This window comes from Lissotriton vulgaris, chromosome 7, assembly GCF_964263255.1.
Source record: "Lissotriton vulgaris chromosome 7, aLisVul1.2, whole genome shotgun sequence".
Taxonomy (NCBI): Eukaryota; Metazoa; Chordata; class Amphibia; order Caudata; family Salamandridae; genus Lissotriton; species Lissotriton vulgaris.
In genome coordinates this window covers 105,457,083-105,601,261 of record NC_141695.1, presented here as the reverse complement: position 1 = coordinate 105,601,261, position 144,179 = coordinate 105,457,083, and the positions used below count along the sequence as shown (strand labels likewise).

The window sequence follows — 144,179 nt, the reverse complement described above, 5'->3', positions numbered from 1 at the left end:
GGGTCAGACCTAACCGTATAGCCATTATATGAGGAAAAACATCCATGTAATTGGTGGGGTGGGATACTTTCCCCAGATTGCAGCAAGCAAAACAATTTACCAAGTTTCTTGTAGAAGATTTAAGGGAGAGTTGACTTCTTCCCTGACAATGTTTTGAAATTTGTGGGATCAAATTTTTAAAATGTGGCAGACCCTTATGGGGCATTCATAAAATATTCCAGTACTTTCAAGGTGCACCAAGGAGGCCTGGCTTTTTTAGGAGTAAATCTGATTTTTTTCAAATGTCTTATGTCAGAAATAACTTCCACTATGCCAAGGTCCTAATTTTTTCATAGTCGAGCCCCATATGCCAATGAGTACATTCAATATGACAGTGCCAAAAAGTTACCATGGATACTGCAGCAATAGTCTTGGGTACCTCTAAAAAATTCCCTCTGTTAGCATAGCATGCATACACTCACTCACGCACATTCTCTCACACACTTTCTCACTATATCTCTTGCACTCTTGTACCTTTGTACTCTGTCACACTCACACACACTTCAATTAGTAAATTTGCTTTTATTGTGTTAGAAAAGCTTGCCCTGCTGCTACTGCTTTACCTGCCTTACCCTTTAGGGAAACTTAATGAAAACAGATTCTCTATACATTATTCAAAATAGTAATATATTGCTTTGTCAATGTTTGTTACAAGTATGATATGAATGAAAAATGCACTTCCTTAAAATAGCTCTGCAGGGTTTAAATTGGGTTTCACTTGTGGATCAAGCAGTTACAGTATTAACATGCAGTATCACAGCATCCAACTGACCTAATGAAATGCTTGACTTCTTCGACAACCATGGATTTCATCCAGATTTCATCCAGTAACACTTTATATTTTTGTTTTTTTGAGACCCAACTTGCAATGTAAAAACAAACCGACATGTCTCGGGATGGAGCATTGTAGTAAATGGAAAGCCAGGAATGGCTTAAGCTGTCACACTTTTTTCAATCCAGCACCATACCCCAAAGCCTCCACCCTAGCCTCCCTCCTCGTGCCATCCCACATTGTCAGTCCACTCTCTGCTCTTGCACCAGCCCCTTTGATGTAGATAGAATTAATTAGGCATGTAGTACCACAGAAAGAGCAGGTATTCTTAAGGGTGCCTTTTTGGAAATATTTGTAGATTCATGAGAGTTGTAAAATGTTGTATATGTATAGAGTTAGAGGTGTGCTCATGTAAGTGCTGGCTGATGGTGAATAGTGTGAGTGAATGTAGCATGAGTGGCGAGAGTGTAGGGTGAGTGTAGTGCTGTTGGTAACACTGTTAGGGAAGAATGGAGATGTAGGGGGAAAGGGTTTCTCAACACTACAAAAGGACCTTTGACACCTTCATTCCAATCCATAGAGTCTGGTCCACCTCAGAGGACTTCAGTAATGCATTGGAGAAACCCTTAATTCAGAATGATGTTGAGGCTCTCTACAGCCACTACCTTATCCACTTCGCCAGTAGAGAAATTCAAAATGAATCACTGAGATATCACAGTCTCCTATAGCATCTAAACTCCACACATATCCTACTTGACATACATGAGCTACACACTCATAAGTCATCCATGTCCAGGGTCCCAGCATCCCGGGACAATTTTGAGGATTACCTTCACAGGGGGGAACACGCACCTCTAAACGGGAGACCCCCCCAGAATTCCATCACTTGAATTCCTCCTCCATCTCAGCACATCGTCAGCAAAACAGCATCAGATCCAAATAACCCTCCACTCTGATGTTGTCATGCGGAGTGCCTCACTGCCTTTATTTTTTAATGTCTTCAAGCATCCTCTAGCATACCTGTTGCACCATTGGTTGTCTGGAGTTGCTTTTGAACACAATTCTTGAGTTTCAATTGGAGAGCACAGTATGAATAGTCCTAGTAGGCGCTCCTTGCTTACTTCTGAAAATCTTCATTTACTAGGGATTTGTAATCGCTCTGCAGAGTTGGGGGTGCCTGTACATCATCTTCATGGACAACGTGTTTTGTAACAGTCATCAACGACAGCACAACACAAAAAAGCTCTTGACTCTAGAGACACCAAAATGATGGGTCTTATTTTATTAATTGTTAGAAGGCTTAAAACAGAGTAACAATCACATTTGACTGCAAACCTAATGTGAACAGTGCTTTACGTGCCAGTAGATAGGAATGTGGAGCACTGCCTTATTGCCCTAAAGAAATTACTAAACTTAGCGAATCGCTATTAAGGACTCGCAAAACGGGATTCTTGTAGGAATATGCAAAAAAAATGTGATTCCTACTAATTCCTTATTTGCGATTAGCAAATTGCTAATCGCAAATAAGGAATAACTCCCCATTCATTCCTATGGGCCAAAAGGCCCATAGGAATGAATGGGGAGAATTCCTTATTTGCGATTAGCAATTAGCTAATCGCAAATAAGATACCGATTTAAAGGGTGCCAGGGGTGTCCAAAGGACACCCTGTAGCAAACCTTAAATGCTAATATGAACAGGGGTTGCGCACACACATGTCCAAAGGACATGTGTGTGTGCAACATGCAACTCAGAAAAATGCTTTTAAAAGCATTTTTCTGAGTTATCGCTATTTACCACGAGGTTTGACCTCGCGGTAAATAGCGGCCCGAAATTGCGATTTCACAAATTTTAAATGGATGACGAATTGCGTTTAAGGAATCTCAAATTGAGATTCCTTAAATGTAATCCATCGCAAATTTGCGAAAACGCTATTAGCGATTTTTGCATTTGGGATGATAAATCCCAAATGCAAAAATTTCACTCGCAAAGGGCCAGATTCTCAGAATCTGGCCCTTTGCGAGCCGAATTCAGCTTCATGAATTAGGCTGTAAATTACAACAAAAAATAAAATTGAGCAACAATATATTCTCAACAAAAAGTTCTCTTGTGGACTCTGCAAGCAACAAATGGTAGGTATTTTTATTTTGGAAAGGTGGCATCCCTACTTGTGAGATGCCTTTTCATTAAATGCATTCTCCTACTGTGACAGTAAAAATAAAATTAGGTAAGTAAGGAATAGTGAATAGGCGGAGTGGGGACAGCGGGGGTCCTGGAATAAGTTAACAAAACAACAAAGCCTTCTTAGCCAGTTCCAAATGAATGTAAATGGTCTTTTAAAGACCTGTGAAAAACGTGTGTAGCAGAGACAGAGGCGAACACCAGACACTGTCCAGCCGAGTGCACAGCAACTGGAGCTGCAGCAGCCCCGGCTTGAGACACACGACGAGGGAGAAGGGGGTTGAAAGGAGAGGGAGGGGTTAATACCTTTTAGCCCTATCAGGCATGCAGCTGATCACAGGTAACTTGAGGCAGGTCACAAGTCAAGTGCAGGGCCATTATGCGCTTTCCTGTGCTAATGGCCCTGCGATTCACAGGAGAGGGAAATTCCTTCGTCCTCTCGTCCCCCCCACCCTTGTCCCCCGTGTCCCCCCCACTCCAAAATCTGGGGGGGATATGTCCCCTGCGTCCCCCACACTTCCTACGCCCATGATGCTGAGGTGGAGACTCCGCAATGTGTCAGCTGCACCGAGTGCCCTGTCGGTGAGTGGTTCGGCGGGGCGGCTGGCGTGTGTGGTGGGTGACACTTCTTCGTGCAAGTGAGTAAGATTTCCAGGATTCATTCGGAAGGGGATGTGGCGTGGCCTTTACGGCTACAGCTGCTGACTTTGGCGGTGGGGGAACCACGATCGAGTCTTTGTTTCTGGGCAAATCACTTAAAGGGGCAGATTGACAAGGTCCTTGTGCCACTTTTGCGTCACTTATCCCGTATTTAAAATGACGCAAAAGTGGTGCAAGGTCCTTTTAAATCTGCCCGTAATCTCCCGTGCATACCAAAAATGAATGTCTTCTTGTGTAACGTGACTGGTGCTCATGTGACGCACTTTGAGCCCAATGGGCGTTGCGCACCTGGCACTGTCCAGTAATAGTTCATGAAAGTGGGCGTGAAAGGCCGATAACAACGCAATACGATACTCTAGGAATACGCACGAAGTTTGCCAGTGCCATGCATGGTAACCGAAGCCGATGGAAACGAGTGCAAACAATGCGCAGAAGGCAAAAACCCCTCGTAATAAGAGCAATTTCCACAAAATCACATTCCGGACGTTACACGTGACGTGAGTGACAGTCTGACATACCGAGTTTTTACTGGAGGGGTTTGCCTTGAATACATGTTTCCCACCCAAGTCTCTGCTTCACAGCGCTACACAAAATTGCTTTCGGCACTTCACACGTAAGATATTTTAGCAAGTCAAGTCAAGTCAAGTCAAAGAATTTATATAGCGCACTACATACCCAGAGGGTGTGACAGGTCACATCCTTGCAAAACATGGTAGATACGTCACTGCACAATTTTTTGATTTTAGAACAATGCTTCAGACATTCACACAGAATTATACAGGACGAATGTTGCTACATTTTGGCCTTTGAGTGAGACTTCCTTATCAAAAGTTCAGCAAAAACGGGTTCAACGAAAGCCCTTAAATTGTCTGATGATGTCTGGTGTGCGTGATTCATGCACTCCTTACTTCTGCTTGCCTTTGGTTATCGCAGTCAGTTTAATTTGTGCCAGCAGCACTTATTTCTAAGCACCGGTACTTATTTATGGCAGTCCACCAGGCGGGGGCGCTGTCTATTGCTGCGAAGAGTTCATCAAAAATGTTTCAATATACTTTACAAAAATAATAACTCAAGGGCTCCAGGACACCCCCGAGGTGGCCCGGAATAGTCTAAAGTGTCCACTCGTATTGTGTGATGATATTTGCCAGTGTTGACAATCAAAAGGCATACTGGCTAATACCTCGGTCCCTTCATGGAATGATATATATATTTTTTTTAACAAATTAAGCCCTATTCATAGTCTTTCAAAGTGAGGGGAATACATTTCCCAGTGAAATTGTAGTGAGCGAGACTGAACGTCCCAAGGTGGGTCAGGGTGGGGGTGGGGGGTGGCGTGGTAGGGGGGGGCGGCTTTTTGGCGGGGACTCTTCTTTGGGAAAAAGGCTCTGTTTCCTGCACATTTTCCTAATGACATTGACTGTAGAAGCATTTTCAAATCAACGACATGAGCACATCTCAGGCCGCAGAAGTGAGTGCTCACTCGGTATGCCACGATGTGCCACAGGCAATGCCCACATGCACTCCACACCACGATGAGAGCCAGGTAACCCCAGTCAGTCTCTCTTTAAAACCCTCTCTCTGTCTGTCTCTCTCTCCCTCTCTCTCTCCCTCTCTCCTTTTCTCTTTCCCTCTTCCCCTCTCTCTGTCTCCTTTTCTCTCTCCCACTTTCTCTCTCTCGCTCTCTCCTTCTCTCTATTTCTCTCTCTCTCTGTCTCCTTCTCTCTATTGCTCTCTCTTTCCCTCTCTCTATTTCTCTCGTTCTCTCTCTCTGTCTCCTTCTCTCTCTTTCTCTCGAACACACACAGACACAAGGATCATCAGCGTGATTGTTTCAGTTCCCTCCATAGAGAGTGTGGCTATGAAAAGGTACGTTAGCTGCTGGTACCCCGCTCCCCAGCAAAGCCAGGCCAGCCGCGACCGGTAGTGGGAGTACCGGACGGGCGGTGACATGAGGAGGGGGAGGGGCAGGGTGGGGGGTAGAAATGTATCGATTATGGACCTTAACAGGTAAGTAAACATAAAAATAAATAAAAAGAATTTCGTTGCGCGCACTGCATCACCAAATGCGATGCAGTGCGCGTAACTAAATTCGTTTTATTTTTTTATATGTTTACTTACCTGTTAAGGTCCATAATCGATACATTACTACCCCCCACCCTGCCCCTCCCCACGTCACCGCCCGGTACTCCCACTACCGGCCGCAGCTTCAGCCAGCTCCTGCCAGGGGCAGGCAGGCTGCCAGTTCAGGAGGATTACATTGACCTCAAGGATGGAGAAGGCTGGAGCAAGCTGTATTGAAGGGTGTTTTGCAGTCTTGCGCAATTCATACGTGTGTGTAACCAGCTTTACAAAGTCAAAGAGTGGGGTTGTGCCTGTGTCACTGTTGTACCCTTTTAGCAGCTAGGCATGTGTTTAATAACTGTGTGACGTGCACAGATACCACGGAAGGACAATCTAACTACCTGTGGGAAATAGGAGATATTATCCGTGCACCTGTGCTTGTATGTTCACTGTATGTGTCAGTGGATCTAGTGCTCAGATTTCTTACCGGTAATCTTCATTACTCCAAGTCGTAACCGTCTTCATCACAGTCGTTACTAAAGACGTTCTAGCCTCTAACCTAGACCATCCCTAAATTTATTCCCACCAATCAAAATCGAGCTTGAGGCTTGATACCCCACCCCCTTACATTATTGACATAAAAGAAGGACTAACCCCAGTCTATCATGTTATCACAAGCAGAAAACAACACTGCCAAATGGACCATATAAGGAGATGGGTGGTTGGGTGTTGACGAGGAAGACTACAATTTGGAGAAATGAAGATTACTGGTGAGTAATATGAGCATTACCTCCTCAGCTTTCTTCCTCATCCCAATCCTTACGAATGAAGATGTACCCAAGCTATCATCCCTTATAGGTCCTATAAGCAAAAAAGAACCAGAGTTCTTACATTTGCAACACCCAGTGTTTTTTTATACAATCATAATCCAATACTCCTGAAAGAACACCTGAACTGAAAAGTGTAGACCCTCCCAACTGTAGTCTAAAATGCATCACAGACTTATTTGGGGAGACCTGATAGCCTCATTACAAATGTCCTTGAGGGACACGCCCTTATACGATGCCCATGATGCAGACTTTTTTATTTTGAATTTAAACGGGAAAAACCACATACATCATAGACAGTCAATACTGTCTGTTTAACCCACCCATTCATAGTAGAAACATTTGAATGAAGTCCTTTGTAGAAGTTCCAAAGGTTACAAATAGGAACTAAACTTTCCTGTACTCTGCAGAACGAACCCTATAGATAGACAAAGGACTATGGGTGTTAGACCTGTCTGCCTTTTGGGTAGTCCCTCCTATTAATTATTTATTTTGTCCCCTTTTTGGCCCCTCAAACCTTTTCTTTTATCTTTTTATGTCCACTGGATTTTTGTGGTGTTGACCTGGGGGGTTAGATGCTCTTTTGCCTCATAGTCCTTTTTCCTGAGGCCTAGGTGCCTTTCCTGACTGAAAACTAGGAGATACACAAAATGGTGGCCATTAACTGCCATAACTGTTTTCCTCAGAGGATAGACCCATAGGATAATATAGGGACGCTCCAGAACCTTCCAGCTGGTTCTGGAAGCCTGGGGATTGCCTATAAAAGGGTCAACGCTAGGGCAGCCATTTTAGAAGTGGAAGAAACCAGAGAGTCCAGCTAGGAGTCCAGACCACTAGTCAGGGAGAACAGTGCGCTGAAGGCGGGTTGATGGTCCCTTGGGGCTGCTATCCCCTGTGGTTGATACTTCCCCTGCGTGTGGATCTGACCCTGCTTAGACCCCCTATAACTGATTGCTGCTCGGGTACTCCCGGAAGAAAGGAGCAGCCAGATGCTGGGTTTTCCCCCTGTCTCATTACCCCCATCGTGGTCACCAGACCGGCGGTTGCTGAAGGTGGTTTCCTCACCTGTGCGGTGTGCACGGCTCAACAGCTGGTTGTCTACTGCCCAGAGACGTGGTAGTTCGAGTTCTGGTGAGCCGTGAGGCCCCCCGTCTAGCTGAGTGGCATTGGGGTTTGAGGAAAGTCCTGGTGTGGTGACGTCGCTGGACCGGCTGCGGGGTCGAGAGAGGAAAGCCGCGACCGGCTCTCGCGCAGGCTCAGTGGCGCGGTGCCTGAGAGGGGTGACCCGGAGGAGGAGCGGCCTGAAACGACTCGCCGGAGGTGAGAGGCGGCGTCTGTCTCCTGCGCAGGGCCGGAAGCGCAGCTCTACAAAGAAGTGTCCCAGCAGTGGGCAGCTTGTGAGAAAACGCCTGACAGAGACGCGGCGGCGTCTCATCTCTGCGCAGGTCCTGTGGGTGAGTCAGCCGGCTGGAGGAGAAAGCACAGGCCGGAGTAGGCGGAGATCTCCCGTTTCCCAGGATTCAACCGCTAAGGGCCCCTTTGTGACCGGAGAAGGCAGCGCAAGGCCGGGACTGTATTCCCCGACTGGCCAAAGCCCCCAGACCCACTGATTCCCCAACCGAGTGCAGAGTAAGTGGGAAGGGGGAGGCTGGGCGAACTTAAAAAGCCTTCGGTCACCTGAAGTAATTTGGGCTCAGTCAGCAGGCAGAGGAATCAGGGGGGGAAGAGCCCCAGGAGGAAATCCAACTGTACTGTCAAGTCAAGTCAAGTCAAAGAATTTATATAGCGCACTACATACCCAGAGGGTCTCAAGGCGCTTAGGGAGGGGAAGAGGATTACTTGTCAAATATCCACGTTTTAAGTTGCTTTCTGAATGCTAGGTGGTTCTGGGTAAGGCGAAGGTAAGTGGGGAGTGAGTTCCATGTTTTAGCAGCCAGGTATGAGAAGGATCTGCCTCCCATGGTTGTCTTGTTGATGCGAGGTACAGTGGCGAGGGCTTGGCTGGAAGAACGTAGTTGGCGGGAGGGGGTGTAGAAGGACAGTCGTGAGTTGAGACATTCTGGTCCGATGTCGTAGAGTGATTTGTGTGCGTGGGTTAGCAGTTGGAAAGTGATCCTCTTATTGACGGGTAGCCAGTGGAGGTCTTTCAGGTGACCAGAGATGTGTTCGTTACGCGGGATGTCTAATATGATCCTGGCTGAGGCGTTTTGGATTCGTTGGAGTTTCTTCTGGAGTGAGCTGGCACAAGCGAGTGAGGGAGGTTTATTTGCTCAGGTGCCATTCTATCCAGGCTTGGGCCAATCTGAGGGTGGAGTTAAGGAGGATAACCTAAAAGAAATGCAGACTGTGCTATTTTAAATAGGAGGCGAGGAATCTTGATTGTACAGCGCCTTTCTTCTTAAATGATTGGGTAAACTTAAGAACCTGCCCTCATAGAAAGAGTAAGCCTTCCCAATAGAACAAAGCCTATTCACAGGAGGATCCTGAACCATGTACTGAACAACAAATGTGAGCTGAATTTAAGGAAAGAGTTGGAGGATTCATGTTGTCTTGCAATTAACCTACTAGGCTGTCAGCTGTTTGAGACCTTCCTCAAGTTACCAATGCAGAAGTGACCCCAGAGCTAATTACCTTCTACTAGTAAATGTAATGAGTTTATGAAGAATTTTCTGTCGTGACAATCTAAAAGTGCCAGAGAAGAATTGTTCTTGAATTGTATGCTGATGCTTTCATAAATGATTACAAGTGCAGTTAATACAGAGAAACAATCTAGATGTTGACTTGAAAAATTGTGTGCAACTATAAAACTTACTCAAGAAAGGATAAAGCTTTTCTACTTTTATAAAAAGTAAGGTGTAGTGTCATTTTTGGATGGATGTGCACTGAGTTACTGGATGGGTGAGACGCAAACCTAACACATGTACTTGGGAGTTAGGCCTTCCTACTTAGTGCCAAGCTACCTTATGTGACTTGGAGACCCCAGGTCCATCATAGTTGGTGTGTAGCGGTGGGATAAGAACTGTGTTTACCTCTACTCTGCAGTAACTAAGTGTACTCCACAGGCCTACACCTGGAGTTTTCTCCTGGCGGACTTCCCAATTACTACTTTTGCTTTTTCTAAATTTACTCCTGGTGGTGGGTGGAGGTAGTTTCGAATTGCCCCTTTGAACCAATTCTTCCCAAGTGATTGTCCCGATATCTCTCATAAGCAAAATGGAATTTGCTCTGGAGTAACTGGAAACCTATTCTGTAGCCCCGCTTAGAGACTTTTGCCAGAAGATGGGAGTGTTTGCTAAGCGGGTGCCAAGAAGGGGGAACTCCAGACCAGTTTGAGGGCTTGGGTGGCAGCACATGGAGAGGGGAAGGAGGAGGAAGAGGGAACGGACCGGGACACAGTCGTAGGGGTAGAGGGATTGTTCCATCCGGAGATGGAAAACTTACTCCCAGAACCTAGGACCTTCTCAAGGGGGGGCAGCAGTGTCTCCGGAAGAAGCTTAACAGAAGCTGAACCAGTGGACAGGAGGGAAAAAAGACAGCTAAAATGGGAGTTAGCCAGGTTGGAACAGGAGAGTGAGGAACAGAGGATGGCTCATGAGTTGAAACTTAGGGAGCTAGAACTCAAGGCCCTACAGTTAGGACCCTCCAATTCTCCGAATGGTGGCAGCGAAACAAAAGAACTAACCAGGGAATCCAGACCCTACCTACCCAAATATATAGTTGCCAGCTACAGCCCAGGGGATGACATCGCCAAGTGGCTGGCTGCCTATGAGGTCTCCTTAAGAGCCCATGGGATCCAGGAAAAACACTGGGGGGGGTGGTTTATACAAGTATATGCCTCCTACTGGTCGGGACACATTATTGGCCCTGGAACAGGAAGAGCGGACCCACTACCCCACCATGACAGTGGCGCTAATTAAGAAGTTTGGGCTGCCCCCTGAAAAGTATCGGCAAAAGTTCAGGGGGAGTCACAAATTAGGCATCCAAAATTGGGTGGATTTCCTGGACTATGCAAGGAAGGCACTAGAGGGTTGGATACAAGGCAGCGAGGTGAAGGACTATGAGGGATTATATGACCTTATTCTCAAAGAGCATCTACTCGAGAAATGTTTTCCCGAGCTGCGTCAACACCTGGTGGACAGCAAGCTGACCAACCCCTGGAAGCTTGCAGAGGAGGCGGACATCTGGGCAAGTACCCGGGTGTCCTCAAAGGGGACTGGAGGGGATTCCCAAAGGGCCGGACAGGGCGCCCCCCAGAAGAAGGAGGGGGGAGATAAAAAGAGGGAGTTCTCAAAAGGTCCCCAAAACAGTTTCCAGGGAAAGGGAACAGGATTCACCCCTAAGGCTAACCCGCCCAGAAACCCTCATCCTGGCCAAAGCCAGCAGCCAAGGGTTGTTCACTGCTTTGAGTGTGGTGGTGTTGGACATTATAAGGGAGATGTCAAGTGCCCAAAGAGACCACCCCCTCCCACCAGAGGAAAAGCCCCAGGAGTAGCTAGTGCAGCGCTCGCGGAGGAGTTGCCCTTAGATAAGGGGGTGAGTGGGCGGGTGTCACCTTAGTGTCCCTGGGAGACCGGGAGATGGTTCCTAAGATCCAAGTGTCCTTAAATACTACCCAGTATGGGCAATGGATCACCATCAATGGCCAAAGAGGGGAGGTTCTGAGAGACACAGGAGCCAGTATGACTATGGTAAGGAGTCAACTGGTGTCTCCAGAGCAGGTGATTCCACATGTACTCCACCCCGCCGCGATGGCTGATGGCAGATTGGGCTACTATCCTGTGGGCGAGGTTCCATTTGAGTGGGAAGGGGTTGCAGGTTCACTTCGAGTTGCCGTAAGCCCTGCCGTGCCAGTCGATTGTCTGCTGGGAAATGACATGGAGCACAATGCTTTGAGAGAGGTGGAATACCGGACTCATTCAGAGATGCTGGGTACACCTGACTGGGCCTGTGCAAGCACCAGGTCTGCAACTGCCCGGAGAGGGAGTTCGCCTGGGCTGGAGCATGGAACAATGGCCAAGCCCGCTGCCAAAAGAGACAGACCCGAAGACAGGAGAAGCCTGCTTCGGCTTCCACGCCCCATGAGACAGATCCGCCACCTGCGGTGGTGAGCCAGGAGTCCGTGGAGGGGGAAGTAGTCTCCCTGGAGGACCTACCCATCCCTGTGGAGTGGCATGTGGAGGGAGGGCCTACTAGGGAGGAGTTCTGTAAGGGCCAGAAGGAGTGCCCTACCCTTGAGGGACTGAGGCGACAGGCCGAAGCCCAGGCAGAAGGGAGCGTTGCAGGGCGCTACCACATTTACTGGGAGGACGGACTCCTCTACAGTGAACCCAAGGTACCTTTACCCGGTTCATCACGGGCCTTGGTAGTCCCTCAACGATACTGAGCCTTTCTGTTAGAATTGGCTCATGAGATTCCCTTGGTAGGACACTTAGGTCAGGACAAGACCTTTGCCCGGCATGTCCCCCACCTTTACTGGCCTCAGATGAAAGTGGCATCTGACACTTACTGTCGGACGTGTGTATCCTGTCAAGCCAGTGGGAAAACAGGGGTGAAGCTGAAAGCTCCCCTGGAACCACTACCTGTCGTTAGCACCCCCTTTGAAAGGGTGGGCATCGACATTGTGGGGCCATTGGTTCCACCAACTACAGCTGGTCACAGGTTTATCCTGGTTCTGGTGGATCACGCCACGCGGTACCCAGAGGCAATTCCTCTGAGGACTGTCACTTTACCTGTTGTGGCTAGGGCGCTGATGGGGATCTTTACCCGAGTGGGTTTCCCCAAGGAAGTTGTGTCCGACAGGGGGACCAACTTCATGTCAGCATATATGTGGGCAATGTGGAAGGAGTGTGGAGTGACCTACCGGTTCACCACTCCATACCACCCCCAGTCCAATGGACTGGTAGAAAGGTTCAACAAGACCTTGAAAGGCATGATAAGAAGTCTGCCTGAGAGCCTGCGGAGGAAATGGGACGTCCTCCTACCCTGTTTGCTATTCTCCTACAGGGAAGTGCCGCAGAAGGGAGTGGGCTTCAGCCCCTTTGAGCTACTGTATGGGCACCCTGTACGTGGACCTCTCAGCCTGGTGAAGGATGGATGGGAAAAGTCTCCCAGAAAGCCTCCCCAGGATGTGGTGAGCTACATGCTGGCCTTCCGGAGCCAAATGGCAAAGTTGTGGAAGCAAGCTTCTGACAACTTGGAAGCCAGCCAAGCAGTAATGAAAGAGTGGTATGACCACAACGCTCACCCGGTGGAGTTGGAGCCTGGCCAGAAAGTGTGGGTGATGGAACCTGGAGAGTTAAGCGCTCTCCAGGATCACTGGATAGGCCCCTTTGAGGTGTTAGAGAAGAAGGGTAAGGCCACCTACTTGGTGGATCTTAAGACCCCTCGACAGCCCCTCCGGGTGCTGCATGCTAATCGCCTCAAACCCCACAATGAGAGGCCCGAGGTCATCTTGATGATGGTGACTGATGGGGGAGAGGAAGCGGAAAGCGAGCCTCTCCCTGGCCTTTTTTCGTCTCAGGAAAAGGATGGGTCGGTGGAGGGAGTGATTCTCTCCCCATCCCTCACTCCTGAGCAGCAGGAGGACTGCCGCCAGATATTGGAGCAGTACTCTTCGTTGTTCTCCCTTGTCCCGGGAAGGACCCACCTGTGTATCCATGATGTGGACACAGGAGATAGCCCACCAGTGAAGTCAAAGACCTACCGGCTGTCAGACAAGGTGAAGGCCAGCATACACAGTGAGGTTACGAAGATGCTGGAGCTAGGAGTTATTGAACCTTCCAGTAGCCCCTGGTCCAGTCTGGTGGTTTTGGTACCAAAAGCTGCCCCAACAGGCACCACTCCAGAACTGAGGTTCTGTGTGGATTACCGGGGACTGAACTCAGTGACCAAGACTGATGCTCATCCGATCCCTAGGGCGGATGAATTGATTGACCGGCTTGGAGCTGCCCAATATCTGAGTACCTTTGACCTTACTTCAGGGTACTGGCAGATCTCCCTTACAGATGGAGCAAAGGAAAGGTCAGCTTTCTCCACACCTGAGGGACACTACCAGTTCTGTGTGATGCCCTTTGGGCTCAAGAACGCCCCTGCCACTTTTCTGCGGCTGGTGAACCAGGTCCTCTCCGGAATGGAGGCTTTCTCCGCTGCTTACCTGGATGACATTGCCGTCTTCAGCAGCAGTTGGGAGGACCATTTGCGTCACTTGCAAGCTGTTCTCCAGGCCCTGAAACAGGCTGGCTTGACAATCAAGGCCAGAAAATGTCAGATTGGGCAGGGGTCGGTTGTGTACCTAGGCCACTTGGTGGGTAGGGAAACAGTGCAGCCCCTCCAGGCAAAGATTGAGGCAATCATGGCCTGGGAACCCCCAAGACCCAGACTGAGGTCCGAGCTTTCCTGGGCCTCACAGGTTACTACTGTCGCTTTGTGAAGGGGTATGGCACTATTGTAGCGCCCCTCAGAGAGCTCACATCCAAGAAACAACCTCGACGGGTCGCCTGGACAGAGGCTTGTCAGCAAGCCTTTGAGAAATTGAAACAGGCAATGTGTGCAGCACCGGTCCTGAGGGCCCCAGACTTCTCCAAGGAGTTCATTGTCCAGACAGACGCATCAGAGCATGGCATTGGGGCAGTGTTATCGCAACTCAATGAAGAGGGTCTGGATCAGCCTGTAGTCTTCCTGTCCAGGAGACTGCTTTCCCGGGAACAGAAGTGGAGTGCAATTGAGCGGGAAGCTTTTGCGGTGGTTTGGGCTCTGAAGAAGTTGCGGCCATACCTGTTTGGCTCGCACTTCCTGGTTCAGACCGACCACCGACCCCTTCGTTGGCTGATGCAAATGAAGGGGGGAAATCCCAAGTTGTTGAGGTGGTCCATCTCCCTACAGGGAATGGACTTCTGGGTGGAACATCGGCCTGGAGTGGACCACGCCAATGCAGACGGTCTCTCTAGGTACTTCCGCCTTAGTGATGAGGACTCCCAAGGGGTTGGGTAGCTCTCCCCACTTTCAGCTGGGGGGGACGCGTGTTAGACCTGTCTGCCTTTTGGGTAGTCCCTCCTATTAATTATTTATTTTGTCCCCTTTTTGGCCCCTCAAACCTTTTTTTTATCTTTTTATGTCCACTGGATTTTTGTGGTGTTGACCTGGGGGGTTAGATGCTCTTTTGCCTCATAGTCCTTTTTCCTGAGGCCTAGGTGCCTTTCCTGACTGAAAACTAGGAGATACACAAAATGGTGGCCATTAACTGCCATAACTGTTTTCCTCAGAGGATAGACCCATAGGATAATATAGGGACGCTCCAGAACCTTCCAGCTGGTTCTGGAAGCCTGGGGCTAGCCTATAAAAGGGTCAACGCTAGGGCAGCCATTTTAGAAGTGGAAGAAACCAGAGAGTCCAGACCACTAGTCAGGGAGAACAGTGCGCTGAAGGCGGGTTGATGGTCCCTTGGGGCTGCTATCCCCTGTGGTTGATACTTCCCCTGCGTGTGGATCTGACCCTGCTTAGACCCCCTATAACTGATTGCTGCTCGGGACCCCACTTTCAGCTGGGGGGGACGCGTGTTAGACCTGTCTGCCTTTTGGGTAGTCCCTCCTATTAATTATTTATTTTGTCCCCTTTTTGGCCCCTCAAACCTTTTCTTTTATCTTTTTATGTCCACTGGATTTTTGTGGTGTTGACCTGGGGGGTTAGATGCTCTTTTGCCTCATAGTCCTTTTTCCTGAGGCCTAGGTGCCTTTCCTGACTGAAAACTAGGAGATACACAAAATGGTGGCCATTAACTGCCATAACTGTTTTCCTCAGAGGATAGACCCATAGGATAATATAGGGACGCTCCAGAACCTTCCAGCTGGTTCTGGAAGCCTGGGGCTAGCCTATAAAAGGGTCAACGCTAGGGCAGCCATTTTAGAAGTGGAAGAAACCAGAGAGTCCAGACCACTAGTCAGGGAGAACAGTGCGCTGAAGGCGGGTTGATGGTCCCTTGGGGATGCTATCCCCTGTGGTTGATACTTCCCCTGCGTGTGGATCTGACCCTGCTTAGACCCCCTATAACTGATTGCTGCTTGGGGACTCCCGGAAGAAAGGAGCAGCCAGATGCTGGGTTTTCCCCCTGTCTCATTACCCCCATCGTGGTCACCAGACCGGTGGTTGCTGAAGGTGGTTTCCTCACCTGTGCAGTGTGCACGGCTCAACAGCTGGTTGTCTACTGCCCAGAGACGTGGTAGCTCGAGTTCTGGTGAGGCGCGAGGCCCCCCCGTCTAGCTGAGTGGCGTTGGGGTTTGAGGAAAGTCCTGGTGTGGTAATGTCGCTGGACCGTCTGTGGGGTGGAGAGAGGAAAGCCGCGTCTGTCTCTCGCGCAGGCTCAGTGGCGCGGTGCCTGAGAGGGGTGACCCGGAGGAGGAGCGGCCTGAAACGACTCGCCGGAGGTGAGAGGCGGCGTCTGTCTCCTGCGCAGGGCCGGAAGCGCGGCTCTACGAAGAAGTGTCCCAGCGAGTGGGCAGCTTGTGATAAAACGCCTGACAGAGACGCGGCGGCGTCTCCTCTCTGCGCAGGTCCTGTGGGTGAGTCAGCCGGCGGGAGGAGAAAGCACCGGCCGGAGAAGGTGGAGATCTCCCGTTTCCCGGGATTCAACCGCTAAGGGCCCCTTTGTGACCGGAGAAGGCAGCGCAAGGCGGGGACTGTATTCCCCGACTGGCCAAAGCCCCCAGACCCACTGATTCCCCAACTGAGTGCAGAGTAAGTGGGAAGGGGGAGGCTGGGCGAACTTAAAAAGCCTTCGGTCACCTGAGGTAATTTGGGCTCAGTCAGCAGGCAGAGGAATCAGGGGGGGAAGAGCCCCAGGAGGCAATCCAACTGTACTGTGAGCTGGCACAAGCGAGTGAGGGAGGTTTATTTGCTCAGGTGCCATTCTGTCCGGACTTGGGCCAATCTGAGGGTGGAGTTAAGGAGGATAACCTAAAAGAAATGCAGACTGTGCTATTTTAGATAGGAGGCGAGGAATCTTGATTGTACAGCGCCTTTCTTCTTAAATGATTGGGTAAACTTAAGAACCTGCCCTCATAGAAAGAGTAAGCCTTCCCAATAGAACAAAGCCTATTCACAGGAGGATCCTGAACCATGTACTGAACAACAAATGTGAGCTGAATGTAAGGAAAGAGTTGGAGGATTCATGTTGTCTTGCAATTAACCTACTAGGCTGTCAGCTGTTTGAGACCTTCCTCAAGTTACCAATGCAGAAGTGACCCCAGAGCTAATTACCTTCTACTAGGAAATGTAATGAGTTTATGAAGAATTTTCTGTCGTGACAATCTAAAAGTGCCAGAGAAGAATTGTTCTTGAATTGTATGCTGATGCTTTCATAAATGATTACAAGTGCAGTTAATACAGAGAAACAATCTAGATGTTGACTTGAAAAAATGTGTGCAACTATAAAACTTACTCATGAAAGGATAAATCTTTTCTACTTTTATAAAAAGTAAGGTGTAGTGTCATTTTTGGATGGATGTGCACTGAGTTACTGGATGGGTGAGACGCAAACTTAACACATGTACTTGGGAGTTAGGCCTTCCTACTTAGTGCCAAGCTACCTTATGTGACTTGGAGACCCCAGGTCCAACAATGGGCGTCTAACAAATGTAGAGAAGCTTCTTTGTCTGAAGAAGGCTGGAGAAACGAAAACAGGCAAAACAATCTCCTCACTTAAGTTAAAGGAAGAAGCCCCCTTCTGGAGAAAGGCAATATTGATTCAGTACTACTTTGTCTGGAAAGAACTTAAGGTATGGTTCTTCTTCAAGCAAGACACCAACGTCCCCCAGTCTTCTACAAAACATAATGGAAACAAGGAAAAAATCTTGAGAGTCAAACATTTAAAAGGCACCGATTCTAGAGGTTCACACGGGGCACCCTGGAGAACTTTAAGGACTAACAAAAGATCCCCTTTAGGAATGGCAGAGTGAATCACAGACCTCCTATTAAAAAAACTCTTGAGATATATATTCACTAGATTTTCAATTTCCAAAACATTCGAACCCCTGAAGACCGTAATAGCTGGACATTCGCAGAGTAAGGTAAGTAAGTCTTAGCAGACTACCATCCTTTAAGAACTATACAATAAAGGTAGGAGAACAGGAGGCAGCAGATAAACCCCTCACTTCAAAGGACAGGAGACAGCAGACAAAGACTTCAACTTCAAAGTTTTACCAACTCCTAGAGCAATTCTTAAGGGTGGAAGGCCTTCTGAATTGTTAGATTGTAGAGGCCACCTCTTCAGAACATCCAATGTTAGTTAGAGTCTCAACCTTTTGCATTCAAACTGCTAGCCTGAGTCTCACCAGGGAGGATTCTGGTAAAAGAGGAATTCTTAAAGGAGATGGAAAGATTGCAATTATCCAAGCATCCTCTGCTACTAATCTGAGGAGAAGGAGAAACCATTATCTCCGTAGCCTAAGCGATGGTACTACAAAACTACAATCCTTTTCCTGAGTCACCAGAATGCCCAAACATTAAATCTGTGCTTTTTAGGTGTATTCTTCCCCAAATACTGGTTGCACCACTAAATATCAACCCCTAGAATATCATGGTACGAGAATATTGAGGACAGAATATTGAAAGGTAAGTATATATAGATTTACTCTTCCGACCTCCACATCTACATAACGTGTATTGCGTAGGTACATACTTGTGGAGTAGATATAGAAAAATCTATACTTACTTTTGGCATTTTAGATTCTTCGTTCTGTCCTCAATATTTGTTGCCTTCGATAGTCAGGTGCACATTGTGTGATTTTGTGTGAAGGAATACATGGACTTTTTTAAGGTACATATTAAAAAATACTCAATCAACCTTTCACAATCCAACTTTAAATTCTATCAATTGGATGGGATTTAAGTAGAAGGGTGTTAAGTTGTAAAGTACGTTGATTTGCAAATATGTTTATTTTTTAAACTGTCCAAGCCTTGTGCAATATAATGCTTATCAGGTTCTCAAGCCTTCCCTCCCATACTTCTTGTGGTAGTTTTCCAGCCTCCACACTCAAAATGATTTTGCTGGAGGATGTCCTACCTGAGATATTCTACAGCAGAAAATGATCAAACCTGGAAGGCCTGAAAGGATAAACCTTACTGCACATGAATCTAGGAAGTGTGATCTGATTATTAAAGTGCAGAACTTCCTAATTCTGACCAACCTCTTAGGTGAAGTTTTAATTCAACTTGCCATTAATTTAAAATAACTTTACAGAGAGCTTGCAACATATACATCAAGACCGTTTCGGGAAATTAGTGGCCAGTAGTGTGTTTTAAACATTTTAGGGCAGCAACAATGGTAAAAACAAATCTAGATATTAAATGTAATTTTACAGGGGATGTTGGAAAGGTCCCACAATGAATTTCAGTATAAGGTAGTGACAAAAGATGGATACTTCATTTATGTTTGATCCAAAGCGCTAATCAAAAGGGCATGGACTTGAAGCAGTCTCCGAAATTGGTATACACCCCTCATAGTTACAAGCAGGTTGTGCAAAAGATGTTGTACAGGGAGACCTTTGTTAGACATGGGCCAGCAAGACAGGTAGGCATGGTAAAGGATAGGCGATTGTGTGAGCCTGGGTCCATTTGTGGCCTGTGGCCTGACTGAGGACACTGGTTCCATCTCCAGCTAGAGGAGCCGTAGATGACAGGCAGCAACACTGCCTCTAAAGTTCTGAGTGGTGCTTTCACAGTTTGCATCTAGGTTCCTACTGTGTGATAACATCTCTATTTGATGTTGCTTGTATGATACCTCCCATTTTAATGCTGCAGAGTTATCCACTTCGATAATTATGGACATTCTCTACTCTTTCACATGCAGTAGACTCCTTGCACAGAATCCTCAATTATGTACCTAAAATTGCTTGGACGTGTATTCCATTTTCCGAGTGGTGATTGGAGAAAGCATGGAAGCCTGCCATTTCCACAAGAAGTGCAACATATTTACTTGCAGAAGTTTTATTCAGCATTACTACAGGTGCAGATAAAAAGCAAGCTTCATTTTATGAAACAGTTAATAAGGGATTGCCAAATAACCTCCTTAATGGAACTTGGACTTCTCAGCAAGTAGGTAGTACTTTCTAGCCACTATACCAGCAACTGTAGACATGACTGATATGCATCAAAACAGAAAGTGTCAGCACTTCTCACCAAGAACATATACTAACAAATACCAAGGGCGTTAAGCAATTCAAAAAAAGCAATGTGGATCAAGTAACAATGGTTAGACATCATTAGGATTATGAAGGGGGTATTGTGTAAGGTGATTTTTGGACCTTACACAAGATCCCTTCTAGAAAATAATTGCAAAATTGTGTTTTGAAATCACATTGGACCAGGTGCATTGACCAAAACATAATAAGCTATAAATCAATCAATCAAGTTGCATTAATAGAGGTCTTCTTTTCACCCCGAGGGTGTGTAGGCACGTGCTGCTGATCTCAGTCAAACAGCCAGGTCTTAAATCCCTTCCTGAACTCGGTCAGCAATGGTGCGGTGCAGAGGTGGAGGGGTAGGGTGTTTCATGTTTTGGCAACAAGGTTGGATAAGGAGCGTCCTCCAGTGTGGTTGCGGCACATGCGTGGAATCTCTGTGAGGGCAAGGTGTGCTGACCATAAGTTCCTGTGTGGTGGTGGAAATGTAGGCAGTGGTTCATGCAGGCAGGTCTTTTGTTATGGAGGGCTTGTTAGGTGTCGGTCAGGAGCTTGAAATGGCATCTCTTCTGAACCGGGAGCCAGTGAAGGTCCTTCAGGTGCTGGGTAATGTGGGTTCTTTGTGTGTAAATTCCACTTACAATCTTCAATTACTATTTCTCTGCATGTAGCTCACTCTCATTTTGCACCTTTAGGCTCTCTCTTACTTCCTCTATTTCATTCTCCCAAACTCTGTCCTCGCTGCCTCTCTCAAACTTTCCCCACTATCCAGTTCTGTTTGCTGCTGAGATATGTTCCCATTCCTGTATCTCCTCTCTCTCTTGTTTTTTTAATTTACTCTTATTTCTTTCTCTCAATCTTCCCTCCTTTTCTATAACCTCTTCTTTTTACATTTTCTTCCATCTTCCCTGTACTTCTCGATATTTGTTATTCTATCTCTATCCCTCTTCTCCCTGGACCATCTAGGCAACTGAACCTTTCTCTTGGCTGCTCATGGCCATTAACAGCACTTGCCACCTTTCTTTGACCACTGTGCTTTTCGCTGTTCCCCAGTCCCAAAAGTCAACCATTCTAGGGGGATCCTGGACCTGGAGAAGTCCCCTATGATCATCCAACAAAGAAGTTAGTGCAAAGTTGCCATCATATGCCTGCAACTCGTTGTCAATTCTTGTTGGTCAGGACATCAGGCTAAATGGATTTGGTGGGTTTGAACTGCTTTAAGGCAGACGACCCTTTGACGTCCACCACATTACCTTCACAGTGCGGTGGGCTTCAACAGGTCATCCTGTGGAATAGAAGATGTTTCTGGTAAAAACACTAAATCAATTTATTTTCGAAGATCAAAGTCAGTACGTGAGGGAAATGCTTCCCACAAGTTCCAAGTTAGATTTTTTGTTTTGCTGTATTACCTGGCATGCATTGATCTTACACAGCAAAACAAAAGTGAAAGCATACCGCACTAATGGATTCTGTGGGGATCCACAAATGTCCGACCGCACAGCATTCCTATACTTCTCTCAGTCACAATGGTGCATCACTTTTCTGACTGAGTTATTGTCTGTGAAAGGAGAGGAATCCTAAGGCCCTAAGACACAAGGAAACATCAAGATTCTGCCTAGCATATTGACCAATTTTGCCAATGGGGTTAGCCGCAGTATTTACGCCAGAGCTTGTGTGGCACACAGGGAAACCTGCCAGACCAACAAGGTGCCCATGGTAGTCGAAAGAGTTGTAGGTTTCCCGTACCTTTTCTTAAACTGAATGCCTTGCAAATGACAAACTTTGGCTAAATCATAGATTTTCCACATATTTTGGTGAAGGAAAATTACGGAAAATGCGAGGATCTACAAAATTCCTATCACCCAGCATTCCCACATTTTTAAAATTTAAAACGCAACCCCAAATGTTCACCAAATATTGTAGCTGTACCCGGCCATGGGTTGCTGTGGCTCAGTCTGGTTAAATGGAAGAGAAAGAAAAGAGTAAGCTCACGTTTCTAATATGTTTAATTTCACAATGCTTGTGGGTATACAATATGTTTTTGTGACTATTGTCTGTATGCGTCCCTTGTAGTTGTTGCGCAGCAAGCAAATCAATAGGGTCTGTTCGGCGTTTCCATTAAAAACACACGCGTATTGTACACGCGCATATTCAAATCCAACATTGTGTATATATAAACACGTGCTAATGTTGCAAAGTGAACCAACTCCTCCCCCCTCCCTCCACCCACTTCCCGGTCTGCCATCCTGACACCAACTGTCCATCCTAATATATGTAGACTATTATCTCTATGCGTCCTTTCTTAATGTTGCAAAGTGAACCAACTCCTCCACCCACTTCCCGTTCTGCCATCCTGACACCAACTGTCCATCCTAATATATGTAGACTATTGTCTCTATACTTCCCTTGTATTTGTTGCGCAGCAACCAAATCGAACGGGACAGTTCGGCCTTTCGATGAAAAACACGCGCGTATTTGAATCCAATGTTGTGTATATATAACCACGTGCTAATGTTGTACAGTGAACCAACTCCTCCCCCCTCCCTCCACCCATTTCCTAGTCTACCATCCTGTCACCAACTGTCCATCTTAATATATGTAGACTATTGTCTCTATGCGTCCTTTCTGAATGTGCAAAGTGAAAGAAACTCCTCCCCCCTCCCTCCACCCACTTCCCGGTCTGCCATCCTGACACCAACTGTCCATCCTAATATATGTAGGCTATTCTCTCTATGCGTCCCTTGTAGTTGTTGCGCAGCAACCAAATCGATAGGGTCTGTTCGGACTTTTGATTAAAAACACGTGCATATTTGACACGCGTGTATTTGAATCCAACGTTGTGTATATATAAACACGGGCTTAATCGAATTCAACGTTGTGTCAAAATTTCAAAGCAATCGGTGACGAACTTTTGATTTTGAACAAATGAACATTGACATTTTTTTGTGTCTGTTCGGGCTTTCGATTAAAAACACACGCGTATTCTACATGCATGTAGTCCATAACCCTGCCAGGTTCTACCTGCATAACTAAAACAAGAGAGGAAGCACTGGCGAAAGCAGGACCGCATCCTCTTTCTCACAACTCACAGGGTAGAACACACTGGTGAAAAGCTTGCCACTTTCCCCATCAATAAGCAAAAGCATCAATAAGCGAAAGCATACGCTCTGACTGAAGCACAGTTGCACTGTAAGATATTGTAAACAAAGTGATGGAGAACACGCTGTTTAAAGAACCGCCATGCCCCCGGTATAATCAATTAATGGAGAACATGCCGAAAAAAACTCCCAGGCTCATCTTCTCTACCTGCTGCCAATGCAACTATTGCATCAAAAACTGAAAACCTAAGTTGAAGGCTGGTGCCTCATTAGTGGACTGAGACGAGGAAGACATAAGAGAAGGTGATAGTCATCTATGTCCTCTACAAGCAGTTACTCGCCTGTTGATGTTCCCGTCAACCTCTAGGCCAGCCCCTTTTGACCCCAGCTTGAGCAATTTTTGGTTTGAACCTCCAAACAGTACACAAAAATACAGAAATAAGTACACAAAAATACAGAAATAAGCACACATCAAACATATGTATACATTTGAAATATTTATATAACTCAAAAAGTAAATATTAACTATCAAAATGTTAATTTTAATTGAGAGAATTGAGTTTTTGATATATATATATTTAATAAACAATTAAGCGATATCTTAGACAATAGCATAGTACAGTCTTTGTTTCTCTTTTACCAAGTGTTTTAAAAAATTCTTTTGACCATTTTGCCTTTTTATGTATATGGGTCGATATCTCCACTGACTTACAGTCAGAAAGAAGATTATTTTCAAGGCTCTTAGCTCGTTTTTTTAGCCCTGAATCAGAAAGGTTCCAGCCAACTTAACTCTCTTTTGCACTGGTCCACCCCGGGGAGGCTTCTCAGATCTTGCTTCTGCAAACAGGTTTTGGTTCCCAGATTTCGAAAGGGGAGGTCGGTCCATCTCGGAGGCTGCTGCCAAGATGTGGTATACCCTGCCCGCCCATACTTTAGAATTTAGCTCGGTTTTCTACGTTAAAAAAAAGTCTGAAAACTTCTTTCTAACCATTTCCCTTAGCAACTTTTGATTTCTTGTTTGTTTAGGGTGCTTTCCGCTAATGCTTTGACACCTGAAGGCAAAGTGCGCTTTCTAAATTCTTTTCATTTCATATGCATTTTATTAATTTGCTGATATTAATAAATGTTTCATACTGTTGTGGACCTCTTGAGTGAGCATCGTCGTGTACCCCAGTGGTCCATGGACCACAGGCTTAGAACGGTGGCATCGCACGGGGCCTTATGATTTCCAGACTTAAATTGCTTTTTGTCTGATCTCCTTCACACGCTTTGAGGTCAGAGAAAGGGGGTCAGCTCTTGACCAATAAATGAGCAGCGTTTCAGACATCAGAGGTGCAGTGGGCAGCACAGGCCGCGTGCTCGGGGCTTCCTGTTAGTGGAGGGGCGGCGGTCAGGTGTTCTTTCTGCGGGCTGTTCTCAGTAAAGTCTCTGCTCGGAAACCCGCGTTGTACCTTTGACATGGAGGCCGAGGAAGGGTACACTGCCCTGTACTTCAAGGAGCGGAAGAGACCAAAGAATGAAGCTACGGGTGCGCACCGAGGTCAGACATCTTCCTTTTAGTACCTTTGTCTTGTATGTTCTAGCCAGTGCTTGCTGCTGGCATGTCTGTGACGCACAGGCATTGAGTTCGAGTCTTGTAATGTCCTTTCTTAATTCCAAGGTCGCCCATTTCAGGGTCTCTACATTAACAATTAGCAAAACCTTTTTTACAGCACTTAGAATCAGCGGATGCAAAAAATCAAGAAATATTATAATTATTTTAGGGCAAGGAGGGTGGTGCTGGGGCTAGTGGTACTGTGAAGAAAAACTCTTGGCAAATACTGGGTTGTTCCAGAGCACAAACTGTTTAAAAAACAAGCATTTGCAATGCAAATAGATCGCGCCTTTAAAGGCAAATGGCAACCTATTGACATTGACAGTGATTAATAGCACAGTAGCTCAAGCGCACTTCCTTATTGTGAAAAGGGTTACCACATTGTTATAATCACCAGTTTTTCATGGCTCTTCCAGTCGGGTATTACTCTCCAAATGTTGCAAGCCCACACATTCTCGTGCACTATAGCACCTACGAAGAATCGATCATCTCCAAGGGGCTATAGGAAGGAAGGCTTAGTTGGCAAGTTTTCACCTTTGCAAACAATGACCAGGGTGTAAACACATTGTTTGCATCAGTTGTTGATGGAATTATAATTTGTCCACCACCTGGTCGTTACAAAGGTAATTTTCCCCACTTCGGTTGCCCTAAATGTTTGTGCCACACATTTGTCCTACCGCCTGTCTCAGGATAAGAGCAATAACAGTGGTGCACAGCATAGCGCCTAAAAGTGGCTGTTCTAGAATAAAACGACATGCTGCCAGGCCAATAGCTGTGCGGATAGACAGGTACAGGAGTTTACAAAAGAGACATTTTAGTAATGAGGCTTTCATAGCATCATAGCAGTGTATTGATTTATCACTTTTGGACGTTCATATTTTTACAACGTGTCAGTCGTACAAGTAGAAGTATACATTTTTATATTAAATAGATATTGACATATAGTAGTTTCAGCTTACTTTTTTCACACAACCCAAAATTCACAAGGAGACACACCGACAAAATAGTAAAAAAAAATATGGATGAATGCAGACGGAAATGTGAAAAAATAAGTACCATAAAACCGCGATCCTTAAATATAATCTATGGCGGCGTACTTTAGGAATGCTTCACAATGGACATTAATTACTTTAAACATTAGTCCAGATTAGAATATAGTGTATCATGCAGGTTTTGCAAATCAAGAATTGAAACAAAGGGTATCGACGTTTCAATTGCACATGCTGTGAATTTGTGTATTTGTGTATTTCCAGGTGTTTCACTGCTCACAAGTAATGCGCCAATCACTTTTATATGGTACACATGTTGTACTTTTGTGTGTTCGATGAAAAACAAAAATATAGTTTACAATGGACATAAAGAGAACTTGCGGTGTTTAGTTAATTATCACTGCAGGTGGATTCATAGTTTGTGTCTGCCAAAACGTTTAAGGTATTCACTCGGACTGACCCAACAGAACCATCGTTCTTTCGTACGATCAGTCTCTGAAAGCAGCTGCCTGCCCTGCAGCCCTTCGGGTGAATGCTGGAGGCGGAATGGACCACCCAGCCCTCAATGCACCATATACTTTCTTGTATCTCTCCCAGACAGGGCCACAGTGGCTGTAAAAGAGAGAAACTCTGCATGGCATTCAGCAGGGCCATCTTGGAAAGTTTTTTAATCTTGGAATTCCCAAGCCAATGATGCCATTCGACAGATGCCACATGTCTTATCTGTTACTATGAGAAGTTACTTCAAAAGCAGAAGGCCTGACTTATTTATCTTGAAGAGCGCATGCTAAGGTCAACAGGGCTGCAAGGGTGCATTGTTATTTAATCCGTACACAGGCATTTTGTTACAGAGAATCTCACGGATTTCATAAATACGCAGGGATTTTGGTGTTGGTCACACTCTCTGACTTTCCCTTGAGATACAAGACTGTACCGTGGACCTACCATTTAGGAGGGGGTGTATGTTATTTTGTCACATGTAAACTTGATCAAATGTGTAATGCTATGACTGTAGGATTGTGGCAAAGCATACATTCAAAACAGTGAACATGAGTTGGGTATGTGGACAAGCTAATTTTAAAGGCTGTAAACTTGAATGGTTCATTGTGGAAAATTCAAGTCAGATGCCATGGTCAGTTTATTGTGAAACGTTGCAACAGAGGCTGTAGGACTCTGCCTTATTTATAGGGAAACCACATTTTAAAATCAATATTCCTTTAACGATGAAAAATTATTGTACAGTGGTAAAGTCTGTAAACAGGTAGTCTTACACAGAATTACACAGATTACCACAATAGACATGGATTTTAGTGTTGGCCAAACTTTCCACCAAACTCGTGGGTAGAAGTTTTGTACGGTGAATAGCCTAGATCCATTTAGGTGTGGTGTGTTTAGTTTATTAACTATAATCTTGTATAAGATTATAATTTTGTGACGCAATGCCAATGGTTGCCTTATGTGAAAGTTTATGTTCTACGCCATAGGCCTGAGATCGTTAGCGTGACAAGCCAATGATAAAGTCTATGGGCCAGTGCTTAATTTGTCAAATTAAAAGTGCTGGGTCTCTCCCTAGTAGGTAACGCTAACAAGAGAAATGTGCTAGTGCAAACCGCCTCCTGACTAGAGCCCCGGCACTCATTATTCTGGAAAGGACTTGGCCTAATGGCTAGAACTGATGATTTCGGAGCTGAGGATCCGGGTTCAAGTCTCAGCGTGGCTTAACATCCTGTGATTCTAAGGAAAATCACACAAACTCCGAATTAGTGTATCCTTAATTAATGCTATAAGCACCAATGCTGAGCACCGGAAACCACAGGCTCAAATTAAGCACTGCTATAGACCTGACTGGTTCATTGCAAAAAGTTAAGTCAATCTCCATGGTTCTATCTCTTTAAGATGAGCAGTTACCTCATGGCAATAGAGGTGACCTATTTATAGTGGAAACCCCAAATTAAAGCCAATAGGCCTTCCGGGATAGATTGTTAATATGCTGCGTTCAAGCCTGCAAAGAGGTATTTTGTTACAAATAATCTCACAGATTACCCCACTAGACGGGTTTTGGTGCTGGTTTCTCCTCAGGCAAACAATGAGGTAGGAGTTTTGCATCATAATAACCATTTTAGCAGTAGGCCTGAGCTGGTTATTTTAATAAACCAATAAAAATAAAAACTTGTCAGATGCCAAAGGTCTGGTCTATTTTTTTTTAAAAGTTAATAAAAAAGGAAAGCCTATGAATGTGCATTTTGTTCATTGCAATGTGACAGATTAATATAGAAGGCTTAGATGTTTGTATTTATGTTTTCCCCTATTACCTTCCTTTGACAAGCCCTGGGAATAGATTTTCTTTTGAGAATCCTTGATAGGCCTCTTAAGAGGGGTTGCAAACATGTTTTAATTTTATGTGTAGCATTTAACACCATGTGTATCAGTCACTGTTTAGATCTGTCCTTACAGCTTTAGTTGTATCTGTCTGCCTGTAATAAAACCATCATGAATATACATGCATAAATAAACATACATGCAGGAGCTTTGGGCCTTCCCTCTTCAGCCGTTATTATGTCTGCATGTTATTCACATTTTGTTTCCACCCATGACAACACATAACATGGGGAAATGGGTCAGCCCACTTTAGCCACTGGCCCTAATGTCTGTTCACATGTGCACATGCACCTGAAACTGAGTGGGCATCAGTGCAATGGCTTGTGTGCCAGGCACTATAGCGTTTTATTTTCTCCTATCACAGGTCCCTTTTTCATTCTCTTTTTTGAATGATTTAAATAGTTATTTAATTTTGGAGCACCAGGCACCCATTTTAAGGCTATTATCCATAGTGTATTATTGTTTTATTACTCTAGAATGACAACCTGAAATGATTTAATTTTGGAGCACCTGTCAGTTCCCTAGTCAGTGATATTGGGCCCTCGTTTACTGCTCATTTCATCTATAGTGCACTACATCCTGTGCAGCCACCGCCTCTAAATCAGGCAGCCATTTTGAAGGCTTTTATCCATAGTGTATCAATTTCTTATCATTCCAGAACGACAACCTGAAATTAAATTCAGGCAGAGTGGTCTGAACCTGAGGTAAAAAGTTTTCCAGTTAAGGGCATCATTCCAACTCCCCCACAAATACCAATGTAGACATGTATAAAAGTTTGCATCGAATCAGGATTCCAATGTGTGCTGGAATTCCGGCAATGTCATTTTTTACCTGTAAAAATTAGACCAGGTAAAAAATGTGGAAATTTTGTAGGCAAAACCATATATTCTGCCGTTCTGCATATTGAAATTGAAGACTGCGTACGGTAAAGCCATTGTGTCTCCCCATCTTGAGGTCAGTTACCTCATCACATGATTGATACCACACCTACATATATTTATCAGGTATGTGCTCTTACTACCAATCAGCTTGGCATCACCTGAATTTTTGTTTTTTTCCTCAAAAGATACAGGGTCATATTAGCAACAACTTGCGATAATTATCGCAAACAGCGCATAGCGCGATTTTTTTCATCACCTCCTATCGCTGGATTTTATCGGGGAGATAACACAGTATTACCAACATTTATCTCCATGGCGATAAAAATCCAGCGATAGCAGGGATCATCTTTAACGTGAGATTTCCAGCGATAAAAATCCTATCGCTAAGGAAAATCTCGCTAATAAGCAGGTGGGGACTTCGTCCTAGAAACCACCTCCCATTGACTATTATAGCTAAGTGAGGTTTTTACCAGGTGTAAAATCCTGGAGGTAATCGCGGTTAGCACACATTTTCTTATCGCATTGCTGGTATTGCTAATAGGCGATAGCTGTGTTAGCAATTGCTTTCAGTCGCTACCAGTTTGGGTACGCCCACTTTGCATGTCATTAGCGATAAATATCGCTGACATACAACATGGGCCCCAAACCGGTCGCTATGGCCTGGAAGCTGTTGCTAACTGCTGTTAGCAACAGCTTGGTAATTGGGCGATAAAAAATCGCTGCTTTATTGGCAAAAAGTGGCGATAAAGCGGTGATCTGGCCCTTGCTAATATGCCCCACTGTCTTTTTTGACTTGCTGTGCTGGACAACTGCAAAACACCCTTCCTCCTTCCCTATATTCCCCATGATGAAATCCTGATACTGCAATAGAATGTTGATGCAAAAATTGTGTAATTACATGATGTGGCATAAAGGCAAAATATCTGGAATTTTGCATAACAAGCGTAATGCTAAATTCATGGATTTGGTATTCAACTGCACATGCCCATCTTTTAAGATAAGGTCTTAGAATGCAATCAGGTATGTGGTTGCAGCATAAATCTATAGTGATTAAACTGTTTGTGCACTGTGGGTAAATTAATTTAACTATAGCTTTTGATCAGCATAAGGTAGGAAAGTCATTTGCATGACTTTCCTTATTAAATATTTAGTCACAACGGATATATCAAATGTTAGTTTTACTCAATATGCAGTCATTATTGTATTTTAAAAAATCGGGGCTATTTGACCAGGCCAGCTTCAATGGAATCCATTTTTTCAGCTACCCTGCTTGGTCAGTTTATTACTCTGCTGGTAGTATAAATCACACCAAATAGTAGGCCCATACTGAGAGATTAGTCTTATCTTGACAGAGGGCAACATTGAGGTGAACTTTCCAGAATATATTAACTTAATCTCCCTGACACTCATTGACAGAATTATCTTGCATTGTACAAAGTGAGGGCAAGAAGGACCTTTGCTTCATAGGACTTCTTGCTGTTATTTGAAAGTAGCCCACATGGGGTTCTTTAACATTCGATGAGAAGAAACCTGACATGGTAGGGCAGAGCCTTGCTAAGAGAGAGGGCTATGTCCAACAGTCTCATCAAACCACAATCTTTGTTCACCCCAGAATGCTGGGCACGGGCAAGGCTTAGTAGCCATTGATAGGCTCTTTGAAAGTGCAAGTTAGGAGTGGAGTGGAGATCTTGACTCACCGGATAAGGTAGAGCCTCCCAAAGCATAGAATTATTGACCTCCATTTTTAAACCCCTGCACAAAGTAGAATATTTGCGAAAAAGAGGAATAAAAGAAGAAGGGAGATGTCCCAACTTGCTCTTGAAGCTCTGTCTGGAGTATGAGAGACCCACCCTTTACTTGCATCTTTGGATTTTTACAAGGCTGTCTCTTCAGAGGTAGGGCCATTGCCTTCCTCTTAGGGCCAGTAGAGGGACAGTATAGGGTGTGCCTATTGAGGAAATTGAAAGAGAATGTCCCCTTGTATTTCTCTTAAATTGGTCCTAGTTGTGTGTGCCAAGGACTGGATGGCACCTGCTCCTGCTGAACATGCAAACACTCTGCAAATTGATTCAGGTCTTTGCTGAGGGGATTACAGGCATGGAGAGTTGTCTGCTTCAAGGATAGTGGGTTTCTGCTGCAGGAAGACCCCAGGTCCGGAGAATTCCAAGGGCTGGATAGGAAGGCAGAAACAAGTCTAACCACTGACTGCTGCTTAAGAAAAGGATGCAGCGCTATTAAGGGCTGTAAAAAAACATCAAAAAATGAGCAAGAAATTCATGGCAAAAGTTTAGGAGCCAGGATCCCTCACTAGAGTACTTCTAGTGGCTGGAGCATGCTACCAGGAATGCTACAAAGACAACTGCGATGAAATTGGCCCAACAGGGTCGGAGTCATCTTAAAGAATAACCACGGCTTGTGAGCAGCCTCCAGCGCATTACAGCAGATACCCAGGGGCGAGGGTGGGCATCACCACACATGATCAATTTCAACTGAGATCAGCATATTCATTCCAGGGATACTATATGCAGCTGGATCCCGCATAGTTACCAGTATGGCTCATTTGCACTATTTAGATGTAGCCCAGTGAGAAGTGGGAATCTCCAGTCAGAAATATCTGCACCACAAAACCCCCCGGATCATCACTTTTGTGGCCTGTGAGGAGCATGGAGCTCATAGGAACTCCAGCATTATCAGCACTTTTCCCACCCATGCCAACGCCCGGTTAGGAGTGAAATGTGAAGAGCAAAGGCAGCTATGGCCCCGCACCCAATGCCTAGCAGTAATGTGTCCTTGGCTGGGGACCACACATGATCCAACAGCCTATTGTATGGTCCCTGTCTCAGTATTATACTTGACCAACAAAGGGACCAAAAAAAAGAAAATAGTAAATAGTTACCAGCTGCAGCACAGTTGCATCAAAGGGCTGTAAAGATAGAGTCTTCAGGCTAAAGGTTTACCTCGTAGCTCACTGGGGCTTTAGTTTCCATATTTTTCTGCGGCGCCCCAGAAGAGGCAGGAGCATCACAGCATGTGATATTAGTTATGGGTTGCTGCAAGGAGTAATGCACCCCCCTCAGTCCCACCATGAGCAGGGAGATGATGGTACCATAGATCTTTCAGGGCCTTGAATTGACACCAGCAGAGGTTTAAAGTGTTCTAAACGACCCTTGGCTCACTTCATGGTGTGCTTGGGAGTCATTGTTTGTGAGTCCTGAGACAGTTTTTCTGTTGAAAGTCTGGTAAAGCTAACAATTACGGTATTTCAAGAGTGAAAGGTGAATTATGCTTACATCTTTGAAGCTATCTTGAAATATATATATTTTTTATTGTTAAATACATGTTGGTCATCCTGTGTGCAAACAACTAGGCTCCTTCTAAATTGTGTATGGCAATTTATTTGCCATAACCATATAATGGGGTATTGTAGTTTTAGGGGTCAGGGTCTGCTTGTGCGCAAACTTTATACATGCCTCAGACAAACAAGCTCTAGTCTACATTGAGAGGGTTAGTTAACTTCTGTGTGTTTTCTTTAGACCACAACACCTAAGGTTTGTGAGGTCCTTTGGAGGGTGATCTTCCAGACTTTCCCACCTCCAGTGACAGCAATTAACTCACTGAAAACATGTGGAATACCTCTTTGGGAAGAAGAAGAAGCCTTGCTCTGCCAGAAGGTCTCTGGCAGGAATACAGATAAGAGTAGAGCACAGGCTAGCGACCCATCATTCTCTTGGAATGTGAAAGATGGTCATTACAACGACCACGACTGGGACCCTGATAATTAGCATGCTGATGTTTACTGAGAATTGGTGTAACAAATGCTATATATGGAGAGTGTGTTGTCTGTCAGACAGGCTGCCTCCACGCATCACTGAAGAGAACCTGGGCTTGGAACCAGGGCTGGTTGTATACAACAGCTTCCTGAGGAGCATTCTGAACTCCTCACCCTGACACTGTGTCCTTCCATTTTAAAAGACCCTCAGGGCAGAGATTCTGAGATTGTTTGTAGTAAAAAAGGCAGAGGCTGCTGCAAAGGAACACTGAGTAAAAATGTGAGAACAATTTAGGATAAGTTGATGAGTTGTTAAGCAACACTAGCTGGCAGTTACTTTTGGAAAGTTTTGCTAACACTAACTCCTTGGACAAAATGCAATCACAGATAAAAATAAGGGGAATGACCTGCTATCCTGATTGTCCAGAAGAAGACACAAGTCCTTCTTTGCCCCTTCCCTACAAGCAGTGAAAGGCTTCGCAGGGATCAGACCACCTGGTTATTTTGTTGAAGAACCAGCTGATGAGGAATGGACTGTGGCTAAACCCTGGCTAGATAGGATGGTTGCTTCCTTTCCACTGCTGTCTGTTTCCTGGCATCCTGGAATATGCCTTTCCATCTTTAGAACTTTAGGATTGCCGTGAAAGAAGAACGTCCGCCCCACGGTGTTTTTGGCTTTGAGAAAATTTGATTTCCATTGACTAGGATGAGGTAAAGAGGTTACTAGAAAAAGACGTGATCTCAGCAAGCAAGATTTCATGGTTTGTCCCTTATGAGCTTTTGACAGTGGTTTTCGAGAATAATGGGTAATCGCAACAATTAGATGGTGCTCCTCCTGGCTACAGATCTCACCTACGCCCCTCCTGAGTCGAGCTCCAAACAAGCGACTAAGTTTGATGAAGAAAGTGAGAGTAAGAAAAGACAGCAAGTTGATGTGAGCAAGGAGAGGATTCCCAAACTCAGTTCTTCATAAGGACCCCAAAAATAATATGCCTTTGTGTAGCCCTTGCTTGCTAAAGCATCCTCCCTTTCCACAATGCAGGATTTTGAGAGCACACAAATATGTTCAAAGTTAAAGTTTTTTTTACAAGGGTGACGTACTCGCCTTACTCGATGCCCGCTCCCTTGCTGATGGCCTGAACTCCTGTTTAGGTTCCTAGTCAACCTCAATTATAGACACGTTGACATTTCATGGCACTGGTTGACTTCAAACTATCAACATTAATAGTCTAATTTCCCTTGTCTGATTTGGAACATTTGCTGTATTTTTTTCTCTTCTCCTTCTGTCAAAATTTGTTTGGGAATTTTATTGTTATGTTTTGTTGTCTTTAATGTTATTGCGAAAAAGGTTAAGTAATTCACACCCATTTCTCATGTGAAAAGCCTATTAATTTGTACCATTTCGAGCAGAGATTATATCGAATAAGGGACTGGATTCCTGTTTTTTGGCAATCTTTCCCTCAAACAAATAAACCTGAATCTCATAAGACTGATAAAGAGTTCTGATAAGGTGTCACTACTTCATTGCTACAGGAATTATCCTCTCACTCATGATAATTAATGCTGAACTGAGCATGCGCACAAAGAGGAATATTAATGGCTGAAATGTTACCCCACCAAATGTATAGAACTCGGAATGAGCCACTACTCATATTCTGCTGATACATAGAACCCTATTGTACATTAGCACCATGGGGGCAGTTTGTTTAGTCGGGAATCAATTGCTATATCATGAATGTGTGTGCTCACTCATGCTACTGCTAAACACCTGTTTTACATGTTACTGAGAATTTCTCTGATTAGTGCATGAGCTGCACTAATTTGAAAAAGGTCTATAACTAGTACAATTAACACATAAACGAATAGTGATATCAAGAACCCACTATATATAAATGATCATGAACCACTTTGTTGTATTTTTATTCAAAATTTATTATATTGGATTGATTTTGTAAAGAATATATACTTTTTAAAAAAAAAAATTTAAAAATTGAGTTTTTTAAAGGATGACTGATAAATAGTTTTGAAGAAACCTTTTATACAATACTAAATCAAAATTGGTTTGTTATTAATGGTGCAAAAAAACATACATATGACAGGACATAAAATCAGACAACAAAAAGATGAATGAACATGATGTAGGCAAAGCGGTAGATACACACTACGCGCGTTTCGACTCGTTAGCCTTCATCAGGTGACCCGTCTTTGACTCTATAATTAAGACACAAAGAGTATTCATATAAACATACAGTACATCACATAGTATACATATATATAGTGAGCACATCTAATTACTTGGTGATATTTACATTTTGTTTATCGAGATAACATACATATATATACATTTCATCTTTATATTATTTACAATTAAAATTTCTTATTATAGTGTACATGTCCTAACATTACACAGTGTCAAAATAAACCACATCAGATAGACTGAACATTACATTTCTTAGAGGTCATGCGTTCACAGATTGTTCCCTGGATGTAGATTAAATATTAGAGTCATTTAGTAGATTACACATACTAGGACAGGCATATACCAAAAACGTACTTATGTCATGTGATATAGAGAAAACCAGGATATATAGCATCAAGCATTTCAGATACATATATGCAACACAGTTTATCCAGTGACTGTGGCGATGGACGAAGGGTACGGGGCATAGCAAAAAAACATCTTGGAGAAAGGGGCACTTAGTCATCCTGTTATAAGGCACATAGTCCTTATGTGATAAGGCTTTTGAAAAACACTAGATGTAGCATTGATGGATAAACAGGTACGCCATGGTACTTACAAAAACAGCGTAGGATGAGTGGAATGCTAGTCCAGAATATTAGCTAGTTGTACGTTCAATGTAGTAGACCTAGCATACTGGTAGGGAAGGTGCTGATGCAAAGTTGAATTATACACGTATAATTTCCTGTAATGGTAGAGGAAAACGAAAAGACCTAATAGGTATTTATGTAAGGTTGAAGAAAAGTCTAAACAAAGGTGGTATAAGAGGTTAATATACCTTAGATGTATTTTGATCGCGACGTACAGTATTTCATTAATTCAAGGAATAGATATGGTGCTAGTGATAAAACACTTCAAATATTTCGGCGTTGTGGTTAATCGCTCTAAAAATATAAGGAGCATTGTATTAAAAATCAAGAGCCAGATATTATGTCAGATAAAATGCAGCAAAATGATAAAGTCCTGGGCAAATACCTTAAATTATGGACATCTAGAAGAAAAGCCAGATCGATTTTCATATGGAAATGATAGGATGATTCTACAGGCGCAGAAAGACAAGAAATAAATAAACAGGTATTAATTCATATGACTAGACTTAGCCATATTTGCTACTCTATCTTGAATGAGGTACTTGGTGTAACTGACTATACTGTCCCAACTACCATGACATTGCTATGATAATTAGGGGTGATATAGTGTATCAACATTAAAAGAGAAACTTAGTCATATGAGAAGAATTACAGTACTAGAATCTTATGATAATTAAGATCCGTTTTATTCCCTATGATGATGAGGAACAGCTACAGCTCACACAGAGAACCAATAAGTGAATGTCCACTTGCTGTCTAAATAAGATAAACGATATGGGGCTCTACAAATGATATGAAGAGACTGTGGATATTGTAAGCTAGCTAGCGCTGAGCCCTGCTGAAGCATGGTTGGTACCCTTCTACTGACGAAATTACATAAATTGTAATCGTCAGGAAAATCTAACTATCATTCATAGTTATATGGCTTAAATGTTCATGAGGCGCAGTCATATTCCTCTAACAACAGATCCAGCAATAAATGTGAATACATCGTTTATGCCATACCCAAGGTTAGAGAGAGTATCATGGATACTTCCTAAATATTACTAAAATAAACGAGTAGAATAAATATCTACTTGAATACTGCTTCATAGACTAAGGGTAAGTCTTGTTCACTAACTAGTAACAAGACGTGGCAAGATAGTTAAATAACTGCTCGTGATAAACTTACTTTTAAGGGGTAGAAAGCAGTAAATCTTCTGGCTTCTTCAACGCATCATAGATGATGGATCCCGGCGTCTTGTGACGGAAAACGGGCGGAAGTAAAGCAGCGCCATATTTAAAGGGGCGTTAATTAGCTGTGAGATAGTGAACAGGGACAACAGACTGTGAGTGGAGGGCGGGTGACATGGTAATAGAAAACGGACCGCCGATGGTATGAATAAAGCAAACGAACAATGAGAGTGAAATAAGGGACATAATAATGGAGGACGGAAAACGGAGGATAGGAGATGAAGTGATGGGTTGGCATTAACGTAGCTGCAACAGAATAGTCGGATATTCGAAAAAAACGAAAACCGAGCAAAAGGATCTTATATATTAAAAGCAATAATTTTAAATACCAAATAAGGATAGACTGAAGCTTTTGTTTAGAAAAACCTAAGTCCAGTGTGTCTGCATTAAACCTAATTTGCAGTCTCCTATATGGCTGATATTGAGAAGGGATGTCATGAACTATTCCGAATTACAAAATTGGTACTTCATGGGAGAAATGCATCCTACCAAAGTACTGATACAAATACTGAGACGTGCTCAGAAAGGAAATGAAATATAAAAAATAAAATAAGATCAATTACTGGATGGATAGATTCTGTTGTTCCAATCTGACTGTTTAAAAGTGTATATTAATATGTATATAGGATTAATGCTTAATGGTTGTATACATAATGGCTCTCTCTATGACAAAATTACATAGCTCTATCTTTCAAAGTGATAACGTACATATTTTCATATCTGACATTACAAAATAGCCTGCTCCCATGGAATGACGGAATTTAATCCTTTATTTACACTGTCCAACATAAAGATATAGTATACCTCATGTTTTTTCCTGATTGCATCACAGCAGAGCCCTGCTGTGGGCATGATTTTTTCTAGGATAAACCATCTTATGTCCTCAGGTTTATGTTGATGTTCAAGGAAGTGGCATACCAAAGGGGCTGTTAGTTTTTTTGTCCGAATTGCCGATCTATGTTCGGTAAGTCGAACATTCATGGATCGTGCCGTTTCACCAACGTATGCTTTCTGACAGGGACAGAGTATCATGTATACAATATTTTTAGATTTACAGTTAGTCATGCATTTACTTTGGATCGTTACCTTATTGTAGCAGACTGACGAGCTTTCTATCACTAAGGGACATGAGACACATGTGCCGCATCTGTAGTTGCCTAGAACGGGTGATAGATCCATTATGTTTCGTTGTAACATTTGTTTAGTTGAACGCATCCGCGATTTAACTATGAGATCTTTTAGGTTTTTGTTTTTACGATAAGCAAACATTGGTTTTTCTAACTGTTCGTTTTTGGACTTATTGATGTTTAATAAGTGCCAGTTCGAACATATTATCTGGCGAACTTGTTCATTTAGAGTGGAGTGTCTCATAACAAAAACTAAATTTGCATTCTTGTTGTTTTTGTTGCTTTGTAGAAGATGTTGGCGGTCATAGAAACGAGCCCGTTTGTATGAATCACGCACAACTTTGTGTGGATACCCACGATCCAGGAATTTCTTTATCATGTCTTGTGCTCTTATATCAAAATCTGAAAGTTTGGTACAATTGCGACGAAGCCGCAAGAATTGACCAAAAGGGATCGCATTTTTTTGATTAAGGGGGTGGAAGCTGGAATGGTGTAAAATAGTGTTACGAGCTGTGGGCTTTGTATATAGATCCACATATAGTGTGCCATTGTCATGTTTAATCAAGATGTCCAAAAATTCGATTTCCTCATTGCTGCAGTGTGAGGTAAATCGAAGATTATGATCACACAAATTGAGCCATTCAGTGTATTCTGATAGAGCACCTTCATTGTCATCCAATATGAAGATGACATCGTCTATATATCTAGACCAATTTAGGATGGACTCAAAAAAAGGGGCTTCTTCTTTGAAAACAAAAAGGTGCTCAAAATGGGCAACATAAATATTTGCTATTGTTGGTGCACATGAAGCACCCATGCTTACACCCTTTTGTTGTTTGTATATGGATCCATGGAACTCAAAGATATTTTCTTTTAGAATGATTTTTAAGCAGTCCAGAATAAATTTGGGATTACAGTCAACTTGATATACTTCTATGAACCATGCTACTGCTGTCAAGGCACCTTCACAAGGGATGTTGGAATATAGGCTTTCCACATCGAGAGTGACTAGCCATTGTCGTTTGTGATGGAATGGTATGCCTTCTAATGAGTTTATTATTTGGCCTGTATCCTTTATATATCCAGGTATGTTTTCTATGTAAGGGCGCAGCATGGCGTCCAGATATTTAGATATAGGTTCTGTGACTGATCCAATGGTGTTAATAATTGGTCTTAACGGAGGATCTAAAGCGTTTTTATGAACTTTAGGAGTTCCATATAGACAGGGCATTTTAGGGTTCTGCACATTAAGGTACTCATACTCTTTTTTGCAAATAATATCTTGATTAAATGCTTGAGTGGTAAGGCGGGGTATTTTGGTTTTAGTATTGGCTGTGGTGTTCCTAGTGATCTTTGTATAGAACCTGGAATCAGATAGCATTTCTTCGACTTTGGCAATGTATTTGTTGGTTTCCACAATAGCTATACCTCCTCCCTTATCGCAACTTTTGATGGTTACAGATGTTGAATTTTTGAGGTTTTGGAGAGCTTGATGTTCATCTGTAGAGATGTTGTAAAGAGTTCTTGGCACATATTGAGTTGCTTTAAGCATTTTGTTGTATACAACTTTCTCAAATATACCAACTTCTGGTGCAATTTCATCAAGGGTTGGTGTAAATATGGATTTAGGAGCTAAGCCTGATTTATTAATGTCCTGGCTGTCCGCATTGGTTTCAGAGAAAAAGAATTTAAGACGGATCTTACGAAGGAAAGACATAAGATCTGTAAACAGTTCAAATTTGTTCAACCCTGAGTGGGGAACAAAGGAAAGACCTTTTGATAATAGGGTAACGCTAGATTGGTTAAGGTTAGTTTCACTGAGGTTGAATATAGGTATACATTTTATTGTCTCCAATACCGGGCGTTCCTGGTTTCTAGGAACTGGTTGGGATTGATCAGTTGAGGGACCTGGTATGGGTAAGAGAATCGTACTGGGGGGTATTGCAATGGTTGTTGGTATTGCATCGGTGCTTGATATTGATGGTTTTGATATCGTGGTCTCCATCCTCTCTGAGGGTTGCGTCTCCCTAAAAAAGGTTGATTTCCTTGATTGAATCGTGATGCTTTGGTTCCTCGATAGTCTGAGGCAATTGATCCGTCATCACTTTCAGAGCCTAATGTATTAGAGAAAGTGGTTGTCTTTCTGTTATAGTTTGGTCTGGTGAATTGTTGATTACCAAAGTCATCTACATTGCTCTCTTGTGACGAGGAATAAAATCCCTCAGCAAGGTAGGGGTAAATTCGCTCCTTACTGAAATATCTTATATCTTTTTGGAGCTTATCTGTTTTCCTTTTTGTTAGGTAATCATTATAGGAACTTAGTTCCAAGTCAATATCATCCAAAGCTTTTTAAGCGTCAGTAATCGCTGGAGACGACTTAATTTTCGTTCCAATTCTGCAATTTCTTTTAATAGTTTTATTATGAGATCTTTCGCAGTTTCAACTATTAGCATCATCAGGTCTCGCGAACAGCGATTGGCTATTTGTGACCATTTAATCAGAAAATCCTTAATGTGGGCAAATAGGCCTGGAATATTTTTTATTTGTAGGCCTTGGGGAATTATGCCAGCTCTAAGATATTGTAGCATATATTCTCCATGTAGCTCTATACGTTTGGTTTTCTTTCTAAGAGCTGTAAGTTTAATCAGTTCATCATTCGACCCTGTATTACTTGTGGTTCTGTTATCAAATGATGCTGACGTGCCCACCATGGACATGAAGTCTGCATCACTAAAGCCAAACATTTGAAAATTGGCCATAGTGATAGGATATTAGAATAAGCTCAGGAGATAGAACCGTCCACTATGTTGGGCTAGATTCTCTCCCAAAGCCAAAATGTTACTTAAAAGTGGCTAGAGGCATGTGTACATAGGACGTGTACATGAATAACAATTAATCTAAGTAAAAATTTAATTCTGTGTTAACTCAATGACGCTAAATTGGTAGCACTAATTAACATCCCCTCATAGACAGGCTATGAGAATGAGTAGTTTTAGGAAGTAGGGGACCCCTATATATGAAAAACACTAGTTATACATAGGGAAAAAAATGTCTAATTTGAAAAAGGTCTATAACTAGTACAATTAACACATAAACGAATAGTGATATCAAGAACCCACTATATATAAATGATCATGAACCACTTTGTTGTATTTTTATTCAAAATTTATTATATTGGATTGATTTTGTAAAGAATATATACTTTTTTTTAAATTGTTTTAAAAAATTGAGTTTTTTAAAGGATGACTGATAAATAGTTTTGAAGAAACCTTTTATACAATACTAAATCAAAATTGGTTTGTTATTAATGGTGCAAAAAAACATACATATGACAGGACATAAAATCAGACAACAAAAAGATGAATGAATATGATGTAGGCAAAGCGGTAGATACACACTACGCGCGTTTTGACTTGTTAGCCTTCATCAGGTGACCCGTCTTTGACTCTATAATTAAGACACAAAGAGTATTCATATAAACATACAGTACATCACATAGTATACATATATATAGTGAGCACATCTAATTACTGGTGATATTTACATTTTGTTTATCGAGATAACATACATATATATACATTTCATCTTTATATTATTTACAATTAAAATTTCTTATTATAGTGTACATGTCCTAACATTACACAGTGTCAAAATAAACCACATCAGATAGACTGAACATTACATTTCTTAGAGGTCATGCGTTCACAGATTGTTCCCTGGATGTAGATTAAATATTAGAGTCATTTAGTAGATTACACATACTAGGACAGGCATAGGACAGCTGCACACAATAAGGTATAGAAAGCTTATATCATTTATGAAGTTGCCCATACCCAAACGTGTCCAAGCATGAGCTTTAAGTGTAAGATACCTTTTCAGGAATTGTTTTATGTGCATGTTGTGAATTGAGCTAAAAAGGAAAACTAGATCAGAGAGTAGAAGCACTTCAGCCCCAGTCATGGACTGTGGTATCAACAGGATGCTAATAGAGCTGAAGCATTTACAGGTTTGCTGTCTCACGGGCTCACGAAGAGATGCAGCGTAATAATGTGTCAAAGGAGGAAAAACATGAAACACTTGGCCAGTGATGGTGGGTTGGCACACTAGGAGAGAGGAGTGACCACTATCAGCATAAAACAACTACAGTGTCACAGATTGAGAGGGGCAGGTTGTAGTTAGATGTGGGAAATATTTACTAAATACTTAACATGAAGCATTCTAGGCCGAAGTGCAATTAAAGTGGACTGCATTGCATAAGTCTTGGGGCTCCATTTGAACCAGCCTGGTCACAGCACACTGTCAGCACATACATGGGTTATGGACACAAGTTGTGCTGTAGGCAGTGCAGTCTACAGTGGGTTTGCAGCCTTGGGGTTAGAATGCAAAAACACAGTTGATGGACAGAATGCAGAACAATGTCTTACATTCACCCCAGTACAGAGATCTGGGCCTAAATCCATCGTTTTTTTGCACTCCACACCACCCCAGTTCAGACATGGCCATATGCAAATCAGTCTGACCCTGTGCCTCATGGGAACAGTCCAGCCCGAACTGCCAAGCCATGTCTTCCCTGGACCGGAAACAAGCTTCCGAGGACCGGTTTCTGGCATTCCAGCCGTCTTCAGCCCGGCTTGCTTGAATCCAGTGGTGTGGATTGCATGGGAGTTAGAAGGGCACACCTGGTTCCAGTGGTAATGATGTCAATGCTTGCCTAACCAAGGTGTTTGCCTGGTTCAGGCAAAATCAATTACTTTGCAACTCTGACAAGTCTGAAATAATTTTTTTTGGACATACTCCAAGTGACGAATGGCATCAATGGTGGCAACAAAGTTTATCTCGACCAGTAAGCCCAGTTTCCACTGTAAAAAACATAGGGGTGAAACTTGACACTGACATGTCCATGAAGTCCCAGGTACAATCGGAAGCTGGCACCTGTTTTGGGCTACTAAAAATGATGAGGAATTTCCTCCCTCTGCTTCCCATCTCACATAGGAAAGCTGTGGTCCAAGCACTGCTCACGTCAAGGCTGAACTATGTAAATGCGTTGTATGTGGGCCTTCCGGACTACTTTTTGAGCCGCCTCCAGGTAGTTCAAAATGCAGCGGCAAGGGCCGTGCTTATGGTCGGACCCAGGACTCACATGTCTCTTCACCTTAAATCCCTGCACTGGCTTTCAGTGAAAAAAGGTTCAGCTTTAAAGCTCTGGTGCTGACTTTTAAGGCCCTGAATAACATTGGGGCCCGTACATCAGGAATAAAATTCAGCCCTATAAACGTCCAGAACCTTGCGGTCAACGACCCAGCAACTGACAATTGTGCCAAAGTTCTGCCATTCACGTAAAGGAGGATGCTCCTTTCAGGTAGCAGCCTCGAAATTATGGAACAGACTGCCACTATCCCTTAGACTAGAACGTGATCTCCTCAGCTTTGGGCGAATCTTAAAAATCCGGCTCTTCCAACAGCAAATGAGCTGTCTTGTTGCTAGGTCTCTAATATGCTCTGTCTTTGGGTCAAAACAGCACCAGGACACTCCCTGGAGTAGCTGTGCGCTCTACAAATAACCCATAACATAACATAACAGTGAGCATTGCTTTGCCTGAGAGCCAAAGGGCAGGAGCTCTCAACAATGGTATTGGCACTGCCAGTCCATGGCAGTCAGTTCTCTATTCCAACTTGTCAGATATGGAGTCTCCCAGCAGGGCTGTCACTTCTAGGTACTCAAGGCTTCCCTTTTCTCATTCTGCTCCATTTCTGGATGACCACGGTGATGTGGGCAGGTCTGTGTCAAATATTGATTACTCTAAGATGTGGGTTCGGAAATGCTTGCCAATGGTCATTCAGGATTAGATGTTGTCTGTTGTGGTCTTATTCGGGAGCATAAGGCAGATCTGCAGCACAACCACTGCCCTCGATTAGTACTTTTAGATCGCACAGATTTCTTGGGGCAGGTGCTGGCAGCAGTTTCCCAGGGGCTCGGTCGATGGTGTCTAAGGTATGGGTGTGTGTCCTGTTAGTTTTCATCCTAGGTGGCTGGAGCAGGGAACAGCCAACCATGTCTTCGGTGGAGCTCTCACTGACAGTAGGGAAACAGTGGTTGGTAGTAGGATGCTGGAGTGATGAAGTTTGTATGTCGGAGAGCTTGTCACCAAAAAGAGCACACTTCTTACATGTGTGTCTGTAGAGGCCACACTGGCATCCGTGTTGGCAATACTGTGTCACGTTTCAGGGAAGCATTTGGGGTGCACTTAGGAGTGTGGAATGTGAGGTTCTTATATCTATCAGAGGTTTAGTATGTGAGGAACTTTACCAGAAAGTGTGTGCATCCAGGGGTCCTTGTGGAGAGGGGGAGTCTCACTTTGCCACAGAGTCTCTTGTATAGTGTGATCGTCTGTTGAGTGATGAAAGACAATCTATTGTTATTGTTGTTTCTCATTTCTATAGCCCACTATAATCTGACATTGTTATGGCATTGGACTGCTCTTGGGCGTCTGTGATGACATTCTGATCCGTTCAAGGTGACCTTTAGCACAGCCTCTGATTGTGAGAATATGCAGTCAGTGGTGAAAATAATTGTGCCTGAGAGTGCGGTAACTTTTTCAGCGTTTGTTTTTTCCATAGTAAACCATTCTAACAAAAATTTACTTCACCCAATGCATTTGGGCATTATCTCATCCCTTCTTCAGGGGCCTCTGAAAAGATAATATTAAATACCAATTACCTTTAGCAAATATAATCCATCATACAGGGGTGTCGAGTGAAGCACCCAAGAAACACAGAGACCTGGCAATCATACTCGCAATGAGTACCAAAGTGCGCACATCAGAAAAGGAAGAACCGCCAAACCTGAAAACAGCCATGTTCCAAATAAATCACAAACCTTAACCCTCAAACCAACATTAAAAAATAGAATGAAGTGCCAAGCCATAGAAACAGATGTAAATGTAAATGTATCTCCCCAGACCAAGCTGTTCAGTGTACGTCTTGAAATGACACTATCGTAGGTCCTCACCCTGTATTGCGACAAACAGTAAAAAACAAGTAAGACCTAATTCATAACGTCCTGCTACGGGAATACTCTATGGGGGATTGGTGTCACTACAACGCATGCTTTTACATCGCATGCCTTTACAACGCGGTTTTTACCACGCAGTCCATTACAACGCATAATGCTTTTAGGCGCTGGATAGTGAATTTTTTAATTTACTATTCTAACTCCAGTCCCCGTGGATAGCAGGGAAGGTGTTGGATAGTAAATTAAATATATTCCCTATCCTAGAGCGCCCCCCAGCGCAATGCGTTGTAATGGTATGCGTTGTAATGGTTGCGATGTAATGGTAGTGCGTTGTAAAAAATGCGTTGTAAGTGATGTTCCCCCTCTAGGGGATCAAAAAGTTACCTCTTAAAACAAGATGCCTGCGTTGCTGAATGGATGTCACCAACCACTCTTTTTCCATATTAATAACAGTGAAAGTGAACTACAAAGAAACTTTGATGAAAAAGACAGCTGTAAAAAGTACCGAAAAGCCCAATATTAGTGCGATGTACTCTGAACGGCTTGGTCTGGGGAGATACAACGTATCGCACAGTGTTGCTTACGGGTAAGGAATAGTTCATAAGACCCACATTAGTCATTGCAAGAGCGGCACCATCAAACCCCACACAATTTTTAATATATCTCCATCACGTTTGAATCATGCTCAGATTCTACTGGAGGAAGCCCTTTGGTTGTTACGAATTGGTAGACAGTGTAAACGAGCCATTCTGTAAGGTGCTTTTGACCTCGAGAATGGTGGTGATGGGTCAGTCTGTTCTTGGCACACAATTGCATGACAAGTACTATGGCTTGGCACTCCATTCTGTTGTTTTCATGGTGGTTTGAGGGTTAAGGTTTGTGATTTATTTGAACATGGGTGTTTTCAGGTTTGGCTGTTCTTCCTTTTCTGATGTTCACACTTTGGTACTCATTGGGAGTGCGATTGTGTTTCTTGGGTGCTTCAGTCGACACACCTGTATTTTGGATTAAATTTGGTAAAGGAAATTGGTATTCATTATTATCTTTTCAGAGGCCCCTGAAGAAGGGATGAGATAATCCCCAAATGCATTGGGCAAAGTTAATTTTTGTTGGAATGGTTGCTTCTGAATTACAGGAATAATGTGATTTTTTCATTGTATTAATGTACTGGGAAATCTTTGTGAACAAAGGTAAAATTTTTGAAGTCATTTTTATTAACTGTTTGTTTATTGGATTATGTGAATAAACTGAATTCACACAGTGCATCCAGACACCTAGTGAAGTTTCACTCGATTACCACTTTATATCAAAAGGGTTGGCAACCCACAACTGGTGTGCATTCAAACGAGATTAGAAAGTTCATTTGTTAGAGAATAACATAAACAAGGTGTGCGCTTAAATTTTAATTCAGTCTTAAACATTTGTATTTTGCCTTTTGCAGAGTCCCTCTGTGGAGCATAATTCAATGTCTGTTCAGCATGTTAGGTTTTCTTATTTGCTCATTATAATTACTCTCCTGTCTGAATAGATGTGGCCATGAAAGTAATAAAACAATTATACGCTAATATCGATTATCTTAAAACATTCCAATCAACTCGATTTTAGTGGGCAAGGGTTTATAGTTTTTTTCCTCTTTTTTCGCATTAGCATGCATTAATGTATTTACTCCTATTGCAATAAAATCTAAACATAAAAGTATGAACATAAAAATATGAATATTGTCAAGGTTTGGTGCAGGACAGAGGAAGAAAGACCACACCATCCTTCTCAACCGTGTCGAGCAGGCCGGCTTGCGAGGAACTGCTCTAGAATGGATCAAATCTTTCCTTACAGGCTGCACCCAGGCAGTCAGGCTTGGAGAATTCACTGCTCCCAAACTTCCTTCTACCTGTGGGGTCCCGCAGGGTTCCTCTTTGTCCCTGTTGCTTTTCAATATCTACCTCAGACCTCTCATTCACTCTCTCAAAACTAGAAACATCACATTATTCAACTATGCTGATGATCTTCAGATCATCTTTTCCCTTAGCTCCCCCAATGCTGTTAGTGAGTTTCAGGCCACCTTACTCCATATCCAGCGTTAGATGGACATCAATCAATTGAAACTTAACCCAGGCAAGACCGAGTTGGTCCTGCCTGGAAATAATTTAATCAGCTGGGGCCCGCAATTATGGCCACCTAAACTCGGGCTCCCCCCAGTCCCCTCCTCCTCTGTGAAAAGCTTGGGGATTATCATTGAGGCCGACCTCTCGCTTCGTCGGAAGGTGGGCGCTGTGATCTCTTCCAGTGTCTACCAGCTACGAAAAATTAGGAAGATCGCTCATCTGCTTACTCACTCTGCCCTGATCCAGGTGGTAATAGCACTGATACTCTCACGGCTGGACTTTTCTAACTCCATCTACCTTGGTCTTCCTGCTGGTCTACTAAAAAGGCTCCAAATGGTCCAAAATCAAGCAGCCAGATTGATATTTAAACTCCCTAAGTGGTCCTCTGCCAGCCCTTGCCTCACTCAACTCCATTGGCTCCCGCTGACCCATAGGGTGTCTTTCAAAACTGGCTGCATGGCCTTCAAAGCCGTGCAAGGCCACTGCCCTAAATTTATCAGCAGTCGGCTCACTAAATACAATCCCAGCCGCTGTCTTTGCTCTGCCCACCACCTTCTGCTCGCCACCTCGTCCTTTAGACGTAAACGGCTGGGTGGTTGCAGCTTCTCTCATCTTGCCCCAAAATTCTGGAGCTCTCTGCCTTTGGCACTCCGAAGCTGTAAAGATCTTCTCAGCTTCAGAAAATCCTTGAAAACCTGGCTATTCGTGCACGCGGCTGGCTAAGCACTTCTGTTTTATCTGCCTTCCTCACTCAGCGCCATGAAAACCACGGGTGTACGTGCGCTCAATAAATGCCTGCTAACATAACATAACATAACAGAAAGGTATTCTTAACCACAACTACAGCAAGGTGTGAAAAGCACATCCTCTAACACATCCTTTGAAACATCCGGTGCTGTGTGCAGAACTGACATTACTAAGAAAAAGAAATAATAATTTGCCAGGCACAGGCTGCAGAGAGGGCAAGGCCCATTAGTTTTAAAGCATGACTGGTTTCAGTTTGAAAAAAACTTTGCGCTTGTCTAGGCCATGCACAGGTCTGTTGCTGTGCCCTTACATAAAATACGCAATTACCCAGCAAATTAGTACCTGTCCTGTTATGATTAGGTTTTTCTTATATTGTATAGTTTTCTGGAGCCAAAATCTGGCTCATCAATCTGTGGGCAGGGAGGAATCCTCTAGCATTGTACATGATGCTGTATTTCTACTGAATTCACAAACAAGTGGTTCTGTTGGGTATAGACAATTTCTTTGGGGTGGGCTGTGAGCAGCTCCAAAGCACACAAACAAGCAAAACTCTCTGATAGTCAAAGTTTTTATATTTTTTAAAAACAGAAAAAGGAAAGAATATAATTGGAATTACTTCATTCCACTACATTACTGACAATTACTTAGGCAATTACGTGAGTAGTGACTGTGGTGATTCAAGTGACAATTGAAACATTTATTGGTGACACTTATTTACAAAAACATTTATGTACAATAAAATCACATAGAAAAATAGGACCGGGGGAGGTTTGAAATGATGTGATTTCTATCATTTATGCGGCCAGTCTTATATAAGTAAATGTTCCAAGGAAAATAAGTGGTTAGTGTCCATATTCCTGGAGTTAACTTGGCCAAAAGTGAGAGCGTCGACGTTTCGACCCAGGTTGCGCCCCAGTTGGTAGTCGCGGCGGGTCTTTATCAAGACAGAGGGGGGGGGGAAGGGATCGGTCAGGAAGTGATTTCTTCCAAAGGGTAGCCCGTTGGTCAACCCTTGATATAGCAACATCAGCGATCAAACTCCGCGATGCAGCCAAAGGCGATCTGGATCTGAACGCCAACCGAGCTGTTCGTGGAAAGGCTCGTATACGGAGTTTGATCGCTGATGTTGCTATATCAAGGGTTGACCAACGGGCTACCCTTTGGAAGAAATCACTTCCTGACCGATCCCTTTCCCCCCCCCTGTCTTGATAAAGACCCGCCGCGACTACCAACTGGGGCGCAACCTGGGTCGAAACGTCGACGCTCTCACTTTTGGCCAAGTTAACTCCAGGAATATGGACACTAACCACTTATTTTCCTTGGAACATTTACTTATATAAGACTGGCCGCATAAACGATAGAAATCACATCGTTTCAAACCTCCCCCGGTCCTCTTTTTCTTTGTGATTTTATTGTACATAAATGTTTTTGTAAATAAGTGTCACCAATAAATGTTTCACTTGTCACTTGAATCACCACAGTCACTACTCACGTAATTGCCTAAGTAATTGTCAGTAATGTAGTGGAATGAAGTAATTCCAATTATATTCTTTCCTTTTTCTGTTTTTAAAAAATATAAAAACTTTGACTATCAGAGAGTTTTGCTTGTTTGTGTGCTTTGGAGCTGCTCACAGCCCACCCCAAAGAAATTGTCTATACCCAACAGAACCACTTGTTTGTGAATTACGTATACCCAGGTTCTGAGGGACACAGGGTCACCCCATTTTGTTAAAACAGTATTTCTACTGAGACAACAACAAGGTGATGGAAGGAATGTTTGAATTATTCTGTACGAGTGCATCGCCAGGTCTGCAAGGAATGTGTATTAGTGGTTATGGAAATGATAGTTTGTCTCAATTAGGCCTGGCCGGAGTTTGTAGAGTTCGGCTACACAGAACTCTGCGAAGTGACTAAAAAACTCTGCCGGGCTACGTGGAGTCCCGCAGGCGGCAAAGTGCGTTAGGTCGTGCCATTCGCGTTGGTTGTTAGCGCCGGGTGTTTGACCCGCACTGGAAAATCAGCACAAATGGCACTGTGCGCAGCTCAAGAGGGTGCTGCTTCTTTCTGCCCCTCCAGTAGATGTTCTACTCAATGCGAACGGATGGCTTCTTAATGCGAGCGTTAGCAGCCCCCATGACCGCTCACATTGAGAAATCTTGCTGGTAGGTGGACTGGAGTAAGATTTAACTTAACGAGTGGGAAAAACTTTGCAAACTCCACGAGGGGATCGGAATTTCACACCCAGGCCTAAGCTTAATCTCATGGTACTAAGGGGTGGCAAAAGAGACATTATTTTAAACTGGAGAGTATATTACCAAAGTACTAGGGGGCTAATCCCTGTCAGGGCTCACTTTCCAAAGTACTAGTAGTCTAATCCCAACCAGGGCCCAATTTTCAAGTACAATGGGGCCTTTCCCTATCAGGGCCTAATCTTTAAAGTACAAGGGGGACAATCCGTACCAGGGATCACAAAACCTCTGTTCAGAATACTTCAAAAACAGACTTAGATACCCTTGAGAAGCTGGAAAAGAAAGCAGTATGCACGGAACTACACGGAAGACTTGTGAATGAATATTTAAAGGCAGACATCATCCCACTAGGATTGCTGAAGAAATATCTCTGTAATATTTGCACACAATTACAAATTTAAACAGAGTTTCAGTTGTATTTACAATAATTTTTTTAGGTGCTGCATGATACTAGGGATTGAAACTGATTTAGAAGAACTGACAGAAATTAAAAAGCAGATTGATGAACTAGAAGCAAAAATTCACAGTGGCGACGTGTTAGAGAATACTAAAGCTGCTCCAGATAATTTACAAAACTAATATTGATGACGTTCATTCTATTAATCTGGTGTAGAGCATTGAGAAACCCCAGATAGACACACTGAAAAACAATAAAGAAAAGGTATATCCTAATTTGAGGAGTGACTACTCCGATAGCCCTATAACCTAAAGACCACAAAACAACCAGAGCTATAGACCAGGAAGTTATAATACGCAGAGAACAATAACCTTCTGATGCATCAGCATCAGCAAGCTCAGAAGACCAGGACTAATAAGAGACCAGCACCTCGGGACCTTCATACTACACCCTGCTGCTCACCAAATTTTTTAACCACACAGGGCTAGGCCGAGAGGGAGAGATAAGAGGAAGGGTGGTACAAGGAGCAATACCAGCCAAGGAGAGACATAGTAGGAACCACAAAATAGAAATGGTAAACATGGACAAACAAAGACACATCAGTCTCACCCATATTCAACATTTTCTCCCATATGCTGATTTACACTGAGCGGAATTTAATGAAATGGGGGTCGGGGTATGTGTTCCCTGAGTTAAAATTAAAACTGAAATTTATCAGATTTTTAAAAAAGGTCAGATTCAGAAATGTTTTCAAAGACATACCTTTCTTTGAGATGATAGGCTTACAGCTCCCCTCCACCTTCTATCCCCCTTTCACATTTGATGGCAGTGGAGATTCTCACTTTTGAGACCTCTGTGATGAAACAAATGCAGACACATGAAAGGAGAAATTGCTAAATAGACTAAAGCATCTCAAAAGAGAAGAAACAAGCATTACTCAAGCTTAGCCGACACTGGTACATTACCATCAAGCCTGCCGACAAAGATGGTTCCATAGTCATGCATAACAGGGGCATATAGACAGATGATTCAGAGACAACTCGCCGTTGAGGAGCATTATTGGGGATTCCAAACCAATCCTCTCTGAGACTTTCAACTGAGATGAGATGTATTAGAGACATTGGCTTGAACCTTTGTATAATTACAGAGAAAGAACATGGATTCCTCAATAAACAACACCGTCAAATACCCTCTACCCAAAATATTTAACAACAGTCAAGATCCACCACATAGACTTATCATTTTGGTCTGTGAGTGAGTTCTAGAACCACTGAGCAAATATGTGGATATCTAAACAAAGCCTTATGGACCCAAGATAATTGTGCACATAAAGGTTTGTAAAGTCTTCACTAATTATATTGATGGCAACCTTTTTGATGTGAGCAGACAATATTTAGTCACACTTGATATCAATTAGTTATACTCTAATATCCCCCTACAGATGGCACTTGGCACAATAAGGAAAACACTGGAATCTGACCCATAAAAGAAATCCCACATTGATTTTATCCTACAAGTATGTGAAAAAGCTTTAACAAAAAATCTATTTCCTGTTCATGGCAAAATATTACCTACCAAAGAAGAGTTCAGCCATGTGTGCACTTCACATACAGTGAAACTGGTGGCAACGGAATTGGATAATACCAATTCCTGTCACCATTCAACCCTTGATAGATCCAAGATGATAATTTGGAAAAGATATGTAGATTACAATTGTATGCTATGGGCGGATGAGAAACACATAACCTCACTGATTTCCTAGGTTTGCTCAATACACAGAGCTGAGACTTAAAATTCACATGCAACCATAGAAAGCATGAAATAATCTACTTGGACCATCTAGTGAAACACAGTAATGGAACTTTGGGGTTTTCTGATCAAAGCGCCAGGATGCCCTCTGGGTGACAGGTCTGCGCTCTATAAGTATGCTAAATAAATAAATAAACATTGTATATGACACCAAATAATGGTGGGTAGAACTTGCGGATTTCACTCCGCCTAATTCTGTGGAGTTATACAAAACTCTGCGAGATCCATGGAGTTCTGCACATGGGTAGGAAATATGCATGTTGCATGTGGAAAATAGCGCCATGTAGTCTTCAAGAGCTCATGACCATTTGAGTTGATTTTGCTGCCACTCGAGGAGAAAATGTACTCGAGAGGCAGCAAATCTGCTGAAGAAGCAGCTCTCTGACTAGAACCACCCGCATTAGAAAATGGCACTAGGAGATGTCAAATCTCGCTCGAACTCACATTTCTGGAGCCTCCTGGAAAGAAATTCTGCCATGCTGAAATTGGCGGAATTTGGCAGGAACTGTGTGCTACAAGAATAAGGCGATGTCGCCAAAGTCCTCCAATTCAATAACCCAATACAAAACTTACTAAGAGACAGTATAACAGGATGAGAAGTAAGCAATAATGTTAATGAATGCATGATAATGTTACACAATTTATAGCCCAATGAGTAGTTCAATTATAAAAAGCTGATTACCAGACTCTGGCATTTGTTATTGGATATATGTAAGACTAACCTCTTATTTGCATGCAAATAACCCAGGTGCATACAAGATCTGGTGGTGAGATCCTATAGGAAACCATAAAAGCCAGAAACCATAACGTCAGTTTGGGGATTGCACCTGAAATAGGACTTTTCAGGTGTGGTAAATGTCTAGCTTGCAAAGTTATTTAGATAGACACAGTCAGGATACAACTACTATTACACTGTAATAACAGAAATGTTTATTTATGTGATAATATGTCCATGTGACCTGATGTAGGTATGTCAATCTACGCAGATTGTAAAGAATCTGACAATATTGGAGTCACATACGATGCAAGACTGAAGGTGCACCAATACTTCATGGAGGCCCAATATGCGTCATGGGTGCCCGACACACTGAGCACAATATACGTTGGTACGTGTTGGAATTGGTGAAACCAGATGCACGAGATGATAAACTGAATGAACTACTTTCATTCATAGAATGCAAGTGATCTAAAATCAATGAACCTGGACTCCATGACAAATGGAAACAGAGAGGTGAGTTGGTCTCATTGAATTGAACTCTATTGCTGATACTGGGAAGACAAGCAGTAGACTTCCTGATAAACACTAAGGGGTACATTTATGTAGCTTTCACGTAGCGCAGCACAGCACAGCAAGCTACCTTGCTGCGCTGCATGAAAGGGAAAGAGCAGGAATGCACCATATTCAACCACTTCGCTGCGGGGTTGTTTCCCCCGCTGTGCTGGGGGGTGGGGAGGGGCGCACAGCTCCCCGGTGCTCATGACAAGCTCAGCTCATCATGAGCCATGGCGCTCTAGTGCTCATGACGAGCTGAGCTCGTCATGACCGCACCCGTTTAATGGAACACTCAGCACAGCAGGGGAATCAGCCCAGCGTGCGAGCGTTCCAACGGTCATGACGAGCTCAGCTCATCATGAGCACCGGAGCGCCGTGGCTCATGATGAGCTGAGCTCGTCATGAGTACAGAAGGGGTTAACATATTAAGATGCATTCCTGTCCTTTAATTGCACTGGTGCCCTTTTGAATGCCTAGCGGCAATGCAGGTATTCTTGCACGATGGCATAAGTGTGCCTGCGTTGCAGACGGGATTGTTTTTGTGCAGGAAGGAACGTCTTCCTGCACAAAAACAATCGTCTGAAACATTTTCCTTTCTCTATGTGTGCTGCAGAATGCAGCATACTAAGAAAGAGGGAAAAAAACAAGGAGAATAAAGATTTATCTCACCTGGGGAGGCGTAGCATTTTGCACATTCCCAGGTCCACCAGTAATGATAAATCTGGGAATGCACCGAAATCCATGGGTGATGCATGGGAACACCCAGGCTCCACCCACTGGACACCTCCCTGGGGCAGAGTAATAGTACACAGCAATTTGTATTCGGTTGGGTTACTCTGGGTTTTTTTGGACACTTGCTTCCCTTCTCTCTTTCTCCTCCTTTCTCCCCTTGCTCTCCCCTCTGCATTTCACCTTTCCCCCCTGGAGTGATTGTTCACATTCAAGATGACCTCCTTTACTCGCATCTCAGTCTAGTCTACAGAGGAGCACTTTTATTGAACTCACCCCAGGTGGGCGGGTTAGCACCATTCTGGCGTACAATCCGGTAACATTGAAGGCCTGAATGTTTTTAGTGAAATTGATTTCATGAGTAGGTTAGACTGTATGACTCATCTATGGTATATATTGGTGGATGAGGAATCGCAATGTGGAGAGTTGTTTATGTATCAAAACTGAACTTTTGGAAACATAATCATGCAATTACAAGGTGAAGGATTAGGCGGGTTTAAATGTCACACATTCATTACTAACACACCACAATAGACAATCGTATGGCACTAGGATTATGTGGTGAACAAGTGTATTGCAGGGAGAACCAACATGCATGACATAGCTTGGCGCTCATTGTCGCTTTAACACAGAGATGGGCCGTATTAGGAGCAAAGAGTGAAGCCATGGATACATTGTAAACAGTGAGATGGTCCAATGTTACTGCTTGCTCACTCCTGTTTTGATTGGTTTTTCCCGATTCACTGAGGAAGCGGGTGAATTTTTTCATGAGAGGTGAATGCAATCAGGCTCCTTCATGAGTACTAAAGCATCTTTTAGATTGGGATTTTGGTCATGTACCACTACTGTTATGATTTATTTAAGGATTCTGATTTCAGTCAAATTTGTGATGAGGATTAGCTTGACATTTTCAGTCAGACAAACCTCGGCATGTGTAAATATGTTTACAGCACATAGGTATGTTTAGTAGGCTGCTGACATATTGGTTGACACATCTCTTGGTCCCACAAGCATTTGAATAGCTTTTCTCTCTTTTGAACCCTTTAGGTATCCTGCCAGATGGCATGTGTTGTACTGAGGAGACCTATTGTTATTGGACAGTGAGCCGAAATGTTTATGCAGTATAGGGACTGTCCTGTATTTGACTGAATATGATACACAAGAAACAAAATGTATATTGGTATGTGAATGTATGTAAAATATGGGACATCCACTTTGTATGTTAATATGTGTATCATATTTGATTATTCACCCAACTGCACCTATGAGCACGGTGACATCTGCACTATTGGAAATCACAAGGCGTTGCTTTTTAGTATGTTGAAAGTACATTGATTACAGATGTTCATTTGGATTTTTCCTGTAGTGAAGTTGAAATAAGACCAATTAATCTCAGCCTCTATCAATTGCTTGTGCCTGCAATCTAGACTATCATTTTTGCCCACTAGACAGACGCCTTATGCAAAGCAGTCTTGCCCTGGTCATATCACCCCAAATGGGAACACAAGTGACCCCAGACCGATTTTAACCTACTACGGTCTCATCAGTGAGGTATAGTTTGAGTCCTGTGGTACAGTGAGAAAAGGACTCATATCACCGCATACCCATCACACTTAGGATGTCTGGGTCAAAAAACCAAGATGATGGAAGGAGCACTTGAATTTATTTCAGCCATGGGCAGTCGCTCGGGCTGCATTCCTCACTGTTGTTTTTCGCCAACTGTGCCATTCTGAACAGACAGCTGGGATCAGCACAAAAGTAGCAGGTTGAATGTTAACTATTTAGGTTTTCGTGACCTTATAAAGAGACTCAACTTTTAGCCATGTTCTTCTATATGGTCATACAACTTTTCGGTGACTTGCAATATCCTTGTAATATGTGGCAGGGGTACTTTATCCCATACATTATCAGGAACAGAACTTTGAGTCTTTGTATTACTTCTCTACCTTGTTTATTAACACATTGACTTTCCTGGCAGTAGATGGCTTTATTGTCTTTCTGTTAGAAATGGGAATTCTGGCTAGCTGAGACTTGCGCCAAAGCGAGGCATAAAATACCACTCTAGTCAGTAAGAGGGAGTTACACATCTAAAATAACCTCAGCTCACCCCCTTGGTTGCTGGGCACGAGCAGCCAGGCTTATCTTAGAGGCAGAGTGTAAAGCATTTGCACATAACCAACAGTAAAACAGTGTACGCACTACAAAAGGACGCCACACCAATTTAGAAAAATATCCAATTTTTATATACTTAAGACAAGACCAAATACGATAAAAAAAAATCCACAATGCTATACTTCAAAATCTTCATTTATCAAAATATGTTTAAAAAAAAGTTCCTTGATGTTTATAGCTCCATCCGGGGCTATCACGGTGTTGTGAACAACTAATCCAACAATTCCCGCTGGTCGCGGGCCAGCTACGGTGTCGGGGAGACCCGCAAACAGTACCTGTGAGAGATGCAGGTCGGCTCCTTTCTGATGGGATCTGGAGCGCTGGCCCCAACAGGCGTCGGGTATTGCGGTGTGAAGCGCAGACTGCGGCGTGCATTGTCCCCAGATCACGGTGCGAGCAGCCACTCGGTGGCAGCATCAAATGGCGTCGTCCGTGAGACAGGGGTCACAGAGCGAAGTGGGGGTGGTGTGGGGTACGGTGCCCACAGGTTGCGGTGCGAGCAGCAGCTCGGGGAGGACATAAGCAGGCGTCGTCTGGGAGACCAGGGTCGCGGTGCAGCATTGCGGCGCTGCCCTCTGCGGTGCCTTCAGGACACGGGGTCGACAGGGTCGTCGTAGACGGAGTCAAGTGATGTTCTTCGGGTTGCAGAACAAAACACACAGTCCCCAGTGCTGTGGGTTGAAGAACCTGAAGTCTTTGCTTTTCCTAAGACTTTGTGAACAGGGGGCAAGCTCTACCTCAAGTCCTTGGAGAGTCTCACCAATTTGGTTGCAGCAAGTACAGTTCAGGTCTTTTACTGCCCACGACAGAAGCAGCCACTGCAGGTAAGCCCAGCAAAGGACGCAGCACAGCAGTAGTTCCTTTTAGCAGCTTCTCCGGCGTAGTCGTCTTGATCCAGAAGAGTTCTAAAGTTCAGGGGTCTTTGTACACAAAAATCCTTAGATCTGCCAGGCAGAGGGTGTTGGTGCCCGGCCAGAACCAGTTGGACCTTCTCTGGCGCGAATTCCTGACAGGAGGTAGAGACTGCTTTGTCAGAGGCAGACCAGGCCCTTTGAGGTGCAAGATAATCTCCTCCCTCTTCCCCCATCGTAATCCAGGCCTATTTCGCCCTTTCCTGACCTACCTAGACTAACGGGAGACGCCTGGCTTCCTAGCCATCTGTCGTCCAAAAACCAGACAAGCAATCCACATTCCAACAGAGGCACAAGGGATGACCGAGCAAAATAATATCTACGTTCTAAAAGTGTCCTCTGAACTCAGAATGAAAATGGCACCTTCGCTAAAGGCGGTGTGTTTAGACGCTGAGCTCAGGCATGCCAAACTTCATTCACTTATACCTTTTTTGGGCTCCGTACGTGGGTGGCACAATCCGTGCTGCAGACCGACGAGTAGCGGTTGACTGACAGCCCCGGCACCCGCAGTGCCCTTTACTGGGGACTGACAAGTAAGTCACACATACAATCATAACACAATTTACCACAGGAGCACCTGCGCTTTACCACTGGTCAACAGTGTGAAAAGCAAGCAGAAACACTATAGCAGCAAAAACAGAGTCAAAACCGGGAGGGCAGAAAGCAAAAACTCGGGGTAAACACACCAAAAGATGCCAAGTCTAACACTTTCTCCTATAGTATTGTCTCTCTTCAATCTGCCAGCGTTCTTTCCGTAACACTGGAGACTGATCGACCAGGTACCATAGGTAGTAAAGGTGCAAGCCCCGTTTGAATTTTAGACTTGCAAAATCTGCCTTATCTGACTGGATCTTCTCACTCAGAAACCTTTGTAGCATCAGTCGAGAATCTTTGCAAAAATCAATCAACTTCAGACATCTTTTATTTGGATCATGTATTAACATCCTCCATAGTATCACATTTAAAGAAATGAAAGTTAACAAGTGTGGGGAAGGTCTTAGAATAATATGACTGAATAGTGTTTATTGATTATATGATTCACTGAATGCCTCCATAGTTACTAGAATAAGTATGTATAGAATTATAGATAGCATATAGACCAGTGTAGGATAAGACACACAATGACATTGTAAATGTGATCTAATTCTGAAGTGTCTATAGTAGGTGTATGTTGAAAAAAATAATAAATGTATGCCCCTCTGTTATTTATGAAATCAGGAAATGGTGTGCTGTATGAGGTCTATTAAAAGATACATCTTACGGTTGGTATGCCAGTGTTTATTACTCCAAATCGAAAACCTATCAAAAAAGGTTTTATTCGGTAGACCCCAGCTGTCTGTTGGCGACATATTTGTATACAATACTCCACAGAGCCATGCCTTACACAGGACTGCCTTGCTTTCATGCCAGTCTTAGTTGCCTTGCTATTATTTGTTGTTTCCCTCCTTTCTATGATTAACCTTCCCTCAGGAGCTTTTTGGTTTCGCCATCTGTAGATTCAGCATCCTTCCTGCTTAGAAAGCAGCATTGCCTCTAAGAATGCAGACCCACATTTAAACATCAGCTTACTGAATGTCATTGTTTCATAGTGGTCACTAGAAGAACTGCAGCAGAAATGTGGAAAACACAGCATTGATTTTGACAGACATTGAAGACTATCAAAATTAGCACTGGCAATGCTAGTGGCTCTCGCTCGGATGCAAAGGTAAGCAAGACCAGTTGGCTTTGCCAACGCTTGTTTAAGCTAGAGTCCTACTCCCTAGGTGGTATACATCTATACTGCCTCATGTATCCAATGGAAAGAGAGTTGTACTAATACTTGATGTGCAAAACCCTGAGTGGTAGCTATGGTGAAAGCTTTTTGTAGCACAACAGTCCAAACTGAGTCTACCCGATGGCCTGGAAGATTCTCACTCATGGCCCCTGCTTTAGATGTGCAGAGGGGATGCCTGGACTGGTCTAGAGGAGCAAGGAATGGATACTTTTGTACCTGATGCACCAAAATTAGAGTAAAACTCAAAAACAATCTTGAACTGAGTGTGCATACAAGTGTGGAAAATGTGAAGACTGCACCTGAGCTTGATTCATGCTTTATCTGACATCTTGAAAGGGGGCAACAACCACAGACATGCTCATATGAGGGAGAAGTGAAAGGCAATCAGGGGTGTAGTGCCACAAAGGATTGCACACAGGAAGCCATCTTTATTTCAAGCTGAAATGAATAACACTTAAAACTGCCGTATCATCAAAAATACTTTCTTATTCTTGAAGACAAGCCCTGGGCTGTACATTGAAGTTATTCAGTCTTTTGTTGGTTTTTCGAGTTCTGAGCTCGAGTACCACACACGCTTCCTTCCAAAGAAGCAAGTGCTGAAAGGGCTATACTTGACCTCATTTGGAGAACCATAATAAGACGAGCAACAGGACACTAATGGCAAGCTAAATCAACCGGTTGGGGCACTGTGGTCCCTGTTTGCCCAATACCACCCTCCCCATGGGGTCTTACAAATGTATTAAAAACTTTGCATACGCCTTGATTTGATTTAATCATTTGTAAAGATAATAAAACACTACATGAATGTTTTGAAAATAGGCTCAGATTGCATTTTTTTCTACAGCTTGCATCTCCCTAGGAAATAGGTTACTTATCAATCAGTACTACATTTAGAAATCATTTCTAATAGGCAATATTGTGACTACCTTCAATAGTGTCTAAAAATGTATTGCCCTACAGCTGTGCTCCTCCAGCAAATTCCTAAACTAGGTACCATAGCAACAGTGGTTAGCTTTTGTACATATTTATTAATGGTTACCATACTTTGATTTTTTTCTCAATTTTTGTATTTTGCAGATGAGCCAGAGGGTCCCAGCTACACGAACAGGCGGTTACTCTGGATTAGTGGAGTTCTGAATATCCTTCTGGCCTTCGCAGTGATAGGACTTACAGTTTGTAAGTGGTGAAAATTCATCATACATTTTTTATTATATATATATATCATAGAAAGCTGTTAATACTGTTGGGAAGTTTTATAGTTTTTTTAACTGAGCAGAAAAATAAATGCAATAATAGGTTTTTCAAAATAATTCCCAGCTTCAAAAAACCAAGAGCCACCACAGTAGCTAAAACACTACTGCAGCACCCCAATACTGCTGTATCTTTCCTTAATTAGCTGGAGGATCCAGACCAGAAAACTACCAATCACCAGAATTATTGAGTAATGAAGTACCCATAACTGTCTTCCATTTAGGAACCGCAAGACAATCAGGGGTGACTAAAGCCAGGAAATGAATATCATATTAGCAACACTGCAACCGACATGATTCTAAATTTAGTTGTAATTTGGGAATACCATTCAGAAAACATCCTCAGATATGTTCTGTAGAACTTGTGAGAAGTTGGCCTGGTATATGCTGTCCACAAGTTATAGTGGGCACCTTGCACCAGTCCACACGACCCTTATTGATGATTAGGTTAAAGACAACCTTTATTGAAAGCTATCCTAGTGGTAGCCACGGAGAGCACACTTCAGGCAGTCTCAAAGGAATGTAAAGCAGCTTGGGTTACCAGATTATAACCTCCTGAATGACCAAATGAAAGGAGAACCGCACAAGGTATATATAAAATACATGTATTTATTATTAAACACTCTCTACTAAACTCTTTATTAGATTCGAGAACAAGATACACAATATTAAAGCACGAGAACGACAGTAATTAGAACAATACGCAGTGGGCCCCAGGGGGAGACCAAACCATACATTAAGAAAGTGGTATAACAACCACAACTTGACTAGACATAGTGCCTGGAGCACGTAGAATCGCTGGGAACCCAAGTAACCACCCAAGGTAGTGACACAGGGGACCCACGGGGGACGCGTGCAGTGTGAGAACACAGCCACGAGCTCCGTACTATCCTATCGGAAAGTCGCGGTGGGAATTTGAAAGATTAAGGACACTTAGGAGAAGGCTTTGAGCAAACCCTTTAAAACTTAGAAGGTTCTAAGACCAGCACCCATGTGAGCACCGGAGTACTCGTGTTACCTAACCCAGGAAAGCCGGATTCATAGGTGTCAAATAGTGTCGGAAATCTTGATTGTTTTCAATGGCCAGATGCTGCAAAGTGCTGCTGCTGTGAAGGGGAAAAGTGTCCGGTGTGATCAAAGGCTGGATCGGAGCTGTGAAGAACCTGAAAGCAGAGGGGACAGAGTCTGGGTCACTTGCCAATGACCAGGGGCTCGGTAGACGAATGCCCACCGATGTTGGGTGTTTCAGGTGCAAAGAGGTGCGAAGAGGTGAAGCTTGACTCTGCAGCCACGGGTACCAGGAGATATTGACGATGACCAAAGTCCACAGGCAAGCTGTCCCACGAAGGATGTCGAGTGCTGGGGAGGTCAGTGTCCGGATTGGGGACCAACAAGCCTTGGCAACAGCAACCCATGCAGTCAGGGAAAAGATGCTTCGGTGAGGACCAGCAAGGTCCTCGGGACTCCCCAAGTGAAGGAGTGTCAGAGCGATTGTATAGCATTACAACGCGAGGCTTACCACGGTTGCCATTACAACGCAGTTTTTACAACTCAAGTTGTTACAACGACTTGCGCTGTAAGCGCTGGATAGTGGAATAGTTTGATTTTCTATTCCAACTCCAGCCCACGTTACAGTAGGGAAGGTGTTGGAATAGAAAATAAAACTATTTCCTATCCAACAGCGCCCTCCAGCGCAAGTCCTTGTAACGACTTGCGTTATAATAGCAGTGTTGTAATGGTAGCGCGTGGTAATACCCGCGTTGTAAAGGATGTTCTCCGTCAGAGCACGTCTGGAGCAACTATGTAAGCCCTTTGAAAGCTAAAGTTCCCTTCTCAGGGACCCACAGGTTGACGGACCAGTGATCGCGAAGGGACCTTGAGAGAAATCAGAAAATACCAGCCCACGGAACACTCGTGGAGTGTAGGTTTTTTAATCTTTGGTGGAATCACGACTTGGGGTGGGACTACAAGTAGCCCAAAGCACAGCCTCAGCGATTTCCAAAAAGCATATGCTGCTGCAAATGATCACGGTGTCCAGGGGTACAGGTTATATGGTCCCCAGGAGGGCTACGGGTCTCAGGTTTGCTGAGAGCACTGATTGGCCTCGGGGAAGCTTAGGAACCCACCTCCTGTGTTGCAAAATCTTCAGAGTCCTTCAGAAGCTGCGTAGATGCAAACCAGATATATGTGTTGAAGTGCCTGCTTTGCAGGGGAGTAACTCCAAGGGAGATTCTTCAGTTTTCCAGCAAAGCGTAGATCGTCGAAGGATACTTGGTTTCTGTAGCAGAGTTTCGTCCAGGTAAAACTCTACAGTCCTGTAGCCAGAGGTTCCAACTTCATACCCTAGGAAGAGGTGGGACAAACTCTGGGGACCCACCTATGGGAGGGACAGGACAGAGGGGTGGCTACACCCATGTTCTTTGTCCAGTTTTGCGCCAGAGCAGGGACTGACAACACCTGCAACCAGTTTGAGCTGGACTAAGCACAAGGACACCAAATGTGCCCCTAGTGCAGACATCAAAGCACTCTTGGAGTGCACCCACCCAGCCCCAGTACACTTAAGCCTGTCTGGGAGGTGGTCACACCTCGCTGTGACAGGAAACCTATTGTACAACTTCCCCTGCCGGACTTTCGTCCAGCAACAGGAGGGCAGACGCATGTCTGTGGTTGGCAGCATCCAGTTAGTGATGCCAGGGTTCTGCGAAGCTGGTACCAGGTGTACTGGTGTAGTCATATTTCTCCCTCTAGTAGGGTGGAATCATACCTCCCACACCAGTTACTGGTGTGGAGGTATGATTCCAAGGTGTTTAACACCAAACAAGACATGTTTCCATGCAGCCGTTTTATACTTAGCATTTACCACAAGGTTATAATGCACTTAAGAGTATATGGTTGGCTGCATCACAAACAACCCCGGAATAGAAGTTCTGAAGGCTGCAGAGAGGCTCTGCTCATGCAGTTGCATCCTCTCATATAAACCCAGCACCCTGCCTTCAGGATTGATAAGACATGCCATAGGGGTGACTGATAGGTTTATGTGTGCTGTGATATGGTTAGATATAGTGAACCTATATCTAAGTAAGGGGTGCATACACCACCTTACACAGGCTGCTGTAGCAGACCTGTTGTGTCATTTTCAATGGTCTCCCAGGGGTGGCATAATACATGCTGAAGCCCCTGAGAGGCCTATGGGATACCTATGCCCTGGGTATATAGTATACCATATACTAGGGACTTATAAGGGTACCCAAGAATCCAATCTGTGGTGTACCTAAAGTATGTGCAATCAATTTAGAGAGAAAGCAGCTAGGCTGGGGTCCAAGATAGCAGGATCCCAGCCAGACCTTGTTGAAAATAGTGAAACATCAGCAAAAAGTGGGGGTAACTATAAGAAGCAGATCCTACTCTCCTACAGGACTTATCTCAACAGGTACTCGGTACACAGTCTAAATATCGATTCCTAATTGTCGACCTACACAAAAATCGAGTTGGAAATATCGAAGGTACAGAATTTCGATGTCAAGAATATCTTTGGACAGAATATCAACCCTAAGGTAAGTAATATCGAATTTATTTATATCGATGTAAGTAATATCGAAGTTAGTAATATTGATAGCATATATATCGATGTAACTAATTTCGATGTTACTAATATCGATATTGTTATTATTTTATGTATTTAATTATGTATGTGTAATATGATTTTGTTAAGTATTTTAATTTTTTTTAATTATATGTGTATTATTTTTATATATTAATAATGTTATTTTTAAGTAAATGTTATGTTTTAGTACCGGAGCGGGTTGTGGGTTTATGGGGGAACAGGGTGGGAAGTAATTTAAATATACTAAATTACTTAGTAATTTTTAGGAATTATAAATACATTTTAATTAATTTGTGTTGTGGGTTTATAGGGGAATTATAGGGGAATTGGGTGGGTAGTAATTTAATTGTAATTAATTAATGATTTATATTTTTTTGTTATGGATAATTATTTTATTTATAACTAATTATTAATTGGCAATTAATTATTTAAATTGATAATTTTTTTAAAATTGGGAATTAATGTTTTTAATTGTTATTTAATTTTGTTAATTGATAATTCATGTTTGTAATTGGGAAATAATTTTTGTAATTGGTAATTTATTATTTAATTTGTTAATCATTTTGTTATTTGGCAATTATTCTTTTTAATTGGTAATTATTTTTATTAATTGGAAAATATTTGTAATTCATTGGTAATTAATGTTTTATAAAAAGTATTATTTGGTATAAAAAATCATTTTATTGTTTAATAATTTTTAAATGTGAAATAATTTTAAATATTATTTTTTTGTAATGAAAAATATTTTTTTGTTTAATATTTATTATTTGGTGAGTAATATTTATGAATTAATATTTATTGGTATTTGTTAATGTATTGTTAATGAATTATTCAAATGTAATTGCTTTTAATAATTATTAATTGTTTGTAAATGATGTGGATTTATTTTAAAATTATATCATACATTATTTTAAAATAAAAATTATTTATAAGTATGTTATATTTAAATTCTACGCTATCCAAGGTTTTCCCTACTGTTGCACCCTCTGGAGTTGGAATAGTAATTTTTACCCCTTTGCTATCCAACGCTTTCAGTACTGTTGCCCTCTCTGGAGTGGAAATAGTAATTTTTACCCTTACGCTCGCCAACGCTTTCCCTACTGTTTCACTCTCTGGAGTGGGAATAGTAATTTTTACCCCTACGCTATCCAACACTTTCCCTACTGTTGCACCCTCTGGAGTTGGAATAGTAATTTTTACCCACCCGCTATCCAACGCTTACCCTACTGTTGGACTCTCTGGAGTGGGAACAGTTATTATTACCCACCCTCTATCCAACGCTTTCCCTACTGTTGCACTCTCTGGAGTGGGGTAAGTAATTTTTACCCCTACGCTATCCAACGCTTTCCCTACTGTTGCACTCTCTGGAGTGGGAATAGTAATTTTTACCCCTACACTATCCAACGTTTTCCCTGCTGTTACACTCTCTGGAGTTGGAATAGTATTTTTACCCCTACGCTATCCAACGCTTTCCCTACTGTTCCACTCTCTGAAGTGGGAATAGTAATTTTTACCCACCCGCTATCCAATGCTTTCCTTACTGTTGCACTCTCTGGAGTGGGAATAGTAATGTTTACCCCTACGCTATCCAATGCTTTCCCTACTGTTGCACTATCTGGAGTGGGAATAGTAATTTTTACCGCTACACTATCCAACGTTTTCCCTGCTGTTTCACTCTCTGGAGTTGGAATAGTAATTTTACCCCTACGCTATCCAACGCTTTCCCCACTGTTGCACTCTCTGGAGTGGCAATAGTAATTTTTACCCCTATGCTATCCAACGCTTTCCCTACTGTTGCACTCTCTGGAGTGGGAATAGTAATTTTTACCCTTACGCTATCCAACGCTTTCCCTACTGTTGCACTCTCTGGAGTGGGAATAGTCATTTTTACCGCTACACTATCCAACGTTTTCCCTGCTGTTTCACTCTCTGGAGTTGGAATAGTAATTTTACCCCTACGCTATCCAACGCTTTCCCCACTGTTGCACTCTCTGGAGTGGCAATAGTAATTTTTACCCCTATGCTATCCAACGCTTTCCCTACTGTTGCACTCTCTGGAGTGGGAATAGTAATTTTTACCCTTACGCTATCCAACGCTTTCCCTACTGTTGCACTCTCTGGAGTGGGAATAGTCATTTTTACCCCTACGCTATCCAAAGCTTACCCTATTGTTGCACTCTCTGGAGTGGGAATAGGAATTTTTACCCACCCGCTATCCAACGCTTTCCCTACTGTTGCACTCTCTGGAGTAGGAATAGTAATGTTTACCCCTACACTATCCAATGCTTTCCCTACTGTTGCACTATCTGGAGTGGGAATAGTAATTTTACATTCTACGCTATCCAATGTTTTCATTACTGTAGTTTTTTTTGGACTTTAAATAGTAGTTTTATTTATTTATGTATTTAATATTTTTTGTATAATTTTATATAATGTATTTAATTAAGTTTACAAATATTGAAAGTATATTTAATTTTATTATATTTATTAAATATAATTGTTTATTTTTATTTATGTTATTATTTTATGTGTGTAGATATTTTTGTAATGTATAGTATATTTTAATAATGTATAAGTAATTAAAATAATTAATAATATTTATTATTAAGTAAGTATATATTATATGTTATGTTTATTTTTAATAACAGATTTATTATTCAATATGTATTATTTAATAATTTTAATAATTATTAAATATGTTTACATTAGTTTATTTTATTTATAAGTATTATTTACTTTATTTTACTTTTTATTTTTTACAGAAAAAAACCCAATATTTTTAATTACTATATTTTTAACATCTATATTTTGGTTTCGATATTTTTATACTTACCATGTTGTAGATAGGGTGTCGATATACTTCTAAAAAACAAAACAAGTATGTGGAGGGTTAAGGGGAATATTTAATGACCCGTCTGCTCATACCCCTATATACGATATACAACACACAACAGAGCAGACCAGGTCTGAAAAAAGTGTGTAAATGTACTGGCGAAGGTGCAAAAAATGGATGCATGTATGAACATATGATGCTGAGGATCACTGACTAGATGAATCCCATCAGACCACCCATTATGGTGGAATTTACGTCATGTGGGATATTACTGATCATTCCAAAACACAACCGACCTTGTAGTGCCGATATGGAAATGGATGTCAGGAAACTAGCCGTGATATTCATCTTGAAGTGATATTTACTAAAGTGCAGTGCCTATGTGACAGTAGTGAAATAAAATAAAATTGACTACACGGGCGTTGTAAAATATTCAAACCGCGCTCCATGTGTCAAGAGTTAAAAACACGCCGAGTAATAAGATTACCCTATGGCGTTGTGCAAATCGGTCGACATGTTTCAGCCCATGGGGCATTGCCCCGGCTTTCTTCAGGACCATAACCAGAAATGCTACTGCAACTATGAGTGAAGTGTTACATCAACAACAGACAATGTACTCAGAAATAGGTACATATCTACCAGGAACCATCACATTTGAATGCCCACTGGAAGGAAAGGAGAACATCTTCTTCCTAAAAAATAAAAATTGTTTTACAACAACACCATCTATCAACTATACATCCATATAAATACACACAGGCCGCACAGACAGAACACACTTGCATGAATGATTCGCATTCAGCGTGATATGAAAAGCTTAATAGCTAAAACAACATGAGGCATTTCCTCATGGTGCTACTCACCCAGCTTTGTGTGGGTGAAGACCTCACCTCACCCGGCAACCGTTTGGGAGTATGAGGCCCCGCTCTATAGTGTAGAAAAAACGAAACCATGAGTGCACAGCTCTATAGTATCCAAGCCAATTGCTCTACACCCAAACCCAACAGACGTGTGATAGTACCCCCACTGTTCACCCATACAAAACCTACATTAATGTCCAAAGGACGTTTGGAAGACACAAATGCTATAGTGCCCTTAGTATCATAGGGCACAGAAAAATAGGGCACGGAAAAATACTCTTGTTGACCTCTGAGTGTGTTCTTAATAGGTCATGAGAAACTGTCTAGAAACACAGTATAAAGTTATATGTGCCCCTAGAACTAGTAATAGGGACTGTCCATAGTAAAGGGCTCCTCAAAAACATAGAACAACAAAGTCCTCAGTAAGACCTTGAGTCTAATGGGCCTGAAGGGCCGTCCGAGACTCGACTACACGAGGTGCCTCGACTAAACCACTAATTAAGGGTTAACTACAGTGAGAAAAAGCCAACAGGAGACTAACCTGTCCGTCGGTGCCTCTGATGGTAAAACGAGCGGAAGTGGAGGTATTGGTCAGACCGCCCATCACACTTTGGTAACCGCCGGTAATTGAATCCAGTGGCAGTAATGGCCATTGAGAATCAACAGACTGTAGACGACGGCGTGAAAAAAGAGACACTGCTCATGCGTGCATGCGCAATAGCCTCAAACAGACTGTAGGCGCCAGCGTGAGCGGAGAGACACTGATCTTGCGCACACGCGCTGTAATGTCAATCCCCCGAGAGATGACGTGTGTTTCTTTTTATCTATTGTTTATTTAACGCACCGTGAGGGGATTTGTAAAAGCTTTAGTCTTACGGGTGCTAATGGGTTGAAAAAGACCCGAATGTCCTGGGAATGCTGATCAGATTGAAGAGCATATTATGGGTATAGTAGTTCCTTTGGTCTCAAGACCACCCAAGATTGATATGCATGCCAGGTTACAAGACACAATAAACGTGTCATACGCCCAATGCTTATTCACACGGGGAAGGGTTTAACTGAGGTATCTCGTATGGAGTGCTCGTGGTGTGAAGAGACTAAGCCCCGAAGCAGAAAATAAATGATGGGTGTGATGGTGTGATGGTGTGATGGGCGGTCTGACCAATACCTCCACTTCCGCTCGTTTTACCATCAGAGGCACCGACGGACAGGTTAGTCTCCTGTTGGCTTTTTCTCGCTGTAGTTAACCCTTAATTAGTGGTTTAGTCGAGGCACCTCGTGTAGTCGAGTCTCGGACGGCCCTTCAGGCCCATTAGACTCAAGGTCTTACCGAGGACTTTGTTGTTCTATGTTTTTGAGGAGCCCTTTACTATGGACAGTCCCTATTACTAGTTCTAGGGGCACATATAACTTTATACTGTGTTTCTAGACAGTTTCTCATGACCTATTAAGAACACACTCAGAGGTCAACAAGAGTATTTTTCCGTGCCCTATTTTTCCGTGCCCTATGATACTAAGGGCACTATAGCATCTGTGTCTTCCAAACGTCCTTTGGACATTAATGTAGGTTTTGTAAGGGTGAACAGTGGGGGTACTATCACACGTCTGTTGGGTTTGGGTGTAGAGCAATTGGCTTGGATACTATAGAGCTGTGCACTCATGGTTTCCTTTTTTCTACACTATAGAGCGGGGCCTCATACTCCCGAGCGGTTGCGGGTGAGGTGAGGTCTTCACCCACACAAAGCTGGGTGAGTAGCACCATGAGGAAATGCCTCATGTTGTTTTAGCTATTAAGCTTTTCATATCACGCTGAATGCGAATCATTCATGCAAGTGTGTTCTGTCTGTGCGGCCTGTGTGTATTTATATGGATGTATAGTTGATAGATGGTGTTGTTGTAAAACAATTTTTGTTTTTTAGGAAGAAGATGTTCTCCTTTCCTTCCAGTGGGCATTCAAATGTGATGGTTCCTGGTAGATATGTACCTATTTCTTAGTACATTGTCTGTTGTTGATGTAACACTTCACTCATAGTTGCAGTAGCATTTCTGGTTATGGTCCTGAAGAAAGCCGGGGCAATGCCCCATGGGCTGAAACATGTCGACCGATTTGCACAACGCCATAGGGTAATCTTATTACTCGGCGTGTTTTTAACTCTTGACACATGGAGCGCGGTTTGAATATTTTACAACGCCCGTGTAGTCAATTTTATTTTATTTCACTACTGTCACATAGGCACTGCACTTTAGTAAATATCACTTCAAGATGAATATCACGGCTAGTTTCCTGACATCCATTTCCATATTGGCACTACAAGGTCGGTTGTGTTTTGGAATGATCAGTAATATCCCACATGACGTAAATTCCACCATAATGGGTGGTCTGATGGGATTCATCTAGTCAGTGATCCTCAGCATCATATGTTCATACATGCATCCATTTTTTGCACCTTCGCCAGTACAGTTACACACTTTTTTCAGACCTGGTCTGCTCTGTTGTGTGTTGTATATCGTATATAGGGGTATGAGCAGACAGGTCATTAAATATTCCCCTTGACCCTCCACATACTTGTTTTGTTTTTTAGAATTAAGAGCAACTGTCCAGTTGCGGGTCTTTTTTGAATGGATGCAACGCACTTCTGGTTGCATCCGCCAAGCTCACCCAACATAATTGTGTATGTTACCCTTCTGATAGCCCATTCTAACACCTACCTTCTTTGACACTTGAGATAATTACGAACCCTCCAAAATCATAAGCATAATGATCCTGTACATGGGCCACTTTGCGTTTCATCTAGATAGCGACCCTTCAGGATGTCACTACTGGTTTCGAATTTGAGGCACAGTCTTCTTTACGATAAACAGTTTGCAGCGGATGTCACACTTCACCTTTGAGTGACTCTGCATAGATCATTTATTTTCTGCTTCGGGGCTTAGTCTCTTCACACCACGAGCACTCCATACGAGATACCTCAGTTAAACCCTTCCCCGTGTGAATAAGCATTGGGCGTATGACACGTTTATTGTGTCTTGTAACCTGGCATGCATATCAATCTTGGGTGGTCTTGAGACCAAAGGAACTACTATACCCATAATATGCTCTTCAATCTGATCAGCATTCCCAGGACATTCGGGTCTTTTTCAACCCATTAGCACCCGTAAGACTAAAGCTTTTACAAATCCCCTCACGGTGCGTTAAATAAACAATAGATAAAAAGAAACACACGTCATCTCTCGGGGGATTGACATTACAGCGCGTGTGCGCAAGAGCAGTGTCTCTCCGCTCACGCTGGCGCCTACAGTCTGTTTGAGGCTATTGCGCATGCACGCATGAGCAGTGTCTCTTTTTTCACGCCGTCGTCTACAGTCTGTTGATTCTCAATGGCCATTACTGCCACTGGATTCAATTACCGGCGGTTACAAAAGTGTGATGGGCGGTCTGACCAATACCTCCACTTCCGCTCGTTTTAGCATCAGAGGCACCGACGGACAGGTTAGTCTCCTGTTGGCTTTTTCTCGCTGTAGTTAACCCTTAATTAGTGGTTTAGTCGAGGCACCTCGTGTAGTCGAGTCTCGGACGGCCCTTCAGGCCCATTAGACTCAAGGTCTTACCGAGGACTTTGTTGTTCTATGTTTTTGAGGAGCCCTTTACTATGGACAGTCCCTTTTACTAGTTCTAGGGGCACATATAACTTTATACTGTGTTTCTAGACAGTTTCTCATGACCTATTAAGAACACACTCAGAGGTCAACAAGAGTATTTTTCCGTGCCCTATTTTTCCGTGCCCTATGATACTAAGGGCACTATAGCATTTGTGTCTTCCAAACGTCCTTTGGACATTAATGTAGGTTTTGTAAGCGTGAACAGTGGGGGTACTATCACACGTCTGTTGGGTTCGGGTGTAGAGCAATTGGCTTGGATACTATAGAGCTGTGCACTCATGGTTTCCTTTTTTCTACACTATAGAGCGGGGCCTCATACTCCCGAGCGGTTGCCGGGTGAGGTGAGGTCTTCACCCACACAAAGCTGGGTGAGTAGCACCATGAGGAAATGCCTCATGTTGTTTTAGCTATTAAGCTTTTCATATCACGCTGAATGCGAATCATTCATGCAAGTGTGTTCTGTCTGTGCGGCCTGTGTGTATTTATATGGATGTATAGTTGATAGATGGTGTTGTTGTAAAACAATTTTTGTTTTTTAGGAAGAAGATGTTCTCCTTTCCTTCCAGTGGGCATTCAAATGTGATGGTTCCTGGTAGATATGTACCTATTTCTTAGTACATTGTCTGTTGTTGATGTAACACTTCACTCATAGTTGCAGTAGCATTTCTGGTTATGGTCCTGAAGAAAGCCGGGGCAATGCCCCATGGGCTGAAACATGTCGACCGATTTGCACAACGCCATAGGGTAATCTTATTACTCGGCGTGTTTTTAACTCTTGACACATGGAGCACGGTTTGAATATTTTACAACGCCTGTGTAGTCAATTTTATTTTATTTCACTACTGTCACATAGGCACTGCACTTTAGTAAATATCACTTCAAGATGAATATCACGGCTAGTTTCCTGACATCCATTTCCATATCGGCACTACAAGGTCGGTTGTGTTTTGGAATGATCAGTAATATCCCACATGACGTAAATTCCACCATAATGGGTGGTCTGATGGGATTCATCTAGTCAGTGATCCTCAGCATCATATGTTCATACATGCATCCATTTTTTGCACCTTCGCCAGTACAGTTACACACTTTTTTCAGACCTGGTCTGCTCTGTTGTGTGTTGTGTGTCGATATACTTGCCTTCAATATTCCAGCATCAATGTTTTGTAGGTCGATATTATCTCTGTCGATATTCTGTCAGAGGTTCCTGGTACTCATGTAGGAAGATAGACAAAAAGCTGAAGGCTTCCCTGACTTCCATGTCTGTTGTTTTCACCCTCTTTGAAAGGGTGGGCATCAACATTGTTGGGCCCTTTGACCCCAAGACTGCCCTAGGCAACAGGTTTATCCTGCTTTTTGGTGGATCATGCCACTAGTTATCCGGCGGCCATACCTCTGAGGACCGGGACTGCACCTGCAGTAGCTAGGTCCCTGATGGGAATTTTCACCAGCGGGAGTTTCAGAAAGGAAGTGGTTTTGACAGGTGCATCAACTGCATGTCTGCGAATATAAAGTGCATGCTGGATGAGTGTAGGGTAACTTACAATTTCTCTACCCCCTATAACCCTCAAACTAATGGGCTTGTTGAAAGGTTCAACAAGACCCTGAAAGGCATCATTATGGGCCTGCCTGAGCCCATGAGGAAGTGGGTGTCTTCTTACCATGCCTGTTCTTCACCTACAGAGAGGTGCCACAGAATGGAGTTATGTTCATCCCTTTTGAACTCCTCTATGGCAGCCCTGCAAGGGGACCTCTTAGTCTGGTTAAGGAGGGATAGGAGCAAGCGCCCAAGAACACCCCCACCTCCAGCATGTGGTCAGTTACATGCTAGTCTTCTGGTAGATGCAAAGTACTGGACAAAAGGGTTCTGAGTACCTAGAAGTTAGCAAGTTAGCCAGGAGGTCATGAAACTCTGGTACAACCAGAAGGCTATTCTGGAGTGTCAGCCTGGCTAGAAAGTGTGGGCAATGAGCTAGTGGAGCCCTGGGCCCTCCAAGACAGTTGGACAGGGCCCTAGGAGGTGAAAGAGAAGAAGGTGGAGTCCACCTACCTGGTGGACCTCAAGATCCCCAGAAACCTTCTAAGTGCCCTCCATATCAATTGTCTCAAGCCAAACTAAGAGGTCTGAGATCACCATTCTGCTGGAGTCAGATGATGGAGTGGAGGAGGAGAGTGGATCTCTCCCTGACTGCCTATCATCTAAGGAGAAAGATGGGTCAGTGGAACTTGTCAATCTCTCTTCTACCATTAGACCAGACTGCAAAGGGGCTGTCACCAGTTGTTGGGACTGTTTGTGTCCCTGTTCTCCCTCACACCTGGACTTACACACCAGTGTACCCATCATATAAACACTGGTGACATTCCACCTGTCAAAAACAAGATGCACAGATTGTCAGACATGATGAAGGCCAGCATTAAGGAGTAAGTCTCAATGGTGCTGGAGTTGGGAGTGACTGAGCACTCCAGCATTCCCTGGTCAAGCCCTGTGGTGTCAAAAAAGGGTAAGGCTGTCGGCCTGTTTCACGATTGCCCGGCGTTAACCGCCTCTATACCATTCTGGTTACCAAACAAAGAGACAGGCGCTGGAGACTGGAAGGCAGGAAACAGAGGTTTTTATTCCGACGGAGCAGAACACATCAGATCAGACAACAAGGTATCGAGGTGCTCTCACAGCCTCTCTGAGGCCTGGCCTCTTATACACTGGTTTATGCCATGTGACCTTTCTTTATTACAATCAAGACATTGTGAAGTAAGGAAAAAGACATCCCCGTAATCCTCGTGTCAATCCCACCCCCACATGCCTCCACAATAGAGGTCCTCAACCTGCTGATAAGAGGAGGGGGTTATCACGCAGCTGAGTGTTCTGCCGATTCTTAGGATGTGTGCGCCTGATCATATCCCAGGGGGTGGGGAGGCCCTGATCAATAGTGGGTCCTTTGAAAAGGAGTGACTTCATACAATAGAGGGCAATAAAACTGCGTCTTCCGACTAGGTGAAGGCCTGGGACCTCGTGCGGCCGGTCGGATTCAGAGGAAAGGGTCATCAAAGGAGAAGTATTCATGAGGGGAATGGTCTGGGCGGACAAACAAGCGCGGAGCTTATCAACAGAGGGGTATTCATGAAAGGAGAGGAGGTGTTGGTCAGGCGCGGGTGCGACTCCCAAGGACAGGGTCATGCGGACTTGTGCATGTGAGGGAGGGGGCAGCCAGGGTGCGCGGAGGACGCTCGCAGGGTCAGGGGAGCGCGCTGGCGATCGATCGTGAACAGGGAGACCATGGTACCCCAAAATGACTGCCGTGCAGGTTATACGTGGGTGACAAGCTGGCGCAGATGATGTTCAGTTCGTAAACTTAAATTTCCACAGTGGTGCTGGTGCCCCAGGCCACCCCACTGGGCGCCACTCCAAACTTCGGTACCGAGTGAACAACAGGGGCCTCAGCAGGTCATCCTGTACAGGAGCAATGAGGTCCTGCATGTTTCTCTGACATACTCTCTCCTCAGGGAGATGAATTCCACCTCATCCCAATGTAGTACAGTGGCGTGCCAATGGGGAATCCCTGGACGGAAGGATGCCTTACAGTGCATTATGAGCAGCTGCCTAGGCTAGAAGGAGAGCTAGGTGGGTGTAAATCCCTAGAATGCAACATTCTAGTGGGCATAGCTCTTGGCAGTCAGAGACAGATGTTAGGACATTGGTGATTTCGCTCCAGAAAGTGACGGCTGCTGGCAGTCCCGGAATATATATCTGATGTCTGCTCCAGGAGCAAGACAACGATCCCAGGAGAATAGTATGTAGATGTGGGAGAAAAAGTTAAGGCCTTGTGGTAGCTATTATGGGCTATAGGCAACCATTTATTAGGTTGTTTTATGAGTGGAGATTTGAACAGGAAGGTTATACGAACTAGATGTACAACATGCTGCTGCAGTGGGTGCCCCACTTCATGCAAGAATCTGCCGGCCAACCAGCAGGAGGACTACTGTTGTTGCGCTGCTAAATAGTAGTGTTCAAAATCTGGGACACTGAGTCCTTTGTAGTCCAGAGTTGAGGTTCAACTTGGATAAAGCTCCCCTGCTCCAGCTGCTAGTCCAAATCATGTCCCCCATCATGCCATCCACTGTACGGAAACTTGCTTATTTGCTCCTGAAGAGGCAAATGAATGTAGTAGAGTAGTCTCAGCAACATAATCATTTTAGTGAGGGCCACATGCACTGGGACAAGAGAAGGGACTTCCAGAATTTGATGTGTGCCTTAAGTGAGGACATTGCTCATCGTAAATTCCCATGGAACATGTCAGTGTTTGAGTGGTATATATTATAATGCCAAGATATTTAAAGGTTGAATCCTCCCATTAAACCTGATGTCCATCCACTTCTATGTCATGTCTGGAGCAGTTGGAACTTAGCAGGCATGTTTTGGACCAATGATCTCCTATTTCAAAGGCTCTTTTGAAAAGTGTCTGGTACCCGTGCTATAGATGACACACCCTTGGATGTCTCTGGTTTAACTCAGCAATTCAGCATATATAGTGATGGTCCGTGAGTTTAATTACTCAGGGAGTTGCCATTCCAGACATAGTCAACCCCAGTGCATAGAGCTAGGGGTTCCATTGTCAGTGTAATTAGCAAGAGCAAAAGGAAACACACTAGAACTGTGCCACTTTTTATGGTGAAAGAGTCCCAGATAAGCTCGCCCGTTCTGGCCCTAGCGATAATAGGTTCCTCTGTCACCTTTTCAAAGCACTGCATCATAGGCCCAGCATTGCCCCTTATACTTTTTCCACCACATTCAGGGTTTTCCACTGGCTTCCCATTCTCATGTTTTCAGAACTCCTGGTGGCATAATTCTCTCATATGTGCTGCCCTTTCACCAGTGCTTTCTCTAATAATTCATGGACTATCCTTATCAGATCTTTGAAGTTTTCTGGACTATACCCTCTTAATCCAACATCCCTTTACTGGGAAGATCCCTTCTTTTCATCGATGGCTCATAGGAGATCTGGAGTCTCTTTAAGATGTGATGAACAGTACAGAAACTGGACCTCTGCTCCCAGCCTGCTTGTCCTCGCATTATATACTTTCCAGTTACTTAGATATCAGGCCATCATCTAGTTGCCAGAACCTTTTATGGGTAATCTATTCTGGATATACCTCAGCCACTGGTTCTTAGAAGCTGGACTGCTCGTCTAAGAAAGCTTCTTTGGAGAGTGCATTGGTATCTGTCTTTTTAATTCAAGTTTCTGTAACTAGACAGTCCCTTTGACATACAGACCACCAGGTCAAAGGTTTACACGTGTGGAGCCATTAGAGGCTCCAGCAGTGTAAACCTGGTACTCCTCTGACTCTAAGTATACCAGGGTAAACACAAGTTTGTTGGGGTGGAAGCTCAGCTGATTAGTAAGACCTAAAGTGTAGAATGCTTTGAATGTTTCTGCAGGGCTTTACCAGTGTGATTCTGTCAGAGCAGCACATGAAAACTGAGTTTACATCTGGATGTGACCATGTTCACTAAACCAGAACACTTAAATGTGATCAATGTTTAGTCTCAAGAACTCAGGTTACCTATGATAGACTTTGTAAAGATGGTGGAGAAGCTTTAGAATAAAAGAATACGGTAGGGTGTTCCCTCAGTTGGTGTGTGGGCATTAGTTATTTTAATGGTGATCATTTGTAGGTAATTAAGGAGATGACTTCACCTGTCCTAGAATCAGTACAGTTAGGTGAAGTGGAAGCACTTAGCATCAGATAGGGAAGTAACTTAGATGGGACTCCAGGACTGTCCGAATGAAGGGTATTAGTGCGAAATCAACCCCCCATTGCCACCTGAGAACTGCTTTGTAGATAAGAAGTCAGGCCAATAATTCCTACTTTGGTGGGAAAATGGGTGCTACTTTTCAGGTTACCAGAAGATGATCCATGGCTGTGCCTAGTGCATAGACACCAAGGGGGAATGGTTGGAGCCTGAATGGTTCCATGAATGCTACGAAAGGTTTGTAGAATCGTACATTATGCCCTATATATAAACACACTGCTGCTTCCACCCCAGTGAGTGGGCCACTCTATATTTTGTCATACAATCAAGGTTCACTTATGATAGTGGTTCCACCGTATTGTAAGAAAGTATACAAAATTCTACATAGTTTTGCCTGGAAAAAGCATTTAACCCCTTCGATGCTGCCGCGATTCTCCTGGTGTGCTGTAAACAGCACGAACAGGGGCGGGCCGTGACGAACCCCAGCCGTCATGAGCACACGAGCACCGTAGTGCATGACGGCTGGGGTTCGTCATGAGCATGGAAGGGGTTAATGAACAAAATACACAAATGATGGTGGATTGTGGAGCAATTTTGACAACTTTTTTGTGTTGTATCGATTTTTTGTTGTGGGACATAAACACTTATCTAAGAAATAGACAATAGAAGTGTGGAGTGGGTCTAATACACTATTGAGATCAATTTACGAGTTTTGTGACCTAACATTTAGGATAATTGAAATCTTAATTGATGGATTTTCCAAGCTTTTATGGTGTTTTAAATGATGCAACATTTCACACTTTAGTTGAAAGCTTAGGTTCTATGTTTTATTCCTCTGCTGCCATTTCAAGCAAGAAAGCTTATGGTCCAGGCGCTTATTCTGTCACGCCTGGACTATGGAAACGCCCTTTATTTGGGCGCCCCATGTTCAGTCCTGGCAAAACTTCAAACTGTGCAGAACTGTGATGCAAGGATTTTTCTGGGGATCCCGAAGCTGCATTCGGCTAAACCAGCCTTGAGGTCTCTCCATTGGCTTCATGTCCAGGAGAGAGTCTTTTTTAAGGCCTTGTGTATTGTTGATCAGTGGGAAAGAACCACCCATCATATCCCCTCTGGTCCAGCCCTACAGAGCTAACAGACGGTTGTGCTCAGATGAGCTCCAACTGGCCTCGGTTCCCAGAATTAAGAGGGCCAGAAGTGGCGGTTGGCTCTTCTCTTATAATGCCGCCAAACTCTGGAACGCCTTCCCTCTTCAGATAAGAAAGGAACCCAGTCATCTGGCCTTCCGTAAGGCTCTGAAAACATGGTTCTTCCCCAAATAATCACAAAGTAGTTTCAGCTGTCCTGCTCAGCACTGCGTTGCCTTCGTGTAGCCATGCGCTTTAAAAATGTTGTTTCATTCATTCATTCATTCATTCATTCATTCGTTCATTCATTCCCTACTTAAGTAAAGAGAGCATCTGGGGCCATATTACATAAGTGCCCTGAGGGCGCAACAGGCGTGTGCGGCCCCTTCTGTAATACTGATAGTGCTGGTGCACGTAAAGCGCCAGCCTTATCTTCAGGGGGCATTCCCTCATTTGCATGGGGCATGCCCTATGCAAATGAGGGAATCCCTTTGCCTCTGCGCCCATGCCATATTACAGACACAAGCGCAGAGGCAAAGAAGCTCTCAGGGGGTGTACTAACAGTGCGCCACCTAAGGTGGCACACTGTCAGTGCCGGACTGGCCATAGCGGGCACCGGGCAATCCCCCGTTGCGCTGCACGGGTTGGGACCGGTTTTGGGCCCCTGAGGGCCGTTTTTTGTTACAGGGCCGTTTTTGCAGCATAGCTACAAAATCGGCCCTGTACCAATATCGGCTGAAAACCAGCCCCGGCAACGAGCTCAGCGGCACCTCCAACCCCCCGAGTGGGGAGGGGGTGGGGGGCGCAGCCGAGCACTTTGCCAGGGCCTGTTGTGGTTCCCACTCCGGCCCTGAGTGCGTCCCCTGAGAACAGCCCTCTTGAGGTAATAAAGGGGTTCCCATGGACCCCCAGGCATTCCCTTGAAGGCAGGTGCAGTCACTGACTGCTCCTGACTGCTCCTGCCTGCAAGGGGATCAATAATCCCCTTTAAAAGTGCAGGCAGGTTGCCGCCTGCACTTTGAAAACACGGAGTGTCTTCAAAGCATCACATGAATGTGCTGTCCCGAGTGAAGCACAACTTCACAGCTGGCGTAGGGGCAGCACATTCCTTGTAATAGGGCGCAGTGTCCCTGTTTGCGCCTGGCACACCTGTTTTAAGGTGCGGAAGGCGCAAACAGGGAAAGTGCGCCCTTTACATAATAGGGCGCCTGGAGCACATCTTTGAAACTATAGAGTAAGCCTGCATCAAAACTCACTCAAAGGTATTACATTACAGTTATCTTTTATAGTTCTGTACTCCTCTAATTTTTCTTTCCTCTCGCAGTGGTCACGAGGACCGACCATCAAAAGCAGCTGACGAATCCAAGGTTTAGAAATGAATGTGACTCCAACAATTCATCAGGTATACCTACAACGTGATTCTTCATCTTCTTATAAAACTTTGTTTGAATATTGTCAAATAATCATAAAAGTACAAGTAAAAAGAGATAACATTAATTCAAAGTATACGAGAGTTTAAATCTAATAAAAATGTGGGAAATCACATTAAGAAAAACATTAGAAGCTTAGTAAGTAACAGGATTAAAATATTTGCATGTTTCCAGGAGCAATTTAAGTCGCTGTTCGAGGTGTTGTATCTCCTATATAGTTGATAGCTGGGTCTAAATCAACTAAAACAATTAGTCCACCTGCACCCACAAATGTAGGACCTCATGGGTGCAGATTTACTTAACTTCAGAATGCATACAAGTTTTATAGGAGTGTGACTTTCTAGAAGCCAGTGACTGGACAGGTGTCCCGACATTCTACTAGAAAATGTGTGTGAGCTCAATGTTTGGACGTGCAAATATGCAAGCATATATTTTTAAACACAAGAAATGAATCAGTTTTAATGCACTTGTAACTTTATTTGTTTTATATATATGTTGAAAAATATTTTTCCATGAACAGAATCCCTTTGCTATACAACCACCACCAAAATGTTCAGTTAAGATTTACTTTCCAATGCAAAATATTTTTTCAGCTGGAAAGTTGCCTGAAAGTAACACAAGGTAGCGAGTTACACTGCTTTGCACTATTTTGCCCCACACGGCATTCCATAAGTGGTACATGGGCGTTCCCATCATTTGACGCAAAGCCCTATCTACTAACAGTAGTAAACAAGGCTCTGCACCAAAAGAGTATAATGCCTCTTTGAGGAAGACGTTAAACATTAGAAATGTTTTTATTTCTCCAATCTTTTCTGACTTTGTATGTGTGTGGCACCCTAGAGCACACACACAAAGAGGGAAAAGTTGTAATGTTTATCTAAGCATAGTACTTTGTACTGGAAGGGAATGCTTTCACTACAAACTCCATGCTGGGTGTCTGCACACCATTGCAATATTATGCAAAGATCTGTCTGTGGTGCTATGCAGCCTGATTGTCTGCTTGTGCTAGCGTAGAGAGTAGAATCGACCTATGTTAATAGATATGGTACTCTCCTGCTCTATCCATCTCACTTAAGTCACTGCAGCCGCTTTGGTTGCTCCACTGAGTTTCATTGGTTTTTAGTCTGTCGCCCAGCATGGCATATATACAGCACATCCTCATCCTGCTTACAGAAGAATGGTCTCCTTAACGGGGTCCGGTATTCAGTGCACATAAGATCTCAGATTGTCAAAAAGCTGACATGAAAAATTAAATAATTTAGAGGTTACACTCACTCACACACACTCAATAATGCTATAGGTGCGATAACCCATCAAACCATCGTACAAGCATTGGAGTCGCACACAGATTACTTTGAAAAACGCTCAAGCTCATGAGCTATCTCACTGGCAGTGGACCTTGCAACTTGCAGGTGACAAAGGTCTAAATTTGAACATGGGTGTGGCACAGGCTCTGCTAAGGCCTAAACATCACCTGTATCCTGCCATTCCTGGCCCCTCAGTCTGACTGCAATTGACTTCCATTACATGTTTGGCGCATTAATTGAAGAGGCATGGCACTGCATTTGTGGACAGCAGCAAACTGATGTACTTATTATGTCTGAGCGCTTCACCAGTCCATCTAGTCGAAACAGGTCTGCGCAAACACTTTGAGGCCATCAGAAATGGGCCAGATTCTCTCACGCAAAGAGTGTTGTTGTGATGTATGACATGTAGTTGATTCAGCGCGACACCTTATCAGGGATCAATATCCAACAACCATACAAATGTCCCATACACATTCACCCAAATCCCTAATGCGCTGGGGGTCAAGTTTTAATGACCTGAAAATGTATTTACATCACAGGGTCATGTTTTGCATCTCTAGATACATGACTAATACCATATATCAGCCTTCTTTCCTCTCGGTCGATGCACCAACTAGTTGAGAATTGATGGTAATGATAGCACTTTATCTAACTAACTGTCTAGTCAGCTAAATAATCACAGACTTGTGGTAAGGTTAATAATGTTTATCTCAAAATGATATATGTTCATTACATACGGTCACAAATGCAAACAATGAAATTCACAAGAGAGAGAAATAAATATTATCAGCATATGCAGACCGTGTCAATCTCATCATCAATATCAAGATGCACATAAAGGAGTAGATAGATTAAGGGACATCAGTTTCAGCAAAAAATAATGCAAAACAATAATCATATTACGGAGTGGATAGATCAAGAGACATCGGTTTCAGAGACAGACATTCATTTGCAATTAATTATGCAAAGAACGTGTCAGAATAATACAAACACAAAGGATCTGTGAAATACCTCCCCCTTGGCCAAGGAGATGGTGGGGGTCCCCTGAAATAGAGTCAGGGAACAAAGATTCAGGCTCAGGAGTGGGACAGGGACAGTAACAGCTAGGCCTCTCTTTAAACCGACGGACAGCGATGCATGACCCCTCTCAAACAGCTAAGAACCAAGAGCACGACCCTCTCTTCTCATCACTAATCTAACCGCACCCCTAAAGGCACCCCAGTTATACCCTAAAACCTACATGTCCGTCCCACATCAGTTGCAACATTGTACAGGATTCAACAGTTTATTGGTGGATTCAGGAGGAGGTCTTTCACACCACTGTGACTTTATTCATTACATGGACTTGTCTATTGCTCAACCTCCCTTCCCATTACATCAACTTTGACTCGTTCTTTTTATGCAATGTTCGATACATGCACAAATATTCTCATTCTGTTTCTTCTACTATGTCTGCTTAAGTGGTCTTGGATCTCACAACTAGTCACATCTCTTGGCAGGCGAACAATAAACTCAGTGTAGTCCAACCTCGAACCTGTTCTCTTTCTCTGTGGCGCTCAGCACTTCCGTCTGTTTAGGTCATGTGTTCTTTTTCGGTCATCTTCCAACCGCTCATCTATCCAGCTAATTTAAGAATAATGGCGGCTCGTTTCGACTTACTATCGAAAATGAAAGGTAAACACTCATTAATTACACATAAATGTACTTTTCACAGTTATGCCTCCCACCTTTGCACTATTCCCTGTTATTATTTACCTAGCTGAAGCTTAAGCAGAAAGCAGCATTATTTATTATTTTTAAAGCAAGATGCGAAACAGATGTACATTACGGCCTGTTCATGCATTATTTCTTGTTTCTTTCAAAGCACAACGTGAATACGGTTTAATTTTCATGCATCATTCTTATGTTAGTGCATGCATACGCAAAAGCAGTATCCCTCGTGTTCATGTAATGTGTACATTAGTCTTTACCGTACACTGTTAGTATGTACTATGGGGCTGTCAATCCGAGCAGGTTTCTTTTTGCGAAAACCTGCTCCATCATAGTCGAGGAGTATCGTTGATGATTCTTCATTAAGTTTTAGTTACCGGTCAGCATCCATGTGAAGCAGCCCCTCCAGGAGCAGCCTGCCTGTCTCACCTCACCACATAGGCACCCAAACATTCCTTGTATCTCCATTACACCAACATTCCACTCAGAACACTCACACTGGCTGAGCAGCTAGGAGCCAGGTAACATAGAAGATGCATAATACCTAAGCAGGATATAACATATCCTTCCGCTTTTAAACAGAAACTAAAATTAAGATACTAAGTGGGAACAACTGTACACAAAAATGTTCACATGAAGGAAAATAGTTCAGAACCCAGAATGCAAGGAAAACAAAACATCTTGGGAGGAACTGAACAGTTATGAAAACAGAGAGGCTAAATAGATAGATACACAAAAAATATCCCCCATCCTCTCCCCTTAAAAACATATTCAAATGTAGAAACAATGTTAGCTAAAACATCACAAGAAAATAAACAGCTGACTAGGAAAAACTCAATAGCACTGAATGAGAAACTGATACAGATAAAGACGTGAAAATATAGCAGCCATGGGTGTGAAAGACCCAACATAAATCCCAATGCAGGACAAACAAATAACGTGTAGCCACGGGTGACACGCACCCCCAGCATTCTATCCCTAATGCAAGGGGAACCAGGGAAAAATATAGACACTAAAGAACTGCCCCCATCCCAAGATCCCTCATTTAAGGAATAGAAATATAAACTGAGAAAATGGGACTAGAACCCATTTGGACACACCTCATGTAAGGCTCAGAAAATTGCAACAATGCGACTATAACCCATAAAAATATCCCTTGTGTAAGGGTTTATTTTTATATAAACTCTGTAGATGGGACTGACACCCATTTAGCCACCACTCATGCACGGGTCAGAAAATAGTATAAATGGGACTCTAACCCATAATGACATCCCTCATGAAAGGGTTTGAAGTGTACAGATTAACCACAGGACTAATACCCATTCCCATCCCTCATATAGGGAGTGTAACATGCAATGTAAATAAAGACAACATCTACCCATAAAACTATCCCTCAAGTAATGGTGTATAAAAGTCAAACAAAAAAATAGGTGACCACCCACTGAGACCATAGGACCTCCCTCACTTAAGGGTACCTATGAACCATGAGAAAATGGGCAAACAATACCCATTAAACAATCCCATGTAGGATTTGTGACGTGCTATGTAGCCATGTAGCACCAGAAAAGATATAAAATATAAGGTTAACAACCTCACAGACATTATCAACATGAAGTCGTATACATGTGACAAAATCGCAAAAAAATAATAATAGCCATATAATATAGCATATGTAATAGAAAGTTTTGTGAACCTTACCCCGGGTAAAAAAACTTGCAAACTAAGGGACTAAAACACATGACTATTAAAACATTTGACAACACTGAGAAAGACAAAGAATGTAAAGCTACAGAAAGTATGCGGTTCCTAATTACGAGACAAGGGAAATCCTGGGGATCCGGTTTTGCGTGCTCATGAGATGTAGGAGGACCGGGATTGCATCTCTTGAAATTTGGGGCCCTCACTCACCCGGCTGGGTGTCATGCATCATCACAGGGTTGCTCCTCATCAGGTCGGCACTGTAATACCTGACGGGCTCCCTATGAGGCTCTCTCTGGCAGAGATCTTTTATTCCAAATTGCTGTTTCGTGCTGTGGGGGTGAGGGGCCTAACCAGTGTGGATGAGTGATAGGAGGTGTGTAACCTGAAGGAAGTTAAAAACGGGTTTGTATGTACCAACGAAAACAATTTTAATCAATAGGTCTCCCAACCTGATTAAAAGATACAAAGGCACATGTCTGAGGTTATGTCTCAGGTAGGGCGCTCTACTGTGTGGTCAACATGTTTCTCACCTAGTAGTCAATCAATCTGCTGTGATTGCATGTTGGTGTCTTTTCGACTGCAGAAACATGCACATTTGTACAACATGCACATGTAACCGTTGACCATCATGCAACTGGGCCATGTGGACTTGAGGGACACTTCTTTAGGTGTCTTAATGTCAGCTGTGGGCCTATGCATGTCAAAATGGATTTAATTGATGCATTTTGACTGCATCTGTATCTGTAGTGTTGCAAGGCATTAATGGATCTGATTATAAGTGCAGCAGTCTTCCGAGCGCCGCATGCGCAGTGGCGCTACAGTAGCGTTCCACCATCTGCTGGATTACGACTTTCACAATTTTACTGGCGGTGGACTGCCGCCTGCACAAGGGAACTACCGTTCCTTTGTGCTTGTGCGGGGGAGGGCCAATACAATATGCAGAGTGGGACAGGTGCAGTCCCGCTGAGCATATTTTTAATTCCACCAATGCCATCCTTTTCATGGCAGTGAGCCCACCATGAAAAGTCTGGCAGGGGGTAAACCGAGGGGGTCCTACAGGGCCCTTATTCCCCCGCCGCAATGGGGATGCATTCAGGGAGGCACAACATGTGCCCCCCTGTCTGATTGCACCCCAAGTTCCAGCACCACATTGATTTCACAGTCCATGCTCTGCTAGAAATTTCTTCCCATTGCTGTGCTTTTTTTCTGGTACTGATGTTTGGATCTGCAAAAAGACCGCCCACCTGCATGAGCTACACTCATAATCAGGCAGGCGGTTTTTGCGCAGATTTGGCACAGCCACGCCAGTGGAGAACCGGCACAACTGCATCCATGCGTATTCAGGCCCTATGTCAGCCCTTCAGTCTATTTTTGTCTCATATTGTTTTTTTCTGTTGAGTTATCTGAAAGTAAAAAGTGGCAATTGTGCAACCTCTCACTGCCCTTAGATTCAAATGAAAAAATGCATGGGGTGCACAAAAATCAAGATTTCCCTACAAATGTTATTACTTGGCCAACCACTTATTACAGCTTCATCTCCTAACAGGTATTGACTCTATTATCGAACATATTTTCCATCCTGCACAGATCAAAATGATCCCCATAGTGACAGATTTGCAAGTGACAAAGTGTAACAAATAGAGGGAAGAAATAGGACTCCTCACTTACTTCCTCTTACAGTTATAGGAATATCCTTAGCCATTAGATTGTACTCCTGGCCAGAGTAACACTCTCTCCCACTGTATTCATGACACCAGTTTGGCAGAGTTGGAAACAGTAGTCAAAGGAGGATGCTGGAGGGGAGGCCCTCTCCTCAATTTTATATAGTAAATTAAATCAAAGAGTGCTTGGATATTGTGGGAAGAGAGAAAAGGGAAGTCAAAACTCCAGTATTGATGATGGCTGAGGCATCTCATCGAGAATCGCGAGTATTGAGAACCATGAATTCATTATGGAACTGGATGAAGAGCGAGCTGCTTAGAAAGTAAAAAAGTTAATGTTCCGTCATTCCTGTGCACACTCCTTCTTAGGGAAAATACAGGAATAATATTAAGCACATAAACCTTGAATTATTGGTGTTCCAGAAAAAGTAGAAAGGTCTGACATGAAAAGCTGCATTGCAAATTTCCTTACACATATCTTCCTAGATCTCTCTCACTAGGAAGTTTATGAAATGCAACAGACCCAGAAAATAAATTGTTTTTCAAACTCATAAGGCTAACTATTCTTTGTTACTTTTGGTGTCTTACCGAGATTTTATATTTAGATAAATAGTTGAACAGACTAGGCCAAATAATTATTGCATTAAGGTTCTCTTTTTGAAGCCAAAAATATGGATTAAAAAAGCTGGGAAAAGTTGTAAGTTAACAAACTTCTTGCCGAAAATCAATTAACTAGAGGGAATAGTCTACCTTCATGATTCAGTAAGGTAAGACGAGAGGAGCACCTCGACCAAAGGGACAGGGCTCTGTATAAGACTAAAGAGTCAAAAGAATCTCCCTTGGAAACCTCAGTTAACCACAACTGTTTTTCTACAACCATTCGTTCAGACATTCACCACCAAGGTCTCATACATAGTTCAATAATGACCCCAAAACTAATTAAGTCAGATGCCACAAAATTGACAAATAATGCAGATCTGTAATACCCAATCTTTACACATTACATCTAGGGCAACATATCCTCAAGGGATCTGATTCACTTTTGCATAGAATGTGTATATTTGATATGCTATATATATGTTATATAAGACAAAAGCCTAGATTTAAATGTTGCTGGGGCATTTTTACAGCACTGTGTAGTTTCGCGCTGCGCCCACAGGCCTTTTTAATGGCGTATCACTTCACTTTGTTAACTTTATTTCGGTCAAAGACCATAAAAGTGCAATAAAATATGTACAAGCACAATAATAAAACATAAATATTTCAGAATTAAAAAAGTCATTAAACGTTGGTTATCAAAGGAATAGTAAAGTATAAAAGCAGTATTTCATTATTCCTTGTGGATAAATACAGTTCTTCTCCGCCACATGCCGAATAGAAACCGGGAAACAGCAAAAACAATCAGAGGGGCAGTGCCGTAAGTTAGGACTCTACAAGCATGTACACAGTGTCTAAAACCCAGGTTTTTAGGTCTCCTGGCGTTTAACAGCGCGTCAGCGCTGTGTCCGCCAGGAGATCTTTTGTCAGCGACTCTCAGTCCCAGGAGACAGTCCTGGCCACGCGCATCCTTCCAGGCGATTTGTAACTGGAACGCGCGCTGTGGCCAGGCGCTGTCTCCTGGGAAGCGCAAGCACCCCACACGCATGCGCATACACGCACACAAGCGCCCATGCACGCACGCACATACATACATACAGAGACACCCCCCCTGACACATACACACACGCGTGCACACACACACACACGTGCACCGAGGCCCCCCCCCTCCCTCCCTCCCTCCCCCGCCGTCACCGTCGCACGCATACATACACACACGAGCATACACGCACACACACACACACACAAGTGCACCAAGCCCCCCCCAGCCTTTTTTTGAACTTACCTGGCCAATGTCGGGGACTCTGCTCAGCACGCGGCGCCCAACCTCCTGCTGGCGCGGCCCCGAGGCTCCACACCGCTCACAGGAGCCCCGGGCCGCGAGACGCAACGACTCCGCCTGCCTCCTCTTCCGCTCTGAACGTGGCTCCGCCCCCGTCACAGGCGACCGTGCCTGACTTCCGGGGCGGCCGCGGCGGCATTCCGGGGGCATACTCGATTCTATATTTAAAGTGCCTCCTACTGTGTAATGTGACAGGCGGCCTGAAATTATGTTTTGCGAGACGTTTTTATTGCAGAGAAACATTTGCAAATGGAAATATAAGCGCCCCTCAGTCCACACACTGATTTTCTAGAGGTTGACAACAGCCTCCTTTTGAGCGCATGGTGAATATCCACAGGAAAACAACATCCCCCCCATACCGCCCACTACAATCATCAATTGGGAATTGGAAGCACCCCCTTTAAGCACCCTATAAGAACTCACTGACTATGATAAAGCCCCAAGAAGCTCACCCTTACGGCCCACACTCAATAGCAACAGAGAAATATTTACGCCCTGATCATTAACCGAGAGACATTTCCCCTTCCTGCACAGACAATGTCAAACTGCACATCTCGTCGTGTTTCCGGTTCCTTTGAAAACATGTTAGGTTGATGAAAGTTTAAGTGAAAGGGGCACTTTAAGTCGTTCTGCAGAAGGATCAGGGGCTGCCTGGCTGTCCTGTCTGGTGCTGCGGAGACAGGGAAGGGGTGTGCTGAAAGCTGAAAGCAATGCAGCCCCAGTGCCAGACTCCCTTGCCTTTTCCCAGTTTGATGCAGAAGTATTTAACAAGGAAATAGAACAGTCTCTCACAAAAGTATGCAGAAAACGGGGAGACCTATTAAATGAGTGCAGAGTGAGTGCAGAGTTGTAATGCAGAGTAGTGAGTAGTGAGTGCAGAGTGGTAATGCAGAGTAGTGAGTGCAGAGTAGTGAGTGCAGAGTAGTGAGTGCAGAGTAGTGAGTGCAGAGCAGTGAGTGCAGAGTGCAGAGTAGTGAGTGCAGAGTAGTGAGTGCAGAGTAGTGAGTGCAGAGTAGTGAGTGCAGAGTGCAGAGTAGTGAGTGCAGAGTAGTGAGTGCAGAGTAGTGAGTGCAGAGTGCTGAGTGCAGTGTAGTAAGTGCAGTGTAGTGAGTGCAGAGTAGTGAGTGCAGAGTAGTGAGTGCAGAGTAGTGAGTGCAGTGTAGTGAGTGCAGTGTAGTGAGTGCAGAGTAGTGAGTGCAGAGTAGTGAGTGCAGAGTAGTGAGTGCAGAGTGCAGAGTAGTGAGTGCAGAGTAGTGAGTGCAGAGTAGTGAGTGCAGAGTAGTGAGTGCAGAGTAGTGAGTGCAGTGTAGTGAGTGCAGAGTAGTGAGTGCAGAGTAGTGAGTGCAGAGTAGTGAGTGCAGAGTAGTGAGTGCAGAGTAGTGAGTGCAGAGTGGTAATGCAGAGTGGTAATGCAGAGTGGTAATGCAGAGTGGTAATGCAGAGTAGTAGTGCAGAGTGGTAATGCAGAGTAGTGAGTGCAGAGTGGTAATGCAGAGTAGTGAGTAGTGAGTGCAGAGTAGTGAGTGCAGAGTAGTGAGTGCAGAGTAGTGAGTGCAGAGTAGTGAGTGCAGAGTAGTGAGTGCAGAGTAGTGAGTGCAGAGTAGTGAGTGCAGAGTGGTAATGCAGAGTGGTAATGCAGAGTGGTAATGCAGAGTGGTAATGCAGAGTGGTAATGCAGAGTGGTAATGCAGAGTAGTGAGTGCAGAGTGGTAATGCAGAGTAGTGAGTAGTGAGTGCAGAGTAGTGAGTGCAGAGTAGTGAGTGCAGAGTAGTGAGTGCAGAGTAGTGAGTGCAGAGTAGTGAGTGCAGAGTGGTAATGCAGAGTGGTAATGCAGAGTAGTGAGTGCAGAGTGGTAATGCAGAGTAGTGAGTGCAGAGTGGTAATGCAGAGTAGTGAGTGCAGAGTAGTGAGTGCAGAGTAGTGAGTGCAGAGTAGTGAGTGCAGAGTAGTGAGTGCAGAGTGGTAATGCAGAGTAGTGAGTGCAGAGTAGTGAGTGCAGAGTAGTGAGTGCAGAGTGGTAATGCAGAGTAGTGAGTAGTGAGTGCAGAGTAGTGAGTGCAGAGTAGTGAGTGCAGAGTAGTGAGTGCAGAGTAGTGAGTGCAGAGTAGTGAGTGCAGAGTGGTAATGCAGAGTAGTGAGTAGTGAGTGCAGAGTAGTGAGTGCAGAGTAGTGAGTGCAGAGTAGTGAGTGCAGTGTAGTGAGTGCAGAGTAGTGAGTGCAGTGTAGTGAGTGCAGTGTAGTGAGTGCAGAGTAGTGAGTGCAGAGTAGTGAGTGCAGAGTAGTGAGTGCAGAGTAGTGAGTGCAGAGTGCAGTGTAGTGAGTGCAGAGTAGTGAGTGCAGTGTAGTGAGTGCAGAGTAGTGAGTGCAGAGTAGTGAGTGCAGAGTGGTAATGCAGAGTAGTGAGTGCAGAGTAGTGAGTGCAGAGAAGTGAGTGCAGAGAAGTGAGTGCAGAGAAGTGAGTGCAGAGAAGTGAGTGCAGAGAAGTGAGTGCAGAGTAGTGAGTGCAGAGTAGTGAGTGCAGAGTAGTGAGTGCAGAGTAGTGAGTGCAGAGTAGTGAGTGCAGAGTAGTGAGTGCAGAGTAGTGAGTGCAAAGTAGTGAGTAGTGAGTGCAGAGTAGTGAGTGCAGAGTAGTGAGTGCAGAGTAGTGAGTGCAGAGTAGTGAGTGCAGAGTAGTGAGTGCAGAGTAGTGAGTGCAGAGTAGTGAGTAGTGAGTGCAGAGTAGTGAGTGTGCAGAGTAGTAAGTGCAGAGTAGTGAGTAGTGAGTGCAGAGTAGTGAGTGCAGAGTAGTGAGTGCAGAGTAGTGAGTGCAGAGTAGTGAGTGTGCAGAGTAGTGAGTGCCCAACCCACTCGCGGTAGCTTGCCTCGCTTTATGTCTCTCTCCACACGCCTAGCGGCCGCCACTTCTCACCTCCTTTGCAGAGTAGGCCTCAGCTAGCTTCGTGCTCCATCTACCAGTTCGGGCCGAATTTGCAATCGGCACCCTGGGCAGTTCTTTCAGGGCTTGCGGGTAGGTCTCTGTGCCCCACGGGGGGATGGGGGGGAGAAACACCAACCTCAGCGAGCAGCTCCGACTTCACCCGATGGGCACACCAGGCCGCAGGTTGCCTCGTGGCACGGCCTACACCTCCTCGGGCTCGCGTGATGTTCCCAGGCGGAATGTCAATAACTCAAACTTTAATGCTCCGAGATCTATTGCACTGCAAATGCTTGTTGCATAATGGGATAATCCAGATCCTCCGAATTTCACTGTAAGCTGGGCAAAAAAAGAGGATATGTATAATGTCTTCCTTGGCGTGATTACAGGCAGGGCAGTTACCCTTCATCGTTTTTGCCCATCTGGATGTGAATGCCCCAACCGGTAAAGAGCCGTGCCTCAATTGAATATATAGTTTTCTTGCCAGTGGAGGCTGCACCAGGTCCAAAAACGCCTCCATCCTGTATTCAACTTTTGTTATGAGGAACTCAGTGGACAATCTGCCCAGGAAAGTAGAACAGTGTAGCAGTTTGAGGTTATGCGATTTTACAGCTGCCACCAGTACAGTCCTTTGCATCCTCATACAGCTGTCCTCTGGTGTATCCCAAAGTTGGGGAAGACCAATTTGGTAAAGGAGAGTCTTAACATGAACCAACCAAGGTATATTCTTGTTCTTTAGCTGCCCTCAAATAGTTTTGAATTCTGCTCTAAACGGTTCAAGCTCCGGCACAGACCAGAGCCTTCTCTAATAGAGCAGAGGTCGAGCTGCCACCAGATCAGTAATAGGTTCCAGACCCAGGTCCAGGCGTAATGGTAGCAGGGGCGTGCTTTGTGGGAGACCAAACAGATATCGCATAAAAGAATGCTCGACTTTCATTAGATTACATGCATTAGTGTGTCCCCAGAGTTCAGCTGCGTATAAGGCTGCAGACCTGACCTGTGTTTTGTATATCTCTAGGGCAGGGGTAACCGGTTTAAAGGTTGAGGCACTATGAAATCTTCCTACGCCACCCATAATCTGTGCAAGTCTCAAGGAGGATTTAGAGACTTGTTGGTCGCATGTAAAGTGTTCAGTCAAAGTCACCCCCAGATATACAAAGGTCTTAACTCGCTCAAGTGGGGTTCCATTCAATGTGGGGTTTGGGCAGGTGTGCCTCGGGGGGTTGAAGATCATAAACTTGGTTTTCTCCAAGTTGATCTCCAGACCCCGCGAGGCGCAGAAGGAAACAAACCCGACCAGAACCCGCTGGATGCCCGATGATGTCCGCGACAACAACAAGGGGTGGTCCGCGAACATCAGAGCGGGCACCCTACCAGTGGCCAGGCGTGGAGCATCGTTATCCCTGACACAGTTAAGTCTATCTATCAGGCCATTGACATACAAGCTGAAGAGAGTAGAGGCCAGTACGCAACCCTGGCGTACTCCCCGGGTAACAGGGAAACGATCGAATAATTCCCCGTTTTTCCAACACCTCACCTGGGCGTAGTTCCCAGAATGAAGCCGGGTTAAGGCATCTAGTAAGTAAGGAGGGAGACCACGTTCCTCCAACACCGTCCAGAGCCTCTTCCTAGGGACCAGATCGAATGCAGCCCGAAGGTCCACAAAAACAAGGTAGAGGCTGCCACCCTCTACTCTTGCAGTTTTCCAGTATAGGACCTGGAGTCGAAAGATCTGGTCCAGAGTCGAGACCCCTGATCTAAAACCGGCTTGGAGGGTGGTCAAAGTTTTATTTTCCTCCATCCAGCCCAATAATCTCTCCAGCAGGATTCGGCCCATCAGCTTCTGAGTAGTGTCGAGTAGACTAATTGGTCTATAATTTGATGGAGCGAGCGGACAGCCCTTTTTGAAAATTGGAACAATCTCGGCTCCCAGCCAGGTCTCAGGTACTGGGGAGCCCTGTAAGACAGCATTGAACAGAACCATCAAATATGGGGCCCAGATATTTGGCTGAGAGCGAAAGAGATCTCCAGGTAGCTTATCCAGACCCGGGTCCTTATTCGGGAGCAGTTTCTCAATTGCCAGTTCAACTTCCCTGAGTGTAATATTATCTGAACTATAAGTGGGAGTCCCAGTAGGGGCATCCTTTCTCACTATTGCGAGGCAGGATCCAGGTCCAGGACCCAAGACCTCCGGCAGTCTACACTTGTGCGGGGAGTCTGGGGCCATGGGTCTCATACATAATTCAATAATGACCCCAAAACTAATTAAGTCAGATGCCACAAAATTGACAAATAATGCAGATCTGTAATACCCAATCTTTACACATTACATCTAGGCCAACATATCCTCAAGGGATCTGATTCACTTTTGCATAGAATGTGTATATTTGATATGCTATATATATGTTATATAAGATAAAAGCCTAGATTGAAGTGTTGCTGGGGCATTTTTACAGCACTGTGTAGTTTCGCGCTGCGCCCACAGGCCTTTTTAATGGCGTATCACTTTGTGCCACGGAAGCATCCATTCAAAACATTAGTAAATAACCCATGCATATATATATATATATATATAATTATGCCTCTTGGATAATATTACTATGCCATCTATATCTATATTAATATAATAAAGAGAAAACCCAAACCTTTGAAACGGGTAATCTCAGGATCCACAGCACCAATCACAACACCCAATATAGCATTGGAAAGGGCAGTTGCAGCAGAAGGACATAAGCTATGCAGACGCCCACCATAGACATATAAAAGGTAAAAGAACCGTGCCAGCAAAGAAGTCCCTTGTGGGCGTGTCTGCGTTGTGCGTGCTGGGGGTGGAGGATTACGGAAAATAAAAAGAGAGCGTTGTGCCCAATATTTCATTGTTTTTTCTTCCCAGGTTCTGTACATTCCAGCTCCGGGTGTGCTTGCCCCGCGCTCCAAGTGATGTGCACCTGCTTTACTGTGTGGAGGTCAGGCATGGCGCTATTCCCAAGGGCCGGAAGGAGCGCAAACAGGCCATTGTGCAGGAAATGTAATCTCGCCTTAACTTCCAGTGACGACTGAAGCGCACACTGGAGATTTTCCACTTCTCTTGCGTACAGGCCTCGCGCCACGCACATCCAGACACAAGGCCCGCCTCCACGGAAATAGCAAGAAAGGGACTATCCCTCCCCAGGGAATATGTGAGGATATTCCGCAAACCAACATCCCGCATACCATCACTCTGCAATGTTTATAACGCAGGACAAATACTCCGCAAAGACATCATTTCTAAAACTTTTACAACGTATATGACTTTATCACGCATGCCATTATAATGCAAATGCATGTGTGGTAAAGTCATATACATTGTAAAAGTTCATTATTAAAACATCAAATATATGTTTGTATATATGTATGTATGAATATATATATATTCACTGAAAAAAACATAGGTTATAGACCATATATAGTTAGGGATTAGCATTTACAAAACCTTATTTTACTCACACAAAACCATTGAAATTCGCATATATAGTTAGTTGCACTAACTATATATCGCGCACCCGCAATCCACTGCTGATGATGTCACATATTACATCATTCATGACATGGTCAGTGACATCACTGATGACATCACTGATGACATCTCAAATGACATCACTGATGACATCACTGATGACAACATCCAGTGACTGTATGTTTCTGTAAAGTTAAAATATGTCTTACATATTGAAGAATGAGTGGATGTATAAGTGTCTGGATGAAGGATTAAGTAGGTGCATGACTGACTGTATGAGTGAGTGATTAAATGTGTCTCACTGAGTGCATGGGTTAGTGACTAAGCTGTCTTAATTTGTGCATCATTATGTCTGTTGTTCTGTAAACTGCTGCTTGTGTTGATCAGTAGCTATATGAGTAACTATATGGGTTATTGATTGGTTGCCCAAGTATTTGTATGGCAGACTGAGTGTGTGTGTGGCTGGGAGGTGTATGACTCTGTGCATAGATGTGTGAGCAGTTGATTCACTAGATGTATGGGTTCAAAAGTGCATGTGGAAACAGCTGTATGGGCGGTTAACTGTGTGCATGAGTGTATTGGTGAGTGAATGGATATCTCAGTGCTACATGTCAAAGTAAGTACATATGTAAAACACAGTACATGTGAGAGTTGACATATATAAATAACTGTGCATAAGAGCCAGTGAATGTGTGAGTGGCTGTATGGATCATTGTGAACCTGTATCAGGGATTGTATAAGAGAGTAAATATGTGTTAGTATATGTTTGAATAAGTAAGGTGTGTATAACTGTATAGCTGAGGAAATGGAGGTGTGATTGATTCTTTGCATGACTGACTAGGTGTGTGAGTAACTCCATGGATGAGTGACAGTCTGTGAGTGTCTGTTTACACTGATTGTATCTAAGGTTATATTAGAGTCTGAAGAGGTTCATTGTATTATCACATAAATGATATCATCAGTGATGTGATCAGTAATGTCAAATAAGATGTCATCAGTGATGTCATCAGTGATGTCATTTGAGATGTCATCAGTGATGTCACTGACCATGTCATGAATGATGTAATATGTGACATCATCAGCACTGGATTGCGGGTGCGCAATATATAGTTAGTGCAACTAACTATATATGCGAATTTCAATGGTTTTGTGTGAGTAAAATAAGGTTTTGTAAATGCTAATCCCTAACTATATATGGTCTATAACCTATGGTTTTTCAGTAAATTTTCAAGGTTTTGTAAATGCTAATTCCTAACTATGGGGCTGATTATGATGGAGGATTTTCCGCATCCTTCGGGCCGGCGGAAGCCACCGCCGGCCCGGAGGATGCGGAAAATCCTCTGCGGACCCACCAAAGACCCACGGCCACATTAGGATGGCTGGTGGGTCCTGGTTTCAGTCCGCCGCTTTTCCGCCGTGGTTGACTTAGAACCACGGCGGAAAAGCTGTAACGTGGCTGGCAGTGTCTATCAGACACCGCCAGCCACATTAGGATGGTGTGAAACAGATGCCTTTCCACGGCGGCTTTTCCGCCGTAGAAAAGCATGTGTAACTTCACTGCGGGGGCCCATTGCGGGCCCCCTGGGTGAAGGGGGGGTGGGGAGTGCACATGGGGGGTACCTATGGTACCCCCCTGCATTTGTATGCAGTGATCGGCAGGCACCGCGCGGTGCCTGCCGCTTTCTGCATACAAATGAAATTATGCATTTTTACTATTGCGGCGGGTGCAGCTTGAAGCCGCACCCACAGCAATGGTAAAAATAGAGGATGTGACCGCCGGGGTGGCGGTCACATCCTAATTTGACAGGAGGGAACTCCACAGGCCATGCGGAGGTTCCCTCCTCCTCTATGGTCGCGGACGGACACAAGTCCGTCCGCGATCATAATGAGCCCCTATGTATGGTCTATAACCTATGGTTCTTTCAGTGAATTTCAATGTTTTTTTATAGCAAATATCAAAAGCTGTAAAATGTATTATTCTTTTAAAGGAAAAATATATTTTATATGTTTTTAATATAATTGTTTTATGCATCTGCCAAACCCTGACCTCTTAATAGTGCACTGTGGTGGAAATGATTTTGGGACTATGACTGGGGTTGGTCTGGAAATGCTTTTAAAGAACACCTTTCATCAATTGATGACACTTTTTCCCCAAACTGTCTTGGTATATTCCAATATATGCCAAAGACAGAAATGGAAGTGGTCCAACCAATTTTTTCCACAATTTGAGAAAGCACGGAAACATGTGAATAAATCTGTTTCTGCTTACATGAGAGACTTTAGAATGGATTTAATATACAACAATAACTTGCGTTACAACATGCAAGACATCTACAGAGGAGATGGTGTGCACTTCTCCGATGAGGGGAATAGAATATTCCTCCTGAATTTAAAACTGTGCATTGGAACCTACTTGTAGGTACCTAAATTAGCCACAGAACCCAAATGCTCTTTTTAGAGCTACCCTACCTCTGATCATTCAAAATGTTTATCTTTTTCTTACTTTTTTTTTTTCACCAAATACGCTCCCCGGTTCGCTTACCGGTGCGCGTACCGGGCGCTCCCCCGCGAAATTTTTCAATTTTTATTTTTTTATTTTTGCATATATCAGCGTCCTAAGCCCCCCTCAGAAAACCTAGAGGGTCCCAAAGTGTCTACCGTGCCCCCTTCTACCCATTCCGAACATTGTTTGTCCTCCATCTTGTGTCTCAATTCTACCGATACAAAAATGGAGGACTCCCGTAACGCTGCCGGTTCGCGTACCGGGGAGCGCACCGGTGAGCGCTCGTTAAAAAAAGATGGGAAAGTAATTTACAGAAAAACCACTAGAGACACTTTCATCAAATATAGAATAGACCCTACTACATAGCAGTCCCTACCATTTACCCAAATTTGATGGAATTCCATTGAGAAAATTATGCTGTAAGCCTGACTAAATATCCTGAGGTAACTTACCGAACAAAAACACTTATGAAGTGTTAGAATTGACAACCAATTAAAATGCTACTTTCATTATCTTCTATTATTTCATAACATTTGATTGGTTATGTACCTGAATATATATAAAGAAAGAGAGAGAAACACAGCCATTTTGACTACTACTTCCTGAAGTACATTTCAAGTGCATTTCAACTGAGAACTTAAACTTCTTTTTGAAAGGTAAGATGTTATTTTAAAAACTGAAATATGTAGTGCACTTTAAGTTAATTAGGAAAAGATTTTCTGATAGTTATATACTATTCCTCTGTAATAGTTATAGAATAAGATAGACTTCTCTGTTTTAGTTATGGATGGAGTTAGGCTTGTCTTGTATAATTATGAATTTACTTAGGCTTTATCACATACATTTTTTATATTTCTACTTCCAGTCTGATACCATACACTGCCCAAAGATAAAATCACTGTTAAAAAAACCAAACTACCTGTCTGAACTTAAACCCAACAGTGCCCTATCTGTACTGATATATTTTTTTAAAATTCAAATTACAGCACAAAAATGGAAGGAGAGCAAAAAAATACCATCGAAATTGTTCTGGAAAGCAACAAAGATACAGATATTGAACCCAATGACTCTCAACTTTGATGAATCACGGGACTATGAACTTCTTCAATGTGTAGAATCAGTAGATTTCCTGATTGAAAATGAGGACATTTCTGACAATCAAATATTAGAAGTTCTTTTAAAATTTGAAAACGAATCAGAGAGATAAATTTATATTTAATAATTCAAAAATTGTTTGAGACATTATTCATTTTTATATGTATTTTTAAACTAGTACCAAATTGATTATAATGTAAAATCAGACTTTAAATATACTGTGCAACTTTTTTGGGTAACATAGTAAGTTTGCTCATAGTTACTTCCTTTCTCCCACTATATTATCTCCAATGTGTATTTAACATCTCTTTATCATCTCCTGCATCCATGGTGTTTCTGCTTTCCTGACAGTCTATGCTATGAATCCCATATACCACAATAACTTCTGAAACAACATGCAAGATATCTACAAAGGAAACGGTGTATTTTTATTTTTAGACTCTGCATTGGTACCTACATGTTGGTACTTAAATAAAAAAAATAAAAATAAAAATACAGCAAAAAGAACAATTAATATACATACATTATTTGAACATTCTTTCATTCTATTTTCCCTATATTACGCTCCCCGGACCGCTTCCCTGTGCGCGTACCGAGCGGTCCCCCCGCAAAAAAACGATAATAAAAAAAAAAAAAAAATTCCCTCAGGGCCCTTTTAAAGCCCCCTCATCAAACCTAGGGGGTCAGGGAGGATGTACTCTGCCCCCTTATGCTCATTTCCCCCTTTGTTTTTGCCACATCTTGTGCCTCGATCCTACCGAGATACAAGATGGTGGCCGCTCCGGACTGTTTAGAATGTTCACAGTCACCGGGGAGCCAATCCGCTTCTCCTCGCGAAGTTCCGTTATGCGTCAGGTACGCGAACCGGGGCGCTAACCGGGACGCTGTCACAGATATATCTGTTTTTTAAAACGTTAATTTCTCAAAATCCACTGGAGCACATATTTTAAGACATAGCAAAGGCACGTCGGGCAAACCATATCTACAATTTTGCCAAGTTTCGTGTAAATCCATTCAGCCGTTGGAGCTAAAAGTGATTCCAACCGCCCTATGGAAAAATGAATGGGAAAAACGTGTTTTGGGACCCCCCTTTTTTCTCGGCCCCCCCTTGACGAAACCCCCCCAAAATTTTAAGGGCTTCTCAGAAACAAAATGTGCCATTTTCCTGAAAATTTCAGCCAATTCCGTCCACAAACGCTAAAGTTATTCGACATAGAATTTTCAGAAATCCCATAGGAAAAAAATCCTAACTATATATACCTACTGGCGACCGCCAGTGAGTAATATATATATATATATATATATATATATATATATATATATATATATATATATATATATATATATATATATATATATATTTATATACATATTTTTTTAATTTAATTAAAACATTTATTCTTTTAAATTGCATTATTTATATTATTTTTATTTAATATTTTATTTCATTACCCTTTGCACCCTAAAAACTAATGCCACCCTGCTCCCTTTAAATACACCTGCACCCCATAATCATAACCCACCCTTACTCGTTAAAATACCCCAACACCCTTAAACACTAACCTATCTTAACTCTATAAATATACCCTGTACCACAAAACCCAAACCTATCCCTAAACCCTAAAAAATACCCCTGTACCCCAAAACCCAAACCTAGCCCTAAACCCTATAAATACCCCCCCTGTACCTCAAAACGCAAACCTACCCCTGAACCCTAAAAATACCCCTGTACCCCAAAACCCAAACCGAGTCCTGAAACCTAAAAATACCCCTGTACCCCAAAACCCAAACCTACCCCTGAACCCTAAAATACCCCAGTACCCCAAAACCCAAACCTACCCCTGAACCCTAAAATACCCCTGTACCCCAAAACCCAAACCTAGTCCTGAACCCTTAAAATACCCCTGTACCCCAAAACCCAAACCTACCCCTGAACCCTAAAAAGACCCCTGTACCCCAATACCCAAACCTAGCCCTGAACCCTAAAAATAACCCTGTACCCCAAAACCCAAACCTACTCCTGAACCCTAAAATGCCCCTGTACCCCAAAACCCAAACCTAGCCCTGAACCCTTAAAAAACCCCTGTACCCCAAAACCCAAACCTACCCCTGAACCCTAAAAATACCCCTATACCCCAAAACCCAAACCGAGCCCTGAACCCTAAAAATACCCCTGTGCTCCAAAACCCCATACCTATCCCTAAACCCTAAAACTACCCCTGTACCCCATAACCCAAAACGTAATCTGAACCCTTAAAATACCCAAACACCCCAAAACATATACCTCAGTACCCCAAAACATATACCCCTATACCCATACTTACCTCATCCAAACATTAAAAAAAAAACATGCTTTTACCATTCATGCATTTACAACGAATTTTGTTGTAAATGTATGCGTGGTAAAAGCATATAAAATGTAATGCCATGCGTTATAATGGCATTGCGGAGTCATGGTACTTTCGTAATGTAAGTATGCGGAGTGATGGTATGCGGAAAGAAAGTTGCGGAATAATGGGTGTTTACCCTCCCCCAGTAAGTACATTGGTGACACGGCGGCCCACATCTCCAGCAACATACTCATATTTTTTCACCACCCATTTGAAAAATGCACAGGTCTCTCTCATTGATGGCCAGCTCCGACATACACTTTTAGACACACCTCCCGCCACAAGTTCTAGAATTGCGAACTTTAGAGCTGGGTAGCTACGTTCGAATCTTGGCATCAGCTCAACATCCTGTGATTCCAGGCAAATCGCTTTGTCTCCTCGTGCCTACCATAAATGAATGTGTTCTTCTGTAATGTAAATTGTGCTCATGACATGTTGTCGAGTTCGCGTTATATATGATATTGCAAGGAAAAATAAAGTAGGGAAACTCGAGTTCACACACTACTGAACACACACTCTTAAGTGCATCAGCAGTGCACTGTGAATCGGAGCGTTTCACAGGCCTGTCACAGATAAGAAATGCATCAAAACGAAATCCTACAAAACAATATATTACTGGCCGGCAGCAATTCATACCCGGACAACGTCGGGACGGGCTGCTAGTACTTACATAAAGATATATTAGCCTGTTCTGACTAAATGTGGGAAGAAGAAGCAATAATGTCTTTGAGCTGTTCGTTGTTTGTTGACCCATTACAGGCAGTGAAAAATGCTGGTAGTTGGTTGTAAATAGCTGCTGAAGCCTACCTCTCCCACTAATGAGCCTTTGATGCTCCCTTCTAGCTGGATCTGAGCTGAAAATGTGTCCTCCAGAATGGCTGCTGCATGGTGGAGAGTGCTACTACTTCTCGAGTGAACTGAAGAAATGGACCGAAAGCCATGAATACTGTTCATCCAGAGATGCCCACCTGGCAGTGATGCAAGATAAGGCAGAGTTGGTAAGGCGCTGTAGCCCTGGCTTCTCCACTAGTGCACTCCTAGGTGGACACTGGTTGGCGCTAGTCTACATAAGAGCTGGCCCACTTAATAATCTAAGTGCAGTGCTTAGTATAATACATAAAACTTGTTCTGTAAACAATAATAGTACCTCTATCGTGAATGGTTGTGAGCACAGAAAAGCCTCCAATGTGTAATCTCCCAATAAGAATCACATACACAAAGCTCTCTGAGTGATATACTCTGAGATGTTTAACCTCTTTGAGGCTCATGACGAGCTGAGCTCGTCATGAGCCACGGCGCTCCAGTGCTCATGACGAGCTCAGCTCCTCAGAGCCGTGGAACGCTTGCATGCGGGGATAATTCCCCTGCTGTGCTGAGCGTTCCACGGGAACGGGTGTGGCCATGACGAGCTGAGCTCCTCATGCGCACAGGAGCGCCGTGCCTCATAACGAGCTGAGCTCGTCATGAGCCTGGGGGCGCTGTGCGCACCCCCCTCCCCCCAGCACAGCGGGGGATTAACCCCTGCTGCGGGGCTAATATTAACCCCTGCTGCAGCAGAGCAAAGAACAAGGAGAACAACCTCCTCATAAAAGTACATTGGAAAAATCAACATGTACCTCACTCTTTCAGTCTTAGTAACTTATATATTCCAGGGAAGTAACCCACTTTTTCTCCAGTACATCACAAGCAGGGGCATCTACTTCCTGGCACACAATATAAGTCCACCTTGCGTGACTCAATGACAACACAATCCTTTCACAATTCTGGGCCTATATACACAAGCCACAAACTAGCCCTGACTCCTCTACTTTCTAAAAATCACCCTTCCTTGTGCCAGTCCTCAAAACGAGGCTACGCTTACAACACGGTGGGTAGAATGTGTACTAAATAAACACAGCATTAGAAATATATGAAACCGAGCAGACAAGCTAGAATCACTGTACTCTTTAAGTTAGTATAAAAATGGTATTGAAGTGTAGGCATCAAACGTATTACTACATATTTAAGGCGTTGGTGTGGTCATTACAAAGCAATGGTATTTAGGCACAGAAACAACTGATTCTATTTTTTCTGTAAAAACGCCCAAAACCATACTCCCCCGATCTAGAAAATTCAGTCCCTAAACAGAGCCCAAAACTTGGTAGCACTTAGTGGAGAGTTGCTTCTTATCACCCGCTTACCACCTACCCAAGAGATTGGCAGGTCTGGTTCCAGCTTCTCTACCCCATCTTTTGTGCCTTGTTGTGCCTTGGAAGGGTGGCCTGAATGACATGGAGAGCCTTGTCAGACCTGACTGCCAGAGGCTCCAGATGTGGAGAACCTGGCCATAGCCACACCATCTTCTTGGCTCTAGTCCTTCTTCTACAGTGAAGGCACAGACCTAAGAATGACACTCCTATAGCAGTATTGTCATGTTCCTGTTGCCCATATAAAATTAGTCATTGGAGTGCCCCTCTCGTCACCTCCAGAAGGCTGCCTAATGGGAGGAGGGGAATCCACAATGGCCCCTGCGGTCCTTATCCCACACTCTGGGCTGAACATATATGACTCCACAAAAAATCCAGAACACCCCCAAAAAATATAATGTAGGACCTGACACATATATACATATACATATATGTACATATATATATTATTTTTAATCTAAATTATGTATGACTTCCCATTCTTTACACGTGTCCAGCCAGAAGGACAAGCTTAGAAAAGGGATTAATGAGTACATGCTGTTGGTTCTGCATCAAGACCTTTCATGTATTAAAAAAAATATTTAACTCCCAAGAAATGTGTTTGCTTGGAGACTCGCTTTTGATTTACCTCTCTTTATACATTTATTCATCTCCCTTTCTCTTTCCTATGTTTCACCTTTTGTGTTTTTTCACACTTTCATTTTGCTTTCTCTTTCCCTCCACATCTCAAGTTCTCTCTCACTCTTACATTCTTTCAGCCTTTTTCTCTTTAGACAGAGCAAGAAGTGATAAGGAATGTTAATAATATGAGTTATCTTTCCTAGTTTGCATGTAATCATTGGAGAAAGTGGGTAATGTAATGTAATGTAATGATGTCTTGTAAAGCGCATGAATCACCCCACATGGGGTATCTCCGCGCTGTAGACCGCTGGGTAACCCTTCCTGGCTTTCCCTGTGAGATGGTCCCTACTGGGTATCTCCAAGGTGAAACCAGGCATCCCCGGCGTATGTGGGGGGCCGTTGTGGAGATGAGGCAAGCTAATTTCTAGAGTTGCCGAGTGTGATCCCTGGTTAGAGTAGGCACGAGGTGAGAATTATTGAGTTCGCTGACCCTGGTACACGACCCTGCCGCGTCGGGATTTGAATCCTGGTCCCGGGCCGTCCTCTGCTTCCCGGTCTGCTGCCTCTAACCAGTGAGCCACACCACTCCACAATAATGTGCCTAGAATCCCCCATATTTATGCTCACCCCTCTATCAGCCCTACTGTGATAAGAGGGCTGACATGTATTTGGCAAGTGTGTCGAAACATGTTGATATTTGAAATGGACGACAGAGACCTCATTCTCACTGTGCATCCTACTTCTGATTTTTAATCCTGCTCCAAGAATAAAAGGAATCGCTTTGGGTTTACATAGAGGTAGTTTTAGCAGATATCTGGACCCTTGCTTTTTCTGCAACATGTATCCTGACCTCCCTCTCATTGAGGTCAAAGCCATCCTGACGGTATTGTGTTGTCAGGGTGGGATGAGTCAGCCTATGATGAAGCATGCCACAATAATGTGGGGGAGTCTTTCTCTTCCATTCTAAATATAAACGATTCCCTAATACTTTTTATGCTATTGCATCAGCTGTGTGTCTGTAAGTGGGGAATATTTTGTAAAACTAGAAAAAAACCTGAAATAAAAATAATCGCATTCTGCAACACCTCAAAGTTCAACTATTTTTCCAAGCCTCCACCTTTACACTCCACCCACGCCTATGACCTGCTGCTAATCTTGCCTTTGTTGCCCCATGCCTTTAATCTGCTACTAGCACATGTCATACATATGAAAGATCTGGGCCAGGCTTGCCTTAAATCTAAAGATATATTTATACCATTTGGTTGCTAAATACTTGCTGACTTTGTTCGTTTTTGTCAGGACTTCTTAAGGTCCAAAATAATCAAGTACCACTGGATTGGCCTTTTCAACACAGCTCCAGGAAGAAGCTGGACCTGGGTGAATGGATCTGTATTGAATGACAGTCTGTAAGTTCCTCTACAGTATTTATATTTGAGATTAAACTTTGTTCGAAATAATTGTTTTATTTGTACAAGCAGAAGGATGCAGGTTTCATGAGGACTCAAGATGTTCCATGTTCTGTAGGAACTGCTCCAATGAGTGTGACCCCAGCATGGGCACATGATCGTTTGTAAGAGACCATAAAACAATTTGAATGATCCCTCTCATTCCACTGGGAAATTAATACAATTCTAGATAAGGAGATTGTTATATCACAGACTTTTGATGTACAGAGCCTGCCTTTACCCAGCAGACTTATCCCTTGGAAGGCAGAGGACATACTGGCTCTGGCATCACCTAGAAGAGTTATCCCTAATATAAAAATCATCTACATACATGTTCATATACAGCTTTGTCTGCAGTATTCTGTGGAGTGTGGCAGGCATGGATTTGCACCACACTGATACTGGAAAAATTAGGGGCAGATTTGCGTTTCCTGGCGCATCCCTGCATATCAGCAGGGATACGCCAGGAAAGATGCGTAACGCAAGATTACCATTGCGCCACCACAGATGCGCCGCATCTACAATGCGGCACATCATGGCGCAAAGATAAACTGATGCGTGTTGCATCTGCTGCCGTAAGGTTGGCGCAGTGCTGGAGTTGCGTCGCAGGCGCAACGCAACTCCAGCACTGTTCCAACCCTGCCTATGTTCAACATGGTGCGTCAAGCCTTACGCCTGCTTCAAGCAGGCGCACGGTTTTGACGCAACATGGTCGTAAAAGTGACACAGTCAAATCTTGTAGATTTCATTGCTTCACTTTTACGTGGCATTTCGGTGCCGGAACCCCCACCCTGCATCCGGAATGCCCACATGAAACCTGATGTAGGTTTCATGTGGCGCAGGGATTTACAACGTGACGCATCTCCCTAGATGGGTCAAGTTGTAAATAAGGCACAATGTGGCGCATGGTTTGTGCCGCCGCTTCGTCACAAAAGTGACGCAACGGCGGCGTAAAAGTGTCATATTGGGCATGTAAATCTGCCCCTAAGTCTTGAACACTCTCCACAGTGAGGTAGGCATTGTGCCATTGGCGCTGGCAGCATGTGTGGTACTTCAGTGACTGACTATAGGCAGAGGAAATATATCACCAAAGGGGGTACATTGTCAATATCCATGTATTGTATTGGAATAAAATGCAGAGCTGTGTTACACAGCATGTTATGGAAACAGTACTTGCCTTTCTAGTATTAGTTCACACGTTCACCACTACTAAAGATGGCCTCAGACAATGATGTTGTAAAGTGGGTGGCTCATCCACGTCCATTGTTTGCAGCATTAGCATTGACCAATGGCTGAAACAATGGTGAAGACAAGGGAGTCTCTATACCTGGAACTTCCGATAAGAAGGCAATTCAAAAAAGTTTGTCTCATTTGACAGAGTTCCAGAAGGTGGATTTCCTGTTTTTGGCAGATCCTTAGTTACCACTGTTGGAGCGTGGCACTAATACATTCAAAGGGCCTATATGCAGGATTGGGTCCAGGTGATTTTCAAAGGATGGTGGTCATTCAACAAATAAAGAAAAACTTGCGGAATCCACTTATCCAAATAAAAGCACTGCCTCACTTGTGTGACTGAGCCTAGTGCTCACGACAGGAACAAATCAAACCAAGGTCAATGGACACTTCTTGCAAGGAATAAGAAAATGACGTGGGATTCACGGGATGCACAACATCCTGGGCACCCATAGGTGTCTAGTTTTTACAAATGTGTGAGTTTGGTAAGTCTCCCCCAGTAGCCAGTTCTCGATATGTGCGGTGAGGTGTGGCGCAAAAGCCAGAGCATGTGATTCCGGAGCGTGGGGCTTACGGTTCGATCGCTGGCAGCAGCTCAACTCCGGCCCATAGCTCACCTAATCCCCCCGAAGGCTCCCAGCACCTGGATACCTCTAGGGGTGATACGTTCGCACTTTACAAATAGTTATTATTATTAATATATTTACTTTCAATACCATAAAGGTTTATTTAAAATATAAGAATCATTATCAGAAGACAAAAAGTAATTATGCTGAGTCAAATGAGCACCAATAAAGCATAAAAATAAAGCCAAGCCAGTCGTGAGAGGTCATAACATGAGGGAATTAGCTAAAACCAAAAAATTGTTTAGAAATGAAGTAGCATAAACTCACTCAAGTTGTAAGTCAAGGGAGAGTCTAAATATAGGTCATCAAGAAGACCGATATGTAGTCCGAGAAAGGTCATTTTATTAATCAGCAGACAGTATAATGTGGAGGCTGCTCGGTTGCAGGGAAAATAAAGTCTAACTATGAAGTCAGATAACAGTCCGCGATAGGGACTGCTTGGTATGAAAGCATGGAATCGTTTATAAGTATAAATCACATAAACAGACCGGTGTTTAAATTGAGCCGGTGGTTGCCGGCAGGGTTCACCATCACTTATTTTTCCTCATCGGATGTTTAATGAGAGTAAGAGAAGGAAAAACACACAAAGGAGAAAGATGGAAAAATTGTTGCAAAGGGAGAAAGCAGCAACCTACAAGAGTGGGATAAAGGGGAGAGGAGTGTCTGGTAGTTGATTAAAGAGGCATGAGGTGGATTCCAGGCTACAAAGCCTTTGTATTCGGCACTCCAACATGCAATAGCCACGGCCGGTGGCTTCTGGGCAGAGTTTAGGGCATCAGCACTCATTCTTTTTTAAAGAAAGCAATGAAACAGACTGTCTAAGAGTCTGCCTTTGTGGAAGTGAGTAAAAAGTCTGCTTCACATCCCAGAAAGGGCACATTTTATAGTTTAAGAGAAGTGAAAAATCACACACTCGACATTGTGTGATGTGGTATCATAGGGCTGTACTACCACAGGTCAATGACATAAACCAATCAACATTGTTGAAATTGTGCTACATACAAAAATTCACTGTAAAAAATGCCTTCATCATGAATGAATGCTAAATTCCCTTTACACTAAAAACCAGAGAAACAATATTGCACTGTTAAAGTAAACCAAACAATAAGCCATTTGAAATACAATTGTGGCTTGGGCAGTAGCAGGCCTTGAACATTTCAACATATGAGAACATCTCATAATGATTCCTCCTAAGGCACACAAGTAAATACATTTTATTCCGCAAGAAATGTAAATTTATCTAATCAAGTGGTAAGAGTATTTGATTTTTTTTTTATTTCATACTAAGCAACAAGCCTCTACCTGAATATTGATTCAGCCCTCCCTGACCTAATGCCAACCGAGGTCATAAGAACAATTAATGCGATATTGTTAGAAATTGGGGCTCCTGTTGGCAGAAGTATGCACTCTGTCCAAGCAGGAACCACAATCCTGGTCAGGGTAAATCAGATACACACCCCTAAATTGACCTGTGCTAGCTTGGCACAGAGCAGGCAGACTTAACTTCAGAGGCAATGCGTAAAGTATTTGTGCAACACTTCAAATAGTAACGCGGAGGAAACACCACAGAAAGACTCCACACCAGGTTAGGCATATAGGGCCCGATTCAAAGAACTAACTTAAGACAAAATCCTAAACTTACTACTTTTGTTATTCACAGAAGTTAGGATTTTGTCTTACGTTTGTCTTAAGACAGACTTAAGACAGGCTTAAGATAAAATCCTAACTTAAGTCTGTCTTAAGTCTGTCATGAAGATAAATCTCCAAATTTGTGATGCTTTGGTTCCTAAGCCAATGCAATGGGTTTCCTCACGGAGATGAGGGGATGTGTAGATCCTCTCACTGCCGTGACTCTAATGCGTTGGCTCCCATGATGAGGCGCGGGGTGTGATGTGCCGATTAAGTTCCCACAACAGCAGCAATGCATTGGTTTTGGTGCACACAGCAAATAATGCATTGGTTCCACTGTAGCAAGCACATGGATCCACATCCAATGGGCCAGGCACAGGAGCAGAGGGTAAAACCTTGATTTCCCTGAGTCTTAGAACAGGAGGCAAACCAGCATGGCTTTGAAGATCACTCTGGGCTCAAGTAAGTTAGTCCAATTCTTCCTCAGCAGGGCAGAGAGTAGCAGGGCAGCACCTCAGAAAAACAGCTCCTCCAGACCCTCAGTCCAGCAGAGTGGCAGTCCTTGTAGTAGCACAGGGTCAATCATCCTGGCATAGTTCTTCACAATTCCAGTAGTGTCTGATTTAGTGGGGTCAGAGACCCAGTATTTATACACAGTTTTGCCTTTGAGGTGGAGGTGACTTCAAGAGGGGCTTTGAAGTGCACAGTGGTCCTCCATTCCAGCTCTGGCTCCGAACTCACTACGGGGATATACAGCCCTTTGTGTGGGCACAAGACCTTGCCTACTGAAATGTAAGTGCCAGCTCCCCTATCCCGTCCTGCCCAGGATGACCCATCAGGATGTGGATGGCTCATCAGTCATACCTAAGCTCCCTTATTGTGTCTAGAGGGAATGCACAAAGTCCAGCTGTCACCCACACCAGATGTGTATTGAAGATAGGCTGCAGGCATACAGAGCTAACGGCAGAAAAATGCCATCTTTCAAAAAGTGCTATTTCTAAAATAGTAATGTTAAATTCTAATTTGCCTGCAGAGAGTATTTATCATTACCCTTCCAATGATATGAAATGTGACAGAGCTACTCCTTCTCAATCAAGAATAACAGCTTATAATGCTTGTAAAGAGGGACACCCAATGTTAACCTATGAGAGGGGTAGGCCTCACAGTAGTGAAAAACAAATGTGGGTGTTTTTCACTTTTATGACATGCAAAACTTAACAGTACGTGCCCTACCTTTCAATTACACAGCACCCTGTCCTATGGGCTACTTAAGGCCTACCTTACGGTTGACTTAGATGTAAGAAAAAAGGAGTTTAATGCTTGGCAAAGATTGTTATATGCCAAGTCGACATTGAAGCAGAACTGCACACACAGGCTCTGCAGTGGCAGGACTGACACATTTTTAAAGTGCTATGGGTGTGGGTGGCACAATCAGTGCTTCAAGCCCACAAGTAGCATTTAATTTACAGACCCTGGGCACAGGTTGGGAACTCTAATAAGGATTTACAGATCAATTAAATATGCCAATTGCGGATAAGTAAATCAAACCATGATTTAGAGGGATAGCACGTGTACTTTAGCACTGGTTAGCAGGGGTAAAGAGCTCAGAGTCCTAAGGTCAACAAAAAGAACTTAGCAAAAAGGTAAAGCAAACAGGCAAAGGTTCGGGCAAGACCACCCTAAAGCTGTCGGGTCTAACAAATACCACATGGAAGATGAAAGCAATTGAGAAAAAGATATGTTACTAAGCCCATGCTAAAGAGTCTTCCTCGAGAACAGTGTCTTTCAGCTCACTTCTCCCGAACTCGACGGAGCTCCTCTCAACCACGGAACTCACCTCGCTTTACCATTCCAACCTGGAGCTCGTCCTAGATCAGCTGGCACCTCGGAAACTAAAAAAAACAGAAGCATCCCCTCCAGGTCTTCGTTCTCCACTGACATTAACGAAGAAAGTAGACACCTAAGATCCATAGAAAGAACCTGGAGGAACAACCCCACCTCCCTCAACCGGGACCAACTCAAGGCAGCTTGCAAAATCTACTTTAACCACATCAAGAGCAAAAAGTCGTCCTTCTTCTGTTCTGCTCTAGACAATGCTAAAAACCGCCCCAAAGAACTCTTCAACATCATCAGAAACCAAACCTCCATTCCAGTGATAGACAACATGGTGGCGTCCAAATCCCAATGTGACGACTTTGCCAGCTTTTTCAGCGAAATCGATCATTCTGCCCTCCCTCCACCCCTCTGCAACTACCCACATCAGGCCAGCAACCTCAGCCATTCGCTGGTCTTTCTTCCGGCCTATCCAGGTTGAAATGATAAGCAACCTCATAGCCTCCGCCCAACCCTCGTCCCACGCCCTTGATCAGCTACCCCCGAGGCGGACCAAAGACCTGAAGCTCACTCTAGCCCCAATTTGGGCCAAGATCATCAACAACTCTTTGAGCGAGGGCTACATCCCTGACTGCCTTAAACTAGGTCAAGTCACGCCACTCCTAAAAAAAAACTGCCTTGACCACAAGGATATGAATAACTTCCGACCAGTTTCGAACCTTCCGCTCTTAACGAAAATTCTGGAAAGATGTGTGCTGTCTCAGCTATCCCAAACAAAACAGGTGATGGACCGAATGTGGATCAATGTCACACATTCACCCCAGTCCAAAGATCTGGGCCCAAATCCATCGTTTTTTTGCACTCCACACCACCCTGGGTTAGACAATGGCGATATGCAAATCAGCTCTGACCCTGTGCCCCAGGGGAACAGTCCAGTCCGAACTACAAAAGCCATGTCCTTCCCAGAACAGAATCAAGCATCCGAGGACCGGACCGGTTTCGAGGTAACACCTCTCATCAGCCCGACTAGCTTGACTCCAGTGGTGTGGAGTGCCTGGGACCCACGTCTGAGCATCCCCAGCGCACTTAGGGCGGAATTTGCAAACAAAACAGTTGATGGACCGAATGTGGATCAATGTCACACATTCACCCCAGTCCAAAGATCTGGGCCCAAATCCATCATTTTTTTGCACTCCACACCACCCTGGGTTAGACAATGGCGATATGCAAATCAGCTCTGACCCTGTGCCCCATGGGAACAGTCCAGTCCGAACTACAAAATCCATGTCCTTCCCAGAACGGAATCAAGCATCCGAGGACCGGACCGGTTTCGAGGTAACACCTCTCATCAGCCCGGCTAGCTTGACTCCAGTGGTGTGGAGTGCCTGGGACCCACGTCTGAGCATCCCCAGCGCACTTAGGGCGGAATTTGCAAACAAAACAGGTGATGGACCGAATGTGGATCAATGTCACACATTCACCCTAGTCCAAAGATCTGGGCCCAAATCCATCGTTTTTTTGCACTCCACACCACCCTGGGTTAGACAATGGCGATATGCAAATCAGCTCTGACCCTGTGCCCCATGGGAACAGTCCAGTCCGAACTACAAAAGCCATGTCCTTCCCAGAACGGAATCAAGCATCCGAGGACCGGACCGGTTTCGAGGTAACACCTCTCATCAGCCCGGCTAGCTTGACTCCAGTGGTGTGGAGTGCCTGGGACCCACGTCCGAGCATCCCCAGCGCACTTAGGGCGGAATTTGCAAACAAAACAGGTGATGGACCGAATGTGGATCAATGTCACACATTCACCCCAGTCCAAAGAGCTGGGCCCAAATCCATCGTTTTTTTGCACTCCACACCACCCTGGGTTAGACAATGGCGATATGCAAATCAGCTCTGACCCTGTGCCCCATGGGAACAGTCCAGTCCGAACTACAAAAGCCATGTCCTTCCCAGAACGGAATCAAGCATCCGAGGACCTGACCGGTTTCGAGGTAACACCTCTCATCAGCCCGGCTAGCTTTACTCCAGTGGTGTGGAGTGCCTGGGACCCACGTCTGAGCATCCCCAGCGCACTTAGGGCGGAATTTGCAAACAAAACAGGTGATGGACCGAATGTGGATCAATGTCACACATTCACCCCAGTCCAAAGATCTGGGCCGAAATCCATCGTTTTTTTGCACTCCAAAGCACCCTGGGTTAGACAATGGCGATATGCAAATCAGCTCTGACCCTGTGCCCCATGGGAACAGTCCAGTCCGAACTACAAAAGCCATGTCCTTCCCAGAACGGAATCAAGCATCCGAGGCCGGACCGGTTTCGAGGTAACACCTCTCATCAGCCCGGCTAGCTTGACTCCAGTGGTGTGGAGTGCCTGGGACCCACGTCCGAGCATCCCCAGCGCACTTAGGGCGGAATTTGCAAACAAAACAGGTGATGGACCGAATGTGGATCAATGTCACACATTCACCCAAGTCCAAAGATCTGGGCCCAAATCCATCGTTTTTTTGCACTCCACACCACCCTGGGTTAGACAATGGCGATATGCAAATCAGCTCTGACCCTGTGCCCCATGGGAACAGTCCAGTCCGAACTACAAAAGCCATGTCCTTCCCAGAACGGAATCAAGCATCCGAGGACCGGACCGGTTTCGAGGTAACACCTCTCATCAGCCCGGCTAGCTTGACTCCAGTGGTTTGGAGTGCCTGGGACCCACGTCTTAGCATCCCCAGCGCACTTAGGGCGGAATTTGCAAACAAAACAGGTGATGGACCGAATGTGGATCAATGTCACACATTCACCCCAGTCCAAAGATCTGGGCCCAAATCCATCGTTTTTGTGCACTCCACACCACCCTGGGTTAGACAATGGCGATATGCAAATCAGCTCTGACCCTGTGCCCACGATGGATTTGGGCCCAGATCTTTGGACTGGGTTGAGTGTGTGACATTGATCCACATTCGGTCCATCACCTGTTGTGTTTGCATATTCCGCTCTAAGGGCGCTGGGGATGCCCAGACGTGGGTCCCAGGCACTCCACACCACTGGAGTCAAGCTAGCCGGGCTGATGAGAGGTGTTACCTCGAAACCGGTCCGGTCCTCGGATGCTTGATTCCGTTCTGGGAAGGACATGGCTTTTGTAGTTCGGACTGGACTGTTCCCATGGGGCACAGGGTCAGAGCTGATTTGCATATCGCCATTGTCTAACCCAGGGTGGTGTGGAGTGCAAAAAAACGATGGATTTGGGCCCAGATCTTTGGACTGGGTTGAGTGTGTGACATTGATCCACATTCGGTCCATCACCTGTTGTGTTTGCACAGTCTCAGCTATCCCAGCACCTAGAGAACACGAATCTTCTCGACCCACACCAATCAGGATTCAGAAAAGGCTGCAGTACAGAAACCGCAATCCTAAATGTCCTGGATGATCTACACATGTTGCTGGACTCCAACCAATGTAGCCTTCTCATCCTCTTAGACCTCTCGGCCGCGTTTGACACAGTTGATCATGCCCTGCTACTCAATGTCCTTCAGGAGAGAGCATTTCTGGAAAAGATGGTTCTAAAATGGTTCTCCTCCTTTCTCAAAAACCGCACACAAAGAATCAAAATTAAAAGCTTTGAATCGGACCCTCTCCCCATTAGTAGAGGAGTCCCACAAGGGTCAGTACTCTCGCCACAACTTTTCAACATCTACATGGAGCCCCTTACATCAATTCTAAGGAAGTCCAACATCCCCTTCCACCTCTACGCGGACAACACACAACTCTATCTGGAAACCACTTCGATCGCAGACTTCCACAGACTGAACGGCACACTCACTGTGGTTCAACATTGGCTCTCATGCAACCACCTCAAACTCAATGAAGAAAAAACAGAAGTGCTCCTCATCTCGAATAAAGATGAAAACCCCCAAATACTAGAATGGCTCAAAGCCTTAAACGCCCTCAATGTTCCTCTTGTTCCGACAAACTCCGTAAAATCCCTAGGGATCACCCTTGACGCCAAACTCGACCTGAAAGAACACATCTCAAAAACTGCCAAAAGTGCTTTCCTTAACCTGAAACTTCTCTACAAACTGAAACCCTTCCTCCCCACAAAAGACCTGAAACAGGTCACTCATGCTCTGGTACTCTCCAGAATTGACTATGGCATTGCTACTCTGACTGGAACAGCCAAATCACACCTGGGACCTCTGACCTCTACCCTAAACGCCGCAGCAAGAATGGTCACGGGAACTAAGAAATACGGTCACATCTCCCCGGCTCTTAAGGATCTGAAGTGGCTCCCTAGTGACCAACGAGCCAGCTTCCGTACAGCCTGCCTCACACAGTAAGCCCTGCACACAGGCAAACCAGAATATCTGACCAACAAGCTCAATAAGGCCGGTCAGTCTAGGAACTTCAGAAGCTCCAACATGCTCCTACTCATTCCTCTGAAATCCCAGAAATACAAAACAGCTAGTAAATCCTTTGCGGGTAATGCTCCCAAGATATGGAACTCCATCCCCACCCATATCAGAATGATCGCCTCCTTCCCGAAATTCAAGATGCTACTCAAAGCCCTCTTCCTTGAGCGCTCCGGATCGTAACAAGAACTCAAGTTTGACTTTGAAAGACCTGATCTCTACGATCCCAGAGCCGGATGACCCGCTTCGATTCTCCGCCCTGTTTTGCGCACATGTTGTTACTGTACAGACTTTTACTTCGCCCATATGCTCCCCGCCCTGTTTTCCGTCCTCACTGTCTTTCTGATGCCTATCTGTATTTGTTGTGAAGCGCTCTGATACCCTCGGGTCCAGCTAGCGCTATACAAAACTTCAATAAATTAATAAATAAACACGATTTACTCCATTATGTTCAGCAGAAATAATAATTAATGGATGAGACATCCATTTAGAAGAAGATACGTTTGAGCCCTTCCTGAGGCCTAGATAGCATAAGCCAGGGAAATACACTTTAACAGATCATATTAAACTTGTTTCAATGTCAATAGTAGTATATTAGTGTACATGTGAATTTTAATTTAGTTTACTATTCTGCACATTGTTAATGATGCACAATTTTAACTAACACATAAAAACTTCTACAACTTCCCGCCTCTGATTACTCTATAACCACTAAAATCCTCAATCTATTTATATTATGCCCTGAATTACTTTATATTTCTTGTGTTTTGATTCTTTCAACATCTTGAGTTGCTTCTACACTCGATTTCGGCCATCTTACGTCTTCACTTTAACCCTCAGACTTTTGGACGATACATTTTTTCTCTTTACACCTACAATTTGAAAATATGAAATCGGAACATTTGAGCAAGATAACAAGCAAAACAATTACAAATATTAACACAACAATCCCACTTGACAGGATAGCTCTTTATTATGCCTCAGCCCAAGCTGTCAAACCACTCCCCAACCTTACTAAAACCCTTTCTAAAATCTCCCACTCAGGTAGCTACTGATTCCCATAAGTAACACTCTTCCAAAGTGTTACTTCAATAGAAACGTTAGTAATATTAGCAACATAAGCCTCTACATCTTTCTGTTATCTGGGATAATGGGACAGCACTATTTCCCCTTCAAAACCCTGCAAACTCCACTTTTGTTCATGAGAAGGATATCTAGCTCAAGACAGTTTTGCACAATCATCTTGCACATAGCAATTAATACCTTATTTATTTGTGTTAATGCACCAGCAGTGTTAGAAGCACATCAATCAACAAGCGTAGACAATCTTCTAAGTTTCACATCATTCGTAGTCACACCAACGGAATCATAGCCCCTAAGACATCCAGCACAACTTGGCCATAACCTCATTTCACTCTCTTCAAGCTAGCAGCATCACTGGTTTCATTCACATTGTAAACTTGAGGAAACACCAAAGCAAGATAACAGCAATTCATCCAATTATGAGGTAGGGTAAAACAAGCAGTCTTATCACACACATATTAAATTCCTCCAAGTATTGGTCCTTAAACAACCATAAACTCACCTCTCACAGCTTAACTTTTCCCACATGCGCCCTTTCCCAAAAACTCTATTGCCCTGGTTCCTATAGATTTGTAACGCACCATGTAAAAGTCACCCTTTCTCCTATACTCCAGTCTCAATCTTGGCTGCACGTTCTCTGATTTTCTCTTCATCTCTCCAGTCTTTCAAAAGTTCACTCTCTGTTCAATATATTCTTTATCAAACTCACACTTCTCTTAACTCAAACTGCATGCACACTCCCCTTTAGTCCTGTTAATATTTTGACTGGTGTGGTGTACTTTGTTTTTGTGTGTTTTCACTGGGTTACTGTTGCACAACTATTTTACTCATTGCCTCAGAGGTAAGCCTGACTGCTTTGTGCCAAGCTACCTGAGGGCTGAACACAGATTAATGTAGGTTTTGCTTTTGACTTCAGAATTGTGGTTCAGCTTGATTAGGGTTTCATGCCCCCCCCCTCAACCAGTGACCCAATTTCTTACAGTTGCTACCCCCCCCCGTGGTATTTCGTATACTCCTTCAATAAATTTGCATGAACATTATTTCGAAGACTACTTACTATTCTTTCCCTTCGTGCAGTGTGTTGTGGCTAACTTCATTATGAACAGTAGTCAACTCAACTTGTGTTGAAAAATTTACAACCGGAGAAATTAGGCATTGGTGGGTGGGTGTCAGTCTGCCCTCCATTTTCACTGGGATAGGCTTAGAATGGATTCATCTGTTTCTCTCTGAGAGTGCCTTGGGCTGCTCTTTGGGACCCTCAAGATCCCTGAGGCTGGTTGGGTAATGGGGAAGCTTTGGAGGCAAGAGGTAAGTTTTTTCTCTGTGTTGTATTGTGGATCTGTACACATATCCACCATGTAAGTGGGTTCTCTGGTCCCAATAGGGTCACTTCTTTGTGCCACTGGCATTAGTGAATCTTATGTTTTTATTAGGTGGAGAGGTGTGGTGCAGCGGCCAGGGCAGCTGCCTTCGGAGCACAGTGTTCACGCTTTGATCCCCGGCTCTGGTGGCAGCTCAGCTCAGCACCATGTGACTCTGGGCAATAGCTCACTTAGGATGACTGGGCTGTGGTTTGTCCTAATCCTGGGTAAGCAGGTGCTTTTGCCTTCCTTTTTTCCATCTCCTCCCCCAACCCTACCCCCCCCCCCGAGGTAATATAAAACTGTTCTTAAGAAGTTCAATGCTATCACTAGAAACATTCCTCCTGTAGAGTGCTGACTGACACGTTGGCACACTTGCAGGTTTCCAGAAATTTAGGTTCAGATCTGCCACGGCTTATTCTGTAAATAATCACACCCAGGAGGGTCTGTTGTGAAAAGCAAACATTGGTCTAGTCTAATCCTTGCACTAACGCAAATATGCTTCTGTGCCTACAAAATCTTTGATTCTAGCAGTCCAAGTTAGAGGGGACTTCTTGCAATGAGTGTCATAAGGGCCACTGTTTTCAGTCATTTCCACTTGGAAATTATTAAATTCTTATGTATATGTTATTTGTGAATATTAAATATCATATTTACATATTCAAGGGTAACATGCGTAAAGATTCTCATTACACGGTCATGTCACGGTCCTCAGGTGGCCTTTGTGAAAGAAAGGAATTCAGGTCTCCAGGAGTCAGGCTCAAATCGATTAATTTATTAATATACTTATAAGGCACTCGTGTCACTGAAAGAAATCCTAGAGATGGGAGGGAAAGCCATCAAAACAACAGAACAAAATGAAAGAGCGACACAAAACAGTTGACAAAGATACTTTTGAAATTTTTGTGAAAAAAAAATTTGCGCGATATGGAATCTTTCAAGCAGTGAGAGGGAGCCAGAGCTGAGGTCTAGGGTAGATATAAAGTGCCATGGAACTATGCACTTACTCCGAGATTAGTAAAACTAGGTACCATTACACCCTGTAAATACAGGTTTTATGGTTGGGTATTTGCCAAGTATGTGAAGTGACTTGAATTTATAGGGTGCCATAGGAAAAGGAAGATTTAACGACTGAAAGAGGTATGCACCCTTTAAATGTCATCATATTCAATCAGTTGAAATATGCTTGAGGGAAATTAGGTGGGCACATTGTTCACTCCAAAACTCAGAATTCCTATTCCTGCTCCAATTCCTATTAGTTTAGAGGTCGGAATTCATAGGCAGACCTAGGACTATTCGTCTCTTATATAACCTAGAGGAGGCCTGGAGGCAGCATGGTAACAATGAAAGAAGCATCACTTCTTTCATTGTAATGGGTGCCCTGTTCTCCTTCTGAGATAACTGAACAGCCAGGACAGTTATATGAGAACTTTGCTCATTAGTGCGCATCTTGCATGGTTTTGAGTGATAGGTGGGCCCTGTGCAGTGCTTAATTTGAGCTGGTGGTTTCAGTGCTCGGCACCAGCATTTAATTCGTTTCCGGTGCTCAGCACTTAATTTTCATTACCACACTTATGACACTATGCCACATGGTGACACTGCTTATCTAATTTAGAGATGAGCAGAACAACGGATGTTTATGAATACAATATACTAAAAATACTAATACCTGCCATTCCTTTAGTTTTAGAGACCTGGAATAATCTGAACTGTCGCACTTACAGGTGAGAGAGATGGTTAGGAGTTGTTTTGGCAGCGATGAAGGGGCGATGGGTGGTGCAAGCTGCAGTGGCCTCCTGGTCAGGGCCCTAGCAATTATAATTTTACAAATTAGGCACTGATGCTGTGACACCATTAGCCCATTGCTTCAGATATATTTCCCTTTTGTACCCGCAGGCTCGCAGTTAAAGGCTCTGCTGATGGTGATCGATGTGGATCAATTAAAACTACTTCCCTTGAATCCACCGCTTGCGACACTGAACTACGGTGGATCTGCGAGAAGCATGCCAAGTGATCCAGTTGCACATCGGTATCATAGACCTACAATGCCGCAGCAACACACTCCTAGTCCTTGTTTCACAATCATATGTGATGTAACTACCAGCGGCCAAGATTTGTAAATAGCTCCTTTAGAATGTCTCAGAGGAAAACCTTAACTTCTGCAGGAAATGTAACCCATGAGTAGAATGTCTCTGTTTTGTATGGCTTGTTGGCCTCTATCACAAAGGTAACATCTCCCCCTGTGAGAGGGAGCCCTTGTGAGTGAAACATTTGTGTTTCTGCACGTCTGCATTTAAGTGGTATAACCACTGGTACAGCCTTCACCATATTTAATGAATAGGATTCATAGAAGGTACTAACTATAGCATACTTTATCAAAGGTGTCTCAACCGAAACGTGTCATTTGTGCACAATAAATGTCGTGCATCCAACTTTGCGTGCCGTATACTTGCTTTCATTACTGGATTGGATTTGGACATATATTTTGTTGGTCGCTGTCACTAGCACCAGCACTGTAAGGCAGGTTTAACAGCGCTTGGGAATATATATATATATATATATATATATATATATATATATATATATAAAGGCTCCGGAAAAGAAAACTAGCACTCGCAGGGGGTGAAATCCCTATTGGATTTATTTGGCACAAAGAAATTAGGTACAAATGTGTTTCAGCAGTACGCCTTCGTCAGTGTAAGGCGGCCGCCATGACGCTGTGCATTTAAGTAAACAAACAATCATCCGATCATGTGGGTTGTGTCACTAAAGGACGCCATCTTAATGTCAGGCATGATGTGTGTTCACTACAGAGAGCTCAATAAAGCATTGATTCAATTAAAAAATGGCGTAATCCATCAACATTACTCCACAGCTTACTCAAAAATACATTATCACACAATTGAGGCAGAAAAATGTAATACTGCAGCGATACAAGCAAATCAATATCTGAAGCAGTCTCATAATTATACTAAAACATAATTGCAAAATTTCATTATTTCAAATCAAACCGCAAAATCATACGGTCTAAGGGCTGCAGCCAAATTCATCATTGTCCATATATGCCTATTTCATAGTGTTGGGCTATCGCCCTGGATGGGCATAGCTTCTCACAGTGTTAACAAGTGGCCCCACTACGTAAGATCAGACAAAAAATATAGCCCTGAATGGGCGAAGAAAAAATAAAATAAAATTTCAAAACAAATCAATCGCAGAGAAAGTACAGGCATAACAATAATGAGCTGTGTAGACTGACTGAAATGAGTTACCTAGTGACACATGATCCCAAACTTAAAAACAACAGTGATATATAAAATATTTACAAGTGTACCCTGAGTTCTTCCCCCATGTTCAGTCCTGAAGGAGTTTTAGTGGCTAAATCTATAATGTAGCGAGACTCTAGTCTCCTCAGGCATTTTTCCCTATCACCGCCTCACGGGTCTCGAGCCACATTATCTAAACAGAAATACCTCAAAAGTTTACGGTTGCTGTTATGATAGGCTTGGAAATTACGTGTTACGGGGTAATTACTGTCATTGTTTTGGATGGTCCTCTGATGTTCCAATATGCGTATTTTGGCTGAATTAATCGTGCTGCCCACATACCTAAGGCCACATCGGCAGCTTAGGCAGTAGACAACTTAAGGTGTAAGGCAGTTCATAAATTTATTGATTTTTATGGGGTCTGTTCTCCCTGGTATGAGGTCAGAGGTAATTTTCTTGATATCGGCACACACCTTGCATTTGCTGCATGGGTAAAAGCCTATCAGTTCCTGTATGCTTTTGCTTATAGTTGGTAAGTGACTTTGTACCAGATGATCTTTGAGAGATCTGGTTTTGCGGAAGGTCAGGAAGGGATGGGAAGGAATGTCCCGGCCGATGATAGGGTCAGATTCCAGTGTATTCCAGTTAGAGTACATTATTTTCTTTAGACTTTTTGCCACATTAGAAAAATTCGTAATAAGTCTAAGATTACTGGTATCATTAGTTCTCACGTTGGGGCATCCGTAATCAGATCAGTTCTATTTTTAGATTCAGTTTATTTCCATGCCTCACTCAACACCTTCTCCTGGTAACCTCGCTCCCGAAACCTGTTGAGAGACTCTGCGCCAGCCTCTAAAAAATGCTCTGATCTAGAGCTGTTGCGTTTTATGCGCAATAGTTCCCCATACGGGACGCTGTTTTTTAGGCTGATCGGGTGGCTACTTCATGCATGAAGCACTGAATTTCCCGCCGTGGGTTTCCTAAATAGTGATGTTTGCATCTTACCATCGGCTACAAAGAACCTGACATCTAATTAAGTGACTTCAATAACACTGATATCGCCAGAAAATCTTAGATTCAAATTGTTGCTATTCAAATGTTTGATGTATTCCAAGACCGACTCCTTACTGCCTCGCCAGACAAGAAATAGATTGTCTATGTACCGTCTATAAATAATGGTTTTCTCAACCCAGTGGTCACAGGAGTCCGACCATGCCGCCCGCTTCTCCCACCAGCCAACAAACAAGTTGGCAATAGCTGGGGGCGAAGCAGGCTCCCATGGCCTTTCCTCATTTTTGTCTGTAAATCTGATCCTGAAAAATAAAAATATTATTAAACAGGCAGAAATGTAAAAAGTCAATAAGCATCTCACTGTGTTCAGCAAATCTTGACGGTCGCTGTTTTAAAATCTGTTGAATAGCATCTATGCCTTGTTCATGAGAAATGCTAGTATATAGACTAGCTATATCTAGAGTACCCAATAGGAAGTCAGACTCCCATGGGCTTCCTTCAATGTACCTCAGAAAGTCTTTTGTGTCTCGTATAGGAGGGTAATTCTTGTACAAATGGAAAGAGATAAAAGTCAATAAATCTGGACATATTCTCAAGTAGGCCACCAATAGAAGAAATGATCGGATGCCCTGGCGGTTTCTCCGCATCCTTATGCACCTTGGGCAGGTGATAAAAGGTGGGTAGTCTCTGGTGGGAAATTTGGAGAAATCTGTACTCCTCCATAGAAAGCATTCCTTTTTCATGCCATTTCAGAATCAATGACTAATATTGGGTAACGCTCTCCAGATATTCTTTCATGGTGATCGGCAGATAGTTGTCCCGATTGCTTAGTTGTAACAAGGCTTTAGTGCAGTAGTTGGTACATGTCTGCAAAACTACATTTCCGCCCTTGTCAGAGGCTTTCATTATTATATTCTTGTCAGACTCAAGATCCTTCACAGCCTTCCTTTGTTCATATGAAAGATTCTGCAGTGGTTTATTATTGCCTCTCTCATTCTCTATGAGTTTGCGAAGATGTAACATCACTTTTTTATGGAAGACATCTATTGTATCTAATGGTGTCTATGGTAGAAATTTGGACACTGGTCTGAATGGACTAGCCTCTCTGATTTGTGGACTAGTAGCACTGGTTCCAGTGGCTGTAGTTTCTGGATTGTTGAAGTTCATAGTGGATCCTTCCATATTCAGATCCTCTAGTGTTGCAAGTAGCTCCAATTCCTGATTGTTAATAGGACTCCTGTCCGGTAACTGAGATGAAAACCAGAGATGTTACCTGGTTCTATACCTTTCAGTTTGAAGAACTTGAGAAGTTTGATTTTTTTTACAAATTTAAAGACGTCTATTCACGTCTGGACAAACTCGAAGTTGCTGGTGGGGCAAAAAGTCAGTCCTAATTGCAAGACTGAATCCTCAGATGGTGTCAGCGTTTTAGATGTCAGATTGATAAATGTCAGATTTTCGGTGTTTAGGTCCTGTGCGGCGGGCATTACTTGTTTTGCGTTGTGTTGCATTCTTCTCTTCGGCCTGGTGTAGGTACCTGCCCCTCTTTTTGGGCGGGTGCCCCCCACCTCTCCGGGTGTGTCGGTGGCTGACGGGTCCGGCGGTCGTCCCTTCCCCCCTCGTAGCCACGACTGTCGGATGAGATCGAACTACTCGTGAAAATGGGGAGGCACTGGTCCGCTTACTCCTGCCCCCGCCTGACTCTCCTTCTGACTGTTCTGCCCCTGAGACCTCGGATTCAGAGGTGTCCCGAGATGCTGCTGGTTGCTGGGATCTGTTTCTCCTCAAGTCTCATCTTGGGGCTCGTAATCTCTGGTATCTCTTTCAAACTTCTGCTGCCTACGTGGTCTAATTTTGCCTTCATATACTTCTAGTCTTTTCTTCATTTGCGCACGTAGTGCATCGTGCTCTGATTTGTCCCCTTCTTCGTTCAGTTTCTTTTCAAGTTCACTTATATTCTCCAGTGTCTCTTTTCTATCACTCCCGGTGAACTTTACCAAAATCACCAGCATACCCTTGGATGATGCAGCAGTGTACTCAGCCCATTCATCCAGGAGTTTGGGATTCACTTTCGTAGGCTGGTACGGTAAAAAATTCTAAGCCTCGTGGGCACTCTATCTACGTCGATGTAATGTTATGTTATGTTATGTTATGTTAATAACACTTCTATAGCGCACAGATGCCCCAGCAAAGGGGCGTCCCGGTGCTTCTGGAAGGAAATCCAGACACAACACAACAGAAAGATGGAGGAAGCACACTAGAGAGAATCCTAAGAGGGATGGGGGAACAGAAGCGTTTTGATGGCTTTCCTGAATTTCAACAGCTCATCGATTTCGCGGATGTGGGCTGGTAAAGAATTCAAAAAGTTGTGCTTCCCACTACCAAAGTGGAAGCATCCCCTGACGCACAGCAGTTAAATCCTACTGGGAATCACCCAGAGTTCCTCAAAAGTTCAACACGAAATTTTTTTGTAGTTCAATTGTTCCTTTATTTATCAAAGAAATGTCGTATTTGATTAAATTCATCAATTTTTCACTTGGAATGCATTTTTATAGTATTCAAGTCCAATGCATTTCGGTCAATTAGACCTTCATCTGGGACCACATGAGCTGAAACAAGGTATAACAAATATCGTGTCACAAAACATAATAAAAATAAACTTCAGTCAGTACATACTTTTCATTGTTGTAATGTTGCTAGTAGTGACTTTTTGTGAAGCACACCCAAGTGCAGACCCAACTTTTTGTGTCATGGTGACATATTATCATAAAAACGCCCGTACGGGCACTCACATTTGTAGTGCTTGACAACGTCTTGCGTGTTACACTTGTAGTCACATTAATGAAACTGTCAAAGAAACGGTGTAAATACATTCAATATAAAGCCTCTTTTCGTGACTATGCTCGTTAAAAAAACTTAGTTTTGGTGCATCGTTGACATTATATTTACTCACTTTCTCGACGCATTTCAACAGCGTCTCCTCTCTCCTGCTGTACGTTAGCAATCGCGGTCAGCAGTCTCCCGGCGTGCATAAGACACCGGTCCAATCATCACCCAAATAACTCTGAATGCTGTAACCGTCGTTCTCACATTCAGTTTGATTGGACGATCTCCGGTCATGTGATCGGGATATCGTCCAATCCTAACCGTTTCTAGTCCAAATGGTTGTCAAAGAGGCATTTAAAAACGTAAACATGAAGATAACATTGTGTGAATACATCTGTAAAATATTGTATTCAAGTGTGACGATGTAAAATATAATAAACAATGGAAATGATATGGCAATATTCATCATAATCAGCAAAAGTATATATTAGATGTGGATGGCTACTACATCCACCAGTATGCGTCAGGCAAAGGCAAAGCATAAGCTATGCTTATTTCTCTCTGTTCTATGGGTTCATAAATAGCACATAAATTCTACCCGATCATTGAGTCCAAAGGGTTTCTGGGTATTCAACAGATACATCCAACTGTTCTCCCTCTGCAGGAGAAATCTGTTATTATCACGACCTTCTCTTTTTTCGATTACTTCCAGAATCGTAAATTGGAGTTGCGGAACATTATGCTTAGCTTCATTGAAATGCACAGCTATTGTAGACTTGTTATCGTGGACTTGGAAGTTTCCCATGTCAATTGGATTCTATCATTTCTCAGGTTCAATTCCATTAGTGTTTGTTGCAAGGTGTGTTCCGTGTTCCTCCAGTTTTGAACAACAACCAATCTTTGCTTTTACCCGTGGTAAAAATCTAGGAGAACTGTTGAAACAAAATAGTTCTAAAGATGACATGTACCGAGGAACAAGACCCTGCTTACAGTGTGGTCACTGTAATAACATTATAAGAGGAAACACGATCACACACCCCATGAAGGGACATAACATAAAGTTACATGTCAATGCCACCTGTGATACGGCCAACGCCATATCACGAAAAGAGGCTTTATATTGAATGTATTGAATGTATTTACACCGTTTCTTTGACAGTTTCATTAATGTGACTACAAGTGTAACACGCAAGACGTTGTCAAGCACTACAAATGTGAGTGCCCGTACGGGCGTTTTTATGATAATATGTCACCATGACACAAAAAGTTGGGTGTGCACTTGGGTGTGTTTCACAAAAAGTCACTACTAGCAACATTACAACAATGAAAAGTATGTACTCACTGAAGTTTATTTTTATTATGTTTTGTTTCACAAAAAGTCACTACTAGCAACATTACAACAATGAAAAGTATGTACTCACTGAAGTTTATTTTTATTATGTTTTGTTTCACAAAAAGTCACTACTAGCAACATTACAACAATGAAAAGTATGTACTCACTGAAGTTTATTTTTATTATGTTTTGTGACACGATATTTGTTATACCTTGTTACAGCTCATGTGGTCCCAGATGAAGGTCTAATTGACCGAAATGCATTGTACTTGAATACTATAAAAATGCATTCCAAGTGAAAAATTGATGAATTTAATCAAATACGACATTTCTTTGATAAATAAAGGAACAATTGAACTACAAAAAAATTTCGTGTTGAACTTTTGAGGAACTCTGGGTGATTCCCAGTAGGATTTAACTGCTGTGCGTCAGGGGATGCTTCCACTTTGGTAGTGGGAAGCACAACTTTTTGGATTGTTCATTGGGTGTCCACAGGCAAGAGGCGCCGCCTTGACAGCACGCATACATAGACAAAGGTTACAAACTAAAGTTAGAATATTATACAAAATAAAGGGAGCAGTGCGCTCAAAACCTCATCATTTTTCAAGAGATTATCAAGAATCGGGGGGGAAGCCATCTTGAGAATCTTAAACGACAAGCATAGTGCCTTAAAAGGAATCCTCTGTGCCACCGGCAGCCAATGAAGGGAGAGGATGGTACTCTCAGCAGAGCAGAACCTCGGTAGCGCTACCAGGGCTCTGGCGGCAGCGTTCTGTATACGTTGCATCCGCGGGATTTCAGCCTGGTTGGCACCCAGCAATAATGAGCTGGCATAATCAAGCCGTGATAGTATCAATGCTTGAATAACCAACTGCCTGGTTGAGGCATCAAAGAATCTCAGGACAGGTCTCAGCCCTCGTAAGATGCCAAAGCAGGTGGCCGCTACTTTTTTCGTGTGGCCACAAAAGTTGAGTGCAGGGTCGAGCCAAACCCCCAAGTTCTTTACCTCTGTCACTGTCAATGTTGTAGGGAGGTGGCCTCCCACCACTTTCTAGTTTCCCGCTCATACAGTCTTTCCAATTGCTGGTATTTCGATTTCAGATCTTGTTGGGGTTGTACCTGGGTCACTGCATCTCCTGCAGGACGAGATCCTGGTCTCGTCTTGAAAATATATATGTTCACTGTAAAAACCAAAGGTTACAGGGGCGTTATAGTTAGGCTCATATTTCACTCGTACAAAACTAGCGAAATGAGCGCAGTATAACTTACGCCCCAGCAATGCATTGCTTATGACCTCACATATTACATCACTCATGACCTGCTCAGTGACATCACTCATGACCGCATCCCTCCTGGACAAGGCTTAACTAAATAGGGTAGGAGGGCCACGTGTCACTACCACCCCAGAGCCCAGCCATGTCTCCCAGGGTGCCTAGTCCCCATTTCTTACATTTTTTCCAAAGTCTCCAAAATCAAGCCATGATCTCTTTCATGAAAGATCCTTACATGGCAATTCCTGAAACTCTGGTGGCCAACAAGGGGCTGCTGCCTCCCACTCCTTAGACCTGAAAGAGTCATGTGTTTCACCCTCATCCCCTCATCTGAGGCCTGCACATGCCCTTTGTACCCAGGCCACGGTATTGCATGGGCCACTGAAGAGCAGGGAAAATGCACCAGCACCCTGATCACAATAGGCTGCAATGAAGAGTTATGCGTGCCACAATCTGCAGACCCAGCTGCATTTCTCCTCAACCTGTAGAACACTTCAGGCCACAGAGAAGTAAATAGTTCCGACCAGCTCCAGTGCTATGTTTCCAACAAAGGAACAGGGAAGGCTGGCACATCACTAACACCTCTTTTTTAAACTCCACTCGCCTTTGGGCAAGTTGGTGCACACACTATCTGCATGGGAGCATAAGCTACCTCAATTTGTGGGCAAGGTGTGCAGAGGTGAGTGTTACAGAGAGGGGATGTATGGTTAATTAGCAAATTAACAATGCTTTTACTATATAAATTAAAACGCCATAAAGTTCACAAGTTAAGTTGTCCCATTAACATTGAGTACCCAATTGTGATCTCTTATAGCGGTTTTTTGAAGTAGTGGTGATTTGAGCACGAAATAAAACTTTCTCACCTTTATACTGCACTTGCATAATGTATCAACGCACACTTCTTCCCTCTGGTAGGAGAGCTCATATGACACAAACACAACACTCATTTTGCTTACTATAACTGATGCATCCACCACAAATCTCTATGAGGGATCCACACAGCTATACCACTAATGCAAATAAAGGTAAAATATTCTGGTGCTAGCTTAAAATGTGTTTATTTCAATAAGTAGAAGCTTGCTCCCATGAAACACACCCAAGTTCTTGTAATTTTTCGTTGATCCTCCCCACGCACCAAAAGACTGCTTCAGAACAGTAGAGGTTGCTACAAGACTTTGGGTGGGGCGGGGATAGGTGGTGGAAATCAAAAAGATAAAATATAAATAAAACACTTACCTAGCTATGGCCAGTGTTGCCGTTAAGTCTCCTCTGATCCTCTTCATATTCTTGTCTTCTTTCTGTATGGAGTCCGGCAGCAGGAAGCACCTGGGCTCCTAAGCTCCCCTGACCAATCACAACGCTACAATGCAGCATTGTGATCGGTCTGAGCACAGTCGTTCGGCACTCAAACCAAGCTTGGGAGCCTGGGACTTGTTCTCCACCAAAATAACATGGAAAGAGTGCATGACTCTTTGGCTGGCCCCAGAGGGCCAATCAAAATGTCATGTTCACTTAGAGTGCCACCACCCCGGTAGTGCTCTGGCGTCCCGGTCCCGGACCCCAGCCTCACTCCAGGAAACAACCGTGCCACTGCAGTAAAAAAATCAAAAAGATGATAAGTTACAATATTATTTTTTTCTTTTTTATCACTGCTCATAGAGCCTAATTTGAGCCGGTGGGTGCTGCTGTGGGACACAAGCACTCATTTTTTGATGACTGGCACCTCTTTTTTCCCATCGGCTTTTCCCACGAGCCCGGGAAGGGAAAACAAAACAAAGAGGAAAGAGAAAGACTAAAAAACCGACACAAAGAAAGAATGAAAAAAGGGGGCAGGGGGCGTCTGATAGTCTATTAAAGAGGCAGGAGGGAGATTCAAGACCACTCAGAGGTGGTATTCGCATGCTGAGATGTAATAGCTCCGGGCATAGCGTATTTTTGTGTGCAAATTAAACATTGATCGTCACCCAGGAGTGACAAATGGTCACATAGGCTAGGACGACTTTGAAAGGTATATGTGATTCAGCCGTTTGGGCCTTATTAGGTAGGATTCAGTTATCCATTGGGCTGCAGTGTCTTGGGTACTGTTGGAAAAGTGTATTACTCTGTGAGTAGCATTGAGTGGGATTTCCATCCTTGCCAAGGTTGAGCACCTTGAAGTGTGGACACCACTGGATGCGCTGAGCGTAGACCCAAGTCCATGGGTTTTCATATATGGACCATTTGTAGGCTCGCACAGCAGGCTTTGACCTGGATTCTGACAGTGCACGTGCAGATGAACTTTGCCGATTAATAAAGCCACAGCGCGAAGAGTGGGTGTGATTGGTGCCACTGAGTGCTCTGGGGCACCAGAGAGTGGTGTGTGTCTCTCTTGGTGTGTGTTATGCCTAGGGCCTTCACCGTGGACTTTAAGTTCTCTACCAAGGGGGATCTTTGAACAGAATTTCAAGGTGGACCATGCTGCTTGCACTTTGTCTTGTTATTGTACTGTAAGCGTAATCAGTTAGGCAATTGTTGGGTGTCTAAGCGCTGTCTGTCTCACAGATAATGTTTACCATTGGTTCTATATGTGCACTTTTACATTTTTTAACCACATATAAGCTATTTATAGAAATGTAGCAGCTGTACAATTTTGTAAAATAATTCCCTTCAACTTGTTTGCTCCTCTTTCATTTCTCCCTGTCATCGTTCTCGTCCCTTTTACCCTTTCATGGCCCTTTATCTACTTTATGAGCCTTAAATGGAGACGTGTGGTCACCTCACATAATTGGGTTTTAGTAGTGCATTAATATTTTAAAGCAGCAAGGAACTGTTTGATCCTTTTCAAAGGTTTACTTTTACATATATCCCCTTGTGTGTGCACACGTATTCCCTGCCCCCCTGGAGCAACTCTCCTTGTCCCCCCCTGCACACGCCCATGAGCGTAAATGCATCCGGGAGGGAGGCCTGACGCCGGGGCTCGTCCTCAGGCACGACATTACTAGGGTGACCAACCGTCTGTAAATTTCATGGACAGTCGTCATTTTAGGCATTGCATGGGTTCCCCTGCAAAAGGCCTCAACTCCCTGATGGGGCCGCCTTGCACTCCTCTGAGCACAAGAGCAGCCCCACCCCGCCCATTATCATTCTGTGTGAGGCTGATTGCCACATACAGAATGACAATGGGTCAGTCTGGGCTGGCACAGCATGTGGTGGCCTCCTCTGGCCTCAGTCCAGGGCAGGGCTTTCTGTCACATGGAAGTGCAAAAACGCCCAAACTGCTGCTAGGTGAGAATCCAGTTAGCCAAAGGAAGGCGAAGAAAGAAGTTGAAAGAAAAGGATTATAGTTGTAGTATAGCAGCCATGGTTGCTGCTTTTGTAGTTTATGCAACTAACAACCCTTGACATAGCCAATAGTTCTGGCTTGTTGTAGGTGTAACGCTACTTGTATTATATATCTGGATGCAATGTCAGAAGCAACAAAAATACCAGTCAGGGGGCACATTATATTAACCACAGATTTTAGCTTATGTGTTTTAAGCCTCACATTTTATTACATCAAACACCCTTTCGAAGAGACTCCCCCCCTAGTTTTTACATCCCACTTAAAGCTCTTGAAACAACACCATGTCACAGTCGCCCCACGTAAAGGTACTGTGCATCATGCATGACTCATGCCTTCCACTTTTTCGGATTGCCTATGTGCAGGGGCATAGTGAACCCTGCTCCAGCCGACCCCTTGCTTTAGGAACTACAGCGAGGGTGGAGTTCTTGATGGGTCTCATAATTATTGTGAAAAGGTGAGTGAGTAAGTAAGTGAAGGGATGACGGATGGATGGCTGGATAGATGAGTGAAATGATGGATGAGCGAAAGGGTGGATGACGGGCGAGTGAATGGGTGGATGGATTAGTGAAATGATGGATGGATGGATTGATTAATTGATAAGTGAAAGGTTGGATTGATGAATTGATAAGTGAAAGGGTTAATGGATGGACGGATGAGTGAAAGGGTGGATGTAAGGCTGGATGAGTGAGTGAAAGGGCGGGTAGATGGACAAAAGGATGGATAGATGAGTGAAGGAGTCAAAGGGTGGATGGATGAGTGAAAGGATGGATGAATGATAGGTTCAATGGATGGATTCATGAGTGGATGAGTAGATGGATGGGTGGGTGGATGGAAGGATGGATGGCTAAGTGAAAGGGGAATTGAAAGAGGAAGGGGATGGGTAAATGGATGACTGAATGGGTGAATGGCTGGATGAATAAGTTAATGGATGGATGGGTGGAAGAGTGGATGGATAGGGTGAAAGGGTGGATGGATGGATGATGGATGAGTAAATGGGTGGATTGAGGGATGGATGAGTGAAATGATTGATGGAAGGAAACATGATGGATAGGTTTGTAAATGGATGAATATGGACATGGATGGGCACACAGATGGAAGAACAGAATGAATGGTGAAAGACTAAATGATGGATGATAGTATGATTACACTTTGTAAGCTCCATTATCTTAAGCAACATTTCCTATACATTGACTTTCCCATTTATATGAGTGATTGTCTCTATATAATATGTGTGTGTTGTAACACACTCCAAAACTCTACCCCACATACTTGGGATGAGTAGCACTATAGAAGAAATTAAATACACATGAGGGAGGGTCTATGTGAAGATGAGGGTCACCATTGGAGGGTGGTATCAAGGCTAGACTGGCCGGACCGGGCATCAGGCGTTGTCTCTGGGAGCAGGAAATGAGGGGGCGGTTTTGTTACCACAAAAAGACCTGCAAATTTGCTTAAAGCTGCGCTTATACTGTCAAACCATGAAGTGCACAATTGTCTCAACCTAATATAAACTTCTTTTCACTTGTACTTTAGTAGTTGTCTATTTACTTACTTATATACTATTGCGCAACCTTCGCTGATGTGTCTGTAAACCTTAACTTTTGTCCTGAATTTTGACCTCCTGTCCTAAATTTTTGTCCTGAATTTTGACCCTTTGGCCTGAATTTTTACACTCACTGTCCTGAATTTTCACCCATGCCAGTTGGTCACCCTAGCATCTCGACGTTCAGATGGAAGCAGGGGGCTACCAATGACAGAGGTGATAAGTACAGGCACCCTGCAACCCACTCATCACCACCACATGAAGGCAGAAAAGAACCCGATCAGCTTGTCGATCCGATTTCAAGAAAAAACCTTTCAGACGCCCTGGAAAGGCAGCAGCATTTGCTGTCTGCGAGTCTGTCAAAGTAGATTTGTACAATAAACCCATTTGAAAAAGAAATTGCATTAAATGTCTGCCCCATCAAGGACACCACTCAGCATCTTCAATCCCTCATTCACCCCTCTTTTAAACCTCACGTCAACTCGTCTCCCTCAAATTTCGGGAGGGGGGCTAATTCATCCAGCTAAAGCCATGTGCAGAGTGGAGATGCAGGGGCTCTAAGTTGGGGTGAAAACACAACAAAGCCTATGTGAAGATGAGGGTCACCATTGGAGGGTGGTATCAAGGCTAGACTGGCCGGACCGGGCATCAGGCGTTGTCTCTGGGAGCAGGAAATGAGGGGGCGGTTTTGTTACCACAAAAAGACCTGCAAATTTGCTTAAAGCTGCGCTTATACTGTCAAACCATGAAGTGCACAATTGTCTCAACCTAATATAAACTTCTTTTCACTTGTACTTTAGTAGTTGTCTATTTACTTACTTATATACTATTGCGCAACCTTCTCTGATGTGTCTGTAAACCTTACCTTTTGTCCTGAATTTTGACCTCCTGTCCTAAATTTTTGTCCTGAATTTTGACCCTTTGGCCTGAATTTTTACACTCACTGTCCTGAATTTTCACCCATGCCAGTTGGTCACCCTAGCATCTCGACGTTCAGATGGAAGCAGGGGGCTACCAATGACAGAGGTGATAAGTACAGGCACCCTGCAACCCACTCATCACCACCACATGAAGGCAGAAAAGAACCCGATCAGCTTGTCGATCCGATTTCAAGAAAAAACCTTTCAGACGCCCTGGAAAGGCAGCAGCATTTGCTGTCTGCGAGTCTGTCAAAGTAGATTTGTACAATAAACCCATTTGAAAAGGAAATTGCATTAAATGTCTGCCCCATCAAGGACACCACTCAGCATCTTCAATCCCTCATTCACCCCTCTTTTAAACCTCACGTCAACTCGTCTCCCTCAAATTTCGGGAGGGGGGCTAATTCATCCAGCTAAAGCCATGTGCAGAGTGGAGATGCAGGGGCTCTAAGTTGGGGTGAAAACACAACAAAGCCTCATTACCAAATAAATGGTCTTTTAAAGACCTGTGTGAAGTACTCTGGTGCAGCTGTGTGTGTGTGGTGTGCCAGGAAGCTGTCTCAGCCAAGCACACACATTCTTATAACATTCACACCCCTCAGAATGACAACTCACCACTTCTAGCTGCCTCGTCATGGGGTGGGAGTGGGAATATGTGCACAGCAGGGGGAAAGTGATGGCCAGTGCAGGTGACGCTTTTCTTTTGTATAGGAATTTCTGCTGGCATCATAGCCAGCAGTCTGTGCGGTCTTTGCACTTGTATAGATGTGTATTCCATACTAGTGCACAGACAGCACACCCTGGGCTATGACTCCAGCAGGAATTACTTTACAAAGGAAAAGTGTCACCTGCACTGCCATCCCTTTCACCCTGCTGTCTGTGCACTTGTATGGAATACACATCCACGGCGCTGTTCACCAGATAAATGGTGAACAGGGCCATGGATCTGTCTCTTTTTGCATCCAAGGGCACCGACGAAGAAGCAGAGGAGACCCAGGCAAGGAGAATCCAGGAGACATTTGACCCACACCTATCTAGAAAGTTAGACCTTTGGGAGGGGCTGGATGCCAGGACGATAATGCTGCTGATCAGCCCGACTCCACTGAATAGTATCAGAAGAGCAGGTAGCAGTTTTTAAGTAAGTTCCAGTAACTTTAATGCATTCTACAGCATCACCAGCATTACCTACTGGCTGCATATCTAGGTTACTGTGTTTTATACTTTTTTTTTTTTAAAGCACCTTTATTGTTATATGCAGGTACATACACGGCTTGCTACCTTCAACCCTCCAGGGCCGGCAGAGCAACAGTTCAGACAGTTCCAGCAATTATCCGGACATTGATACACAGCCACTTGCCGTCAACCCTGGGGTACGGAGGCGCACCGGTTCCTAAAAGAAAATATCACAACCACAGTGAGCAGTTGGAATAATGTCAGAGCATTGTGCAGAAGTACACACCAGTGGCGCAGCAGCTCTGTGTAAGCCTTATTCTCAGAAACAAGCTGTGAAGGTGCGTTTTTACTAAAGGTCTTTTCAGCCTGATGAAAAAGACAAGAATCCAGAGAGGGCACCAAATCGCACCACCTCCCGTAATACTGGGGTTAGGTTCCCCTCCGGATTACGCACATACAGCAGCGTATCATCAGCGTAAGTCGAGACGACTATCTTGTATGTCGGGAAGCTGACTCCCCGATGCCAGTGATACTCCCGTAACGTGCAAGCTAATGGCTCAGCTACAAGCGCGTACAGCAGCGGGGATAGCGGGCAGCCTTGTCTCGTGCCTCTACTAATGTCAAATGGTTCCGAAACATGGTCCCCAAGGCGCACCCTAGCCGATGGTCTCCAGTACAAGGCCCCAATCATTTGCAGGAATGGCTCCCCCAATCCCAGCCTGCGCAGAACTCTCAGCATGAATGGCCATTCTACGGAGTCGAAGGCCTTCTCCATATCGAGAAAGACGGTGACGGCCTTCGCGTCCTGCCTCACAGGTTGCATGGTGCCCAACACCGTGCGTATGTTATAGGTCAAGTTCCTTCCAGGCACAAAGCCAGACTGTTCCGGGGCCACCACCTCGGGTGCTATAAGAGTTAGTCGAGTGGCTGAAACTTTAGCGTAAAGTTTGGCGTCCACATTCAATAGGGACAGTGGCCTATATGAGCTGCAAAGGTTAGGAGGTCTACCCGGTTTCAAGATGGTGACTAATAAGGCCTCTCTCATAGTCTGTGGCATACTGCCCTCCTCGCATATCTCATCAAATAGTGAGGTCAAGTGAGGAACAAGTTTGTCCTTGAACGCCTTATAAAACCCCACCGTCAATCCATCTATCCCAGGGGCGCTATGCATCCGCATGCCAGCTAATGCATCAGATATCTCGTCTGGCTCTATAGGGGACATTAGAAACTCTCTGTCTGACTGTGCTAGGAATGGCAATTGTACGTGCTCCAGGTAGTCGTCCATGTCCGACTCCAGATTTTCGGTTTTTGTAGTGTATAGGTTGGAGTATTATTCCTGGAATTCCGACATGATCTCCTCATCTGTAGTGACAGTGTCACCCCCCGACGACGGGCACTCCTGTTTGTGCGCAGTATTCTGGCCAATAGCGAGCTAGGGCTCTCGCTCTCACCATAGGTTCTCGCCGTTGCATACTTCCCCACATAGCGCACTTCCCTGTCTGCCTCCTCATTAAAGTCCGAAATAAGGGATCGAATTCTGTCTGTTATAGAGGGGTCTGGGTCAGTCAGTTGTTGTTTCTCCAAATCAGCCAGTTGAGACTCCAAGTAGCGCAGTCGCTGTCGGATGGCCCTCAAGACACTAGAATGTTTGGCCAAAGCTATCCCGCGGATAAAGACCTTGAACGCCTCCCAGACCGTAAGAAAGGAATCAACAGAGCCTACGTTCTTCTCAAAAAAGAGACCTATTTCTTCCGCCAGTTCCCTCCTGAAGGCGTCGTCCAGCAGCGCGTATGGGGGAAAGCACCATGTAAACGGAGGGATTCTGCGTGTCGGCGTCTCCATAACTAGCAAGATTGGCGAGTGATCAGACAAGGTGCGTGCGAGTATCGTGCATGACAAAATTTGGCTAGTGATGGAGTAGGAGGCCAACCAGTAGTCAATCCTGGTGTGGATGTTGTGATATGACGAGTAGTGAGTGTACCCCCACTGACTGCGTTCCTACTCCTCCATATATCAACCAGATCTAGTGTCAGCAGCCCAGCCTAGAGCGTCCGAGCAGCCGCTGATGGCCTGCGGTGAGGGCCAGAAGACCTATCCAACTCCGGATCCAGTACCAAGTTGAAGTCCCCACCCCAGAGCATGTGTGCAGTAGAATATTCCCTACAGCATCGAGCTAGCTGTTCATAAAACTCAGGGGAGTCGTAATTCGGACCATACACGTTGACTACTATTAGGTCATGACCCTTCCCCGTGCATCTAGATATTAGAAATCGCCCCTCTGCGTCTGCCTGAATGAGTCGTAGATCTAGGTTAGATTGTGGATTAACCCACGTCAGGACTCCCCTAGAGTGTGTGGTGAACCCTGCTATTGTAGTGTGTCCCGCTAGATCCCTATGTTGCAGCATTGTACTCGCAAGTGGTAGATGGGTTTCTTGTATAAGAGCAAGGTCAATGTGGTGTCTCTGTAGGTAATGTTGCACTTTCCTCAACTTCCTGTGATCATTCAAACCTCTGACATTCCAGGTCAACGCAGTGAGGGTGCTAGCAGGAGTCTCTGAATTCACTATCGGGACACCAGACATCTAAAACAATGAGAATCCGACACAGTAGCCAGCAGCCTCAGCGGAACAAACATTTCAGTGGTTGTCTGGATGAGCCAGCGAACATTCTGCGAACTCTGCCCTTCAACATGAACACCCATTCTCCAGAACTCCACCCCCCAACCCACAGCAGACCCACCCCAACCTGGTCCGACAGTAGTCAATTGCCCTCCCCACACCCCATTAGTCCCACCCCAACTTGTAACAACAAACGCAGAAGTGTGCTTAACGCGCGGGGCCTAGGTAGCCAAGAGTCATAGTTTCCACCAAAGTCTCAGAACTCTTGTGTAGCCCTCCACCCGCTCCCGCCATGCACAGTATCTGTAAGCAGAGCAACTATTTTTCAACCATAGTATTGTTCATTGTATGCACCGCCCCCTCAACCTGCACACAAATCGCTGCCTAATGAATGTCCCCAGGTTTGGGTGAGTCATCGTATAAGCCCAGAAATGAAACACGTGCAGCAGAGTGCAGTAAAAACCGGTATCAGCTGTGTACAGTTGTGCAACAGATCATCTAACAGCGCCATGCATTCCCCACCTCCCAGACCACTTATCTTCTTAGTCAGTGGCCCTCCGAATCTGCGACGTCTGTTCCCACCATGTCTCCACAGGGAGCTATCAAAGGCTCTCCCAGAGCATCACGGCCCAGGCTCTAGGCGAGCGATCTTGCTGCAGAAGATATTAGTCTTGGTCGTCCAATCGACTACCGCCCTCCTCATCCCCAGGAACTTTGTCGCTGTTCGCTTTCTGCTCCCTTGACCAACGCTTCATCGCCTGCGGCAGTGCCTTGGGATCTGTGAAGATATGAGAATGCCCTCCCCTGTTGACTCGCAGCTTAGCCGGGTACAACAGAGCGTAGTCCAGGCCCATCTCTCGGAGGCGCTTTTTGTGCGGAATAAATTGTTTACGCTCTTCCTGCACCTTTGCAGTGAAATCCAGAACATGGCAGAAAACACTCCATCTCCCAGTAGCTTAGTGAGCAGTTGTTCCACAAAACGCTCCATAGGGCCCGTTGAAGTACTACGCCCGTGATGCGTAGATTGCAACGTCGAGAGCGTGCTTCCAAGTCCTCAGTCTTGTCCTGTAGGGCCTGCATCAATCTCTCCATTTTTTTCTGCGCCGTGTCCAGGTCCGTTTGCGCCTCTTCTACTTCAGTCATCCTTCTTTCCGCCATGTCATGTCGCTTGGCATGTTTATCTAGCCGTTCCGCCATCCGGTCCATTCTGTACGACATAGCGTCCATTTTAGAGCCCAGGGCGGAGATACTGGACTGTATGCCTTGTTCCATAGAAAGCAGCATGGCTTTGATATCTGAGTCTGAGCCCTGAGCCCCCTCGGAGCGCAGCGTAGGGCCTTCTTCTGTTGTCGGACTCTGCTTTAGTAATCATTTCTGAGAGAAGGGCAGCTTGCTTTGTGTTCTATCGCCCTTGCCCATCTCGCAGCTGGCACCTCACTGGTTCCTGCAAGGAAACGATCGTTTCGTGAGTTAGGCCGTAAAGCAATCCGCTACAGTCCTCGGCACCTCAGCGTATGGCACTGTGCCAGAAGCCGTATAAGACCAAGAACCTCGGAGCGTAGCAATGTCTGTCCTGCCGAGCCCTCCTGCAGCAGTCACGGACTCTCAAATGCCAAACGGGTCGTCAGCCCAGGGCAGCCACAACAAGAGCCACGGACCAAGAGTGGCTGGAGCTGTCTCACAGATGTGTCCTCGAGCAGCAGCCCGACCCCGAGTGAGCTCCCAGCTGGGAGGGAGAACCAGGCACAGCCCCCACTTTGATTGCCCCCTCGTAGGGCCGTCCAGAGGCACACAGCGCGCCGGGTGTGCGTCCGCCCTCCACTCCAAGAGTGCACCGCCTCGCAAGACCGCCGCACACAGCGGTAAATGGCGCCAAGCCTGTCCAACCAGGGACTCGCCTCCTTACTTGTGTCTGTCCCGAGTGGACGTCCTCCAGGTCAGCGTCTGCCGCAGTCGATCCCTCAAGCCGCCCCCAGGGTACTGGTGAGTAGGTTATCACCGGTCCGACAGCCTCGCAGGGGTCAGGGGCGACCACCGCCCGCCAGCAAGTTGAGTAGGGAGCAGGAGCAGCATCAGGGGTATCCGCGCCAACAAGCAGCGGTGCGCGGTGCTCCCACGTCCTGTTGGAGCACACCCAGCAAGTCCCGAGCCCCGGGACAGGATATCGCCAGAGGGCCGGCACAGAGCGTCAACCTCAGCCGCATGTCGTGTTACGCTGCCCGGGCACAGGGCGCACTGGAGTCCGCGGCTCTCAGGCCTACCCCAACAGGTCCGCCGCCAGAGCTCCGCACCGTCTTATCTCCGCACTCCCAACACCGCCGAGGCGCCCACTCAATCTCCTCGCCCAGGGTAGTGTAGGGAAGCAGGAAGCTGTTGCTAAACGGTGCTCTGCATGCATTAAATAAGGATAGTTGATTAGTGCACGGCAGAGCCGCGGATTCAGGCAGCCATCACGCTTGCCGGCTAGCTCCGCACCCCTACTGTGTTTTAGACTTACATGCATGGAAACGTCAAGGAGGACAGTCCCCTCCGAATATGCAAATGTCGTGTAAGCTTGTAGGGGCAGATTTACCTGATAGCTCCTGAGGCGTGAGCCGGGAGTAGGTTACTTTGGACGCTTCTCTCAATCATTGCTGTCACTGCCACTTGAAATTCACCGTAACAGGGACCCGTGAGACGGGGAATAGAATTGTTGGAATTTTAACCTGACTGACACTGGTACGACACAAGCGCTCACTAAAAGGGCCGTGTTCCAGTCCATAGAAGGCATAGGAAGGGGGCATTGCTGAATAGAGCTCGACCGGACGGCCGCCATCTTAGGTTGGGCCAAGGTCGGCGCGCTAGGCAATCTTCACCACCACCCTTAAAAACGGGGCTGGTGCGACCGCGCAGCGGATGCGCGCAGCGGGCGTGCCAGCGGCGCGCCGAAGGCGCACCAAAGGCAAGCCCGTCTGCGCCCGTCCGCTCCGGTCCCGCGCCTAGCGCCACGACCCCTGGTTGTGAGGCCCCAGGCAGATCACCACGCAAGGTGTATGGGCGTAATTCTCTTCTGAGCCTTCATGCAGGGGAAATATTGACTGGCTACAAGTCTCTGAGGCTGGATGAGAGCCTGCAAGGAGGTCCTCATGTCTGTCATGTCTGTCAGGAGTATATCCCGGACATCCTGATGAGTCAAATTAAGTATTTAACCCCTATAAGGAGGAACAGGGAGGAAACAAGGAGGAGGGATTTCGACTGCCTGTTGATCAATGCCAGATCATTGGTCAAGCATAGTTCAGAGCTATCTGAACTAATTAAAGATCATGGAAGTAAAATAGCATTTGTTACTGAAACCTGGATGGAAGCGGCGTCTGGCCCAGACCTAGTGAAGGCTATCCCAGCGGACTATCTCAGTTATACACTGGATAGGCCGAAGAAAAGAGGAGGAGGCCTAGCGGTCATATATCACCCTTCCATTAAAGGCAGCTTCCTCCCCATAGTGTCTGACTCTTGTGAGGCCCTAGCATTCAATCTTATTCTATTGAACCATCAATCTTTTAAGGACTGTCTCATATATAGACCACCGGGCACCAAAACTAGGTTTTTGGGGGCAGTGGGCAACTTTGTAGAGGAAGCACTGTGTACAAAGGCCTACACTGTCCTTGGGGATCTTAATTTCCATCTGGATTCCAGTCAGGACAGTGACACAGTTGCATTAAATGATCTAATGGAAGGGCTGAGGCTAATGCAGGTGGTCACTGGGCCTATTCATAAAGCAGGCCATACCTTGGATGGGATTTTTACGAGTCACCAAGACTTGCAATTCTCCTGGTCAGAGCCCATAGTCTGGTCAGACCATGCTGTGGTATTGTTTAGTATTCAAGGTGCGGCAGTACATTGGGCAAGTCAGAATAAGAAGGAATTTAAGGTTAGCAGAGCCTGGACTAAAATAGATGGGACTGCCTTGGAGGAACTGCTGGCATCCTCCATGGTGCCTCTGCCTGCAGGAACAGAGGAATCCGCCACTACTTATGCCAACTGGATCGACCAGGCCTGCACTATACTGGCTCCACCTAAAAGCTGGCTTCCCACTCGAACCGCTCCATCAGCCCCCTGGTTTACAGAAGAACTCAGGGAGCTAAAGTGCGAGTGCAAAAAGCTAGAACGAGTCTGGCGCAAAAACTATAACGAAGCCGAGAAGAAGACATACAGAACCAGTCAGGGAAAATACAAAGAGAGAATAAGACAACTTAAGGAAACCTACTTTACAGATCGTATCCTTGGGGCTAAAAAGTCGTCCAGGGAACTCTTTCACACAGTAGCAAGCCTGGCCACACCTAAATCAGCAGTTACGCCTCCAAGCCAGGAACTCTGTAAAAATTTGGCTTAGTTCTTCTCAAGCAAAGTGGAAAAGATTTTCGCATCTCTGGAAGCCCCAGTGGCACAGAGCCTGTAGGCATCCAGATCTAGGAGCCAAATGGCAGCCACCCAGGGCACTAAATTGCTGGGCTTTGTCCCAGTGGAAGGGGACGAGATCAAGAGACACTTGCTGAGTTTAAAATCTGGCTCACCCTATGATCCCTGCCCAGTAACAGTTGCAAAGCTGGCAGTAACCCCCATAGCCAATGCCCTAGCAGGATTATCCAATCAGTTATTTGAGGTGGGGGACTTCCCATCGAGTTGGAAGCGGGCGTCCATCAAACCGCTATTAAAAAAGTCTAACCTGGACATCTCGGACCCCAATCTCAAGACTTCCTATGCCGGCCAAGATCATAGAAAGGATTATGAACATCCAGCTCAGTGCACACCTAGGAACCACTCAGAGGCTAGACTTCTCACAGCATGGGTTTAGAGCAGGCCACAGTACGGAGTACGCCCTGATCAAATCTACCGAAGAGGTCAGGAAGGTGATGGACTCCGGAGGTCGTGCCGCCCTGGTTATGCTGGATCTGTCTGCGAACTTTGATACGGTCCACCATACCATCTTGGTGGACCGGCTAGAGGAATGTGGGGTCCAGGGGAAGGCCTTAGACATTTTGAGATCTTTCCTGACCAATAGGGTCCAGGTAGTAGCGCTAGGGGACTTTGAGTCGAAACCCTTTCAACCACCATGTGGGGTTCCTCAGGGTTCCTCACTTAGCCCTACCTTGTTTAATGTCTACGTCTCCTCCCTGGCCCCAGTCATCCGCTCCCATGGGTTTGAACTTACATCTTACGCAGATGACACACAGATTGTGGTGTCACTGCTACCTGAGAGGGAGACTGACGTGGGGCAGCGAGTTCCAGGAATGCATGAAGGCTGTGAGCAAACGGATGGCCGGAAACTGTCTAAAACTCAATTCGGCTAAAACCGAAGTGATACTGTTCGGCTCTACGGTCAATTTTTCGGGCCCGAGCTGGTGGCCAGAAGAGATGGGGACTCTTCCTATTCCCGTCAATAAGGTCAAGAACCTGGGGGTCATTATTGATGACAGACTTATCTATAGACCTCAGGTAAATGCCTTGGCCTCGTCCATCCACTGGATATTGAAAATCCGTCTGAAGGTTCTTCCATTTCTTCCAGGGGAATGTAAAAAACAGTTGTGACGGCTTTAGTGCTCTCACGATTGGATTACTGCAAAAGTTTGCTCCTTGAAGCCCAACAAGGAGTACTTGACAAGTTACAGATACTGCAGAATGCAGCAGCGCGCCTACTTACAGGCTTGCCCAAGTTTGCGTCCATCTCTCACGAACTGGTGAAACTACATTGGTTGCCAGTAAAGAAGCGGATCCTATTTAAAAGCATGTGCATTGTCTTTAAGGCGAACCATGGTATAGGTCCAGCATTCCTGGGGCAATACTTTCACTTATACAAACCGAGTAGACTTTTGAGGTCAGCCACTCTGGGACTGATCAAGACCCCACGCATTAGGAAAGTGTGGTGGGGAGGCAGGAGTTTTAGCCGAGGGGCGGCAGTCGCATGGAATGCCCTTCCAGTGGCACTACGACTGTACCCTGAGTTGATGACCTTTCGGAGAAAGCTAAAAACATGGCTCTTTGTAAATTAATCCGGGGATTTAGTTTCAGTAGCTATCAAGACAGCGCCAGGACACCGTACGGTAACAGTGCGCTTTACAAGTGTTATAAATAAATACATAAATAAATAAATAAATAAAATAAATAAATTTACAAGCCCCTTGGGCCACTTTTGCATCACTTTTCCCATGTTAAATCCCATGTTAAAAGTGACGCAAAAGTGGCGCAAGGGGCTTGTAAATCTTCCCCGTAGCGTTCAGCTTTTGGGATGCCAGTGGGGTCATTTTAGGGGTCAGAGTGGGTAGGGGTTTTGGGGTGGCAGGACTAATTTTAGGGTTCAAGATGGGTATGAGTTTTGGGGTGCCAGGGGTAATTTTAGGGTTCAGGCGGGTATGGTTTTTGGAGTGCCAGGGGAAATGTTAGGGTTCAGGGTGGATATGGGTTTTGGGGTGCCAGGGGTAATGTTAGGGTTCAGGGTGGGTATGAGTTTTGGGGGGCAGGGGTAATTTTAGGGGTCCGGGTGGGTATGGGGTTTGGGATACCAGGGGGGTAATTTTAGGGCTTAAGGTGGGTATGGGGTTTGGGTTGCAAGGGGGAGACATTTTAGGGTTCAGGTCGGGTATGGGTTTTGGGGTGCCAGGGGGACAATTTTAGGGGTCAGGGTGGGTTTGGGGTAATGAGGTTTGGGGTGCCAGGGATCAGGGAATGTATGAGTTTTAAGGGGCCAGGGGGTAATATTAGGGTTCTTATGTGTGTCCTAATTGTTGTCCAGTTTCAAATGTAGAATTCACCACTTTTTTTTCTCTGCTTGGCCTGAGCATTACACGATCCCGATTGTCTGCCATTTTAGCCTCGCCCCTATTGATTAACGTTAGCCACGCCCATTCGTTTGCCAGGATTTCCCCCCCTGGAAAAATTTCTGCGGATGCCCATGGCCTTTGACTGCTCGATCACAGCTACTACGGAGAGACAAATGCAGAAGGAATACTTTGGCCAGTTGCCCAGAATCCATAGTAGGTCAGGCCCTGGAACATCACAAGTAAAAGGCGTTAACCATCACGGTTGGGCCCAGTAGCTGCTGCGTGTTCCATGGCCCCTGAAAGGGGCGCTGGAAGTGAGTTTGAACTTTCCCAGTCCAGGTAAAGTAATTATAGCATGCAGATTTCACCTCCATCTATTAATTTTCTCGGAGCAGGTGCAAGTACTGACAAATGGTCCTCGTGTGCGGGTGAGGCCTTTGATCCACCTGTTTGCCTGGAAAAGTAATTAGTGTGGCACAGCAGAGGGAACAATGCCCTGGAATCTAATTATGAGCTGAGGCAGAGAATTATAACAAATCTTCAAATGCCAGACGGAGTGCAGATATCACAAAATGACAGTGTGTCAGCACTCAATGAATATTTTTACACTAGGTTTGGTACCTGAACTTTATCTCTTGGCCTAAGTAGGGTGACACCATACGTTGGTGGAAATTTCACCCATAATGTATGATTTAGTGAAGCACTAGAAGGAACACTTGTAAATATCTGCAAATTACCAATTTATTATAAGCAAGAATAAATGTAAAGTGATCGGAAAAGCTATGCATGTCTTATTATTGATCTCTTGGTACTATTTATATTATCAAGTATCATCAGAATCTGTGAGAAGTTAAGCCTCTCTGTAGTAAAAAATCTCTCATATTTTTAAAGATAAGTATTTTAGTAGTTATTTAACAAGACTTCTTTTTAATTTTGTTTGTTTTCAACAATCGGGAGAAAGATAATTTAGGGTAGGGCGGTTACTACTCGGAAGGAGTAGAAGGTCCAGCTACAGCGTATGTCCTGAAATGTATGTGATACAAAAAAGGCTGAGCTGTTCCTCAGAACAAAAAGGAATGTACTAGTCGTGCCGGTATGTGAGGATGTTGTAGAATCTCAATGGGAACTACAGTTGGGCATCCATAGTGTTGGATGTAATGCCCTCACACACCCTTGCAGGTGTCATGCTTCATCATCTGGGCTTGCTCCTCGTTGGGTCGGCGGTGCAATACCCAACGGTCGACACCTCTTTTTTTAATTAGAGCAGGGGACCCCCAGAAAAAACTTGATCCTGGTACTCCTAGCCCTATTTTAAACTCACTGACCAAGTCTACGTTATTCTGGCCCCACACCCCACTTCATCATACGGCAGTTGGATAAAAGATCTCCGCCAAAGTGCCCCTCTTTGAGGTGTCGCCCGTTGGGTATTGCACCGCCGACCCAACAAGGAGCAAGCCCAGATGATGAAGCAAGGGTGTGTGAGGGCATTACATCCAACACTATGGATGCCCAACTGTAGTTCCCATTGAGATTCTACAACATCCTTACTTACCAGCACGACTAGTACATTCTTTTTTGTTCTGAAGAACAGCTCAGGCTTTTTTGGATGACATTTTTAATATTGGCTCATTAATTAATTAAAGCACTTTTAATTTACTAATAAGTT

General features: G+C 44.2%; 1 protein-coding gene across 1 annotated transcript; it reads left to right on the top strand.

Moving 5' to 3' along the window:
• Nucleotides 1–24,177: 24,177 nt before the first annotated feature.
• On the top strand, nucleotides 24,178–118,869 carry LOC147700920 (killer cell lectin-like receptor subfamily F member 1). Its single transcript, XM_086928543.1, has 6 exons — nucleotides 24,178–24,348; nucleotides 59,861–59,959; nucleotides 79,191–79,268; nucleotides 100,857–101,011; nucleotides 104,120–104,226; nucleotides 118,336–118,869. The coding sequence occupies exons 1-6, from the start codon at nucleotides 24,267–24,269 to the stop codon at nucleotides 118,451–118,453; spliced, it is 639 nt and encodes a 212-aa protein (XP_086784669.1). The 5' UTR covers nucleotides 24,178–24,266; the 3' UTR covers nucleotides 118,454–118,869.
• The last annotated feature ends 25,310 nt before the right edge of the window (nucleotides 118,870–144,179 follow it).

Coding starts and splice junctions, on each gene's coding strand:
- LOC147700920 (XM_086928543.1), top strand. CDS start 24,267: ATGGAGGCCGAGGAAGGGTACACTGCCCTGTACTTCAAGGAGCGGAAG. Junction 79,269..100,856: donor TGACTCCAACAATTCATCAG/GTATACCTACAA, acceptor GCTCCCTTCTAG/CTGGATCTGAGCTGAAAATG. Junction 101,012..104,119: donor TGCAAGATAAGGCAGAGTTG/GTAAGGCGCTGT, acceptor CGTTTTTGTCAG/GACTTCTTAAGGTCCAAAAT.